This window comes from Bufo gargarizans, chromosome 2 (assembly GCF_014858855.1).
Source record: "Bufo gargarizans isolate SCDJY-AF-19 chromosome 2, ASM1485885v1, whole genome shotgun sequence".
In the NCBI taxonomy this organism is placed as follows: domain Eukaryota; kingdom Metazoa; phylum Chordata; class Amphibia; order Anura; family Bufonidae; genus Bufo; species Bufo gargarizans.
Genome location: NC_058081.1, coordinates 571,085,397 through 571,229,575, shown reverse-complemented (window position 1 = coordinate 571,229,575; position 144,179 = coordinate 571,085,397). Strand labels below are relative to the sequence as shown.

At 44.9% G+C, this 144,179-nt stretch overlaps 1 protein-coding gene across 1 annotated transcript; it reads left to right on the top strand.

Annotated features, from left to right (window-relative positions):
• The first annotated feature begins 82,032 nt into the window (after window positions 1–82,032).
• Window positions 82,033–128,850, top strand: JAM3 (junctional adhesion molecule 3). The gene is made up of 9 exons (XM_044281725.1): window positions 82,033–82,223; window positions 109,909–109,974; window positions 110,525–110,638; window positions 111,278–111,430; window positions 115,554–115,756; window positions 115,847–115,946; window positions 116,347–116,479; window positions 125,661–125,715; window positions 127,853–128,850. The coding sequence occupies exons 1-9, from the start codon at window positions 82,133–82,135 to the stop codon at window positions 127,886–127,888; spliced, it is 951 nt and encodes a 316-aa protein (XP_044137660.1). The 5' UTR covers window positions 82,033–82,132; the 3' UTR covers window positions 127,889–128,850.
• The last annotated feature ends 15,329 nt before the right edge of the window (window positions 128,851–144,179 follow it).

The window sequence follows — 144,179 nt, the reverse complement described above, 5'->3', positions numbered from 1 at the left end:
CACATGGTCAGCCAGTTTCATAGGTACAAATCTGCTGACAGATGCCCTTTAAAAGCTATAAGTTATTCCGGCGGTCCATGCCCACCACAGCCTTGCTCTTTCTGAGTAAAGCATGGTGGAGGTTCCTTGCAAGTATAGGTTTGCATTTGAGCAAATGAAGTTAGGGAGTTGGTTTGGATTAATGGTGTCCTGCAATGCTGAGAAATACAGTTATGCAGATACTTATCCATCATGTATTACCGTCAGGCAGGTGTCTGATTGGCTTCAAATTAATTCTGCAGAAGGACAACGTTCCCAAATATACATCCAATTTAATTAAGAACTATTTTCAGAGTAAATAAGAACAAGGAGTCGTCAAAGTAATGATAGGGCCCCCACGGAGCCATGGTATTAACATCATCAAGTCTGTCTGGGATTTCATGAAGAGACAGAAGGATTTCAGCAACCCTACATCCACAGAAGATCTGTGGTTTGCTCTACAAGATGTTTGGAACAACCTCCCTGCGAGTTCCTTCAAAACCCGTAAAAGTTTATCTAGAAGAACTGATGCTGTTTTGAAGGCAAAGGGAGGTCAGACTATATATTCATTTGATTTAGATTTCTCTTATGTTCAGTCTCTTTGCATTTTATTGATTGATAAAAATAAACTATTAATACTTCCACTACTATTTTTCAAAGCATTCTTTGTAGCATTTTTCTACACCTGCCTAAAACTTTTGTACAGCAATGTATATGTCTAGAAATCCTCCTAAAGTAAACTTCTGATGTGAAAGTACCCTTACTTGCTACCTGTATCCAGTGAGCAGTTTGAGTATATAGTCCACGTTTGCTTACATCACCTGTGAGACAAGTGAACTTGGAACAATATACCATATAACCCCCCCCCCCCCCCCCCCAACTCCGAATACATTATGATGAGCACAGGATCCCTTCTGAACAGATTCCTGGTGCTACACCCTATCTCTGATTCTCAGCTAGAACTGGTGTCAGTACTGCCAGGATGTGTCATCCAGGGTTGCGCTCAGAGCTTTTTCTCAATGTTGTCTCTGTTTCTGTCCCCGCAGCAGCTGTTCGCTATTTCTTCTGTGTCTCGTTTATTTTTGATGTCACCCGCCGTGTACTCTGAGTCGTGCAGTTATTCTGAGACTTTGTGGGTGCCAGTATGATAAGAAGTATTAGCACACACTGTGCCATATATGAAATTATGTCCAGACTCCCCTGTGTCATCCTGCAAATTAAGATCCAACTATACCAGCTCATTTGTCTGGAGGAGAACAATAACAGCTGTGAGGGTTCCAGGACTCAGATCTCATACTGTAGAAAGGTAGCACCACAGAAGGTTTGGCCTGACTCTACACATAGGGGGTTGTTACCTGTTTGCTGGAAGATGCGCTTAATTCATGGCAAGGTACACACCTAATCATAAATTAAGTGCACCCTTGGCAGTCTGTGCATCTAGAATGATAGTTAAACAGCTTGTAGCTGGCTTAGATTTCACTCATCAAGATAAATCTTCCATGGAAGATAGCCCTGCGCGCACCCCACACCCTTTTCAGAAGGTGGTGGGGTGGAATAAAAACGGCATGTGTGCAAAGTTTTTGAACAAATGGTGTTTAAAAAGTTTGTGACTTTTTAATGCCAGCACTTACAAAAAATAACTTCATGAGTAACAGATTTGTTTCTACCCCATTGTCTTAGGGTATGGTCATGAGTGACGTGTTTTGCATGTGTAAAAGATCCATGTGTGGACAAATTGCAGCGGAAAATTTACAGTGACTACAAATCTTATCCAAAAACTGTAGAAAATGTCTTCAATGAAAACTGCACATAATGTGATGCAGAGAGTGAAATACATGGCAAATCTGCAACAAAATCCACAAGATACCCTGTGTGGCTGCACACATACTTCTTAAAGGGCATCTGTAAGCAGCTTTATACCTATGAAACTGGCTGGCTTGTTGCATGTGCACTTGGCAGCTGAAGGCATCTGTGGCATCTGTCATCAGTAGTAAAAAATAAAAATAAAATAAAAAAGACAACCCCTTTTACAGTAGGACTGGAGGTAAGGGGGTTAGGTTGAGAATTTGGTATGGGGGGTTCCTTTCAATTTTTATCTCAGCCAGCAGAAAGGTTTGGTGCGCCCCTGCCCCTTTACAAATCACTGAGGGAAAGGGGGGTGGCCCAAGCTGAACTTATGCACCAGGGCCCATTAGCCTTTAGCTACGCCCCTGCCTATAATAACCCTGTAACCATAACTAAGGGGCACACTTATTAAGACCAGCATTTTAGACACCATTCTTAATAAGTCCCTGCGCTGGCGGTGAATCCCCCGACGTTATGAAAAAGTGGCGGCCTTCCTAGCTGTCTTACATTTAGACAATTTTCTACACTTAAACCAGGTGTAGAAAATGATGACTGAGACGAGCCTGCAGGCCCATCCCTTTCCCCAACTACTTTTTTACACCTGGCGTGAACAGGGATAAGTCGCAAATTGCGTCGCAAAAGACCTTTGCGCCTCAGTCACACCAGAAATACTCCTAATGTAGCTATATTTCTGTTTAATAAATGACCCCCTAAATATTCACTTAATCGTAAAGGATAACTGTCATATTTTTTTTTTATTTGCTAGTTTATTAGCGATAGGCATGTATACCTGATTTAGTCTGTCAATGATTGTCAAAATATCTGTAATTACCTTATAATAACAGCTTTTATTAATGTCCCCTGTCCCTTTCCACTGCTCCCTTAAAAGACTGTTGCTATGGCTCATCTGTCTCCAGCTAGGAAGACAGAGGGGCGGTCCTTCACACTGCATGCCTGCGTTAGGCTTCAGAGTGCGAAGGCGTGTCTCTCAGTAATCCAATCTGATTGGCTGGCAGGAAGCTGCTGGCTACAGCAAGTTTGTATGTGACCTGAGGGAATGCAGTTTTGGCCTCAGAGAACTGGCAGAGGAGCCATCTTGAGAAGATCCTCCATAATGTAGGATTCAAAACAGCCGTAACTAAGGGGGAAACTCAAGAAAAACAGTGGTAAGTGAATAAACTAAAGATTGCTTTATGCATAATGCTGCTGAAGCAGTAACATATGCTAAAATAGATTTTCTGATGAAAATATGACAGTTATTATTTAACCCCTTATGGACCGGGCTCATTTTCACCTTAAGGACCAGGCCATTTTTTGCCATTCTGACTATATTTGTGAATAACTTCAAAACGCTTTTACTTATCCAGGCCATTCTGAGACAGTTTTTTTGTCACATGTTGTACTTCATGACACTGGTAAAATGGAGTAAAAAAAAAAATCATTTTTAATTATAAAAAAATACCCACATTTCTCTACTTCTATAATACATAGTAATACCTCCAAAAATAGTTTTTAATTTACATTCCCCATATGTCTACTTCATGTTTGGATCATTTTGGAAAATGCCATTTAAATTTATGGGGACGTTACAAGGCTAAGAAGTTTAGAAGCAAATTGCCAAAACCCACTTTTTTAAGGACCAGATAAGGTCTAAAGTCACTTTGTGAAGCTTACATAATAGAAACTGTAACGGATCTCCTGGCACCCCGACTGGGTACCTCCGTTGATGGATGCTCCTAGTGCTTCCCGAGGGCTCCAAGCACTCAACTTGACACCATAACCACCACAGACCCCACGAACCGCCGCAGCTTGGTTGGGGTCTAACCATCCTCCGTCCACGCTGGACCCAAGACCGGGCTTCAGCTTCCAGTGGGTGAACCTCTCCTAAATCCAGAGAGCAGGAACCATGAGCAAGCTCTTACAAGATCTTATACTCAGGGGAGTATTGTGATATAGCAATCCCCAAGAGTGTAGTTATCCCATCCCCCAAACATGAGCCAAAACTTCATGAAGGGGTAAAGCAGGTCTCTTTATTGAACACACAAGCACTGACTTATATACACATTTTCCAACATGGGTACCACCCCCATGGACCTGGTTGGGAACCGAGGACATAACATAGCATCCAATCATTTTTTGGCAAATTTTTCATTTTAATCCACTTTTTCCAGTAACAAAGCAAGGGTTAACAGCCAAACTAAACTCAATATTTATTTCCCTGATTCTGTAGTTTATAGAAACACCCCATATGTGGTTGTAAACTACTGTATGGGGACACGGCAGGGCGCAGAAGGAAAGGAATACCATATGGTTTCTGGAAGATAGATTTTGCTGGACTGATTTATTTACACCATGTCCCATTTGAAGCCCCCCTGATGCACCCCTAGAGAAGAAACTCCACAAAAGTGACCCTATTTTGTAAACTACACCCCTCAAGGTATTTAAAACTGATTTTTACAAACTTTGTTAACCCTTTAGGTGTTCCACAAGAGTTATTGGCAAATGGAGATGAAATTTCAGAATTGAAATTTTTGGGCAAATTTTCAATTTTTATCCATTTTTTCCAGTAACAAAGCAATGGTTAACAGCCAAACAAAACTCAATATTTATTGCCCTGATTCTGTAGTTTATAGAAACACCCCATATGTGGTTGTAAACTACTGTACGGGCACACGGCAGTGCGCAGAAGGAAAGGAACATGATATGGTTTCTGAAAGGTAGATTTTGCTGGACTGATTTATTTACACATGTCCTATTTGAAGCCCCCCTGATGCACCCCTAGAGAATAAACTCCACAAAGTGACCCCATTTTGGAAACTACATCCCTCAAGGTATTTAAAACAGATTTTTCAAACGTTGTTAACCCTTTAGGTGCTCCACAAGAGTTATTGGCAAATGGAGGTGAAATTTCAGAATTTTAATTTTGACTACAGAATCAGGGCAATAAATATTGAGTTTTGTTTGACTGTTAACCCTTGCTTTGTTAATGGAAAAGCAAGTTCATTTGAGGGATTAGGTCATGTGCTTATTTTTATAGAGCAGATTCTTACGGACATAGCAATACCTAATATGTCTACTTTTTTAAATTTATTTAGGTTTTACACTATAATATCCTTTTTTAAAAAAAACAAAAAACATTTTAGTATCTCCATAGTATGAGAGTCAGTTTATTTTAAATTTTTTAGCCTATTGTAAGTAAGGGCTCATTTTTTGTGAGATGAGAGGACGGTTTTATTGGCACTATTTTGGGGGGGCATATTACTTTTTGATTGCTTGCTATTACAATTTTTTGTCACCTTACATCACAAAAAGTGTAATAGCAAGCAGATCGCCCCAGAAAATGTGTGTGGAGGTGGTGGGGGGGGGGGGGGCAGAGGGAAAGCTGCAGCACCCCTGGGGGGTCTAGGATCACACAGCTGAGTGTGCTGTGGACACCAGACACCCGATCAGGGTGATGCAAAAATAAAACTTTTTTTTTTTGTCCTAAACTTTCCCTGACTATCCCTACTTATCTAAGCTCCCCCTAATCTGTCCCTATTGTACATTTTTAGTGCCAGATGGCACTATGGTGGCTCAGTGGGGGTGCTGGGCTGGACGCTGCTCCTCTCTCCACAGCTCCGGACACAGAAAGGAGGAGGAGAGCAGAGCTCTAGTAAGTTAGACCCCCCGCCCGCTTTGGGGCCAATCGGAAGAGATCCTGAGCGTTGATGTCACCATCACCTCTCAGGATCGCAGGATGGTGATTGGTGGTGTATTATCACACCACCGATCACCATCCTATTCCGGGTTATCGGGTCACCAGAGACCCGAATAACCCAGAAATGCAGCAAATCGCAGGTTTGAATTGACCTGCGGTTTGCTGCGAGCGACGATACGGGGGGTGGGGGGGGTCATAGGACCCCCCACGGCATTGTGCCAGGGTGCCTGCTGATTGATTTTAGCAGGCACCCAGTTCCGACCACCGCCTGCCGCGCGGCGGTGATCGGAAATACATAGGTTAAAATGTATCTTTTAATATGCATTAAAAATAGAAATATTAACTGAACAAATTTAAAGCAATGGTCACCAGATCTGTTATTGTATATAATATGTATATGAACATACAAAACTCTGGTTAGCTCGCCTATACAGCCAATGCATAATTTCAGGATGAGGAACACTAACCCTGGGTTCACACCTGAGCGTTTCTGAGACGCGCGTTTTACGCGTGTATTTGTCGCGCGTTTTACACACGTTTTTATGCACGTTTTTTGCAATAGTAAATGCGCGTTTGACGCGCGTTTGTGTGATTGACTGCAGTGTTGTCCAATGAGCAAATATCCCTGTCTATATGAAGTTTGGCCAATCATAGGCCTTTTCCAGCATGTTGCTAAATCCAAAACGTGCGTTCGAAAGTTTCAGTGTCAAAAACGCGCAAAATACAAGCGTTGCACGTTCCCATTGAAGTCTATGGGCCAAAACGCGCGACAAACGCCCAAAAAAAGCTCAAGAACTTGTTTATGTGTCGGGCGTTTTTCAGCTTGTTCGAATGCACTGTAAAACGAGAAAATGTGAACCAGTCCCATAGGGAAGCATTGGTCTGCATCGGTTATGCGTTTTACAGCGCGTTCGAACGCACTGTAAAACGCGCAAGTGTGAACTTAGGGTAAGGCCCCTTTCACACGAGCATGACGGATTAGGTCCGGATGCGTTCAGGGTGCGTTCAGTGAAACTTGCACTATTTTGCAAGCAAGTTCAGTCAGTTTTGTCTGCGATTGCGTTTAGTTGTTCAGTTTTTTCCGCGCGAGTGCAATGCGTTTTGATGCGTTTTTCACGCGCGTGATAAAAAACTGAAGGTTTACAAACAACATCTCTTAGCAACCATCAGTGAAAAACGCATCGCACCCGCACTTTCTTGCGGATGCAATGCGTTTTTCACGCAGCCCCATTCACTTCTATTGGGCCAGGGCTGCGTGAAAAACGCAGAATATAGAACATGCTGCGATTTTCACACAACGCAGAATTGATGCGTGAAAAACAACGCTCATGTACACAGACCCATTGAAATGAATGGGTCGGGATTCAGTGCGGGTGCTATGCGTTTAAGTCACGCATTGCACCCGTGCGGAAATCACGCTCGTGTGAAAGGGACCTAATAGCAGGGCTGCTGAATCAGCAAGATTTCCCTAAATACCAATGTGTGTGTCCTCAGCTGCCATTAAAAACGCTGGTTGATCTCACTGATAAAGACAAAATGTGTGTCCTCAGTGCTCATCCAAGTGGGGATGCAATGGGTCTGCATAAAAAAACTAAAAACAGATGCAACATGGACGTCCTCCATATTTTGGAGATCCACATTTTGTAGACCTCAAAATACATAGTCATGTGCATGAGGCCTATGGTTGACTGCACCATTGGCATACACACTCAAGGAATTGAACGGATTCACACTGGTTAGGGCACTTTCACACTAGCGTTTTTCTTTTCCGGCATAGAGTTCCATCACAGGGGCTCTATACCGGAAAAGAACTGATCAGGCATATCCCCATGCATTCTGAATGGAGAGTAATCCGTTCAGTTTGCATCAGGATGTCTTCAGTTCAGTCGTTTTGACTGATCAGGCAAAAGAGAAAACCGTAGCATGCTACGGTTTTTTCTCCGGTGAAAAAAACTAAAGACATGCCTGAACGCCGGATCCGGCATTTTTTCCCATAGGAATGTATTAGCGCCGGATCCGGCATTCAGAATACCGGAATGCCGGATCCGTCGTTCCGACATGCGCATGCGCAGATCGGTAAAAATGCGAAAAATGTACAAGACGGATCCGTCGGTCCGCATGACAAGCGGAGAGACGGATCCGTCCTTGCAATGCATTTGTGAGACGGATCCGCATCCGGATCCGTCTCACAAATGCTTTCAGGCAGCAGCAGATCGGCGGATCCGGCGGCCAGTTCCGACGACGGAACTGCCCGCCGGATCACACTGCCGCAAGTGTGAAAGTAGCCTTAACCTCACCATTATCAGTCACAATGGGTGCACACTTAATTTGATATACTGGCGCAGCACCCCAGTAATATATTAAAATACGCACACAGACCATACCGAATCACCTTGGCAACATGTGAGTAATATGAAATAATTCACTGGCGAATCTCTCCAGGAACTTGTTTTGATATGTTGTATGTCCACATAATGTAATAGATATACACTGACGAATCACCCCAGCGACATACATAGACACATATCAAACATTCTGGTAGACATCTGCCGTAAGTACTGCTAGCAACTATCTGTATAGTTTACAGGAATGGCTTAAACACAAATACACAACACAACCCACTGACCCCTCCCACAAGTCAGCATCTTCGGGGCAAGCGGGGGTATAGTAGGCAAAATATAACATATTGACATGTTTTTCAAATCTCTGTGACACTTTAAGGCCAAAATTGGTAACCTTCTTAAAGGGAATCTCTCGGTTCCAAAACAACCCACAAACTATAGGAAGTGGTGTATAGTGTGACACAGAGCCCCATTATGTCATTTTTATCTTCTTACTCACTTGCATTCCGATGCGGTGCTCTAACATAGCAGCAGTAAAATATGTTGAGAGGACTCCTAAGCTCATGCACATAAAGGAGAGGACTCAAAGAGGAGTCCTCTCAATGCATTTTCCTTAAGTCAGGATGCGTATGAGTATGAAGATAAAAATTACATAACCGGATTCTGTGTCACTTACACTATACACCGCTTCCTCTAGTTTGAGTAGTGTTTCAGAGCTGACAGATTCCCTTTAACCCCTTCCCACATCATAAGGTATTATTACGTCATGGTAAGCAAAGAAATAAATGCAATTAGCTCACTGCCTTTGTTAGTCCTTGGTGCAAGGACCCTTAGGAGAAACAAATCCACTATACAGGTGAAACTCCAAAAATTTGAATATCGTGCAAAAGTTCATTTATTTCAGTAATGCAACTTAAAAGGAGTTGCATTAATGCAACTTAAAATTTGAATATTGTGATATTCAATATTCTAGGCTCAAAGGGTCACACTCTAGTCAGCTAATTAATCCATACCCCCTGAGCAAAGGGTACCTCAAAATTGTGACTTTGGGGTTTCATAAGCTGTAAGCCATAATAATCTAAATTATAACAAATAAAGGCTTGCAATATCTCGCTTGGCATGTAATGAGTCTATCTCATATATTAGTTTCACCTTTTAAGTTGCATTACTGAAATAACGGAACTTTGCACGATATTTACATTTTTCACCTGTAGAAACAAAGTAGCGGGTCCAGCATTCAGGTCTGGATAAAACCATTATGTTCTTATTCATGACATAATGTCACGAGTAAGGACTGAGCATTGTCTGAAACAAGTTGACTGATGTGAGGAGCTGTCCTGCTGTGTGCCATTTTTGGACTTTTTAAAAAATATTTGAGATATAAGATTTATGGTTTTATCCAGACCCGAGTGCTGGACCAGCTACTTTCTTTTTGTTATGTCATGGTGCAGTGTCCCACTACGGTACGTGGGTACTGCAAAAGCTTGTTATGTTATATGTCATATCAGGCTGTATTTTATTCTTATGTGAAATCCCCGTTACCAGGCTGTTAGGTGCATTACACATATTCCACCACAGTATATATATAACAGTTCAGGCCTAGTTAGAAGGTTGGAGTTAGAGTTTGGAGAAAGAAGTAGAGGGCCCCTCTACTTTCAGCTCTCTCTTGGGCTCCACGGTCCAGAGGAGCCAATTTGTATCTCAGTATCAGGCCAGGATAATAGGCAGAGGTGAAGTCTGTAATCTACCGTCTACTCTTCCGGAGTATCAAGTGGATTCTGCTTATTGTGTAAAGACAAAGGAAGGACAAAGCCATTATTCTTGGTACCTTTGTACCAAGGTGAAGAATTTATTAGCTTCCGGCAGCCTCACCGTTATTTTGGGGACAGATAAGATATCCGTTGCATCACTTGTGTGTAGAAGATAAAGACTAGAACTACCTCTACTGAGACTGAAGCAAGGCAAAGAGTTGATTATCAGTGAGTACTCAACTACCTACGATAGCCTGAGACATAACTACATGTACAGCCTTTTACTGGAATTCACCACATTCAACCTGAATGTTTATTAGAGACTGTTTTATAACTGGATGTAAACCGTTGACAAGACCCTGGTTACAGTAAAGTTCTTAGTTGGATTCACACCTGCCTCATTCTTCTATCTCTATACTACCACCACTCTCATTATTTTACACCATCAAGGTGCTGGCGTCACAACATCACTTAAGTCAGGGGCCCAGCCTCACAAGCACTCAGAAACCCAATCACCATCATGGGCACCTTGATCACTACCTGGCCGGTGTCCCCTGTAACAGACTGAAAAGTGGCAGGTGCGCAATGCAGACCAAAGGGTAAGACCAGTGAGCTCATCCACCCGGGGCATGGGTATGCATCGAATTTGGAAACCACGTTAGGTTTTCGAAAGTTGTTAAAAAACCACAACATCTCGTCCGTCTTGTGTATCAATACTATAGGACTGGCCCACTCACTTTTTTAAAACTCAGTGACGTCTAGCTGCAGCATTAGCTGCACCTCCATTTGATATGGCTTGTCGCCGAGCCTTGGTATGGTTTTAATCTGACTTTTGCCTGAGGCTCAGTGACAATGTCGTGCTGGAGTGCATCCAGGGAGGTCCAAGAACACATCCAACTAACAAACTCCCTGGCCAAGGTTTCCCAATCTTTCCACGGTTTGAGTAAATTCACATGGTAAACCTGCTCCGGCTTTCGCCGTCCTGGCTGGTGTACCTTGTAATTTACATCTCCAATTTTCTCGAGTACCTCGTAGGGCCCCTGCCACCTAGCCAGGAACTTACTTCCACGATCGGCACCAGAACCAAAACCAGATCACCCGGGTTAAAGATCTGGACCAGAGCATCCCGATTATAGACCCGACTCTGGGCTCGCTGAGCTGCCTCCATATACTCCTTAACAAGAGGCAACACTATCTCTATACGATCTTGCATCTGGTTAACGTACTCGATGACACTTTTATGTGGAGTGGGTTGTTGTTCCCACGCCTCTTTGGCCACGTCCAAGAGACCGCAAGGGTGTCTGCCATATAGCATTTCGAAGGGCGAGAACCCAGTAGAGGCCTGGGGTACCTCTCACACTGCAAACATGAGATAGGGCAGAAGAAGGTCCCAGTCCTTCCCATCTTTAGACACTACCTTTTTCAACATATTTTTTAATGTTTGGTTAAACCATTCTACCAGAACATCCGTTTGCGGTCCCTTGGTCGGTCAGAACCTCTTTAGGTAGTCCTACTCAGGAAAACATCTCTATTAATTCCTTAGCTATGAGTTTGGCGGAGGTATGTCGCAGTGGCACCGCCTCCGGGTACTAAGTGGCGTAGTCTAGAATGACTAAAATGTGTTGATGCCCTCTGGCAGACTTCGGTACTGGGCCTATGAGGTCCATAGCTATTTGGTAAAATGGTACTTTGATAATTGGGAGAGGTACTAGGGGACTATGGGAATGTGGCTGCGGGCTAGTTTTACAAAACTCTTCCACTTCTTTGAGTATGCTGGGCCAGTAAAACCGCTGTAGAATACAATCCTGAGTTTTCTGCAGCCCCAGGTGACCCCCGAGAACATGTTGGTGGGCTAGATCTAACACAAGCTTGCGATAAGCCTTGGGGACCACCAACTGTTCAGTAGGCTCACCCCGTAGTTGGTTTACCCGATACAACATATCTTGATGAACCACAAAACGGGGAAACACTGACTCTGCCCCAAGTTTTTGTGGTTTACCATCTACTATTAACACATTTTCCCAGGCGTGGGATAGGGTTGGGTCCTGATTTTGGGCGGTACCAAAATTATCCCCTGAAGACATTGAGGTCAGCAATTCAGGACCCGGCGGCAAGTCTTCCATGTCTCTCACCAGTAAGTGGCGGTTACCCCTACCGCTGGCCCTTCAGTCTCAGGTTCCCAGGGTTCTGGTCTCCCCCCTAAGCTGAGTCACTCTGCTAGGGATACCCCTGTCTCATGAGTATCAGTCGCTCTCATAGCAGGCCACAGTGCCGGGAGGTCCGAGAAGTCTCCCCCTATTATGAGTTCATAATGTAGATTTGTGGCGACAGCCACCTCGTGGGTCCATCTACCGGCCACCGTTTTTAGAGACACCAGCGCAGTGGGGTAGTCTTTTAAGTCTCCGTGGATGCACATCACCCTGACTTTCCGGCCAATATACTCAGTGGACCGCACCAGAGTAGCCCTAACTAGGGTCACCAGACTCCCTGAGTCCAACAGTGCCTCCGCCGGAGTGTCTTCCACTTCCACCTGGCACAAGTGATCTAGAGACTCTGGAGTACCTGTTCCACAGCCTCCTGACTGACGGTAGCCATAGTTAGTGCCCATGGGCTCAACCTGATGGGGACAGTCAGCCCTCTCATGGCCAGGTTCCTGACACTGCCAGCAGACTATCGGAGCCAGGTCCGCCATGGGTACATCCCGGGTGGGTTTTATCAGCTCAAATCTCCGGTCCTGGGGTGGAGATTTACAGGGTTTGCTGATCCCTCTCCCGACAGAACCCTCCTTTAGATTCCTGGTAGCTTCATAGCATTCCACCAGGTCCACCATCTCAAGGACATTGCCAGGAGACACCTGACCGATCCAGTGCTGGAGAGGGTATAGCAAAGCCCTCCAGAACATATCGGCTTATAGTCTATCCAGCATAGCCAGGGGACTCAGCACATCAGGCTGTAGCCACTTTTGCAAGAGGTGAAGTAAGTCATAATACTGGGTCATCACAGGCTAAGCTGGCTTAAACCCACACTAATGTACCCGCTGGCCCTGGTACAACCCATTTACCCCCAGTCTTGCCAAAATCTCACCCTTTACTTTTTGGTAGTCAGCCACTTGATCGTCCAGCAAGTCGAAATACACCATCTGGGAATCGGATGCCAGGAATGGAGAGATGCTCTCAGCCCACTTGTTACGGGGTAGCTTTTTCCTGATGGCCACTTTCTCGTACATCGCCAGGTAGGTTTCGATGTTGTCGGCGGGGGTCATCCTAGGAATCACGACACAGACTGCTTTTTGGGCATTGTGGACGCTCGGGGTTGCTCCTGCTGTCTGCAAAGCCATCACATGTTGTAGCAGCAACTGGTTAGTCTCTTGCTGCTGCTTATTAGCCTCGCGATGCTGCAGGTTTGTCTCTGGCTGCTGCAGATTATCACAACAGCCTCCATTTTGTCGTGGGGCACTGGTTATAATACAGCTGGCTTAAAGTAGGACATATAACCGTGCCTGAAAAATGCAGAAACCAAAAATATCGGCGTTCACGCCAGCCTCACAGCTCTTGCCCGCCTCCTCCACCAATTGTGGGGACTCGCTCTGGTAGACGGGATTAGCAGACGCAGTACAAAGGCAAATACTAGTTCTTTGGATCAAACAGTTCAGTGTTTTATTAACACTTTAGGCAAGTGACAAAACAAGCAGTCATATTCAAACAAAAAGTCACCTTGCGGTGTTGGTGGTAATTCACACCATGCAGCAATTGTGCCTCAAGGAGTCCTTGCTGATAGCAGCACCAACCTGTTTTCACGCCAAACAGGTAGCAAGCCTTCATCCAGCCGCAAGGCTCCCAAATCCCAACACAGAGACCTGGTTTCCGAGCCCAGCTGCCTATTTAAGGACAGCCAGGTGTTGCCAAAACCTGGACCAGCATTTAAAATCCAGTCTGGTATTTGACCTCACCTGGCTCTAAATCAGCCCAGCAGCACATGCTGGTAGCAAAATACCAGTTTTTCCAGACAAAATTTCTCACTGTGTCCCACCACGCAGTTGCTGTGGGGCCCATAAGGCAAGGGGGCCCATCAGTAGAGGAAAGGCTCTGCTCCCCAGTGAGTGAAGACCTTACTGTGACCGCTGACACTACAAGGAGTAACAGCCATGGTCTGCTGGCCAGCAAAATTTCTGCTTAAAGGGAACCTGTCATGTGGATATTTGATTATAATCTTAACTAATTATATACAGTCATTAACTACTAAAAAGTACCTTAGATGTATTCACTTACTGGTGTGACAGGTTACCTCATAATATACACACAAAGATGCCACATGCCGCATGCTAATGAGCTGATTTGAGTCCAGCATGATGTCATCGAGTCCAGCGTATATTTAATTCAGAGCTATAGCCACTCGCCTGCCCACCTGCTGCTGATTGATATGGAAAAAAACTGTCATTCAGCAGCAGGTGGGTGGGGAGAGTCAGGAGCACATAAATATTCATGACTCATCATTATCAGCTGGAGCTTTTCAATACAAGATGTTGGCAGATTGACTGGGTCAATTAAAGAAAGGGACCCAGCATTTTGCTAAGAGAATCAGTCACTTATTTATGTTGCCCTTAGTTAGGACACCATAAAACTGGTGACAGGTTCCCTTTAAAGTATAATTGTCATTTTTTTTTTTTTTTTTGGAGTATTGGATTGTGGTGATTAATATCTCCTTGGTGGCCCTATTTCAACTTTTCACTGTGTATTCAATTACCCCTTAATTCCACCGTTTTGTTCCCTGTACTGCATACTTTTACCTGTGCTTAAAATAGGGTTGCTAGACATGGTCCATCTATCTGTTGAAGGACAGAGGACACAGAAGCACGCAGCATGTAAGGTCAGATTACAGACAGCCTGGGACTGTAAGTAAATTATTAAAGCCAGTTCCTTCCCAGCAGCTGATAACAGTGCCTGGGCTGTGTGCACTTCTCCCTGTCCCTGCGCTTGGCAGATGCTCCCTCACTCAGCAGACTGGGACAATGCAGACTCGAAGCAGCGCAGACCAGGGAAGGGAGATCTGGCGTCTGCTCAGTGTATAAATGAAAGCAACATGTGGTAAGAGGACCCCTTTGTGCTGCAGGAGATTAACCCTTTAGGGGGAGGGCTCTGGTTACTGACACTTTTGGGGGGCTATTGTTACTGGCTAGTGAGGGCAGGCGGGATTAGCCTCAGGGTGAGGGCAGTGATGGCCATCTTAACTGAATAGTGAGATTGCAGTTTTATGCAGACTGGTTGCTAAGGGCTGAATTTTATTAAATATGGGGTAAGTCAGTCTAATAGTAACTGATTCTGGAATATCATATTATTAGTAACTACATATATGAAAATTGAAATTAGGGTCTAAGTGTGACGGTTATCCTTTAAGTCTCTCTTGCCATCTCATAGTTTCTTTAGCAGAGCAGATTAACCACTGCTACTCTGGCCTCATGGTTATTCAGCCCGCCTGCAGGTACTTTGTTGACTATATGTACAGTATATATACAGTGGCATGCAAAAGTCTGCTCACCCCTGGTCAAAATGACTGTTACTGTGAACAGTTAAGCAAATTGAGGATTAAATGATCTCAAAAGGGCATAACGTTAAAGATTAAATACACTTTCCAACATTTTAAGCATAATCAGTGTATTATTTTGGTTTTGTACAAATTTAGAGTGAAAAAAGGAAATGAGTACCTTGCAAAAGTATTTCAACCCAAGGAGTTTTGAGCGCTCAGATAACTTTGACCGGGGTCTTAGACCTTAAATAGTCTGTTACGGTTGTTCTTAATCATTATTAGGAAATACCAGGTGATGCAAAATTCAAAGCTTTATAAATACCCAGACTCCTCTAACCTCCTTCTAAGCAGCTGCCTAAAACTCTAAAAAATGAAAATGGTTGAGGCACCCAAAGCAGGAGAAGGCTATAAGAAGATAGCAAAGAGTTTTCAGGTTTCTATTTTCTCAGTTAAAAATGTAATAAAGAAATGGTAGTTAACAGGAATAGTGGAGGTCACAGGGGCGTTGCTAGGTTCTCAAAAGATCCGGGGCCCAAGCTCCAATGCATATGGCCGAATTCTCTAAGTTGAACAACCGCATCCCCCCACCCTCCTTCCTCCCCAGCAAACACTAGCACTAAAGACATTTTACTGTAATTGCTATACAGCAGCACATACCTCTCACATCCAGGGCCTCCCAGGTGACGTCTCCTCTGTCATCATCTTCTCCATTCGGTCCGGACACTTCTATCAGCCACCTAGTCTCTGCAGAGTGTGACACACGGACATCTTAGCTTCCTTACTTTTCTGTACCCCCAAATACTATCCTGAAGAAAAATTAGTGCCCCCCCCATAGTAACAGTACTCCTCATAGTCCCACCAATAGTAATTCCCTACTAGAATGCTCATTAGTAATACTGCCCCCTACTGGACCCAACAGTGATAATGCTCCACAAGAGTGCCCTCATTAGTAATACTGCCCCCTACAGTGACCCCAACCGTGATAATGCTCCCCAAGAGTGCCTCCATTAGTAGAAGAGCCCTACAGTTTTAATAATACTCTCACAGAGCCCTCAGTAGAAATAAGGCCCCCCCCCCCCCTATTGTCCCCCAGTGGTAATAAAGCTCTCTACAGACCTTCAATAGTAATAACCCTCATAGTGCTCTTAGTAGAAATAACGCGGATCTATAAGCCCCTCCTATAGAACCTCCAGTAGTAATAAGAACTCCTAATGTCCCCTGGATTTAAAATGCCCCCACAGTGCCCCCAGTATTTATATCGGCCCCCTACTGTTATAATGCTCGCCCTGAAGCGCCCCAAGTATTTATAATGTCACCTGCAGTGCCCCCTGTAGTTATATTTCTCCATTTAGTGTGCTCAGAAATTATAATTCCTCAGCACCTCCGCCATACAGTCCCATGTAAATAACACTATTTCCCTCCCTCCGCCATAGAGTCCTATATAAATACCATCACACCATCTCTCCAGTCCCCTCCAATATACAGTCCCATGTAAATAACATCCCTCTATCTACAGCCCCCTCTAAAATACAGTCCCATGTAAATAACATCACACCATCTCTCCTGCCCCTTCCAATATACAGGTCCATTTAAATAGCATCACCTCCTCAATATTCAGTTCCATATAAATAATATCACTCCCTCCCCCAGACACCTTCAATATACAGTCCCATGTAAATAGAATCACACCCTCCCCAGCCACCTCCAACATGCAGTGCCATGTAAATAACATTATCCCTTAACATTCAATCCCATGTAAATAATATCACTCTCTCCCACAGTGCCTTCAACATGCAGTCCCATATAAATAGGGTTAACAGCTAAACAAAACTCAATATTTTTTGCCCTGATTCTGTCGTTTATAGAAACACCCCATATGTGGTCGTAAACTACTGTACGGGCACACGGCAGGGCACAGAAGGAAAGGCACACCATATGGTTTCTGGAAGGCAGATTTTGCTGGACTGGTTTATTTACACCATGTCACATTTGAAGCTCCCCTGATGCACTCCTAGAGTAGAAACTCCACAAAAGTGACACCATTTTGGGAACTACGGGATAAGGTGGCAGTTTAGTTGGGACTATTTTTAGGGTACATATTATTTTTGGTTGCTCTATATTACATTTTTGTGAGGCAAGGTTACAAAAAATTGAAATTCTGAAATCTCATCTCCATTTGCCAATAACTCTTGTGGAACACCTAAAGGGTTAAAATCTTTGTAAAATCAGTTTTGAATACCTTGAGGGGTGTAGTTTCTTAGATGGGGTACTTTTATGGAGTTTCTACTCTAGGGGTGCATCAGGGGGGCTTCAAATGGGACACAGTGTCAAAAAAAACAGTCCAGCAAAATCTGCATTCCAAAAACCATATGGCGCTCCTTTCCTTCTGCGCCCTGCAGTTTGGCCATACAGCATTTTACGACCACATATGGGGTGTTTCAGAAAACTACAGAATCAGGGCAATAAATATTGAGTTTTGTTTGACTGTAAACCCTTGCTTTGTTAACGAAAAAATTGGAAAATTTAGCTAAAAATAGCTGTTTTGGCACCGTTTATTTTTATGACTGTATTTATTTGAGGGGTTAGGTCATGTGTTATTTTTATAGAGCAGATTCTTACAGACGCAACAATAACTAATATGTCTACTTTTTGCAATTTATTTAGGTTTTACACTATAATATCCTTTTGTTGAACAAAAAAAAAAACATTTTTGTATCTCCATAGTCTGAGAGTCAGATGTTTTTACTTTTTAGGGGCTCATTTTTTGCGGGATGAGAGGCCGGTTTTATTGGCACTATTTTGGGTTGCATATGACTTTTTGATCACTTGCTGCTACACTTTTTGTGATGTAAGGTGAAAAAAAAAGCCAATAAAACCGTCCTCTCATCCCGCAAAAAATGAGCCCCTACTTAAGACAATCGGCTAAAAATAAAAAATAAACTGACTCTCAGACTATGGAGATACAAAAATGTGTGTTTTAAAAAAAAAAGAATATATATAAATAAATTTTAAAAAGTAGACATATTAGGTATTGCCGTGTCTGTAAGAATCTTCTCTATAAAAATAACACATGACCTAACCCCTCAGATGGACACAGTCAAAAAAATAAAATAAAAATAGTGTAAAAAAAGCCATTTTTATTTTATTTTTTTGACTGTGTTCATCTGAGGGGCTAGGTCATGGGAGGAGCCATATTTTATTTTATTTTTTTTCTTGGCGATTTGTCTGTGGCCAAATAAAATTAAAATTGGGGAAGGGGATTATAAATTTAGTACTCCATGGAAGTGTGGTACTCCCTGAAGCAACCGTCAATGCAGAGGCCCAGATGATCGGGGCACGTGTCACACTGAGTAGTGGTGTCCTTCCGTATCCCCCTCCTGTGACACACTCTGCACTTTTTTGGGGACCGTCCCTTCTTTCCAGTATGAGGGACCACACCTGGAAAGTGTTGGCCAGGGACAATCCGGGCGCCTCCAGTTCACGAGGTACTCCGGCCTGCTCTTTCCTGGTCAGAAAAGATCAGGGCCTTGAGGACTGCCTCATAGAACTACGGGAATTTACCTGTTTTGCCAGCACTACGGGACAGCAAAAAAGAGTTATACAAGGCAACCTGTACCAAGCAGACCGCAACTTTTTTGTACTATGCCCAGGTTTTGCGCATGGCGTTATATAGCTTGAGGACTTGATCAGAGAGATTAACTCCCCCCATATACCGATTGTAGTCCACGATACAATCAGGCTTGAGGATAGGGGTGATGCCGTTACCATGAATTGTGGACAGTACAATGACATCCCTCTTGTCCTTATATCTGACCCGCAACAGGTTTCCACTGGTAAGGGCACGGGTCTCAGCCCTGGGGATAGGTACCTGGAGGGGGTGAGTAGGGAGGCCGCATTAATTTTTCCGCACGGTCCCACAAGCCCCAAAATGTCCTCCTCTCGGCTGCAGTGACCGGAGTCCAGTCACTGGACCTAGCCAAAAAGGAGCCCCGGTGATTAGCAATGAACCGTTGGGCGAACAAGTTTGTTTGCTCCACCATCAGATTCACAAAGTGGTCACTGAAAAAAAAAACAACTAAAAAAGTCATATTCAGTGAAGCCCACTGTGGGAATCTGGATTCCTGATTGGCCAACAAAGTCAGAAATCACGGGCTAAAAATCCTCTGGGGTACACCAGACAAGTTCACCGATAGGGGGCTCAGGGGGACTTATCTGGTGGGCCGGAAAACTAGTACGAGCCCCAGGGCGGCTCATACTAGTGTGGGCCACAGGTTCCCTGGCATGGGGGTCCCCTTGCTCCACCTGGCGGCATCTCCGCCGTCTTGGGGGCTCATCATCATCACTAGATGATGAGGAGGACGCGGATGACAAGAGGAAAGTGGGGTCATCCTCGTCCTTACTGGGGCTCTCAGAGTCGGAGGCAAGCAGGGCGTATCCCTCCTCGGCCGAGAACGTATGGCGGGCAATAGGGGAGTGTGTGTGTGTGTGTGTGCGTGTGTGTAAAACTTTATTTAGTGTCCGTGTGTGTGGGGGGACGGGTGTTCATGTTCACGACCCTAAACCTAACAGAAAAAAAATATAAAACATTTTCAAAAATGAGAGCCTCAAAATTATTATTTTTTTAATTATTCAAAATAGCTGATCAGCGGTGGGGTGGGCGATGTGCTAACAGTGGCCGTACGCTAAGAGTGCCGGACACAGTCAGCACACGCACACAAGAAAAAAAAAGCGCTTGCGCCCAAAAAGAATATGTGTGTGGGGTGGGGGGCAGTGGGGCAACCCGATCAGGGTAAAGCCCAAAAATAAAACTTTTTTTTTCTCCCTAAAACTATCCCTGCCTAATCTAACCTTTCCCTGCAAACTTTGAGTGGCTTATGTGGGGGGGGGGGGGGGGCGGGAGGTGCTGGGGGTGCTAGAGGTGCTGGACTGAGGTGGACGGACGCTCCTCTCTCCACGAAAGCAATGTTTAGGAGGAGAGCAGAGCTGGGGGAACTTAACCCCCACCCACCCGTCCAGCCAATAGGAAGCGATCCTGAGAGGTGATGTCACCGCCACCTCTCAGGATCTAAGGATGGTGATTGGTGGTGTATTATTACACCACTGATCACCATCCTATTCTGGGTTTGCTGCGATTGCCGATAAGGGGGGGGGGGGGGGTCATTTCCCCCTCTAAATGATTTTGGTTTGTTTTTCAAAGGAATTGTACAGTTTATGGGTCGCATTGAAGGTGGAAATAAATCTGAAATAGTTTGTCTTGGTCTGATTTTTTTTACATGACAAAAACCTGGCATTTTAACAGTGTTTTGCAGACTATTTTTTATCCATTGTACTTATGACATCCAGTGACGTCTCCTCTGACGTAGACGTTCTCTATCCTCCCTCCTCTTCTTCCTTCGGAGCAAACAGCCAAACATCTTTCAGTAATATCTCCTCTTATGTAGATATTCTCTTTCCTCATCATCTCTATTAGGACCAGTCCATCATGATGGTGCCCCAGTATTAATAATGCCCCTATAGTGCCCCCAGCAATAATGGTGCCCCGATACTGCCAGCAGTATTAATAATGCCCCCACAAATAATAATTCCCTTATACTATCCCCTATAATTCCCCCAGTAATAATAATGCACCTATGGTGCCACCTTTCATTTCCAAAGCAATAATTATTGTAACGGGGTTCCGAAGGTGCACTCGGTCTCCCATTAGCTGCAGACCTGCTGCTTAGCTTCAGGAGCGAGGATCTGTGCTTGACCTCGTTCCCAGGGTGGCTTTGCTAGCTGGGAGGTTCCCTGCTCCTAAGTCTGCCTTGAGCGCCGAGCTGATCTCTCGGTGCTCGACTGGTTGGTCTGTCAGTCATGTGACGCTGGCCACGTCACATGACCCTCACTCCCCACTATAAATACAGGCAGCCTGCTGGCCACAGGTTGCCTGTTAATTTCGGTTCCACCTGTAATGTTGTATTTCCTGGTGTACTTACCTCCTGCTGTTTCCTGACGATCCTCTGCCTGCTCCTTGTGTACTTTGCTGCTCTCCTGGTATTCTGACCCCGGCCTCCTCCTGACGATCCTCTTCTTACTCCTTTGGTACTTCACGACTCTCCTGGTATTTATGGCCCTGGCTTCTCCTGACTATTCTCTGCTTGCTCCATTTGTACTTTGTAGCTTTCCTGGTAGTGACTCGGTCCGTTCACGTTCTGTTGTTTGTCTGTCTGTCATCCCTGCACTTAGTTCAAGCTAGGGATTGCCGTCCAGTTGTCCCCTGTCATTAGGACTCGCGAGGCAAGTAGGCAGGGCCAGGGGTAAGGGTGGAGCGCAGTGGTCACTTCCCTCCCCCCTGTGTGTGTGTGTGTGTGTACGCGACCGTTACAATTATGCCCCCTATTGTTCTTCCAGTATTATGCCCTCTGTAGCGCCTCCAGAAATATTAATACCAAAAATGCCCCAGTATTAAAAATGCCCCCTTAGTGCCCCCAGTAATAAAAATTCCCCTATTGTGCCCTAGGAATAATAATGCACCCTATTGTGCATCGAGCAATAATAGTGCCCCCAGCATTAGTAATGCCCTCCAACAATTAAATGCCCTCCATTAATAATGTCCCGTATTCGACTCCAGTAATAATGATGCCCTCACAGTGCCCCAGTAATAGTGCATCCTATAGCACCAACAATATTAATACCCCCTAGTGTGCCTCCAGCAGAAAGGAACTTAAAGTAGCCCTGGAAAAAAACTAAAAGTGGCCCCATGTTGTAAGCGAGTCCAAATTGACAGAAGATGAGACAAAACAAGTAGGCAGGGACAACAGAAGTAGGCAAGGCCTGCAATACTGTAATTCAGCACAGAATTCCTCCTCAGCAGAACCAAATACCCCTGGGCAGCTCAAAATACTGCCGCCCCCAATGGCCGCAGTATTCAACTGTATCACGGTTGAGTTCAGGAGGGCACCTGTGGCCGTTGAGCATTAGATCATTATGTACCTGGCCTGCGGCCATCAAGAGGGTTTGAATGGCCCACTGGGCTTTGGCTCACCAATCCACCCCTGGCCTCCAGTAATAATAATGCCTCTGCAGTGCCCCAAGAAATGTCCCTATAGTTCCCCAGTAATGTCCCCCACAGTGCCCTCAATAATATCATCTATGGTCTCCAAGTAGCCAGGGGGAAAAAAAACTAATACTCACCTCAGTCCCATTCCCTGTTATCATCTGTGGTGCAAGCTGCATGCTTCTTCTGGCCTAAGGCCTGAGACGCCTGTGTTCCGGCGCAGGCAGGCGGTTGGAATGACATCAACACACCGCGGGACCCATGCCACCCACTGGGGTTAATTTGTCATATTTTTGAAATTTATCACAGAGGCACATTATGTGTGATGAAAAAAAGATGGTGGCTCTCACTGTTCCACTTTTGGAAAGGTGCACTCCCCACAGCACTCCCAAATGCTGGTACGTGAAGATTGGAGTAAAAACTTGGATAGGGGGGGTCACTCAATTTTAGGCAAACACATGGTTGATTGGTGTCCACAATAAATTTTATTGCAAATAAGCATAAAGCATAAATTGGGGGTCACTCAATATCAGGCAAACAAAGTTTTTACTCCACATTATGTGTGATAGATCTGAAGCACCTTGCAGAAAGTTAGACAGTTTTTATATTAATCTACTCATTTATACCAGCTCAGGGCCGGCTTACTTTACACCATTACTTAAAAAAAAAAAAGGGGCACACGGCCATTAATAAATATGGCACATAGAACAAGTCCACTCACCCTATTTCTAAACACTTTACAAAATTCTTGAGTGGCAGAGACTGAGTTGCCTACACAGCCCTCTCCAGGCCGTGTGTGACCTGCTGGGGATGAAAGGGTCTTCTCTTGACCTTCATTACATCTTTATCTCTCAGAGTGAAGTCACCACCATTCCCTTGTATGACAACTCAGTGCACATGAGAACTGTTCGCGGCCTTAGGCTCCCCCTTGTGGAGGAAGTGAGTATTCCACTCCCTAGCAGGAGCAGTTTCTCTGGTAACAGAGTGACATCTGACTGTGGCCCCTTATGGAAGCCATGATAAGCCCCAGTAACAATACGGTAGCATCTTACATTGTCTCTATGGTTACTGAGTTACTGTCTGACAGGTTAGATGATCCAAGTCCCACGCTCCCTGTGAAGGAGAGTCTGCCACACACCAGTAGATTTGTCTTCAGAAATGAGGATTCAGGGCATCAAATGAAGATGCAGCAATCTCAGGAAGCATCCTGAAGTCTTCTGTAGAGAACCAGGCTGTTCTTCTACCTTGATCACACGCAGCAGCTCGGAAAAACAAGAGTCTGGTTGCTGTGAGTCATGTGCATACATTATGACTGTAATCTTCCCACATTCACAGTAACAGAAGAGCGACATATGACGTGTTCATGACAAGTGAGATCGTACACTGTAGCCCCCTCCGTCCTACATGGTAATGTCACGAATAGAAGATGTCCAGCTGTGGTGAGCACGTCACCTCTCCTCCCCTGCTCATGAGTGTACTGGGCACAGTGTTCTCTCTTCTCCCTGCTCTGGAAAACGATAAGTTAAAACAGCACGGTAATGAACCCAGTGCCCACATGTACCAGCAGTGGCGTCATTTATGCCTGACATAGGTTGTAACAAATGTATTACCGCACGTGCTTTCTGAGAAATCTGTTACCAGGTACATCACCGCCATCAGCTACCACACCGGCTGTAATGATTACGCTTTTCTATGCCAGGGCCTGTGTGGTGGAGAGATGCAGGGTAAATATAAAAAAAAGTCAAATTTTATAAATGCGTCTAAATTCTGGAAAACAGTATGCCATGCCATGTCCCACAGCGGATTAGAGATCATTACAGTGATGCAATGCGCCAAAGACTGGGGGTACCGTGGGCACAATATTAACAGCACTACTACTTAATGGGACACTCTTATGGAGCATTATCACTATTGGGGGCACTATTACTAATGAGGTCGCTCTTAAAGACAATTACTATTGGTGGTATCTGTATGGCATTGTTATTTTTACAGTTTAGTATATGGGGGCATTAGGGAGCACAGCGGACACAGTATTGGGGTAGAAGCATAGTAACATAGTTTTATAAGGCTGAAAAAAAACATCTGTCCATCCAGTTCGGGGTACTTTCACACTAGCGTTAGAAGAATCCGGCAGGCAGTTTCATTCCCGGAACTGCCTGCCGGATCCGGAAATCCCTATGCAAATAGTAGCTATAGCCTGTAATATTATTACACTCCAGAAATCATACATCCAGGCCCCACTTATATTCCTTTATTGTACTCACCATAACCACCTCCTCAGGCAGAGAGTTCCATAGTCTCACTGCTCTTACCATAAAGAATCCTCTTCTATGTTTGTGTACAAACCTTCTTTCCTCCAGATGCAGAGGATGTCCTCTCATCACAGTCACAGTCCTGGGGATAAATAGATGATGAAAGAGATCTCTGTACTGACCAGGGGCGTAGCATGGGGGGGCCAGTGGGGCCGTTGCCCCGGGCGCCAAATTGTAGGGGGCGTCAGGCAAAAGGCAGTATAATGAGGGTAATGGATGCCTATGGCTCCCATCCCCTCTGTTCTGCCTCATAAGCTTCAGGCCTGGCCTGAATCTTTAAGAAGCAGTAGAATGACGCAGGAGATTGCAATTATATCACCGTGACCTCCTGCGCCGGGTCTCACAAGATGACGTGATGACGCGGCGCAGGAGGGCACGGTGATGTGTTCCTGACTGCCTTCGCCGGAACGCTCAAGCAAAGACTACAAGAGGTGATGAAGAGAGGTGAGTATTTTTTATTTACTTTTTATGTAAGTACTGGGGGCCATACTGGGGCCACTATGGAGCTGGGCAGAAGAGATACAAATGAGGCCGATATATTTAGATAGGGGGCCATGATATATTATACAGGGGGCCATTATATATTATAGTTATACAGTGGGGCCATAATATATAATAATTATAGAAGGGGGCCATTGTACTGTATATTATACATAGCACTTAATGCAATGTCAGTCTAAATCTGTCTTTAGCACTGTGCAGTATACTTTTGTTTTACTTATAGGGTCAAGAGGTAGTATCATCATAGATGCCTGTACAGGCGATTTTACTCTCTAAAAAAGTCTCACGCGTATTAACCCCTTAGTGCTATATGACGTATATACTCGTCATGGAGCACTGCTACTTAGTGCTCCATGATGAGCATACTCGTCCTGGCATTAAAGGGGTTCTACGGGAAGTAAGAAAATGAAAATGCTTAAATATTACTTTAGTATAAATATATTCCCAAATACCTTTCATTACCTATAATGGTTCATTTTGACTAGGGAGAAATCATTAGTAGAAATAAAATGGCCGCCGTCCTATTAGCACATACAAAACCTGTCCTAATCACACAGGAGGACAAGTTACTTTACAACACTGAGGCAAAGAGCTGCCTCAGCCTCCTCTCTGCTTATCAGGGATTATGATCCTAAATACAGATGATAAGATCTTCAGCGGAATTTCTGTAGGAAAGGAGCTCATGAGGAGACATGAAATACAGAGAGGACAGACTGTGGTAATGGAGAATGCATACAAGTGCCACAACCCCACCTCCTCTCTGTACTTCATGTCCTCCTGTGTAATTAGGACAAGTTTTGCAAAAAAAAAAAACATCCACCAATCATAAAATCAATACTTACATTTTATTGGAGCTACAAAGACATACATACAAACACAATTAACAATTGTATACAATATGCTATGTGCTGATGCCTAATAAGACCAGATACATATACAGTCCCCACCAATAACCACCAATGTGGACACAATATACATAGTCAAAAAATGACAAAACCCAAAGTTAAAGCATAAGATGTAACCCAGGATATAATCTGTGATAATATAGCATCAAGGCACCTAATACCTGAGTAAGATACAAGGGTATAAGATTATCCAGGTGGGGTCTGAATGAAGAAATATCGCCCCGCGCGTATCGCCGGTAAAAACCGGCTTCCTCAGGGATAAGTGCCTGTATGCCCCAAAGCCCTTTATATATACTAATAATAGGAAATAATTGATAATGATGTAGCTCACCTTTAATAGAAATAAAACACCTGCGGTGTCTCTGGCGTCCCTCATAGTATTGTCACGACCATTGTACTGCATGCAGTTGCCTGCGGTCTGGTCTTGTTGTCAATCACAGGTGAGGGCTGGAGTATGTTGCCTCACCTGTGGTTGCCACTGGCAACATATTGTATTTGGCAGTATGGCAGCCTGAGCTGTAGCTAGGCAGCTTGCTGTCAGGATGCATGCGGTTGCACCTGGCAACCTGTCTTTGTAGGTGTGCCTTTTATCTGTTTGGTGTACACGGGGTTTATGTGTGTGTGTGCACTTTCCCTTTAAGTGGCTTCACTACCCTGTCTGGTGTTGGAAGGGTTAATTCCCTTTCCAGTGTGTCTGTGTAGGTGTGGCTACTTTGGCTATTTAGCCTCAGTTGAGACCTGAGGCTGAGGGGTATTCCAGCCTTGTGGTAAGCTGGAGTCATCCTCATGGTCTTATACCATCTGCCAGTGAGGGCCACCCTTGTGTTCATAAAAGTTATGGATGTTGTTTATTTTATGTTCTTGTGATTTCTTATCTTACTGCAGCTATGGATCTGGGTTCCTGTGTGTTATGTGTGTGTGCTGTGTCCTTTTATGTTTGGTATGGACATTCAGCATGTGAGCACGGGATCCAGTCAGTGTGTCTGTGGCAGGTAGGTGTGAAAGTGGTTTCACTCACCTGCCATATCCATAGGCTGTTTATGTTTCCCCTTCCTTACAGTTTGGCCAGTTTAGACTCCTATTCCTCTGTGTCTAGGAGGAACAGGTTGTCTTACCCAGCTCTTGCTCAGGGATCTGCCGAGAGTTAGTAGGGACCCGAGGTTCCTGAGTATGAGCCCTCCTACCATCTGGGTCGGCTCATACAATTAGGAGTCAGAGTTAGCGTTAGGGACGCTGTAGGAGGTGACCTGCTCCCTAATTCTGTTGTCCTGGCCAAGCAGCTTCCACATACGTTTAACATCGCACGGCTAAGGGTTTCCCCCATCCTCAGCTGTGACAAGTATACAGCGCTTGCACCAATGTAGGAAAGTGAAAAATCATGTGATGCGTTCCAACTTGAAGAAAGTACGTGTTGTCTATCTGAAAATATATTTTTTTTAATTTACCAAACTTAATTATAATTAGAAAGGAAGAGGTGGATAAGTGCAAGAGAATTATATGATGATGTGAGCATGATAGAAAATGTGAAAATAAATAATGCATATCAAAATATCCCATATATGATTAAACAATTAGTTATGCATATAAAGAGATGATTAAAATGAAAAATCAATACAAAATAAAAGATAAAAATAATAATATACATATAAACTTAATTATAAGTAAAAATAGAAATAAGTTATACTCCAAAAGATATATACGGTACATTTCATACATCATTCAATACATTCCATAACATGATTTATTGGCCAATAAATTCATGGAAAAAGATACACATCTAATAAATAAGTTAACAATATAAATTCATATATATTAATAAAAAAATTATAAAAAGTCAACAACAGTATTAATTCATCAACAACTGAACACACATGATAAGATCTTCAGCAGAATCTCTGTAGGAAAGGAGTTCATGAGGAGACATGAAATATAGAGAGGATGGACAGGACAGACTGTGGTAATGGTGACTGCATACAAGTTATACAACCCCACCTCCTCTCTGTACTTCATGTATCCTAATGAACTCCATTGCTACAAAAATTCATCTGAAGATCATATTAAACTGCATTCAGGATCATAATTCCTGACAAATAAGAGAGGAAGATGGCGCAGCTCTTTAACTTGTCCTTCCGTGTAATTAGAACAAGTTTTGTGTGCACTAGTAGGATGGCGGCCATTTTTTTCTTCTTCTATTGATTGCTCCCCAGACAAAATGAGCCATTATAACTAACGAAAGGTGTAAGGAATATGGAGTATGATTTCATTCCTGCCATTTGCTCCAGGAGTGGCAGAGAAAATCAAACTCCACAGGGGGGCCCTGCTTCAGACAGCACGGATACTGCAGGAAAACTTCCCTGCAGGGGGTCTAAGTCATTCCTCAGAACAAAAGCAACTATCAGACATCATGGAACCGGTGAATCATAAGGAATTATGAATCACCCATCCATCACAGGCATAAACCAGATATATATTTGCGACCTTGTGGCCAAGATGGACAGGCTCCTGCTCGTAGTTGGGTGGTAGGATGCCATGGAGGGGAGATATGGAGATCGCCCCACAGAAACCTAGTAATAGTACCATGTGTGGACTCTACCTGTAGCCGGAACCCAGGCGGACCCGTTGGTCTCCCTGTGACTTTCTGGTCTGGAGGTATGGGCCGTAATGAGTTTTGTGGGTCGTTTGGCTGCCAGGACCAGGAGGGATGGGGGACCTCTCCCAGAGGCAGGGAGGGGCGTGGCCGACTACAGGTGAAAAGACCCATGCAAGCAGAGTCCAGCGTCTATTCTCTGAAGAGGAGTCATGCTGAGCACCTTTAAAACTGCTGACATCACTGCCTCCCATGTGACGACAGCCAAGGATTACAGGAACCATTATTCATCAACCCAAAGGACTCATCCATCTAGTAAACTGACTTTTTGCTCTGTTTAATCCTGTTTGTACCATACCACCTGTATTCTGCACATCGGACCACTGTATATATTCTCTGTTATATTGTGTACTGTTTAGTGAGCCCTTAAGGCAATTAAATATATAATTTAATCTTGTGCTGTCCTGTATCTCGATCACGAATCCCCACGTCCGTGTTTCGGCATAGTTATACGCTACCGCGGGTTGGTTTCTCACCCTATAAAATCCAGTTAGCGGACTGTGCTTATATCAAACTAGAAACTGGTGGCAGTATACCCGGGCTGAAGAAGCTCTGTTTCACTGGGGCAGTGAAAAGGCTCGCTCAGCTTGTCAGGGTTGTGGGCGAGTGTCTCTAACCCTCTGCCTCTCTGTGCTCATGTGGACTGGAGGCAATTGTGTAAACTGTACTAAGCTTACTTCACCTGCTCCTCCGGGAGGGCGTAACATCACGTATTGGTAACCAGTAACTATACCGTATCTCGTGAGGTGCGGTATTCGTCACAAAATCTATTTGGAAATATATTTATAATGAAGTAGTATTTAAGTATTTTCATTTTCCTAATTCCCTGAGAACACCTTTAAACTGTCACCATGTCTTCAGACACTGTGACAGCACTGAGACCCTGGCTGTTACATACAGCCAGGGATCACAGCTTACCGCTCCAAGACCAATGAGGGCATTTTTGGTAACCTTGCCTAACAAAAAGTGTAATATAAAGTGATCAAAAAATAATATGTACCCAAAAATAGTATAAATGAAACTGTTACCTTATCCCGTAGCTTCCAAAATGAGGTAACTTTTTGGTTGTTTCTACTGGTGCATCAGAAGGGGTTCAAATGGGACAAGTTGTCTAAAAACTAGTCCAGTAAAATCTGATCTCCAAAAATGTTATGGTGCTCCTTTTCTTTTGAGCCCTGCTGTGTGCCCATACAGAAGTTTACAACCACATATGGGGTGTTTCAATAAATCACAGAATCAGGGTAATAGATTTTGAGTTTTGTTTGGCTGTTAACCCTTGATGTAAGGGTTAACAGAGTTTGAAAAATCAGTTTTGAATACCTTGAGGGTGTTGTTTCTACATTTGGGTATTTATGGGTGGTTTTCATTATGTAATCCCCACAAAGTGACTTCATACCTGAACTGGTCCTTAAAAAAATGGCTTCTTAAAAATTGTAAGAATTGCTTCTAAAATTCTAAGCCTTCTAACGTTCCCCCCCAAAAAAAAATTACATCTACAAAATGATCCCAACATAAAGTAGACATATGGGAAATGTAAAGTAATAACTATTTTGTGAGGTATCACCATCTGCCTTAAAAGCAGAGAATTCAAATTTCAAAAATTACAACTTTTTCCAAATTTTCTGTAAATGTAGGATTTTTTAAAAATAAATAAAGGTGATTTATAGTGACTCAAATTTACAACTATCATTAAGTACAATGTGTCATGAGTAGAGTTGAGCGGACACCTGGATGTTCGGGTTCGAGAAGTTCGGCCGAACTTCGTCCCGAACCCGAACCCCATTGAAGTCAATGGGGACCCGAACTTTTCGGCACTAAAAAGGATGTAAAACAGCCCAGGAAAGGGCTAGAGGGCTGCAAAAGGCAGCAACATGTAGGTAAATCCCCTGCAAACAAATTTGGATAGGGAAATGAATTAAAATAAAAATTAAATAAATAAAAATTAACCAAAATCAATTGGACAGAGGTCCCATAGCAGAGAATCTGGCTTCACGTCACCCACCACTGGAACAGTCCATTCTCAGATATTTAGGCCCCGGCACCCAGGCAGAGGAGAGAGGTCCCGTAACAGACAATCTGGCTTCATGTCAGCAGAGAATTAGTCTGCATGTCATAGCAGAGAATCAGGCTTCACGTCAGCCACCACTGCAACAGTCCATTGTCATAAATTTAGGCCCAGCACCCAGGCAGAGGAGAGAGGTCCCGTAACAGACAATCTGGCTTCATGTCAGCAGAGAATCAGTCTTCATGTCATAGCAGAGAATCAGTCTTCATGTCATAGCAGAGAATCAGGCTTCACGTCACCCACCACTGTAAGAGTCCATTTTCATAAATTTAGGCCCAGCACCCAGGCAGAGGAGAGAGGTCCCGTAACAGACAATCTGGCTTCATGTCAGCAGAGAATTAGTCTGCATGTCATAGCAGAGAATGAGGCTTCACGTCACCCACCACTGCAACAGTCCATTGGCATATATTTAGGCCCAGCACACAGGCAGAGGAGAGAGGTCCCGTAACAGAGGATCTGGCTTCATGTCAGCAGAGAATCAGTCTGCATGTCATAGCAGAAAATCAGGCTTCACGTCAGCCACCACTGCAACAGTCCATTGTCATAAATTTAGGCCCAGCACCCAGGCAGAGGAGAGAGGTCCCGTAACAGACAATCTGGCTTCATGTCAGCAGAGAATTAGTCTGCATGTCATAGCAGAGAATGAGGCTTCACGTCAGCCACCACTGCAACAGTCCATTGGCATATATTTAGGCCCAGCACATAGGCAGAGGAGAGAGGTCCCGTAACAGAGGATCTGGCTTCATGTCAGCAGAGAATCAGTCTGCATGTCATAGCAGAAAATCAGGCTTCACGTCACCCAGCACTGTAAGAGTCCATTTTCATAAATTTAGGCCCAGCACCCAGGCAGAGGAGAGAGGTCCCGTAACAGACAATCTGGCTTCATGTCAGCAGAGAATCAGTCTTCATGTCATAGCAGAGAATCAGTCTTCATGTCATAGCAGAGAATCAGGCTTCACGTCACCCACCACTGCAACAGTCCATTGGCATATATTTAGGCCCAGCACACAGGCAGAGGAGAGAGGTCCCGTAACAGAGGATCTGGCTTCATGTCAGCAGAGAATTATTCTGCATGTCATAGCAGAGAATCAGGCTTCACGTCACCCAACATTGGAACAGTCCATTGGCATATATTTAGGCCCCGGCACCCAGACAGAGGAGAGGTTCATTCAACTTTGGGTAGCCTCGCAATATAATGGTAAAATGAAAATAAAAATAGGATTGAATGAGGAAGTGCCCTGGAGTACAATAATATATGGTTAAGGGGAGGTAGTTAATGTCTAATCTGGACAAGGGATGGACAGGCCCTGTGGGATCCATGCCTGGTTCATTTTTATGAAAGTCAGCTTGTCCACATTGGCTGTAGACAGGTGGCTGCGTTTGTCTGTAATGACGCCCCCTGCCGTGCTGAATACACGTTCAGACAAAACGCTGGCCGCCGGGCAGGCCAGCACTTCCAAGGCATAAAAGGCTAGCTCTGGCCACGTGGACAATTTAGAGACCCAGAAGTTGAATGGGGCCGAACCATCAGTCAGTACGTGGAGGGGTGTGCACACGTACTGTTCCACCATGTTAGTGAAATGTTGCCTCCTGCTAACCCTGCCCTCAGAGGAGCTGGCCGTGACACAGCTGCCTTGACGACCTCTTGCTCCTCCTCTGCCTTGGCCTTGGGCTTCCACTTGTTCCCCTGTGACATTTGGGAATGCTCTCAGTAGCGCGTCTACCAACGTGCGCTTGTGCTCGCGCATCTTCCTATCACGCTCCAGTGCAGGAAGTAAGGTGGGCACATTGTCTTTGTAGCGTGGATCCAGCAGGGTGGCAACCCAGTAGTCCGCACAGGTTAAAATGTGGGCAACTCTGCTGTCGTTGCGCAGGCACTGCAGCATGTAGTCGCTCATGTGTGCCAGGCTGCCCAGGGGTAAGGACAAGCTGTCCTCTGTGGGAGGCGTATCGTCATCGTCCTGCCTTTCCCCCCAGCCACGCACCAGTGATGGACCCGAGCTGCGTTGGGTGCCACCCCGCTGTGACCATGCTTCATCCTCATCCTCCTCCACCTCCTCCTCATCCTCGTCCTCCTCGTCCTCCAGTAGTGGGCCCTGGCTGGCCACATTTGTACCTGGCCTCTGCTGTTGCCAAAAACCTCCCTCTGAGTCACTTCGAAGAGACTGGCCTGAAAGTGCTAAAAATGACCCCTCTTCCTCCTCCTCCTCCTCCTCCTCCTCCTCCTGGGCCACCTCCTCTTCCATCATCGCCCTAAGTGTTTTCTCAAGGAGACATAGAAGTGGTATTGTAACGCTGATAACGGCGTCATCGCCACTGGCCATGTTGGTGGAGTACTCGAAACAGCGCAACAGGGCACACAGGTCTCGCATGGAGGCCCAGTCATTGGTGGTGAAGTGGTGCTGTTCTGTAGTGCGACTGACCCGTGCGTGCTGCAGCTGAAACTCCACTATGGCCTGCTGCTGCTCGCACAGTCTGTCCAGCATGTGCAAGGTGGAATTCCACCTGGTGGGCACGTCGCATATGAGGCGGTGAGCGGGAAGGCCGAAGTTACGCTGTAGCGCAGACAGGCGAGCAGCAGCAGGATGTGAACGCCGGAAGCGCGAACAGACGGCCCGCACTTTATGCAGCAGCTCTGACATGTCGGGGTAGTTGTGAATGAACTTCTGCACCACCAAATTCAGCACATGCGCCAAGCAAGGGATGTGCGTCAAATTGGCTAGTCCCAGAGCTGCAACGAGATTTCGCCCATTATCACACACCACCAGGCCGGGCTTGAGGCTCACCGGCAGCAACCACTCGTCGGTCTGTTGTTCTATACCCCGCCACAACTCCTGTGCGGTGTGGGGCCTGTCCCCCAAACATATGAGTTTCAGAATGGCCTGCTGACGTTTACCCCGGGCTGTGCTGAAGTTGGTGGTGAAGGTGTGTGGCTGACTGGATGAGCAGGTGGAAGAAGAGGAGGAGGAAGCCGAGAAGGAGGAGGTGGCAACAGGAGGCAAAGAATGTTGCCCTGCGATCCTTGGCGGCGGAAGGACGTGCGCTAAACAGCTCTCCGCCTGGGGCCCAGCTGCCACTACATTTACCCAGTGTGCAGTTAGGGAGATATAGCGTCCCTGGCCGTGCTTACTGGTCCACGTATCTGTGGTTAGGTGGACCTTGCTACAGATGGCGTTGCGCAGTGCACACTTGATTTTATCGGATACTTGGTTGTGCAGGGAAGGCACGGCTCTCTTGGAGAAGTAGTGGCGGCTGGGAACAACATACTGTGGGACAGCAAGCGACATGAGCTGTTTGAAGCTGTCTGTGTCCACCAGCCTAAATGACAGCATTTCATAGGCCAGTAGTTTAGAAATGCTGGCATTCAGGGCCAGGGATCGAGGGTGGCTAGGTGGGAATTTACGCTTTCTCTCAAATGTTTGTGAGATGGAGAGCTGAACGCTGCCGTGTGACATGGTTGAGACGCTTGGTGACGGAGGTGGTGTTGGTGGTACATCCCCTGTTTGCTGGGCGGCAGGTGCCAACGTTCCTCCAGAGGCGGAGGAAGAGGCCGAGGCGGCAGCAGCAGAAGAGGCCGAGGCGGCAGCAGCAGAAGAGGTAGCAGGGGGAGCCTGAGTGACTTCCTTGGTTTTAAGGTGTTTACTCCACTGCAGTTCATGCTTTGCATGCAGGTGCCTGGTCATGCAGGTTGTGCTCAGGTTCAGAACGTTAATGCCTCGCTTCAGGCTCTGATGGCACAGCGTGCAAACCACTCGGGTCTTGTCGTCAGCACATTGTTTGAAGAAGTGCCATGCCAGGGAACTCCTTGAAGCTGCCTTTGGGGTGCTCGGTCCCAGATGGCGGCGGTCAGTAGCAGGCGGAGTCTCTTGGCGGCGGGTGTTCTGCTTTTGCCCACTGCTCCCTCTTTTGCTACGCTGTTGGCTCGGTCTCACCACTGCCTCTTCCTCTGAACTGTGAAAGTCAGTGGCACGACCTTCATTCCATGTGGGGTCTAGGACCTCATCGTCCCCTGCATCGTCTTCCACCCAGTCTTGATCCCTGACCTCCTGTTCAGTCTGCACACTGCAGAAAGACGCAGCAGTTGGCACCTGTGTTTCGTCATCATCAGAGACATGCTGAGGTGGTATTCCCATGTCCTCATCATCAGGAAACATAAGTGGTTGTGCGTCAGTGCAGTCTATGTCTTCCACCGCTGGGGAAGGGCTAGGTGGATGCCCTTGGGGAAACCCTGCCAGCAGAGTCTTCAAACAGCATAAGAGACTGCTGCATAACTTGAGGCTCAGACAGTTTCCCTGATATGCATGGGGGTGATGTGACAGACTGATGGGGTTGGTTTTCAGGCGCCATCTGTGCGCTTTCTGCAGAAGACTGGGTGGGAGATAATGTGAACGTGCTGGATCCACTGTCGGCCACCCAATTGACTAATGCCTGTACCTGCTCAGGCCTTACCATCCTTAGAACGGCATTGGGCCCCACCATATATCGCTGTAAATTCTGGCGGCTACTGGGACCTGAGGTAGTTGGTACACTAGGACGTGTGGATGTGGCAGAACGGCCACGTCCTCTCCCAGCACCAGAGGGTCCACTAACACCACCACGACCATGTCCACGTCCGCGTCCCTTACTAGATGTTTTCCTCATTGTTATGGTTCACCACAACAACAAAAATATTATTTGGCCCAATGTATTGTATTCAAATTCAGCTGAATATAAATTTGAGGCCTAGTATTTAGGCGCTGGGTGACCGGTATGGATTTATTGACAGAATTAGACTTGGAAATGCACAGTAGCGTGTGTGTGAAGTTATTCTGAATGACCCTATGTGCACCTTGAATATTATATACCCTTTTAGGGATAGATTTCAAATAGCTCTGATACAGCAGAAACCACTAAATTATGAAATTGCTAAATTGGGAATTGTATTTCAACCCTGAACAAAAAATGTGCTTTGACGGACACTAAATAACTTGCCCAGCCACAACAGTACAGCGGTAACGACAGATTTAGCGGGATATAAATTTGAGGCCTAGTATTTAGGCGCTGGGTGACCGGTATGGATTTAGTGACAGAATTAGACTTGGAAATGCACAGTAGCGTGTGTGTGAAGTTATTCTGAATGACCCTATGTGCACCTTGAATATTATATACCCTTTTAGGGATAGATTTCAAATAGCTCTGATATAGCAGAAACCACTAAATTATGAAATTGCTAAATTTGGAATTGTATTTCAACCCAGAACAAAAAATGTGCTTTGACGGACACTAAATAACTTGCCCAGCCACAACAGTACAGCGGTAACGACAGATTTTGCGGGATATAAATTTGAGGCCTAGTATTTAGGCGCTGGGTGACCGGTATGGATTTAGTGACAGAATTAGACTTGGAAATGCACAGTAGCGTGTGTGTGAAGTTATTCTGAATGACCCTATGTGCACCTTGAATATTATATACCCTTTTAGGGATAGATTTCAAATAGCTCTGACATAGCAGAAACCACTAAATTATGAAATTGCTAAATTTGGAATTGTATTTCAACCCAGAACAAAAAATGTGCTTTGACGGACACTAAATAACTTGCCCAGCCAGAACAGTACAGCGGTAACGACAGATTTAGCGGGATATAAATTTGAGGCCTAGTATTTAGGCGCTGGGTGACCGGTATGGATTTACTAACAGAATTAGACTTGGAAATGCACAGTAGCGTGTGTGTGAAGTTATTCTGAATGACCCTATGTGCACCTTGAATATTATATACCCTTTTAGGGATAGATTTCAAATAGCTCTGATATAGCAGAAACCACTAAATTATGAAATTGCTAAATTGGGAATTGTATTTCAACCCTGAACAAAAAATTTGCTTTGACGGACACTAAATAACTTGCCCAGCCACAACAGTACAGCGGTAACGACAGATTTAGCGGGATATAAATTTGAGGCCTAGTATTTAGGTGCTGGGTGACCGGTATGGATTTAGTGACAGAATTAGACTGGGATATGGCCAAAAAATAACCACACTATTGCTGGTTAAATGCACTTGGTGTGACAGCTTGACCAACCACACTACTGAGGGTTAAATGCACTTGGTGACGGGCGCAGCTTGCCCCTGATGTAGTATATGGCCAAAAAATGAACAGACTATTGCTGGTTAAATGCACTTGGTGTGACAGCTTGACCAACCACACTACTGAGGGTTAAATGCACTTGGTGACGGGCGCAGCTTGCCCCTGATGTAGTATATGGCCAAAAAATGAACAGACTATTGCTGGTTAAATGCACTTGGTGTGACAGCTTGACCAACCACACTACTGAGGGTTAAATGCACTTGGTGACGGGCGCAGCTTGCCCCTGATGTAGTATATGGCCAAAAAATTAACAGACTATTGCTGGTTAAATGCACTTGGTGTGACAGCTTCACCCTGATGTAGGCTTTAGCCAAAAAACAACCACACCATTGTGGGTTAAATGCACTTGGTCGCAGCTTGTGCTGGCGCACCACAAGACACAAAATGGCCGCCGATCACCCCAGAAAAAAGTGACTGACAAACGTCTGGGCAGCCTAAAAACAGTGAGCAATTGAATTTCAGCAGCTCAATGATGCACAGCTGCAGATTGATCGATTAATCAAGTCCTTTGGAGGAGTTAATCTGCCTAATCTCGCCCTACTGTCGCAGCCGCAACCTCTCCCTACGCTAATCAGAGCAGAGTGACGGGCGGCGCTATGTGACTCCAGCTTAAATAGAGGCTGGGTCACATGGTGCTCTGGCCAATCACAGCCATGCCAATAGTAGGCATGGCTGTGACGGCCTCTTGGGGCAAGTAGTATGACGCTTGTTGTGAAAGCGTCACAAAAGCGCCAAGAAAGCAACGAACACCGAACCCGAACCCGGACTTTTACGAAAATGTCCGGGTTCGGGTCCGTGTCACGGACACCCCAAAATTCGGTACGAACCCGAACTATACAGTTCGAGTTCGCTCATCCCTAGTCATGAGAAAACAGTCTCAGAATGGCTTGGATAAGTAAGTGTCCCAAAGTTATTACCACATAAAGTGACACATGTCAGATTAAAAAAAATTGGCCTTCTCCTTAAAGGGGTTTTTCCACTTCAGCAAATAGCATTTATTAAGCAAAGAAAGTTTCCATTTTTTAAAAATTCAATTTGGCCATTTCGCCAAATTTTGGGAAAAAATTCTGTGCGATCTGAATTTATTCACGGCGAATCACTTTAAAAAACGGCTATTTCCTGGCTGCAGAGAGCCTTTATAGTGGTGTAGAACACTGTACATTGCAGTAACACGCATAGGGAGTCTGCTCTGGTAGTGAAATAATACTGTGAGTCAGTATGACATTCAGATGACAGGCATCGCTCTTAGAATCACTGCACATTTCACTTATTTGGGCAGTCATGGTGCCAAAACTGACCAAATAACTCAAGTATGAACTCAGCCTTACAGGTCGATGTTAGCGCCAAGAAGAAGCGCACTCCTTTTACACTGTCGTCAGCTGATTCCACATAGTTGTCTACAGAACCTGTTCTATTAAACGCTTATACAAGTAGAGCCCCACGACAGAGTGGAGAGGGTGTCAGCAGTAATTACAGCGCCGGAGGTAGGCGTCCGCTTCACAGACGGGAGGATCAAAGGATCCCCCCCCCCCCCTGGAAACGCGCTCCGAGATCCTCGGGCTGGCGCGGTGACGTCATATCACCACGCCGGCCCACGTGTTCAGGCCGCCGGTGCGCATGCGCACGACGGCAATGGAGGGACTGCGAGCGGGCGCCGCCAAGCTTAAATACCACCGGCAGGAAGAAGCATCCCCTGGACTAACGAGCCCCCCAGGACAACGAGCAGGACCGCTGAGTATCATTAACCCTTATCCCCCTACTCTATACCACCAACGATCCCCTGCCCTGCATTTAACCCTTACCCCCCCTACCCTATACCACCAACGATATTCCCTTATTCCCCTACCCTATACAACCAATGATATTCCCTTATTCCCCTACCCTATACCACCAACGATCCCCTGCTCCCTGTTTTCCCTGCATTATTAACCCTTACACCTCCAGCGGACCCCAATCCCCCTGTGTTCCCCTATAGCCCCTGCTTCCCTTGGTTTCTACCCCCTATACAACCCTTACCTTACCCTGCAGCTCATTTACCCTTACCCCTGTACACTTGATAACCCTTACCTTCCCCTGCCCTGAGCCTAATCCCCCTGTGTTCCCCCAGGATCCCCGCTACCCTGGAATTACCCCTGTTACCCCCTTCCCGGCTGCCCTGTTTACCCCAGCTGCCGCAGTGTCTGTATTTACCCCTTGTAATACCCCGTAGGGATAGTATAGTGCCAGGATTGGGTGGGCTCCGGATAAAGTGTATGTATGAGATTGTAGTTAAATTCTGGGGAGGAATTGGGACTGTGAGTGTAGTTAGGACCGTATTAGTGTATTGTTATAGTATGTGTACTTATTGCTGTGTGCTGTTATAACTATATATGTCTATTCCCTTGATATATAGAACAAATTTGTTCACACCGGGTTTTCTCCGCTGTGTATAGGGTTCCCACCCCGAGTCGTAATACGATAAAAATCACAGCAGTGAGGGATTTTCTTTGATTGAGATTTATTTAGTGCAGATTATATGCGACATTAACGCGTTTTAGGCTAAGTTAGCCTTCATCAGACACTATGGAACAGAAAGCAATAGTATCATCTATATATACATATACAAGGTATATACATAAATCTATGTAGTAAACCATGGACGATGAAAAACATAAGACATAAAACAAGAAAAAAAGAAAAGAAAAAACAAGAGAAAATGGCAGGCAGCCAATCAATGAGATATCAATCGGTAAATAACAATGCAGTTTTACAATTCTGTGGCTACACAGGGTTACACTGGCATATACAATCCGATCCAATAGACAATATGATGGTCCCTGAAATGTAGAATTAAGGAAAGGCCATACATAGATAGATTACTCTAATTCTGATATGATAACCATTATATCCTAATAAATCACAGTCTAGTAATTCAAGGTATGGTGATAATAGTACTCTGCTGTACATTCCATATATAGGAAACTCAATGCAATTGAAGGAGCCTAATCCCCACTCAGGAGGACCTACCATTGCCGCTGGGAGATATAGCAGTAAGATTCACTGCTTTAAAAGGTGCCAGGAAGCGCACCATGTCGGGGGGGGGACCTGGAGGATGGTGCAAGTGTGACCAACACTGGGGACCTACAGAAAGAAGCAAAAGGATGGGGAATTGTACAGAATAGTATATTGAAAGGGAAGCAATGATATAGACATATCCATATGTAATTATAGTTATGTGTGATAAAGTATATAGCGAAATTTGCTAATATGTAAAGTATACAATCTGTATTATGGAATAAAGTGATTTCTGAGTAATACTATCTATTAGGGCAAGAATGAGCAGGTCCTATGTGACTGGGAACTATAATGGAATGGTATAGGTGATTACATGGACTATGTGTATGTGAATGGGACTGATGTGTGGTATATATCCATATGATGCTGTGTGAGTGTCAACTATAAAAGTAGAAAATATAGATAAAGGATACAGAAAACGGCACGTGGTCCAAGAGGTGGGGATCAGGAGGCCTGTCAGAAAAAAAGAAAAATATGAATTAATATGATGATTGTATACTCACATATAACTTCATTACAGTAAACATTGAATCTCATATTCTTTATTCATTCCTTTCGGATGGAGCGTCTGCAGTGTGTGAATCCAATAAGCCTCTCTGAATTTGAGGTTTCTGATTCTATTGCCCCCTCTACGAGGTGGAGGCACCTGTTCAATCATCTGATACTTTAATTGGGATATAGAATGTTTGTGCTTTTCAAAGTGCGCCGGGACTGGTAGCAATAGATTTTTTCTCCGTATTGTGGATTTGTGCTGACAAATCCTGTTTCTCGCTTTTTGTGTAGTTTCCCCTACATACGCTATCCCACAGGGGCATTTTATAAGGTAAATGACAAAATCAGTGTCGCAAGTAAAGAAGCTGTTAATGTTAAACGCTTTGCCTGTTTGGGGATGCGTAAATTGGGAACCTTTTTGTATGTTGGAGCACTGCGAGCATGTAAGACATGGAAACGTACCTCTCTTCTGGATCTGTAAGAAAACCTGCCTGGGTAAGCGTGTCTCGGAGCCCAGGTCTGCCCTCACCAGATTATCTCGTAGATAGCGTGGACGACGGTTGCATGAAAGTACTGGATTGTGAAATTCCTCTATTTTAGGATACGCCTTTTTGAGAATTGGTCAATGATTGCGGATAATGTGTAAGACTTTGTTGGAACTAGGATGAAAGGTATGAACGAATGGAATTCTTTTATTGTTGTCTCTAGGACTCCTATTTCTGGTGTCAGTCTTAAGGGTATATTCTGGATAACCCCTGGCCTTAAATCTCTGTTTCATCTCGTTCTCCCTCTCTTTGAGTATGAGGGAATCACCCACTATAGTCTGTATTCTTTTAATTTGTGAATATGGAAGAGATTTTTTAGTCATGGGTGGATGGAAACTTGTAAAGTGTAATAAACTATTACGGTCGGTCGGTTTACGGTAGAGGTCAGTTTTGAGTTTGCCCTGCGGATTTATAGTGACAATTGTGTCCAGGTAGGCTTTTGATGAGTTTCTATGGTGGATAGTAAACTGGAGCTCAGGCCAAATGGAGTTTAGATGGTTGTGGAATGTGAGGAGTGATTCCTCTGTTCCGGTCCAGACGCAGAAAATATCGTCTATATATCTTCTCCACAACCTGCAGTGGGATGCAAAAAGGTCTACCGGGTATATATGGGTGGTCTCGAAATATGCCATAAAACAGTTGGCGTATGGAGGGGCCACGTTTGACCCCATAGCGGTACCCTGTACCTGTAGGTAGAATGTATCCTGAAACATGAAGAAGTTATGATGTAAAATTAACTTAAGAAGGTCTAGGCATAATGAAATGATGTCCTGGTGTAAATCGCTATTGGCCAGCATAGTAGTTACTGCATCAATGCCTTTCTCGTGTTTGATAGAGGTGTATAGGCTCGTAACATCCTAGGTAACAAGAAGTGTGTCAGATGGTAATGGGTCCAGTTGTCTAATGAGTTTAAGGAATGATGTGGTATCTAGGAGGAAGGATCTGGTACGTTTTACATGAGGGGTAAGGACTTTCTCAAGAAAAATGGATAGAGGAGATAAAATGGATTCAGTAGATGCAACTATCAGTCGGCCGGGAGGATTATGGAGCTTTTTATGAATCTTGGGTAGTACATAGAAAACTGGTATGATAGGGTGAGCTTTGGTTAAGAAATTGAAAGTTGGAGTATCAATGGTGCCCTTAGCATGATGATGTCTAAGGATATTGTTGATTAGGGTGGCTACAGATGCCATGGGGTTATGGTCTAATTTTTTATAAACTGTTGTGTCATTTAGTTGGCGGTGAATTTCTGCGACATACTGGGTTTTGTCCATTATTACCAGTGCTCCCCCCTTATCTGCTAGTTTCAGGATTAACTTTTTTTCCCGTTTTAGTGCTTCTAGGGATACTCTTTCTGTGTTAGTTAGATTGTTTTCGTATTTGTATTGGCCCTCTCTGACCCCTTTAATGAAAATGTCAGTGTCTCTTTGCACTAGTTTGATGAAAGTTTCTGCAGCTGTCTGGTTCCGTGGGGGCATATTTGTACTTTTAGTACGTAGGCCTAAATCCCTGGCTGATATAAGTGATCCTTCCTTTTCAGGAGTGGGTTGTATCTCTCTATTGTCATCACCGAAATATGCCCGAAGGCGAATATTTCTGAAAAAACGCAATAAGTCAAGTTCCAACTCAAAACTGTTATGACAGTATGATGGACAAAAGGATAGTCCTTTTTGTAATAAAGTCAGTTCCGATGGACTAAGGGGAGTCGAGGAGATGTTAATCACCAGCGACTCAGATGACGGTGGCATGTGTGTGGTATGTGTAGTAACTGAACTATACGGTACCTGGGATCTGGTGGTGACGGATGATGTTTGCTGTTGCGATGGCCCAGATCTAGGTGCTCTTCGGGTATTCTTTGTTCTGCGTATTTCATCAGGCTGGCGAGAATCCAAGCTTGAAGCTGATCTCTGGGAGTCCATAGAGGAAGCCCTTCCACTTTTCCTTCGGACGAAATCCGGTAGAGTCTGGCCAATGATAGATTCTGTTGTTCCTATAGTCCTCTGTATATCTCAGGAATTTATTTTTCTTGGAGAACTCGATTTCCTTCCGTCTTTCCAGGAGGATAGTGGAGATCTTTTCTTGAAGAGTACTGTATTCATCCTTAGATAGGAGATCAAGTAGCTGGGATTCTATGGCCCGGATCTTGGTTTTTAGTTCCGTCATAGCTGAATGGATGTACATCAGGGTCAGCGTCATGATGTCTATTGAACACTTGTTAAGGATTTGTTCGAATTTGGTGCAATATTCCGGATTGTCCTTAAAGAACGTCGGACGTGTCCGTATGCGTAATCCCCTTGGGATCATCTGAGTTTTGAGATACTCGGCCAGTGTGACACTGTGTAGCTCAAAATTTTGCAGTTTCTTTGTTTCACGTTCCAATTCTCTTTCCTGCAGTTCTACTGCCGGGGTCTGGAGAAAATCACTGGATGAGGTGACTTGTGCCAGAACGGTTGAAATCTCATTGTCTGCAAAAGATAAGGTGTTGTCGGCCATTTTGGTGGTCCTGGTGCGTTCCAAATCAGGGAAACGTAATATATAGAACAAATTTGTTCACACCGGGTTTTCTCCGCTGTGTATAGGGTTCCCACCCTGAGTCGTAATACGATAAAAATCACAGCAGTGAGGGATTTTCTTTGATTGAGATTTATTTAGTGCAGATTATATGTGACATTCTTTTTTCTTGTTTTATGTCTTATGTTTTTCGTCGTCCATGGTTTACTACATAGATTTATGTATATACCTTGTATATGTATATATAGATGATACTATTGCTTTCTGTTCCATAGTGTCTGATGAAGGCTAACTTAGCCGAAAACGCGTTAACACATGAATGAAACGTGGCCCCTCCATACGCCAACTGTTTTATGGCACATTTCGAGACCACCCATATATACCCGGTAGACCTTTTTGCATCCCACTGCAGGTTGTGGAGAAGATATATAGACGATATTTTCTGCGTCTGGACCGGAACACAGGAATCACTCCTCACATTCCACAACCATCTAAACTCCACTTGGCCTGAGCTCCAGTTCACTATCCACCATAGAAACTCATCAATAGCCTACCTGGACACAATTGTCACTATAAATCCGCAGGGCAAACTCAAAACTGACCTCTACCGTAAACCGACCGACCGTAATAGTTTATTACACTTTACAAGTTTCCATCCACCCAAAAATCTCTTCCATATTCACGAATTAAAAGAATACAGACTATAGTGGATGATCCCCTCGTACTCAAAGAGAGGGAGAACGAGATGAAACAGAGAGGGTTATCCAGAATATACCCTTAAGACTGACACCAGAAATAGGAGTCCTAGAGACAACAATAAAATAATTCCATTCATTCATACCTTTCATCCTAGTTCCAACAAAGTCTTACACATTATCCGCAATCATTGGCCAATTCTCAAAAAGGCGTATCCTAAAATAGAGGAATTTCACAATCCAGTACTTTCATGCAACGGTCGTCCACGCTATCTACGAGATAATCTGGTGAGGGCAGACCTGGGCTCCGAGACACGCTTACCCAGGCAGGTTTTCTTATAGACCCAGAAGAGAGGTACGTTTCCATGTCTTACATGCTCGCAGTGCTCCAACATACAAAAAGGTTCCCAATTCACGCATCCCCAAACAGGCAAAGCGTTTAACATTAACGGCTTCTTTACTTGTGACACTGATTTTGTCATTTACCTTATAAAATGCCCCTGTGGGATAGCGTATGTAGGGGAAACTACACAAAAAGCGAGAGACAGGATTTGTCAGCACAAATCCACAATACGGAGAAAAAATCTATTGCTACCAGTCCCGGCACACTTTGAAAAGCACAAACATTCTATATCCCAATTAGAGTATCAGATAATTGAACAGGTGCCTCCACCTCGTAGAGGGGGCAATAGAATCAGAAACCTCAAATTCAGAGAGGCTTATTGGATTCACACACTGCAGACGCTCCATCCGAAAGGAATCACCTATACCATTCCATTATAGTTCCCAGTCACATAGGACCTGCTCATTCTTGCCCTAATAGATAGTATTACTCAGAAATCACTTTATTCCATAATACAGATTGTATACTTTACATATTAGCAAATTTCGCTATATACTTTATCACACATAAACAACTATAATTACATATGGAGATGTCTATATCATTGCTTCCCTTTCAATATACTATTCTGCACAATTCCCCATCCTTTTACTTCTTTCTGTAGGTCCCCAGTGTTGATTAAGACGATTGCATCCAAAAGACTGATCCACTTCCGGTCGTTGGAACGCAGTCACATGACCCGATGCGTTCCATTTGCCGATTCACTTCTGGCTAATGGAACGCACGGCGTCACACGTGCACCATCCTCCAGGTCCGCCCCCCGACATGGCGCGCTTTCTGGCACCTTTTAAAGCAGTGAATCTTACTGCTATATCTCCCAGCGGCAATGGTAGGTCCTCCTGAGTGGGGATTAGGCTCCTTCATTTGCATTGAGTTTCCTATATATGGAATGTACAGCAGAGTACTATTATCACCATACCTTGAATTACTAGACTGTGATTTATTAGGATATAATGGTTATCATATCAGAATTAGAGGAATCTATGTATGGCCTTTCCTTAATTCTACATTTCAGGGACCATCATATTGTCTATTGGATCGGATTGTATATGCCAGTGTAACCCTGTGTAGCCACAGAATTGTAAAACTGCATTGTTATTTACCGATTGATATCTCATTGATTGGCTGCCTGCCATTTTCTCTTGTTTTTTCTTTTCTTTTCTTCTTGTTTTATGTCTTATGTTTTTCGTCGTCCATGGTTTACTACATAGATTTATGTGTATACCTTGTATATGTATATATAGATGATACTATTGCTTTCTGTTCCATAGTGTCTGATGAAGGCTAACTTAGCCGAAAACGTGTTAACACATGAATGTCGCATATAATCTGCACTAAATAAATCTCAATCAAAGAAAATCCCTCACTGCTGTGATTTTTATGGTATTCCCTTGATATAGATATACAGTGGGATGCGAAAGTTTGGGCAACCTTGTTATTCGTCATGATTTTCCTGTATAAATCATTTGTTGTTACGATAAAAAATGTCCTATAATTGTTTAAACAAAATTAGGCAGGTGCATAAATTTGGGCACTGTTGTAATTTTATTGATTCCAAAACCTTTCCCTCCTCTTTTAATTTTCTCTGAAGAGTAGCAACATGGGGGTCTCAAAACAACTCCCAAATGACCTGAAGACAAAGATTGTTCAGCATCATGGTTTAGGGGAAGGATACAGAAAGCTGTCTCAGAGATTTCAGCCGTCTGCTTCCACAGTTAGGAACATGTTGAGGAAATGGAAGACCACAGGCTCAGTTCAAGTTAAGGCTCAAAGCGGCAGACCAAGAAAAATCTTGGATAGACAGAAGCGACGAATGGTGAGAACAGTCAGTCAACCTACAAACCAGCACCAAAGACCTACAACATCATCTTGCTGCAGATGGAGTCACTGTGCATCGGTCAACCATTCGGCGCACTTTACACAAGGAGATGCTGTATGCGAGAGTGATGCAGAGGAAGCCTTTTTCCGCCCACAGCACAAAAAGTGCCGCTTGAGGTGGGCTAAAGCACATTTGTACAAGCCAGCTTCATTTTAATATAAGGTGCTGTGGACTGATAAAACTAAAATTGAGTTATTTGGACATAACAAGGGGCGTTATGCATGGAGGAAAAAGAACACAGCATTCCAAGAAAAACACCTGCTACCTACAGTAAAATATGGTGGTGGTTCCATCATGCTGTGGGGCTGTGTGGCCAGTGCAGGGACTGGGAATCTTGTCAAAGTTGAGGGACACATGGATTCCACTCAGTATCAGCAGATTCTGGAGACTAATGTCCAGGAATCAGTGACAAAGCTGAAGCTGCGCCGGGGCTGGATGTTTCCACAACGACCCTAAACACTGCTCAAAGTCCACTAAGGCATTTATGCAGAGGAACAAGTACAACGTTCTGGAATGGCCATCTCAGTCCCCAGACCTGAATATAATTGAAAATCTGTGGTGCAACTTAAAGAGAGCTGTCCATGCTCGGAAGCCATCAAACCTGAATGAACTAAAGATGTTTTGTAAAGAGTAATGGTCCAAAATACCTTCAACCAGAATCCAGACTCTCATTGGAACCTACAGGAAGCGTTTACAGGCTGTAATTTCTGCAAAAGGAGGATCTACTAAATATTGATTTCCTTTCTTTTTTGTGGTGCCCAAATTTATGCACCTGCCTAATTTTGTTAAAACAATTATAGCACACTTTCTGTAAATCCAATAAACTTAATTTCACTTCTCAAATATCACTGTGTGTGTATATATGATATATTTAACTGACATTTTTTATCGTAACAACCAACGATTTATACAGGAAAATCATGACGATTAACAAGGTTGCCCAAACTTTCGCATCCCACTGTATATGGTTATAAACATATGTTCCTTTGTAGTAGTAAGGCACCGCAGCAATAGTGGTAGTGTATTGTTGGTACTGTATGATTAGTGTATTACGTATGTTATATTCTGTAAGGATTAATAAATACTGTGTTATTTATACCTATTGTGTAACGTGTGGTTACTAGCGGTAGTTAGTAAGGCGCATGCAGCTAGTTTAGTGATTAACGTAAGGCAATCAGTAGACGATTCACGCCTATTTATGAATATTAATTATTGAGATTTGCATAAATATCAATAATTAATATCCCCTTTAACATTGGCGAGCCAGGCCCACTGCTGGGAGTTTGTATCTGTGTTTGGTTTTGGGAAGAGAAATCGCTTACGCTGTGAAATATCAGGTGGGAAGGATGCGGTCAGTGGATTCTGAGCGTCCATAGCCTGAAGGTTCGGACAGAGCGTTTTTTCTCAAATCAGAACTAGACACAGAGCAAACTCTACAGCAGAGAATCTAAAATCTTTTCTGATTTTTGTATATTAATATTTTCTGATTCCCTTACACGCTGAACTGAAGAGAGAACCATCATAATTGAAGCAAAAGTCGTCTGGCTGTCACCATCAGACATCTGAGAAGCTCTGACAGATGCCTTTCAGAACCTCCTCCTTGAGCTTCCTTTGTTTTGCTTTCAGTTCCTCATCTCGTTAGCCTCTCTCAGCTGTCATGTAGTTGGACTGATTGCATCCCTTTAAATTCCTCCCCATAGTGCATCAGTGTGCGGTTTATATTATTTCCTGGAGTGTGTGTGCATGCTGATCCTACTTCCCAGTCTTCTACAAGATAAGTGTTGTGCATTCTTTTGTGTTTTTCTGTTTGCTGGATCCCAGGTGACCCTGACTCCCTCCGTATCTAGTGTAGGGAGTCGGTGGACGTGTCCCCTCACTATTATAGGGTGTTCAGGTGTTATACAGTTGAGGTACGAGGATATGCGATCATCTACCATTGAGATTTTCGCATAGGCTGAGCAGTCAGGGAGAGTGCCAGGTCTGATGCAGGGGTCTCCCTTTTTGTTCCTTAGTTTTGGATCCAGTGAGTCGTATATTCATTTTGTGTTGTCTTGTTTCCTGTACACCTTCCGTGACACTGGCTGGTCGGGAGAAGACGTTCCGAATATTGAAGGACCTCCTCCACGCAGCAACACAGTACAACGAACAACAACTCCAATGAAGATGGCCTCTCGACAAAAAGTAAGTATGAACTTCGCCACACTGCAACACCTCAGCAAACATAGCACATACAACCCCATCATCCCCACCACGTACAAATCCACTGAGCTGCTATGGTCCACTTTATTGGACCAGGCATACGCTCATGATAAACTCTGCATTAATCGCAGTATGTTTAAAAAAAAAAAAAAAACGGCTCCAAATGTTAGCCAAATTGGTTCACACCTTTGAGGATATCATTTGGAAGCCCGGGACATCTTGAAACACTTAACAGCACAACAAAGGCAGAGGAAGTTTCCAACACTGCAAGCTTTCACTGCAATTGTTGTGTTGAGAACATTAAACAGTTACACACATTACAAACACAACTACAAGAGAAGTCCCAGTGTACGGTCGAGAGGGGCAGGGAGATTTGCGTGTTAGAGTCTAGACTCTCGGACAAGGAGAGTTTCTACTCTGACATGGATAAGGAACTGCTCAGACTGTACACTGAGATAAATCAGTTCAGGAACAATACGGTATCTATGGATAACATGATTGTTCAACTTCGAGAGGACCTGGCTGCAAAAACGCAAATCATTGCGGATTTGCAGCAGGTCATCTCGAATCTGTCACGGCCTGGTGCTAACAGCATGTTGCCCATGAAACAGGTTTGTGTTTCGGGAACGGCACATGGGGAGACAGCGGCGACTGCGCCAAGGTCTGATCAAACACCCAACGCAGTAGACACCAGGGGACAGGTGGAACGGACACTACCTTTCACCCAAACACCCAGGGAGAATAGGGGTAGCAACCGAGTCCAGGAACAGGACAACGATTGGAGAGAGGAAAGTAGTTGGCCATTTACCACTTCCAATCCGCCAACGCATCTGGAAAGACAGGAAGATTTTTATCCTAACCATTCCAGTATGGAAAGGATAAACTTCCTGTTACGGATTTGCAAGGAGATCCCAAAATATGATCCCAGTGTAGATCCGTTTACTTCATGTGATATCTTTGAGGGTCACTGTAACAAGTATTCAGTGGCTCACGAATATCGCATGGAGTTATTTAAGTTATGGTTACCGACACACCTAAACCAAAGGTATGAGGTAACGGGGAGAACGCAACCCATGAATGGACAGTTTTATGACAAGGAGGAACGTCTCTCCATACTCATGAGACTGGCAACGGGCCATTGGGACGTCACTCCAGATATCCTGTCCAAGTTCAAACCCACTATACATGACGAAGCTTTGTCTATGTGTAGTCGGTTTGAAGCCATGTATAGAAGGGTTACAAAGGATCACTGTATGGGAATTCCACAGGGTATGATAAGTATGTTTGTGGAGAAATTCCCATACCTTGACACTGCAATCCGGTTGAGCGCAGCCAGGGAGCCATCCCTCACGGATGCTGCTATGATTATTGAGCAGTGCAGACAGGATACACTGCTCAATAAGAAATCCGTCAAAGTGATGGAGCGTGCGCCTGGACACGATACATCTCAAGATGAACGGGTACAGCACACAAAAGGTAATTCAGCTATTCGCCCCACGGCCCCGCCATTGGAAAGGATAGGAGGCATTTGATGCTTCCTATGTTTACAATACGGGCACATAAAGAGGAATTGTCCACAATGGTCACGTAATAACCGGACAAATCCTGAGAGAACGGGCAATAATAACGTTTTCAAGATGAAACCTAATTATGCCAAACCAGTGGGGGAATATCTGGGACATTCACAGGTCCAGACACCAAAACGTGTGGCTGTTGTGAATGACCCAGCGCGTTCGGTAAGGAGTGTGGAATCCCTGGAGACCATACTAAGGGTCCATAGCAAGAACCCACAAGTGGCAGTATGTACCTCACAGGTACCTACTGGGAGTCTGGTAGAAATTTATTGAAGATCAGGGATCCCTAAAGATCTGGCGCCAGTATGTCCCATCATACTGGATTCTTCAGGGAGACCCCACATAAAGGCCAAAATCAAAAATCAGGACGCCGAAATCATGCTTGACACTGGTGCGGAAATTTCCATGACCAATGTCAAACATGATTTACATCCCAACAGCCCTCAGTGTGTGGTGATCGGATTTGATCACCAACAAGGGGGGGTGAAGACCCACAGAATAGAAGAAGTAATTGTCCAGATTACCAGTCACACGACCCTTAGGATCCCCATGTGGTATTACCCCGGTTCTGACAACATTATTGGAACCGACGTAATGACACAAAATGGGTGGATCCTAGATCTGGCAAATAGTATTGTATGGAAGGGTCCCAGACAATCCAAGGTGTTTGTCATCCAACGCCAGTTTCTGGGACCACCATTGCCAACAATAGATGACTCTACGGAAGTACTTGAACACAAATGGCCTGAGATCTCGCATAATCCAGATCTTGAGCCTATTGTGTAGGAGTACCCCGATCTGTGGGCCCAGGGAAAAAACAATTGTGGCAGACTGATTGGAGTTCAGGTGGACATACAAGGTCCCGACCCTCCACCTCAACGCCAATACCGCTTTCCGCCAGAAGCCACCCATTCAATTTTGGACACCGTCCAAGAATTGAAAACTAGGGGGGGTCATAGAGGGCAATTCTAAATGCAACAATGCCCTCTGGCCAGTAAAGAAAAAGGACACCAATGCATGGAGGCTCACCATAGACCTCCGGGTCCTCAACAAATACACCCCAATGTCCGCTCCAGTGGTGGCACAGACTCCCGACATCATGGCCAGAATAAGCGGTAAAAGTTGCATATTCTCAACCATAGATGTTGCCAATGGGTTCTTCTCAATTGAACTCACTGAAAACTGTAGGTACAAATTTGCCTTTACAGTAGGGGACAAACAGTACATGTTCGGTGTACTCCCCCAGGGATTCCACAGTAGTCCCATGTATTTTCATCAGGCATTGGCGGCCGTTTTGAGTGTATTTTCACGGCTGGGATGCCTTAATGCAATACGTGGATGACCTGCTCTTACACACAGAAACCATAGAAGAACACTTGGTTCTGTTAAAAGAGGTATTGGGACTCCTGGCCAAGTCAGGACTCAAGCTGAGTCCCCACAAGGCAAATTTGGCCAGAACAGAGGTGACTTTCCTTGGAGTCCAAATTTCTTTTGGAGCCAAAGGAATCGTGGCAGCCAGAGTGGAAGCCATGGTAAAGTTACCTAGGCCGGGCACTCTACAGGATTTGAGAAAATTCCTGGGAGTTGCTAATTTCATGAGGGAGTTCATAGAGGATTTTGCTACCAAAGCAAAACCCCTCTATGAACTCCTCAGAGGAGAAGACCCTTCAATCAAAGAAGAGGCTTTTTCTACTTTGAAAAGGGACCTCTCCTCTGCCCCTGTATTGGCCACCCCCCATCCTGAAGGGGAAATAGCCATACAGACGCATGCAGGGACGGAGTCCATCCCAGCGGTCCTCCTACAGCAGACAGGGTATGACACTAGACCGCTGGGATACTTCTCCAGGTTACTTTTGCCTGTTGAACGAGGGTTCGATGAGTGTGCCAAACAACTGGCAGCCATACACTATGCCGTCAAAACCACCGAGCATATTGTAGGCTTCAGGCCCCTCACTTTGCAGACTCCACACTCTCCATTGGCCCTCCTGCTCCGTGATACACTCCCTGGAGTCTCCCAACAGAGATTCGGGAGGTGGATTATGGATCTCAGTGGCCGGAGTCTGCAGGTGAACCACAAAGCCAAGTATGTTCTGTCCCAGTTACTGAACCTAACTAGCAGCGAACATGACTGTGGCCAACCAGCGCATATCAACGCACCACAAATTTTCAGGACCGATAAACATCCAGAAGACAGAATCATCTTTGTTGATGGCTCTCGATTTTTCATGGATGGGATCTATGTCACAGGTTTTGCTGTGCTGGATGAGACCACAGGTACCCAGAATCTTGTCAAGTTACCAGGTCACATGTCGGCACAGCGGGCGGAACTGGAGTCGGTCAAGGAAGCCTTGCTTCTTCAACCCCCAGGGAAACGAACTATATATAGCGACAGTTCATATGTAGTTCGTTCTCTCACCCTGCACCGGGACACATGGAAAAGACGAGGATTTGTGGATAGCCAAAACAAACCTCTGGCTTATTTGTCGGTCCTGAAAGAACTTTGGGAATGGGGCATGGCACACACGGCAGAAGCAGCCATCATAAAAATCCCTGCGCATCAGAAAGGGGATGAGCCTTTGACGCTAGGTAACAACAAGGCGGATGAATTGGCCAAACTAGCGGCAGTGTCTGGGATCCTTCAGGAAGCAGACACTGAGCCGCTACCGGCCTACCAGATTGCAGTTCGTACCAACCTGAGTAAAGGCCCGGTGTCATTTGAGGAGGAACAAGCAAAAGATCCTCTTCTAATGACACACCTCACATCTCCACAGCATCCCTGGTCAATACAGCAAGGGATCCTGTGTTACGATACCGGTACACAGCAACTTCCTCTTCCCGTGGTTCCACAGCATCTGCAAGCTGAGCTAACCAGATTGAACCACCAACTCTTTGGACACCTGGGCCGGGATAAACTCTTGTCTCTCCTGAGAGACAAATTATACTGGCCGGGAATGTCCAACACAGTAGAGGAAGTAACACAACAGTGCCTGGTATGTGCTCAGGTTAACCCAAGGGCGTCAGCCCTGAAGCCGTTGTTGCAGCGAGTTCCTCCTGCAGATGGTCCGTGGTCCGCACTACAAATAGATTTTATAGGACCTTTACCAACAGGAAGTCGTAACTATCGTTATGCACTGGTGGTAGTGGATGTCTTCTCTAAGTGGGTAGAAGCCATCCCCACGGTTAACGATTCGGCTACAACCACTGCCCGTGTTCTCTGGGAACAGGTTCTGTCACGATGGGGTATCCCCAGATTGATAGAGTCAGACAAAGGGACCCATTTCACGGGTAAGGTAATGAAAGTGCTTTGTGGTCTTTTAGACATAAAGCAAGTAGAGTTGAGCGGACACCTGGATGTTCGGGTTCGAGAAGTTCGGCCGAACTTCCCGAAAATGTTCGGGTTCGGGATCCGAACCCAATCCGAACTTCGTCCCGAACCCGAACCCCATTGAAGTCAATGGGGACCCGAACTTTTCGGCACTAAAAAGGCTGTAAAACAGCCCAGGAAAGGGCTAGAGGGCTGCAAAAGGCAGCAACATGTAGGTAAATCCCCTGCAAACAAATGTGGATAGGGAAATTAATTAAAATAAAAATTAAATAAATAAAAATTAACCAAAATCAATTGGAGAGAGTTCCCATAGCAGAGAATCTGGCTTCACGTCACCCACCACTGGAACAGTCCATTCTCAGATATTTAGGCCCCGACACCCAGGCAGAGGAGAGAGGTCCCGTAACAGAGAATCTGGCTTCATGTCAGCAGAGAATCAGTCTTCATATCATAGCAGAGAATCAGGCTTCACGTCAGCCACCAATGCAACAGTCCATTGTCAGATATTTAGGCCCAGCACCCAGGCAGAGGAGAGAGGTCCCGTAACAGACAATCTGGCTTCATGTCAGCAGAGAATCAGTCTTCATATCATAGCAGAGAATCAGGCTTCACGTCAGCCACCAATGCAACAGTCCATTGTCAGATATTTAGGCCCAGCACCCAGGCAGAGGAGAGAGGTCCCGTAACAGACAATCTGGCTTCATGTCAGCAGAGAATCAGTCTTCATATCATAGCAGAGAATCAGGCTTCACGTCAGCCACCAATGCAACAGTCCATTGTCAGATATTTAGGCCCAGCACCCAGGCAGAGGAGAGAGGTCCCGTAACAGACCATCTGGCTTCATGTCAGCAGAGAATCAGTCTTCATATCATAGCAGAGAATCAGGCTTCACGTCAGCCACCAATGCAACAGTCCATTGTCAGATATTTAGGCCCAGCACCCAGGCAGAGGAGAGAGGTCCCGTAACAGACAATCTGGCTTCATGTCAGCAGAGAATCAGTCTTCATATCATAGCAGAGAATCAGGCTTCACGTCAGCCACCAATGCAACAGTCCATTGTCAGATATTTAGGCCCAGCACCCAGGCAGAGGAGAGAGGTCCCGTAACAGACAATCTGGCTTCATGTCAGCAGAGAATCAGTCTTCATATCATAGCAGAGAATCAGGCTTCACGTCACCCACCAATGCAACAGTCCATTGTCAGATATTTAGGCCCAGCACCCAGGCAGAGGAGAGAGGTCCCGTAACACACAATCTGGCTTCATGTCAGCAGAGAATCAGTCTTCATATCATAGCAGAGAATCAGGCTTCACGTCACCCAACATTGGAACAGTCCATTGGCATATATTTAGGCCCCGACACCCAGACAGAGGAGAGGTTCATTCAACTTTGGGTAGCCTCGCAATATAATGGTAAAATTAAAATAAAAATAGGATTGAATGAGGAAGTGCCTTGGAGTACAATAATATATGGTTAAGGGGAGGTAGTTAATGTCTAATCTGGACAAGGGACGGACAGGTCCTGTGGGATCCATGCCTGGTTCATTTTTATGAACGTCAGCTTGTCCACATTGGCTGTAGACAGGCGGCTGCGTTTGTCTGTAATGACGCCCCCTGCCGTGCTGAATACACGTTCAGACAAAACGCTGGCCGCCGGGCAGGCCAGCACCTCCAAGGCATAAAAGGCTAGCTCTGGCCACGTGGACAATTTAGAGACCCAGAAGTTGAATGGGGCCGAACCATCAGTCAGTACGTGGAGGGGTGTGCACAAGTACTGTTCCACCATGTTAGTGAAATGTTACCTCCTGCTAACACGTTGCGTATCAGGTGGTGGTGCAGTTAGCTGTGGCGTGTTGACAAAAGTTTTCCACATCTCTGCCATGCTAACCCTGCCCTCAGAGGAGCTGGCCGTGACACAGCTGCCTTGGCGACCTCTTGCTCCTCCTCTGCCTTGGCCTTGGGCTTCCACTTGTTCCCCTGTGACATTTGGGAATGCTCTCAGTAGCGCGTCTACCAACGTGCGCTTGTACTCGCGCATCTTCCTATCACGCTCCAGTGCAGGAAGTAAGGTGGGCACATTGTCTTTGTAGCGTGGATCCAGCAGGGTGGCAACCCAGTAGTCCGCACACGTTAAAATGTGGGCAACTCTGCTGTCGTTGCGCAGGCACTGCAGCATGTAGTCGCTCATGTGTGCCAGGCTGCCCAGGGGTAAGGACAAGCTGTCCTCTGTGGGAGGCGTATCGTCATCGTCCTGCCTTTCCCCCCAGCCACGCACCAGTGATGGGCCCGAGCTGCGTTGGGTGCCACCCCGCTGTGACCATGCTTCATCCTCATCCTCCTCCACCTCCTCCTCATCCTCGTCCTCCTCGTCCTCCAGTAGTGGGCCCTGGCTGGCCAAATTTGTACCTGGCCTCTGCTGTTGCAAAAAACCTCCCTCTGAGTCACTCTGAAGAGACTGGCCTGAAAGTGCTAAAAATGACCCCTCTTCCTCCTCCTCCTCCCCCTCCTGGGCCACCTCCTCTTCCATCATCGCCCTAAGTGTTTTCTCAAGGAGACATAGAAGTGTAACGCTGATAACGGCGTCATCGCCACTGGCCATGTTGGTGGAGTACACGAAACAGCCCAGTCATTGGTGGTGAAGTGGTGCTGTTCCGCAGTGCGACTGACCCGTGCGTGCTGCAGCTGAAACTCCACTATGGCCTGCTGCTGCTCGCACAGTCTGTCCAGCATGTGCAAGGTGGAGTTCCACCTGGTGGGCACGTCGCATATGAGGCGGTGAGCGGGAAGGCCGAAGTTACGCTGTAGCGCAGACAGGCGAGCAGCAGCAGGATGTGAACGCCGGAAGCGCGAACAGACGGCCCGCACTTTATGCAGCAGCTCTGACATGTCGGGGTAGTTGTGAATGAACTTCTGCACCACCAAATTCAGCACATGCGCCAGGCAAGGGATGTGCGTCAAACTGGCTAGTCCCGGAGCTGCAACGAGATTTCGCCCATTATCGCACACCACCAGGCAGGGCTTGAGGCTCACCGGCAGCAACCACTCGTCGGTCTGTTGTTCTATACCCCGCCACAACTCCTGTGCGGTGTGGGGCCTGTCCCCCAAAAATATGAGTTTCAGAATGGCCTGCTGACGTTTACCCCGGGCTGTGCTGAAGTTGGTGGTGAAGGTGTGTGGCTGACTGGATGAGCAGGTGGAAGAAGAGGAGGAGGAAGCCGAGAAGGAGGAGGTGGCAACAGGAGGCAAAGAATGTTGCCCTGCGATCCTTGGCGGCGGAAGGACGTGCGCCAAACAGCTCTCCGCCTGGGGCCCAGCTGCCACTACATTTACCCAGTGTGCAGTTAGGGAGATATAGCGTCCCTGGCCGTGCTTACTGGTCCACGTATCTGTGGTTAGGTGGACCTTGCTACAGATGGCGTTGCGCAGTGCACACTTGATTTTATCGGATACTTGGTTGTGCAGGGAAGGCACGGCTCTCTTGGAGAAGTAGTGGCGGCTGGGAACAACATACTGTGGGACAGCAAGCGACATGAGCTGTTTGAAGCTGTCTGTGTCCACCAGCCTAAATGACAGCATTTCATAGGCCAGTAGTTTAGAAATGCTGGCATTCAGGGCCAGGGATCGAGGGTGGCTAGGTGGGAATTTACGCTTTCTCTCAAATGTTTGTGAGATGGAGAGCTGAACGCTGCCGTGTGACATGGTTGAGACGCTTGGTGACGGAGGTGTTGGTGTTGGTGGTACATCCCCTGTTTGCTGGGCGGCAGGTGCCAACGTTCCTCCAGAGGCGGAGGAAGAGGCCGAGGCGGCAGCAGAAGAAGAGGCCGAGGCGGCAGCAGCAGAAGAGGTAGCAGGGGGAGCCTGAGTGACTTCCTTGGTTTTAAGGTGTTTACTCCACTGCAGTTCATGCTTTGCATGCAGGTGCCTGGTCATGCAGGTTGTGCTCAGGTTCAGAACGTTAATGCCTCGCTTCAGGCTCTGATGGCACAGCGTGCAAACCACTCGGGTCTTGTCGTCAGCACATTGTTTGAAGAAGTGCCATGCCAGGGAACTCCTTGAAGCTGCCTTTGGGGTGCTCGGTCCCAGATGGCGGCGGTCAGTAGCAGGCGGAGTCTCTTGGCGGCGGGTGTTCTGCTTTTGCCCACTGCTCCCTCTTTTGCTACGCTGTTGGCTCGGTCTCACCACTGCCTCTTCCTCCGAACTGTGAAAGTCAGTGGCACGACCTTCATTCCATGTGGGGTCTAGGACCTCATCGTCCCCTGCATCGTCTTCCACCCAGTCTTGATCCCTGACCTCCTGTTCAGTCTGCACACTGCAGAAAGACGCAGCAGTTGGCACCTGTGTTTCGTCATCATCAGAGACATGCTGAGGTGGTATTCCCATGTCCTCATCATCAGGAAACATAAGTGGTTGTGCGTCAGTGCAGTCTATGTCTTCCACCGCTGGGGAAGGGCTAGGTGGATGCCCTTGGGAAACCCTGCCAGCAGAGTCTTCAAACAGCATAAGAGACTGCTGCATAACTTGAGGCTCAGACAGTTTCCCTGATATGCATGGGGGTGATGTGACAGACTGATGGGGTTGGTTTTCAGGCGCCATCTGTGCGCTTTCTGCAGAAGACTGGGTGGGAGATAATGTGAACGTGCTGGATCCACTGTCGGCCACCCAATTGACTAATGCCTGTACCTGCTCAGGCCTTACCATCCTTAGAACGGCATTGGGCCCCACCATATAGCGCTGTAAATTCTGGCGGCTACTGGGACCTGAGGTAGTTGGTACACTAGGACGTGTGGATGTGGCAGAACGGCCACATCCACCACGACCATGTCCACGTCCGCGTCCCTTAATAGATGTTTTCCTCATTGTTATCGTTCACCACAACAACAAAAATATTATTTGGCCCAATGTATTGTATTCAAATTCAGCTGAATATAAATTTGAGGCCTAGTATTTAGGCGCTGGGTGACCGGTATAGATTTACTGACAGAATTAGACTTGGAAATGCACAGTAGCGTGTGTGTGAAGTTATTCTGAATGACCCTATGTGCACCTTGAATATTATATACCCTTTTAGGGATAGATTTCAAATAGCTCTGCTACAGCAGAAACCACTAAATTAGGAAATTGCTAAATTGGGACTTGACGTAGTTACAGAATTAGACTTGGAAATGCACAGTAGCGTGTGTGTGAAGTTATTCTGAATGACCCTATGTGCACCTTGAATATTATATACCCTTTTAGGGATAGATTTCAAATAGCTCTGATATAGCAGAAGCCACTAAATTATGAAATTGCTAAATTGGGAATTGTATTTCAACCCAGAACAAAAAATGTGCTTTGACGGACACTAAATAACTTGCCCAGCCAGAACAGTACAGCGGTAACGACAGATTTAGCGGGATATAAATTTGAGGCCTAGTATTTAGGCGCTGGGTGACCGGTATGGATTTACTGACAGAATTAGACTGGGATATGGCCAAAAAATAACCACACTATTGCTGGTTAAATGCACTTGGTGTGACAGCTTGACCAACCACACTACTGAGGGTTAAATGCACTTGGTGACAGGCGCAGCTTGCCCCTGGTGTAGTATATGGCCAAAAAATGAACAGACTATTGCTGGTTAAATGCACTTGGTGTGACAGCTTGACCAACCACACTACTGAGGGTTAAATGCACTTGGTGACGGGCGCAGCTTGCCCCTGATGTAGTATATGGCCAAAAAATGAACAGACTATTGCTGGTTAAATGCACTTGGTGTGACAGCTTGACCAACCACACTACTGAGGGTTAAATGCACTTGGTGACGGGCGCAGCTTGCCCCTGATGTAGTATATGGCCAAAAAATGAACAGACTATTGCTGGTTAAATGCACTTGGTGTGACAGCTTGACCAACCACACTACTGAGGGTTAAATGCACTTGGTGACGGGCGCAGCTTGCCCCTGGTGTAGTATATGGCCAATAAATGAACAGACTATTGCTGGTTAAATGCACTTGGTGTGACAGCTTGACCAACCACACTACTGAGGGTTAAATGCACTTGGTGACGGGCGCAGCTTGCCCCTGATGTAGTATATGGCCAAAAAATGAACAGACTATTGCTGGTTAAATGCACTTGGTGTGACAGCTTGACCAACCACACTACTGAGGGTTAAATGCACTTGGTGACGGGCGCAGCTTGCCCCTGATGTAGTATATGGCCAAAAAATAAACAGACTATTGCTGGTTAAATGCACTTGGTGTGACAGCTTCACCCTGATGTAGGCTTTAGCCAAAAAACAACCACACCATTGAGGGTTAAATGCACTTGGTGACAGGCGCAGCTTGCCCCTGATGTAGTATATGGCCAAAAAATAAACAGACTATTGCTGGTTAAATGCACTTGGTGTGACAGCTTCACCCTGATGTAGGCTTTAGCCAAAAAACAACCACACCATTGAGGGTTAAATGCACTTGGTCGCAGCTTGTGCTGGCGCACCACAAGACACAAAATGGCCGCCGATCACCCCAGAAAAAAGTGACTGACAAACGGTCTGGGCAGCCTAAAAACAGTGAGCAATTGAATTTCAGCAGCTCAATGCTGCACAGCTGCAGATCGATCGATTAATCAAGTCCTTTGGAGGAGTTAATCTGCCTAATCTCGCCCTACTGTCGCAGCCGCAACCTCTCCCTACGCTAATCAGAGCAGAGTGACGGGCGGCGCTATGTGACTCCAGCTTAAATAGAGGCTGGGTCACATGGTGCTCTGGCCAATCACAGCCATGCCAATAGTAGGCATGGCTGTGACGGCCTCTTGGGGCAAGTAGTATGACGCTTGTTGATTGGCTGCTTTGCAGCCTTTCAAAAAGCGCCAAGAAAGCGTCACAAAAGCGCCAAGAAAGCGACGAACACCGAACACGAACCCGGACTTTTCCGAAAATGTCCGGGTTCGGGTCCGTGTCACGGACACCCCAAAATTCGGTACGAACCCGAACTATACAGTTCGAGTTCGCTCATCCCTAAAAGCAAAGGTTTCATGTGCCTTACCACACTCAGTCTGTGGGTATCGTGGAGCGGATGAACCAGACCATAAAAACACGACTTTCTAAAGCACTACTGGAGAAGGGTTCCTCATCGGTAACCTCTCTGCCAGCCGTGCTAATGGGAATCCGAGCTACCGAGGCTACCAGTACCGGTATCACCCCATTCGAACTAATGACCGGACGCAAAATGCCCCTATGCCTGCCCAATGAACCCCTAGTGTCAGAACCAGTGAAGAACGCCATCGCCAGAGACCTGTTTCTCCAACAGGTACAACTAAACCTGAAGGAGTTATTGCCTCATGCAGCGATACGGCTACACAGACCGTATCTACAGGGGGAAACGCCAATGCCCTCTGTAGGAGAGCTATTGATGGTGAAAATCTTCCGTCGGGCCGGCCCCTGGGATGCAAACTGGGAAGGACCCTATCAGGTCCTTGAAGTAATGGGTGACACCATGCTAAAGGTGCAAAGGCCGATGACGACCAAGAAAAAGTCACGTAGGCGACAGGGAGTTTTATGGCTCCATATCGACCAGGCCAAGGCCACCCGAGCCTCCCCAACTCAATAACATGAACCCTCGCAGAGTTGGGTGACCGGGGGGGGGGGGGGGCATTTTGGTGGGTCGAGGGTGGATCCATGAAACTAATTACATTCACATTGAATTAACAGATCACGGGAGGGAGACTCACCAAGGTTACGACTTGCCTGAAAAGATATAGAAATCCTCTGAACTTGGCATATCCCCAACTTGTGGCACTGGTGGTAAGCATGATGATGGCAGGCTCAACCTCTTAGGGGGAGGGCCTGGGAGTTAATAATGATATGGCTGACATATCTATGAATAAACCCGGCCTTTTAATGGTGGAATGTTTGGAGGGCAAAATCCTGAAACCATACAGAACTTTTCCTTTACACCAGGACAGTGGTATATGTTTGGTTTCCAGAGGGAGAGTTTTGCCCAAGGTGTAATTCAACATTATACCCCTGTGGAGAATGTGTCTGCCATACAACATGATTTACATGCCCTCTGCCTCAAAGAATTCAGACATTTTCGGGACTCTGACCCTACTCCTATGAGATCCTTAAGATGGGTGTCTAGGGACCCTCACTTACAGCCTTACAAACAAGTGGAAGCCAACACTACCACAGTGTTGTGTACCAAGGAGGGGGTTCTGAGTCCCGAAGATGTCACGGGTGCAGAGTATAGTGGCTGGTATATCCTTAAAGCTACCTTCATAAGGAGGGATAGCCAAGATGGGCTGAGGGTAAGGACATATTTTGACAGACCCATTCCGGTAAAGGGCACCCTAGAAGCTTATTGTATGTTAAGAGATTCCCAGATGATTATCACTAGGGAATCCAGTTATGTTCAGGGAGATGTGTCCACAGATTACATACGAACCAGTATAATGATGCTAAAGTTAAACTGCAGTAACTCTGGCCAGGCCCTATGGAATGACCAGAGTGGTCCGGTAAAACTGGAAGGCTTTTACCGAGCCACCATTTTAAAAGTCTCCATCCATACGGTCTTTTATGATCACCATCATGAGAGACAATTGTGTTCAGGAGGTGACTGGATATTATTTCGTCACCTATGCCCACTGGGAACAAGATACCCAGATGGTAACCTTGGACAGTAATCCCTGGAGTTGGGATTTAGTGTGCAATGGGGTGGATACCCCTACAGTGGATGTATGGATGGACGGTACCCCTATGAATGAGGAATACCAGGGTAGGTATGTGTCTTCCGATTGGATATCCCAGTGGCAGGGATATAAACTTTGACATCAGTATAGATGGTTCGTTTAGATGGCCTTTTTGCGAGGCAGTAGATGAAGGGTGCTGGACATTTACACAATGGGTTTATCTGTCTAAATCCAAACCCGTAGGAAAACTAGTGCTACAGGTTGGAGAAAGTGACCAATGGTATCCGTTCAGAGGTAGAGGGCAAGTTTGTGTAACAGTGGTGAGGATTCCCTATGAAGCGACAGGTCTCCAACCTGTAAAAATGCATTTAGACTCTTGCAACGCCCCTATCCATCAATTGGCAGATCCTATAGCTCCTCAACTGTCATCCCCATGGAAGATCATCACAAGGACAAAATTCGTCCTATTTAGGCCCCATGCACACGGCCGTGTTTCACAGCCGTGTGCGGGCCGTGGAACCGCGGCCTGGATCCCTCCTGAGAGCAGGAGCGCACGGCGTCACTGGTTGCTATGACGCCGTGTGCTCCCTGCTGCCGGCACAGTACAGTAATACACTGGTATAGATCATACCAGTGTATTACTGTATTGCGGCGACAGCAGGGAGCGCACGGCGTCATAGCAACCAGTGACGCCGTGCGCTCCTGCTCTCAGGAGGGATCCAGGCCGCGGTTCCACGGCCCGCACACGGCTGTGAAACATGGCCGTGTGCATGGGGCCTTACTTGGAGAATTTCCGTAGATGACTTCCGAGTCGACCAGTGGGATCACAGATGTGGGGAGTTTGTGAGGAACCAAATTGACATGATAAGAGTTTGGATAGAGGCGGGGCAAGAGGTAAGAAAGGACGATCTCATACACGGGAATCACAGGGGAAGAAGAGCATTGGGAGTGGGCGCCCTGAACACTATGGATATGGAAGTCCTGAGAGGTAAACTTGGGGATGTTGCGCGACACGCCGGAGAAGGATTCGAGACCCAGCTTGATGTAAACCACGTCTTAGAGGGTTTGCAGCATTCGCACATAGATGCCACTACCTCTCTATCTTCTGCTTTACGAGAAAAGTTTAGAAGGTTAGTTGTGTGTCTCTTGGAAGAACAGGATAGAGCTCAGCACGCTCTGGCGTGTACGCAAGTCCAGAGTGAACTCTCAGGCAACCTTAAACATATTGTATCATCATTGTACGGCGGCCATTTCCCATTTAACCTCCGCCAACGGGTAAGTCCTCTTATATCTCCTTTTGCAGCCAATCACACCAACTGGTGGGTAGTCCAGTGGCACGGCTGTAGGACTCTCACTTGCACTGCTTCGTCATTGGCTCCTGTATCTGGCCATCTTAGACAGGGTTACAGTGCAGTTAACTTAGGGATTGTCATAAATAACCAGACGGTGCTTCATCCACAGCTCCCCGTGGGCGTTCTAACCTATGAGAGAGGCCATCCTTATCTGTTAGACACAGAGGGATGTTGGAAGAAAGAGGATGCTATCCTCTGTCAAGGTAGTCAGGATCGGGTGTTAAGACACCATTGTTGGAGCACCGAGGAGTCCTGTGAGATGAAGGCCAGCCCAATACCCTCCTCCCCTAAATACCTGGGACAAGGGTATTGGTGCTGGTACCAAAGGCAAAACATGTCTTTATACCATTTATGGGACTAATTGCAGCGAGAGATTAGTACTCCTCCCTGTAGCGTATTGCACCCTTAGTCCCGTCCTAGGTTTAGATGTCGCAGAGCTACAAGGAAGGACACAATCGACCCGGAGAAGAGACTCGACATCCGCCCTGACGTACCCGTGAGACTCCAGAAGATCCCTCTTGGCTTTGGGATAGAACTCAAACATCTCCTGCTAGACTTCAGCCAAGAAGACGAAATACTTAAGAATCTTCGAGAAACAGAGAAACAGGCCACCATCCAACTGACGCACGACAAGAATAAAATAACGGCAATCACAACCGCTTTGGACAAAGACTCCAAGATCTCCTGGTGGGAAAGTCTGTTCGGCTACAGTCGAAAGGCAACATCCTTCTTCAACCTATTGATACATCCGGTGATAGTTCTTCTGGTTCTGGTAATCGTCATGTACACGGGACTGTGTCTAATCTACAGGAGGGTCAAGAGACTTGCGGACCAGCTAAACCAGAACCAGACAGAACTTCACGAAGTTAATCGTAGGAGGCTCAGGACTTGGCTCCAACAAAGTCCTGAAGCCAGAGATCACATGGACATACGGTTTCCTATGAGGGTCGGGATGAAAATCCAAAAGCCATCCTGTGACCTCATAGTATTGTGTGTGTGTGTGTATAAATATTGTGTTGTAGTAGTTTTTCCTATGAGGGTTCAGGATGAACAGCCAAAGCCATCCTGGCACCTCATAGCATTGTGTGTATGTATATCACGTATTAGATTTTCGTAGGAGGGTTCGGGGTATAATCATAGGCCACCCGGTGACCTCATCATACTGTGTATAGATTTATATTGATTATAAGCATGTGAGTTCCTTGTGTGCCCATGGACGCTCTAGGTGCAAGGGTGCGACAGCCATACTACAATATGGTTGGGCGCACACTTGCATCCTATAGTCATTTCCCAATGACACGGAAGTCTGTTAACTACCGGCATCTTTGGAGGTGTAGAGCGATAGGCCAGGTTGCTGGAGCCTCTATAGGTACACAATAAATTGAATTGGGCTGTATTGGGAGGGATCTGACATGTTTGTGTGAGTGGGGAAGAGTAGATTCCCTAGGGTCAGGCCCCTCATTTACTAAGGTATTTGCCGCTTCAACATCGACAATGGTGACTTTTTGTAAGGGTTGGACTGAATGATGGTAGTGCGAGGTTCTTTCCCGCAGTTAGAATTTAGGTACTATGACATCACCCCTCACCAGAAATTCTGACCTGCCTTGTAAAAACCTATGTATCTGTCAATGGGAGAACCTCTCCGACAACTGAGTCTTCGATCAAGATGAAAGTCATACTGGTGTTAAAAGGCCAGCCTACGGTCGTCCGTACCCCATAAGGAGATGCTACATGTATTACCGGCACTGACATTGGGGGTGACGGACGCCAGAAGCACAACACTTGCAAGAAAAGAGAACACGGTCGCTGAGTGGAGCGATCTAAAGACAGCGAGGGTGAAGCCATTCCAGAGTCAGAAATAGACTACATAGGGAGTGGCTGACACCTGAGGATCATAATGTAAGATGCCAAGAAAGTTATCCAAAGAGAAGACGGTGTATTCGGTGGATGGAAGCGTTTTGGTGAAGGGCAGGTCGGAGATGTTGGTCATGATAGGTGATGTCTAGGTACCTAAGGGTCATATTACATCAGTCCTTCCTGAATCGTCACCTAGAGGGCGATTGAGAGGAGACAAATACATCCCAACCCTTCCCCCAAAATGTTTATTGTAGTGTTCACGACAACAGGGGGATTGTTGAGGGAAGTGTCAAATATATATATATATATATATGTATATGTGCCCAGGCATATATGCATATATATAGGCCCTTTCTCTGGGCCCGTCCAGGTGGGTTGATGCCAAAAGGGGGCATACATACATCTCTATGTATATAGAATATGCATCCTGGGGGTGGGTTTCATGGGTATGGGCACATATGTCTATGGATGTGTCCCAGACATCTATAGATATGTGTGCCCCTATATATGGATAATATAATATATATATATATATATATATATATATAGTATATTGTAATATAGGTGGGCTTACTTGCCCCCTATATGTATATGTGTCCATTCATATATGTTTATGGATGTGCCTCAAGCATCCATAAACATATATGGCAGTTGCTCTGGTGCCCCAAATCCCCCGCTCAGATGCGTCTGCTGGGGGTGGTGGAGGAGACCGACAGTTGGACAATTATGTCCAGCGTCGGCCTCTACAAAGGACAGAGGATCAATAAGATCTGCTGCCCTTTGTCACCATCTCTGGCCGCGCCGGAGATGGTGCGCCTAACAGAGACGTGGGAACAAAGAGTTCCCATGCCCCTGTGAGTGGCTGACCTCCGGCGCTGTAATTACAGCGCCGGAGGTAGGCGTCCGCTTCACAGGCGGGAGGATCAAATGATCACCCCCCCCCTGGAAGCGCGCTCCAAGATCCTCGGGCCGGCGCGGTGACGTCATATCACCACGCCGGCCCACGTGTTCAGGCCGGCGGTGCGCATGCGCACGACGGCAATGGGGGGACTGCGAGCGGGCGCCGCCAAGCTTAAATAGGCTGGCGGCGCTCCGCTCAGCAGTCAACCGGCAGCGAAGTAAATATTGATGAGCTGGGTGGCGCTTCAAAACGGCGGTTGGGGCGAGGCTGGCTGGGCAGAAGTGAACTGAAATGCCGCCCCTTGGGCAGAAAGAAGACGATTCTATCAGGTTATAAAACATCAGTTTACTGTATTTATAAGCTGGAGAGGGGGTATACTTATATGTTTTTATTACACATTAGAAGACCCGTGCAGTCATATATATAGCTAAATATGCTTATTGGGCCTGTCAGTGTCCCTTTAAGCATAAAGCTAAGGTTCCAGAAAAGTACTTTCTCTGGCACCCCCCCCCCCTTCCCCCCCCCCCCCCCGCCGAAACAATAATCTCCCCTTATATATAATTTACTTACAGTTCTGAAGACTCAGGGGGGCTGGCTGGCTTGGCCTCAGGGGTGCTGGCTGGCTTGGCCTCAGGGGTGCTGGCTGGCTTGGCCGGGCAGAAGGAGTGTGGGAGACTGTGAGGCCTTTTTCACCAAGCTGCTCCTGATCAGTGCTCTGGGCAGCTGGGCTCCGGGCTGGAAGTGGGCACAATATTTTTCATTACACCTCAGGTCAGACCACCAATCAGACCCCCAATGTTAATCAGACCTCAGCTAACAGCCCCAATAAGATCCCCAATGTTAAAAAGACCTCAGATCACACCTCAGCTCAGACCCCAATATGAATGACCCCCAATCAGACCTCAGATAAGAGCCCCATGCCTCATAGCAGCCCCCAGTGCCTCTCCAGCAGCCCCCAGTGCCTCTCATCAGCCCCCCAGTGCCTCTCATCAGCCAGTAATAACAGCCCCTGCAATCATGTGCCAGTAACAACAGCCCCCCCAATCATGTGCCAGTAACAACAGCCCCCCCAATCATGTGCCAGTAACAACAGCCCCCCCAATCATGTGCCAGTAATAACAGCCCCCCATTATGTGCCAGTAATAACAGGCACCCCCAATCATGTGCCAATAATAACAGGCCCCCCCAATCATGTGTCAGTAATAATAGCCCCCCCCAATCATGTGCCAGTAATAACAGGGCCCCCCCCATTATGTGCCAGTAATAACAGGGCCCCCCATTATGTGCCAGCAATAACAGGCCCCCCCCCAATCATGTTCCAGTAATAACAGGGCGCCCCAATCATGTGTCAGTAATAACAGGGCGCCCCAATCATGTGTCAGTAATAACAGCCCCCCCAATCATGTGCCAGTAATACCCCAATCATGTGCCAGTAATAACAGGGCCCCCCCATTATGTGCCAGTAATAACAGGGCCCGGCCCCCCCAATCATGTTCCAGTAAAAGTATTGTATATATTTTAAAAAAAAATAACACTTATACTTACCTCTTTCGGCCTGTGTCCCGAGCTGTACAGCTCAGGCGGCGCAATGATGTCATCGCGCCGCCTACGCCGGCCTCTGATAGGCTGCTGGCACTAGGCCGGCAGCCTATCAGAGGAACAGGAAAGGGACACACCTCTCCCCTGCTCCTCCGCACAGCCTTCTGTTTGTATCGCTGTCCTGAGGACGGTGATACAAACAGATCACTATGGAGATGAGCGCTTCCACAATGGAACAATGGAAGCGCTCATCTCAGTGCCCTGCCGCACACATTGCACCGCTGGGGGGAATTCCACCATACCTGTCCCCCCCCCCCCCTGCATTATTTCCTGGGGGGATCCGTCCGTCCCGTCCCCTCCGCTTCCTACGCCCATGGTGAGTAGATGTAATTACAGATCTTCCGTCCCATTCACTTGAATGAGAAGTAGCAGTTGTAGTTACACTCCGTGAATGGGATGGAGGAGCGGTAATTAAACTGCTCTCCACTGCAATGTCAACGGCGAGCAGGTAAACAGTTAAGAGAAAGTAGTGCTCATACTAGTGCTGTGGTTTCTTCAAACAGCTGATCGGTGGAAGTGATGGGAGTCAATATAATATACTATTGATAACCTATCCTGAGTATAGGTTGTGAATATAGAAAAGGGGACAACCCCTTTAATAAATCTGATGACCAGTTGTTACTTGAGTTTGATGATCAGTCATGTGGAAAATTGACTATTGAAGTTCTGGTGTACACTCAATTTTATAAGCAATCTTTGGTAAAAAGGAATATGCGTTGTGTTTTCAATGGATGTGCAGAGAGATCTTTGTATAAATCAATAGTACAGGTGATTATAAGAAACGTTGTAATGTATATTTTAAGACAAAAATGTCTCTTTCTCCACTTATCAGACTCCTTTCATCCTCCCCCTTACTAAATTGTTCACTGACTCAGAATTTTCTGCTAAATCCGTCTTGTCCTCCCAAGATGGACAATTAACTCACTCATGGATCAGAATACATGATGCCTTTATAAGTCTATGAAGAGGGGAGGCTGATGGACTGGAGAGAGGAGGTGCAGAGAGACTAAGGCTACTTTCACATATGCGGCAGAGTGATCCGGCAAGCAGTTCCGTCGCCGGACTGCCTGCCGGATCCGGCAAAACGTATGCCAATTGATGGCATTTGTAACACTGATCAGGATCCTGATCAGTCTTAAAAATGCCTGATCAGTCAGAAAAATGCATTGAAATGCTGGATCCGTTTTGCCGGATGACACCGGAAAGACAGATCTAGCATTTAAATGTATTTGTATTACCTTTTTTTCAGTCTGCGCATGCAAGTCTTCAGTTTTTTTCGCCGGAGATAAAACCGTAGTTTAATCTTTTGCCTGATCAGTCAAAATGACTGAACTGAAGACATCCTTATGCTTACTGAACGGATTACTCTCCATTCAGAATGCATAGGGATATACCTGTTCAGTTCTTTTCCGGCATTGAGCCCTTTTGACGGAACTCAGTGCCGGAAAAGAAAAACACTAGTGTGAAAGCACCCTAAGACACACACTTGCTGGCTACAGAAGTCTATGGAGAGGGGGAAGAGGAACCAAGAGAGCGTGAAGCTAACAGATAGAGAGAGAGAGAGGCTCCTGCAGCTAAAAGTACAATTTTCTCCCCAGTTGCTTTATTCATGTCAATACTGCTCAGTACTTCTCTATAATGTCCTACATGGTGCTATTGCTACTTCTTAGATATAGACAGGAAGTAGGATCTTCTGTTGCTCCATATGCACTCATGGGAGCTATCATAACAGCTAGTCTCCACTAACTAGCTTAGAGAGAAGTATGAATTTCAGATGGAGACTGCAGAGGGCAGGGGCGTAGCTATAGGGGGTGCAGAGGTAGCAGTCGCTACCGGGCCCAGGAGCCTGAGGGGGCCCAAAAACCCTTGTGCCACATAAGACACTGGCATTATAGAAAGTGCATGCTGGTCAATTTACACCTCTGGCTGGAGGGAAGGGGTTAGGTCAAGAATTTGGCATGAGGGGGGGCCCTTTCAATGTTTGCCTCTGGCAGCAGGAAAGCTATGTGCTCCCCTGTCCCTTGCCAACAAACAGTACGGGAATGGGGGCCCAATGTCACCGCCAGTCCTGTGAGAAGGTCTTGCAGATGTTCTTCTCTATCTCTTGTATGATGTTCTTTGTTTTGGTTTCACTTTCTCATCTCCTTTCCTTCTGCCAGGTGCCACTTATTCAGACTAATCCTTTTCCTTTATATTCCCTTCCATACTGCCTCACTTTGCGGTTTATATTACTTCCTGGAGGAAGTGGTCATTGCTTGAGGCTGTGTCTGCTGTTTGTTCAGATAAGTCCTTTACTTTATTGTGTTTCCTTGCTGGCTTGATTCTAGGTAACCCTGACTCCATCCGTATTAAGTGCAGGGAGCCGGTGGTCGTGTCCCCTCACGATTATAGGGTTTTCAGGTGTCGCACAAGTTAGGTACGTGGGCATGCAATCGTCTACCATAAAGACCTTTGCATGGGCATAGCAGTCAGGGAGAGCTCTTAGGATTTTATAGGGCTCACCTATATGCTTCTTAGTTTGGGATCAAGCCAGTCGCTCGTTTATTTATAAGTTCCAGCTTTCTGCTAACTTCATCCGTGACACCCAAGCTGAACTCTTGCACCAGGGCCCGTGAGCCTTTAACTACGCCCCTGGCAGAGGGAAATAACTGCTAAAATTGAAAACTACAGGTCATACAATGGTCAGCTATAGCATTATTCTACATGTACACCCACATGACAGCTAATCTTGAAAAATCACCTGAATGTTGGGTACACTTTAATACCATAAGCGCATGACGGATATATCCACCATGCGCACATGATGTAGGTATAGTGTGGGCTCACAAGCTGAGTCCACTCCATACGTGATGGGCCCCAGCTGTGTAATACAGCTGACACCCAGCTGCAGCAGCTGGGATCACACATAACTTCAATCCCAGTCATTTAACCCTGCAGATGACATGGAAAATAGCCACTAGAGCATCTGAGAGGGTGGTAAATGTAGGAGGCTCACTCTGGCCTGTAGCAGGGCTTAATAGAGTGCCTGTAACAAACCCATAAACTGCCATAGTATACTATTGCAGTCAATGATATAAGCTATCAGAGGATCACATAATCAATCCAGGCTATTAAAATATACAAATATTTATCCAGAAAAATTTGAATATCGTACAAAAGTCCATTTGTTTCAGTAATGCTAATTAAAAGGAATTGCATTAATGCAGCTTAAAATTAGAATTTTGTGAAAAGGTTCAATATTCTAGGCTCAAACTGTCACACTCTAGTCAGCTAATGAATCCATACCCCCTGAGCAAAGGGGACCTTAAAACTGAGACTTTGGGGTTTCATTAACTGTAAACCATAATCATCCAAATTATAACAAATAAAGGCTTGAAATATCTCGCTTTGCGTTTAATGAGTCTATCTCATACTGTATATTAGTTTCACCTTTTAAGTTGCATTACTGAAATAAATTAACTTTGCACAATATTCGAATTTTTTTTTAGTTTCACCTGTATAGCTCTTACTATTAATGTACAATAGATGGTTGTGAGTTTCAATCCTGGCAGAAAGATTTCAAAAATAGAGGCAAAATTACATTTAAAGACACAGGGTATTCCCAACAGTGGAAAGTTTTATTTAAAGGGAACCTGTCACAGGGATTTTGGGTATAGAGCTAAGGACATGGGTTGCTAGATGGCCGCTAGCACATCCGCAATACCCAGTCCCCATAGCTCTGTGTGCTTTTATTGTGTCAAAAAACTGATTTGATACATATGCAAATGAACCTTAGATGAGTCCTGTCCCTGACTCATCTCACATACAGGACTCATCTCAGGTTAATTTGCATATTTATCAAATCAGTTTTTTGACACAATAAAAGCACACACAGCTATGGGGACTGGGTATTGCGGATGTGCTAGCGACCATCTAGCAACCCATGTCCTCAGCTCTATACCCAAAATCCTGGTGACAGGTTCCCTTTAAAGGGCTTCTGTCAGCCCACTAAACCGTTTTGGTTTTTTTTGGCTAATAAAAATCCCTACACTGCGAGCTCCCTATACATAAGCTAAATATTCATTTTGGTTCTGTAGGTTTTGTTAAAAAGCTATTTTTATAATTTGTAAATTACCTTGCTACCAGCAAGTAGGGCGGCTACTTGCTGGTAGCAGCCACATCCTCCTCTCATAATGACGCCCCCTCCGCTGTGTGATTGACAGGGCAAGGGAACGGGATCGTTCTCTGCTGGCCCTGTTTGAATTCAAAATATTGCGCCTGCGCCGTACCTGTCTCTAATCGGCGCAGGGATCGTTCTCTGCTGGCCCTGTTTGAATTCAAAATATCGCGCCTGCGCCATACCTGTCTTTAATTGGCGCAGGCGCACTGAGAGGCGGCCGCTCTCTTGGCCGCTCCATCCTCAATGCGCCGGGTGTAGATGTGACGTCATCGGCGCAGGCGCAGGCGCAGGCGCATTGAGGATGGAGCGGCCGAGAGAGCGGCTGCCTCTCAGTGCGCCTGCGCCAATTAAAGACAGGTATGGCGCAGGCGCGATATTTTGAATTCAAACAGGGCCAGCAGAGAACGATCCCGTTCCCTGGCCCTGTCAATCACACAGCGGAGGGGGCGTCATTATGAGAGGAGGATGTGGCTGCTACCAGCAAGTAGCCGCCCTACTTGCTGGTAGCAAGGTAATTTACATATTATAAAAATAGCTTTTTAACAAAATCTACAGAACCAAAATTAATATTTAGCTTATGTATAGGGAGCTCGCAGTGTAGGGATTATTATTAACCCCCCTCCCCCCCCCCCTTCCCCCCAAAAAAAAGGAGCAAAATGTAAAATATGATCAAATAACACCCATGTTAAGCCATGTCAACCTTTTTACCTTGTGTAAATTTGGCTGGTATTTTTTGTTGAGAAAGGTGGCAACCTTAACAACACTCCCATTTAGGACCTCTATAGGTCCACTTACTGCAGCAAGCCCAGACTCAGTCAGTGCTCAAAATGTCAGACACTAGCATCATGACGTTCTGTGAGGAGCACAAACCTGATGCGAACTTCTCCTTCTTCTTACCGCACTGCTGCGCTAGGGTAGAAGCTAGAATGGATTTGTTAGAAAGAGGTTTAATGTGACATCCTTTCCTGATGTGACGATTTCCGTTTTTCACTCCTGCCTTCCAAGAGCCATAACTTTTTTATTTTTCTGTTCACATAGCTGTATGATGGCTTGTTTTTTGCGGGACAAGTTGTACTTTCTAATACCACAATTTAATATTACATAGGATCTAGTAGGAAACGGTGAAAAAGATCCAAATAGGGTGGAATTGGGAAGAAAAACACAATTCTGCCGCAGTTTGACTTTTTTTTTATTTTTTTTACGGTGTTCCCTATGCGGTAAAACTGACTTGTGCTCTTCATTCTCCAGGTCAGTACAAATCCGGCGATACCACATATGCATAGTTTTTCTTGCGTTTACATACCTTTTATTACATTTTCTTGGAAGATCAGCCATTTTAATTTGTTTCTGTTACGCTATTTACCATACGGGCTAATTTTTTTAATATTTTAATAGTATGGGCGTTTTTGCATGCAGCGATGTCCATGATGGTGTTTTTTTTAATAGTTTATTTTTATTTTGGGGAAAGGGGTGAATTGAATTTTTATATGTTTTCAAAACTTTTTATATTAGAAAAAAAACCTTTTTGCTAGATTCCCAAGTGGACTGACCACAACTTGCAATAATTAGATTGCAATTTATACAGAATAATAGAAATTGCTCCATTATTCTGTGTAGAAATCACCATATCACAGATCAGTGCTGCCACCTAGTGGCCTAAACTGGGATATACTAATCATGAGCTTGGAAGCCTAGTACAGGCTGAGGCTCATGATTAGAACAGGGTGCTTTTCCTCATCTCCGCCAGGGGAAAGTGCACCTGAACATGAACCGCGCTTCCAGTTTTTAACACTCTCAGATGCTGTGGTTAAATGTCAGCATAACCACAGATCGCGGACATTGGCTGTGGGTGCCTGCTAAGGTTGCTACGGCACCGACTCGGCTTCAGAGTTAGCAACTTCTTTAAAGACCCGACATGTATAGGACAGGGCTTTTTTTTTTTTACGCATGGACACTGGAGCTCATGGAGGTACCTTGGGAGAGAGGGGTTGTGCATGCCTGTGAGTGGCCAGTGGAGGAAGGTCTAGTGTTGTGCAGCCAGGGCCAGCGTCAGCACCCGGCATACCCGGGCAAATGCCAGGGCCCACTGTTCCTTAAGAGGTCCACTCCAGCAGTCGCAGTCCCTTTAAATATCACCCTGCCCCTGCCTAGTATCGAGGAACACGGAGCGTGCTGCTCTCAGCGCGCTCCATGTTCCCTCAGCAGCACAGGGGAGAAGGAAGCAGTCCCTCCCTTCCCCTATGCTGCCGCCACTAATGAGGAGAGAGTGGGCGGAGGAGGGGAGGGGCTTTGGCCACTGTGTGACCAAAGATAATTAACCTTTAAAACAGATACAGGAGGCGGGTGCGGCAGAATCACATGGCTGGCATCCGACATCTGACAGAGAGCTGCACCTGAGGGGTTAACTGCCGCTGATCGCAGCTCCCTGTCAAAGGTCGGGTGCTGGCTATGTGATTCTGCCGCACCCGCCTCCTGTATCTGTGGTTAATTATGATTGGTGGCGTAGTGCGCCCCCCCCAACCCCACCCCAGTATTAAAATCATTGGTGGCGCAGTCCGCCCCCCCATATTAAAATCATTGGTGGCAGTGGCCACAGGGTCTCCCCCCCCCCTCTTCATTGGTGGTTCAGTGGCAGCTTCTGATCGGAGCCCCAGCAGTGTAATCCCGGGGCTCCGATCGGTTACCATGGCAGCCAGGACAACTACTGAAGCCCTGGCTGCCATGGTAATCTCCCTGCTGCTGTGTGTACTATGCACAGAGAAGCAGAGAGAGTGTGAGTCCTATTCACCGTAATAGAGCTCTATTAGGGTGAACAGGACAAGGGATGAAAAGATCCCAGGTTCTAGCCCCTAAGGGGGGGGGGGGAAGTTATTAAATAAAAAGTAAAAAAAAAAAAAGTAAAAAAAAACAAACACCAAAATATTAAGTATAAATCTCCTCCTTTGCCAATTTTATATATAAAATATATAAACAATAAATAAATAAACATATTACATATCGCCATGTCCGAAAAGTCCAAACTATTAAAATATCTAAAATATCTCCCATGCGGTGAGAGCCGTAACAGAAAAAAAAACTGTGATTCTAAATTTTATTTTTTTGTCAACTTGTCCCCCCCAAAAAAAGGATCGGTGTAACGGGGCGCCGAAGGCACACTCGGTCTCCCATCAGCCGCAGACCTGCTGCTTAGCTTCGAAAGTGAGGATCTGTGTTTGGCCTCGTTCCCAGGGCGGCTTTGTTAGCTGGGAGGCTCCCTGCTCCTAGGTCTGCCTTTAGCGTCGAGCTGATCACTCGGTGTCTGTGAAGGTTCTCATTTATCCCGGTCATGGTATATCTGTAAAGAATAAATCAAGGTAACTGGACTTACTGTAGATTTCTTGAAACGTTTCACTCGTTTTTAGCTTTCAGAAGAGCTGCAGATTTTATTTCTGACTACGACCTCACTCCTCGGGCCCTGACCCACAAAGGGTTGGGATAATCATCTCTTTGCTTCAAGGGAACCCCCAGGAGTGGGCCTTTTCTTTGCCGCCTGACTCCCCTTGTCTCAATTCTGTCGACCTCTTTTTCCAGGCACTTTTTCCAGGACCAGAGAGATTGTAAATGCGTCCCTTAGGAAACTTGGACTTGGGAACTAACTCAATAACACAGTCATAAGGCCTATGGGAGGGAGAGTGTCGGTCTCAGCAGTGGAAAAAACATCATGAAAATCAGTAATAAAGTAGGGAATGGCATCAAAAGAAACTCCAGCTTGAACTACAGTTAAGCAAGAACTACAGTTGGAACCCCATCTCTCTAACTAGCCCGAACTCCAGTTTATGACCGGATTATGTTGCTGAAACCAGGGCATGCCAAGAACTACTTGTACCGGAAGATTCTCTAAAATTAAAAAAATTAACATTTCTCAGAGTGGCAGACCCCTACAGACAGGGTAATCTCGGGAGTACAGAGTTTTATTGTGCCCCCCAGGAGGGGAGTAGAACCGATAGCAACCACCTGGACCGGGGTGGACAATTTTAGTATTGGGATCCCTACCCGTTCAACAAATTTGAGATCAACAAAACTAAATGCTGACCCAGAATCCACAAAAGCACTTCCTGACCCCTTTAGACCCCCAAGTAAATTGAGACAGGCAACAATAGTTTGCTTCTTACCACCTCTGGGAATACCTTGTCCTTGGATCCCTCTGACTTGGACGATCTTCCGGAAGGAGGAGCTTTGGGACTTGACGAACCCAGTGGTCGGAATCGCCACAATAAAAACAAGAGCCGCAACGACGGCGTAGTTCTCTTTGCGTCATCCCAAGCTGCATGGGCTCGTCCAACTGAGCCTCCATCTTGGGTTCGGTAGGAGAAGTCTCAGGTTTGAGAAGGGGATGAGGAGAAAACAAATGCTCCCACTCTCTCTCTAATCCATCTGTCTAATCTGATGGCTAAGGTCATGGTCTCCTCTAAAGAGTCAGGACTGGGGTAGCAGACCAGCATATCCTTCAACCTCTCTGTCAACCCTGCTCTAAATTGGCATTTGAGAGCAGGTTCATTCTAGCCTGAGGGAACACACCACTTGCGGAACTGGGTGCAATAATCTTCCACGGGCCGCTCTCCCTGGGTAAGAGCCTTTAGATTAGATTCAGCCACAGATTCCCGGTCAGGCTCATCGTAAAGGACCCCAAGTGCCTGGAAAAAGAGGTCGACAGAATTGAGACAAGGGGAGTCAGACGGCAAAGAAAAGGCCCACTCCTGGGGGTTCCCTTGAAGCAAAGAGATGATTATCCCAACCCTTTGTGGGTCAGGGCCCGAGGAGTGAGGTCGTAGTCAGAAATAAAATCTGCAGCTCTTCTGAAAGCTAAAAACGAGTGAAACGTTTCAAGAAATCTACAAATGCCAATTTAGAGCAGGGTTGACAGAGAGGTTGAAGGATATGCTGGTCTGCTACCCCAGTCCTGACTCTTTAGAGGAGACCATGACCTTAGCCATCAGATTAGACAGATGGATTAGAGAGAGAGTGGGAGCATTTGTTTTCTCCTCATCCCCTTCTCAAACCTGAGACTTCTCCTACCGAACCCAAGATGGAGGCTCAGTTGGACGAGCCCATGCAGCTTGGGATGACGCAAAGAGAACTACGCCGTCGTTGCGGCTCTTGTTTTTATTGTGGCGATTCCGACCACTGGGTTCGTCAAGTCCCAAAGCTCCTCCTTCCGGAAGATCGTCCAAGTCAGAGGGATCCAAGGACAAGGTATTCCCAGAGGTGGTAAGAAGCAAACTATTGTTGCCTGTCTCAATTTACTTGGGGGTCTAAAGGGGTCAGGAAGTGCTTTTGTGGATTCTGGGTCAGCATTTAGTTTTGTTGATCTCAAATTTGTTGAACGGGTAGGGATCCCAATACTAAAATTGTCCACCCCGGTCCAGGTGGTTGCTATCGGTTCTACTCCCCTCCTGGGGGGCACAATAAAACTCTGTACTCCCGAGATTACCCTGTCTGTAGGGGTCTGCCACTCTGAGAAATGTTAATTTTTTTAATTTTAGAGAATCTTCCGGTACAAGTAGTTCTTGGCATGCCCTGGTTTCAGCAACATAATCCGGTCATAAACTGGAGTTCGGGCGAGTTAGAGAGATGGGGTTCCAACTGTAGTTCTTGCTTAACTGTAGTTCAAGCTGGAGTTTCTTTTGATGCCATTCCCTACTTTATTACTGATTTTCATGATGTTTTTTCCACTGCTGAGACCGACACTCTCCCTCCCCATAGGCCTTATGACTGTGTTATTGAGTTAGTTCCCGAGTCCAAGTTTCCTAAGGGACGCATTTACAATCTCTCTGGTCCTGAATGCACTGCCATGAGAGACTACATCCAGGAGAGTCTTAAGAAGGGACATATTAGGCCCTCCACCTCGCCCTTGGGAGCTGGGTTCTTTTTTGTTAAGAAGAAGGACGGTGGTCTCAGATCATTGATTATAGAAACTTGAATAAAATTACTATTAGGAATCAATATTCCATCCCGGATTTATTTAACCAGATCTTGGGTGCTTCTTTGTTTTCTAAACTCCGATTTGAGGGGGGCTTATAACTTGATTCGTATTAAGGAAGGTGATGAATGGAAAATGGCCTTCAATACCCCAGAGGGACACTTTGAGTATCTTGTTATGCCATTCGGTCTATGTAATTCCCCAGCTGTGTTTTAGAACTTTATGAACGACATTTTTAGAGAACTTATTGGCAAAGTTATGATTGTTTATCTTGATGATATTCTTGTCTTTTCACCTGACTGGAATACCCATGTATCTCACATCAGATCTGTTCTTAGAATTTTCAGGGAGAATCATCTGTCTGTTAAATTGGAGAAATGTGTGTTTGGTGTTCAAGAGATTCCCTATCTTGGGTACATTCTTACTCAACATTTATTTAAAATGGATCCCAATAAGGTTCAGGCTATCCAAGACTGGGTAAGACCATCCTCCTTAAAGGCATGTCAGTGCTTTTTAGGATTCGCCAACTTTTATCGTAAATTCATAAATAATTTTTCTGTTATCGCTAAGCCCCTTACTGATTTAACTAAGAAAGGGTCTGATCTTGTCAACTGGTCATTGGAGGCCTGTCAGGCCTTTGAGAATTAAAAAAATTGTTTTCAAGTGGCCTCAGTCTTGGTTCAGCCTAATCCTGAGGAACCTTTTGTGGTGGAGGTGGATGCCTTGGAGGATGGTGTGGGGGCCATTCTTTCCCAGGGGTTTTCCAACTTCACAAATTTAAGACCGTGTGCCTTCTTCTCTCGCAAGTTCTCCCCTTCGGAGAGAAATTACGACATTGGAAACGGGCATTTGAAGAATGGAGGCATTTTTTAGAAGGGGCTAAACACTGTATTACAGTCCTCACTGATCATAAGAATTTAGTGTTTCTTGAGGCGACTAAACGCCTTAATCCTAGGCAGGCTAGGGGGGCTCTATTTTTTACTCGTTTTAACTTCTCTGTTACTGTTACTTTAATATTAAAGCAGATGCCTTGTCCCGGAGTTTTAATGCCATCCTACCTCCTGACACTCCTCCTCTACCCATCTTACCGGCAAGCATCTTTGTGGCAGCGATATCCTCGGATCTTTCCTCTGAAATTCAACAAGCTCAGCAACTTGCTCCTCCACAAACTCCTTCAGGTAAGTTGTTCGTTCCCGAGCATTTTCGTTTTCGTCTTATGGGTGAGTGTCATGACTCTGTTCTGTGTGGTCATCCAGGCATCGCTGCCACTAAAGAATTGCTGCTGAGGTCCTTCTGGTGGCCTACTTTGTCTAAGGATGTATGATCTTATGTTTTGGCTTGTGAGGTATGTTCCAGATCTAAGACACAGAGAACACATCCTGCTGGTGAACTACAACCACTACCCATTCCCTGCAAACCATGGTCACACATTTCCATGGATTTTATTTCTAACTTGCCCCCCTCCGAGGGGAAGTCAGTGGTTTGGGTAGTGGTTGACCGTTTTAGCAAGATGGTGTATTTTGTTCCTTTAAGTAAGCTCCCGGATGCGAAAACCTTAGAATCCTTGTTTATTGAACATGTGGTACGCCTGCATGGTGTCCCTGAAAATATTGTCTCTGATAGGGGCGTTCAGTTTGTTTCCGGATTCTGGAGAGCTTTTTGTCAAAGATGCAACATCTCTTTATCCTTTTCGTCTGCTTTCCATCCAGAGACTAATGGGCAGACGGAACGGTTAAATCAGGCAGTGGAACTTTTCCTGAGGTGTTATGTATCGCACAATCAGCTTTTATCGGTGAGAAATCTCCCATTGGCAGAGTTTGCCATCAACAATCGGGTTAATTCATCCACGGGAGTATCTCCTTTTTTTTTTTGTAATAGTGGTTTTCATCCTCGTTTTAGCTCTAATTCCTCCGCGTTCTCACTCAAACCACAGGCAGATGCTTTCACCTCTAGACTGTGCACAGTCTGGGTGCAGGTTCAAGCGAACCTGAAAAAGGCCCAGGAGTTTCAGCGTAGACATGCCAATAAGAAACGTTCCAAGGGAGTAAATTTCGTACTCAGCGATAAAGTATGGTTGTCGACTAAGAATCTTTCTTTGAAACATTGTTCTCGAAAATTCTCTCCGCATTTCATAGGACCATATAATATTATCGAGGTTATTAACCTGGTGTCTTTTAGAGTAAAACTACCTGACTCCCTTCGTATACATGATGTGTTTCATAAGTCTTTACTCAAGAAATATGTGTCGCCAGTGGTTCCTTCTAAAAAACCTCCCCCACCTGTGGAGGTTGAAGGTCAGGAAGAATTTGTCATCTCTAGAATCATGGATATTAGAAAGGTTAGAAACTCCTTTCAATACCTGGTCCACTGGAAAGGTTTTGGACCCGAGGAGAGGTCCTGAGTATCTGTGTCCAGGAGGCATGCTTCCAGGTTAATTGCTAAGTTTCACCGGGAACACCCTGAGAAACCTTGTCCACAATGCTTGGGTCCAGTGGCCCCTCGTAAAAGGGGGGGTACTGCTACTGTAACGGGGCGCCGAAGGCGCACTCTGTTTCCAATCGGCTGCAGACCTGCTGCTTAGCTTAGGGAGCGAGGATCTGTGTTTGGCCTCGTTCCCAGGGTGGCTTTGCTAGCTGGGAGGCTCCCTGCTCCTAGGTCTGCCTTGAGCGCCGAGCTGATCACTCGGTTCCTTGACTTGTCTGTCTGTCGGTCATTTGACACTGGCCACGTCACATGACCCTCACTCACCACTATAAATACAGGCGGCCTGCTGGCTACAGGTTGCCTGTGATTTTTGTCTCTAGGGCTGTGTGTACTATTATTATTGCTTTATTATTATTGCTTCCTACTTTACCTCTGGTATTGACCTTGTTTGTTTCCTGACCTCGCTTTGCCCGCTCTCTTGGTACCTACGCTATCTCTCGGATTTGACCTTGGATTTTGTCTCCTGCCTCATCCCTTGTATTGACGAGACCTCCCGGACCGACCTTGGCTAGTTGACCCGCCATTGCCTTTCCCATCACTGGGTACTGTTGTTTTATCTACCTCCCGGTCTATCCGTTTGCCTTAGTCTTGTGTACCGCCTTCTGCCTTGGCTGTCTGTTCCTCTCTTTCTCTGTTCGCTCTGCTCTACACTTACATAGGTCAGGGACCGTCGCCCAGTTGCGCCCCGTCACCTAGGGTGGGTGGTGCAAGTAGGCAGGGACAGGGTGGAGGGTGGCAGTTTAGGGGGTGCACTTCCTCTCTACCTTCCTTACCCATGACAATTGGACTGTTTTGATTATGGGCTGAATGTTCCATAAAATGTGGCATAAACGCAGCTTTTTTGGTGTTTTATTTTTTTTGGGTGGTATCGAATGGTATCGAGTATCGGAATACTTTTTTATGGTATAGATATCGAATCAAAATTTTGTTATCGTGACAACCCTAGTCTGCTGCAGCCTGTCCTGCTGTGCTCCAAATTAAAATATAATTATATTGATATTTATTGGGCATTAGGGGCACAGGGGCAGGCAGTAGCACAGTGCTATCAGCGTTCATATTGTTCTATTGTATTTGGCAACATCTATAACACATGCAGCTTCATTGCCGTGTCTGTTGTACAAAATGCCACAAGGGGGCCCACTGAGGCTTTATCGCCCAAGGGCCACGTGAACCTGGAGCCGGCCCTGTGTGCAGCGGAGTCCTGGGGTACGTGTATTAACTCATTCCTGTGAGGGGAGGGGGCATGTGGTGTATTCTGGGGCCATGAGGGTGCAGATCTGCGTGAGGGAGGGCTGGAATCGACAGACCGTAACTGTGTTGTTAGTGAATTATTAAAAAAATTTGGGGCCCCATTTTTTATTTTGCCAGGGCCACATCTATCTAAAACCAGCCCTGCTCACCTCCACCACCATAGTGCTCCATAGAAACATGTTTATGTAACCTCTAAGCCCCATCTAGCAGAAGGCAGGGCACACCACCTAATATCATGCCCAGAGATGCCCCCACCAACTCCTTGCTCTGTTTAGCCTTGCCATTTATGGAAGGACCCAGGAACCGCCTCTCAGCGGCGGCAGCAGACGGGTGCAGTACACACAAATGACCGGCAGGCGGAGAGCTCGGCTACGTGGGAAGATTCGCTTGGGGCGTGGCTACACGAGGACCGTTACAGTAGCGGATCAATCAGGGGCAGGGCGAAGAACGGGCTGTGTGCCTGGGGATGTCTCCGATCATTATATTTTCCAGAGGTAGCAAGATGGCGGCGCCGAAAGGGACGGTCCCGGGAGTCGTGGTCCTCCTCCTCCTTCAGGGTGAGTGACAAAGCCGTGCTTCTTGGTACGGCGCTGAAAATGTAGAGTATGTTTGTGTATATACATAGACCACGTACCCTGTGTAACATCCCTCTACAGAGGACACATCATATAGAATAGCCCCTATAGAGAGCACCCATGTATAGAACAGTCCCTATAGAGAGCACCCATGTATAGAACAGTCCCTATAGAGAGCACCCATGTATAGAACAGCCCCTATAGAGAGCACACATGTATAGAACAGTCCCTATAGAGAACACCCATGTATAGAATAGTCCCTATAGAGAGCACCCATGTATAGAACAGTCCCTATAGAGAGCACCCATGTATAGAACAGTCCCTATAGAGAGCACCCATGTATAGAATAGCCCCTATAGAGAGCACCCATGTATAGAATAGCCCCTATAGAGAGCACCCATGTATAGAATAGCCCCTATAGAGAGCACCCATGTATAGAATAGCCCCTATAGAGAGCACCCATGTATAGAACAGTCCCTATAGAGAGCACCCATGTATAGAACAGTCCCTATAGAGAGCACCCATGTATAGAATAGTCCCTATAGAGAGCACCCATGTATAGAACAGTCCCTATAGAGAGCACCCATGTATAGAACAGTCCCTATAGAGAGCACCCATGTATAGAATAGTCCCTATAGAGAGCACCCATGTATAGAACAGTCCCTATAGAGAGCACCCATGTATAGAACAGTCCCTATAGAGAGCACCCATGTATAGAACAGTCCCTATAGAGAGCACATATGTATAAAAAATATAAGTGCGTAAAGTAATTAAAACATCCCATATGGAGAGCATATATGTATAGATTATCTGCTATAGAGAGCACATATGTATAGACCAGCTCCTGTAGAGAGCACATCATATAGAACATCTGCTACAGAGAGCACATATGTATGCAACAGCCCCTATAGAGAGTATGTGTGTGTGTGTATATATCAGCCCTTGTAGAGAGCAGATCACCTATAGAGCACCCCCTATAGAGAGCACATTGTGTATATAAAACCCTTTTATAGAGAGCATATCATGTATAGGACAGCCTCTATAGAGTGCACATCATGTAAATAACAGTACCTATAGGGTACACATTATATGTAGAGCAGCCCCTATAGACTGCATATCATGTATAGAACAGCCCCTATAGAGATCTCATGTGTAGAACAACCCCTAATGTGCATCATAGAACAGTTCCTGTAGAGCCCACATGTATAGAACAGTCCACATAAAGCTCATATCATGTACAGAACGGCCCCTGTAGGGTGCATATCATGTATAGACCAGCCCCTATATAGCACACATGTATGGAACAGTCCATATAGAGCTCAGGATTGGTCCGAGTTCTGGCACCTCCACCAATCAGCTGTTTCAGGGAGCCGTGGCTCTTACCGGCGCTCTAGTGAGCTTTCCAAGCACAGCGCCGTACATAGTATAGTGGCTGTGCTTGGTATTGCTGCACAGCCCCATTGACTTGAATGGGACAGAGCTGCAACTTGGCCATGTGACCAATGTACAGTGACGTCACAGGCCGCGGCACTCACAGAGCGTCAGCCTCTTCTAACAGCTGATTGGCGGGGATGTCGCACTCCCGCCGATCTGATATTGATAACCTATCCAGAAGATGGGTCATCAATATTTATTCCTGGATTACCCCTTTAACTTTAAGGGCACCTTTACACGGTTCATATTTGTATGCAGAAAAACTTCCTGAAATCTGCACCATAAAACGCACATAAATCCGCACTTATTGTGGTTTTGATGTGGGTTTTTTTCTGAAGTTTTTATGTGTGTGTTTTTGTGGGGCTAGGGAATGGATGCATCTTTTGCAGCGAGGGCTGCAGTAAACGATTATTTTAGTAATCGCGTATTGTTTTTTTTTACGATTAATCGAGTAATTAATAAGAAAAAATGAATTAATAGACTGTTTTCCTTTATAAAACCTCATCAGACCTCCTGCCATCAGTCCCCAACACCCTTCGTTCCCCCCTGTGCGATCAGCCCAAGTGCATAAGTTTCCCCCCAGTGCCTTCAGTATACTGGTACATTCACAAGACCAAAACAGTTCTGCAAACAGGGATACCAGCCGTGTCAGTTCTGCATTTTGCGGAACGCACACAGTCAGCCCCATGATAGAAATGCCTATTCTTGTCCGCAATTGAGATCAAGAATAGGACATTCTCTATATTTTTGTTGGGGTCGTGTAAAGGATCTAAAGATGTGGACAGCACAGCAGGTGCTGTCCGTATCTTTTGCAGCCCCATTAAAATGAATGGGTCCGCACGTGTTCCGCAATAAGTGGACCCATAAACCGGTGGTGTAAATGTACCCTAATACTGTGCGATCCTGTGAGAGGAGTTGAGGTCAGCACGGGACCTGTCACGGACACACGTTCACTGGCGCCTGTCTGGCCTTATGTGCTGCCAACAGAGATTTGGGTTGAGGTGCAGGGTCACTAGATTCTGCTGCCCTCAGGTAGGGCACATCTAGCTGGTACACATAATACTGGGCACCTCTACAACTACTGACCATAAACAATAGGGCACTAAGGACAGCGCTATCTATCCCAGTGGGGAATTTTAGTTACAATTGAAAATGCTGCGTGAAGAGTACCACATGCAAGGCTGTACTTGTCATACACATAGGTCGCCATATTGCTTGCCATCTCCAGAAGACCAGCTTGCAGCCTGTGACTTGCAAGCAGAGCGCATAGGTCCAGACACCATGACCCTCAGCCTGAGCACCAGTCTCCTCCACAGGATGGTGCCACCTTCCTTCCCTACACATGCATGCCAGCCTAGTGGCCCCAGCTGGTACATTACAACCAGACCTAACCAGCCATGAACAGCAACATCCCGTTCACATTGTCGTATATAAACCCGCTAGTCACCTGGTGGCATTTCTTCTTAGGGTCCATTCACAGTCCGCAAAATGGGTCCGCATCTGTTATGCAATTTTGCGGAACGGGTGTGGACCCATTCAATTTCAGTGGGGCCGGAATGGATGCGGACAGCACACTATGTGCTGTCCGCATCCGAAATTCCGGATCCGCAATTCCGTTTCCGCAAAAAAATAGAACATGTCCTATTCTTGTCCGCAATAGCGGACACGAATAGGCATTTTCTATTATAGTGCAGGGCATGTGCACATATCTGGTGTACGTGTTTTGCGGATCCGCAAAACACTTATAGACGTGTGAACAGAGCCTTAAGAGACCCCGCACTCTTCTGGCTGCGGCAGGGCACGTTTTCTGCTCTTCAGCTCGGGTACGGGCAGCAATGGAGGAGGAACACTGGCCGCCTGATAGACTGGCTCTGAGATGCAGTTTCCAATTTCCCGCGCCGGGTCCTTGCTGTGAGCCTGAGGTGTCCTGCGCACTGCCTGCACTGTGCGGACTACAGCCTAGTGGTCCGTGTAACTGCCTGCTCTCCGGTACTGAACATTGTACTTGAAGGAGAGAGGGAGACCCTGCTATGATTGGAGTACACAAGCAGTCAAAGGACATTGCAGGTCACCACGGGTGACCACGGAGCGGTGAGTAATAGCAAGCGCTTCACTCCCACTCCGTGGTCACATGACACAAACAAGTCCTCGATGCAAAAAATTGGCATCAAGGATTTTTTTGTGTCGAATTATTCGATTCAATAGAGTAATCATTTCAGCCCTATTTGCAGCCCCATTGAAATAAAAGGGTCCGCATCCGCAAAAAATGCAGATTGGATGCAGACCAAAACCACCATCGTGTGCATCAGCCCTAAATGGGTTGTCTGGTTTCAGGATGAACCAGATCAACCTGCATCAAAAACCGGGTAAGTACTTACCTGCCCTAATGCCGCGCTGCTGTTCAAATTCTCCCGGACGGACTATGTTTACCCTGTTCCAGTGGTTCCAATCACTGGCCTCTTCAGGGGCACGGCTGAGGCCAGTGATTGGCTGCAGGGGTGATGTGTTGTCAACTTGATGTCACCGCTGCGTCCGGCATGGGATCCGGCAGGTAGGTAGGTATGCGTTCTTTATTGCAGGGTATCCAGTTTGATCCTGGAGAACCCCTTTAAGACTGGTGTATGAAATGCCAGTCTTCAGTAAATGTTCCCCCTGTGTTCTAGGCTCAGCACCTGGATAGTGTCAGTGTAGTTGGGTCATGCATTGTGCTGCCGAGGGCTAAGCTGCCAGTTCACATTATGCCCGGGCAGGCGAGTGCCAGGAATTTGCTGGCAGAGTGAGAAGCTGTCATGATCTACACCTAACAAACAAAGGCCCTTCGTCCTCCTCAATCGTTGTGGTCTTTAATTGCTGTGTCTTTCACTGGCTGAGAGGATGTTGTTGTGCTTTTGGGCCCCGAGGGCCGCTCTCTGGGAAATAATTGTGGATTGAAATAGAAACTGTCTTTCCTGGGACAACAGAGGGATCTGACAATGCTGGGCCCCAAGCCCATCCTCTGGACTGGGCACCATCGGCTTTTAGAAACTTGTGGAAAAGTGAAGTTCTAACCCAAACCATCACCCTGTCCCTGTGAGGCAGGGCCAACGTCCCCGTGTAACAGGCAGGCGTCTCATCCTCTCAGTGAGGACTTTATCACCCGTCACTCACATGTCCCCTGACACATCCGGTCGGCCTGGGTAGATTAAGGGGAAATCTCCACTGAAAACAGAAGAATGTCCGTCTGAAGCCAGAGCAATAAGCATCGTTTTTATGTTACATTGGGTGTTTTTCCTTGAAGGTGACTTCAGGCTAGCGTCTCGACACCATGCTGTTAGCAGAAATGGAAAAAAAGTGTATTACAGTACCAGCAAAGTATGGGAGAGTCCAGAAAATCTCATTCATACGCTGGGGAAAAAAATCTGCAGCGTAAGTCCTCATTCACACGTCCATGATGACAAGAACGTCAGAGTCATCCGTGAAGATGTCCATGAAGGATCTGTGCTTGGTCCGTGTGTTATCCACATTCCACGGACACTGCTAGTTTCCAAAGCATGTCCTAGCAATGATCCGTAAAAACCATGGAACAGACACGGGTGGCATCTGTGTTGTGTATGTGGTTTTCACTGATGTGTGTGAGGGATCCGTAATCGTGGACAAAAATAGGGCATGTTTCTGTGGTGTCACCACTGACCGTGGAAAACCACTGATGTGTGAATACTCACATTAAAGTCACTGGATCACATTTATTACTCATCACCTGACTGCATCATAGTGATTTCCAATACAGTCAGTTCCTGTCTGATCACAGGTCTGTTGTATTGTACTGACGTGATGATCTAAGTACAGTACAATAGCCCCGATCAGATAGGAACTGATCATAAATGACGCAGTCAGGGGAGCCGCGATCACAGTGGTGTGAATCAGCTTTTAGGGTAAGGACACACTGTGGTGTCTGCTTACAGCCAAAATCCCTCTCACATGTGGAGTCATTTTTTTTTTGCGGATCCATTGAAGGGAATGATTCCGCATACGGTCTGCAAAAAAAGCGGAACGGACTTCGGACTTTGAAAGAAAAAAACCCTTAGGGCTCATGCTCACGACGGTTGTTTTAGTCCGCAGGGATCGGATGCGGACCCATTCACTTCAATGGGGATGCAAAAGATGCGGACCGTGTGCATGAAGTTGGAGATAAACCGGCTGCGCAACAAAATATTGTCGCCTAGGCTTTTGTACACCTAAAACTGGTGTAGGTGGGGGGGTTAAGAACTAAACACGCTACTTTACCTCATCTATAGGATTACTACATTTTCTCCAATGTGTTTCAACTGTAAAAACTGCATAGACATTAATTTAACATGTTTCTCCTGTAAAAAAAACTAAAAATAAAATGCAATTGTGGTAAAAATGCATGCATATAAAAAAAATTGCAATGCATTTTTTAGAATGCGACATAGAAGCAATGTGTAAACCTGGCCATAGTCTATCAATTTGAGCTTAGAATTGCAAATAAGGGCTCATTCACACAACCGTATTCATTTTTGCGGATCCGCAAAACACGGATACCGCCCGTGTGCCTTCTGCATTTTGCGGAACAGAGCATCCTTCTCCATGATGGAAATGCCTATTCTTGTCTGCAAATAGGAGCAAGAATAGGACATGCTCTATCTTTTATTTATTTTTTTGCAGGGACACGGAACGGACATATGGATGCGGACAGCACACGGTGTGCTGTCCGCATCCGATCTGTAACATTGCAAAACAGATGCAGACAGAAATATACTGTCGTGTGAATGTGCCCTAAACCAGACTTTGCATTATACCGTACGTCCCTGCTGCCCCATAGACTTCCACAGGCTCTGCCTTTGTCGCTCCAGCTGACTGGCACCTGTTGGGCAGGCTCAGACTTCAGAGAGGTGCAGCTGTCACTTCACCGGCTCGTGGAGACAGCTGCGCGCAGCCTTGTGTGTCCTCAGCACGCTGCCCATTGTCCATTTAACTAATTTAACACATCCCCAGGAATAAAAGTGCAGCAGCTGACTGAAATCTGCTGCTGGCCATGCGGCAAGTACAGAGGTCCTGCCACATAAATTGGGGGTCATTTACAAAGACCGGCATTTTCTCCCCTGCCCTCCCAGAGGATACGTCCCAGCGTCATAAGTGGAGTAGCTTCTTGCCCACACAATAGTTTCCAGGCATAAATGTTAGTAAATTTGCCCAGGCCAATGTTCTGGCCCAAGCCAGGCCCCTGCCCTGTCCCCGCCACTCCCTTGTGACGAGGACAGCATAAAAACGCCTGTGCGACAAAATATTGTCTCACGGGCCTTTAAAAAGGTCGCAAAAACGGGATGGCGGTATTTCATACTGCACTGTGGTATTTGGTTCTGCTGCGGCGGTATTTTGTGCTGCATTACAGTATTGCTGACCCAGCCTACTTGTGTTGCCCCGCCGTATGTTAATTTGGACCAGCCTACAGCATGGGGTCTCTTAGATTTTTGTCCAGGACCACTTCAAGTTCCCGGTCCGTCCCTGGTGTTCATCTGATTAAAATGCGCTTTTTATTTTGTTGATGTGAGGCTCCGTTCCCGAGTTATGATACTTTTTCTTAATAGGCCTTTGGTGCAATGAGGGTGTTACCATTGTTCTTGTTGCACCCAAGCTCCGCTCCTTTCTGTGGCCAGCCCCTCCCTGGCAGCTTTGATTAACCGGGCCAGGCAGTGAGGGAGGGACTGGGCACAGAATGGAGAGGAGCTTGGGTGCATCAAGGGCTCCTGCCACGCTGTCGGCACCAAAAATGATCACATCTTAGCTGCAGATGGTACTCTCTAAACATAGAAAAGGATTCTTTACGGTAAGAGCAGTGAGACTATGGAACTCTCTGCCTGAGGAGGTGGTGATGGTGAGTACAATAAAGGAATTCAAGAGGGGCCTGGATGTATTTCTGGAGTGTAATAATATTACAGGATATAGCTACTAGAGAGGGGTCGCTTGATCCAGGGAGTTATTCTGATTGCCTGATTGGAGTCGGGAAGGAATTTTTTATTCCCCTAAAGTGAGGAAAATTGGCTTCTACCTCACAGGGTTTTTTTGCCTTCCTCTGGATCAACTTGCAGGATGACAGGCCGAACTGGATGGACAAATGTCTTTTTTCGGCCTTATGTACTATGTTACTATGTTACTCTCTTAGCTGCAGATGGTACTCTCACAACCCTTGATACCATTCTGTGTGGCCCCCAACCATCTGGTAACACACATGTATGCCTATGTCTTGTGGCTGCTCACATGTATTCTTCATGTATTTCTCCCATTAGATGGGAGTCCTGGAAGTGTAACTAGATATTAATGTTATATAATGTGTGTTCAATATGCCATAAGTGCAATATTTCAGTTGTTAATGCACCTTTAAATTTTAATTTCGGCCCTCGTCATTGGTTCAGTCTGGCAATGTGGCCCCCAACCAGGAAACGTTGTGTACCCCTGCTCTAAACAGACGTGTGCTGCCTAGGAAAAATGGGGGTCACTTAGAAAGATCTGCGTTTTATGCTGGTCTTTGATCCCCCCCGCGCTGCTGAGTTATGCGCATTTCATTAAATTAGGCGCATCTTCGGCAGTTCATGCACTGGGTGTAAAAACTTCTGCAGCCCCTGCTTGTTCACCTGATGGCTCTCTCTCCCAACCCTTCCTACCCCATTAACATGGCCAGCCGAGCATGCATGAGTCCTGAACAGGGACAGAGGCAAAAGCCACTGCCGGGCTCCTCTCTCCCAGAACAAAAGGATTGAGCAGTTGAAATACAGCTGCCTGATCCTTATCTTCCTCATATCTGCAGTGGGGGGTAGCTGGGAGGTCCTCATACACATTAGATGGTGGGCTGATCCTACTGCCTGAATTCATCTAATGTGTATTCACAGGTTGCGCCCCCCCCCCCCCCCCCCATATAGTCTTAAATGGTGCCTGACCTCCACCAGTGGTTTCGGGCTAGGTGGCTATTTGGGCCACTTGGCAATATTTAATTCATTCACACACAATATTTTTTGACTGAATTAGGATCCTTTTGGTGCGCTGCGGGTCTGGTAGATAGCGGTATGTAGATTTCGGGACGCAGTGGAAGGTTTTGTTCACTGATTTCCAGCACTTGTTGCTCGGCTGCTGCCTGCAGTGGCGACTGTAACAGCATCGCTTTTATTTGAGTAAACTGATGTCATCCGGACAGGAAGGAAGGACAAATCTCTGCTCGGAGGACATTTCCTTGTGTAAAGTATACAGAGACAGGGGGGCCATTTATTACAGTGTTTTGCGCCTGTTTTAGTCCATTTTTTATTTTTTTCTATTTTAAACAAATTTTTATTTTTTTGGTGCATTTATTAATAAAAGTACACCTGTTTTGGATCAATTTGCACTTTGTTCAACAATATTCAGTTTTAGGCTAGTTTCACGCTAGCGCTATAGATCTGGCAGGCTGTTCCACAGCAGTTTTCTTCCGACTAGCAGCATATTTGCAGTGTTGCGGCCGGATTTCCACTGGTCCCCATTATAGTAGATGGGTCGAGTGCCGGAATGCAAAGAGATCCAGCAGGCTGAAAATAGCCTTAGACTAAGGCCTCATGCACACGACCGCGCCGTTATTTGCGGTACGCAAACCGCGGATCTGCAAAAAACGGAAGGCGTCCGTGTTGCCTTCTGCAATTTGCGGAACGTAACGGGCGCCGGCAATATAAATGCCTATTTTTGTCCGCAAAGCGCGGACAAGAATAGGACATGTTATATTTTTTTAGCGGGGCCGCAGAACGGAGCCACGGATGTGGACAGCACACGGAGTGCTGTCCGCATCTTTTGCGGCCCCATTTTGGCGGCTCGGATGCGGACCCAAACAACGGTCGTGTGGATGATGTCCGTGTGCATTCTGTATTTTGCGAAGGGAACCGCTGGCCCCTAATAAAACAGTACTATCCTTGTCAGTAATGCAGACAATAATAGGACGTTCTATTTTTTTGCGGAACGGAAATACAGACATATGGAAACGGAATGCACATGGAGTAACTTTTTTTGCAGTCTGCAAAAAAGAAAAAAACTGAATGGACACGGAAAGAAAATACGTTTGTTTGCATGAGCCCTAATTTTGGTGGTTTTTATTTATTTCTATGCACATTTTTTTTGCCCTATTTATGTAGGTGCTCCTTTTTTTTGCATGAACTAACAGAAGGATATCGACAGTATCCCCATAACAGTGACATCTATAGCACCATCCCATTTAAAGCTGACCTACAGCAGTGAAGAAAATGGCTGGGTTGTTATGGAAACCTGTGTAAAACTGTGTATGTGGAGACTAAGGGCTGTTTCACACAAGCGGATGCCGTGCGTGGCATCCGCTCCGTGGAAGAGTGCCAAGACCCGATGCAGACTGCAGAGGCACGGAGCATTAACATGACTGATAATGATCCGTGCCTCTCTGTGACCTCTACTACGAAATCACAGCTTCTATTGGCTGATAAGGGTCATGTAACCAGGCTTCTATTGGCTAATGCATTCTTTGGGAACATCTTACGCAGGGATGTCCTTTTGGACAGCTCACTCTCAGACAGCAGCACTGTGCTGTCTGAGCGTGAGCTGCAGGGAGAAAGTCACCGTCCCTCCCATCCTTGCAGTTGACAGAAGTTGATTTTTTACCTTTATTTTTTTCAATCCTTGTCGGCTGCGGAGTTGAATGGGGCGTAGCCTAACCGGGTTGGGGCGTGGTTTAGCGGGTCCTAGGGGCGGGGATTTTAAGTCTGTCTTTTGAGGGTGGCCTGAATGGCCACCCTACCTGCCCCCTAAACTGTCGCCTCCATAGCATTCCGCTCCCTTGACCGTGTCATCCACAGCGCCCGGCCCCTTTTAAAGCTGACCTGCAGCAGTGAAGAAAAATGGCTGGGTTGTTATGAGAACCTGGTGTAAAACTGTGTGTATGTGGAGACTAAGGTGCCTGCCAGCTTCTATCGGCTGATAAGGGACATGTGACCATGTGTATGGCAGTTGGGATATGAAGAGAAAGACCTGCAGGCTTCTATTGACTAATGTAGGTCATTTGATGTGCCATATTTGCATTTTTGGGGAATATCTCAGGAACGGTACGTCCTAGAGAGCGGAGACCCCCCCATAAGATTTCTTTCCAGGTAGCAAGGGATGTGTATACCAAGTTTCATTAAAATCGATGGTTGCATTTTTGAGTGATCGTGGAACATACATACACACATACATCCTTCTTTTTATTTATATATATATATATATTTATATATATTAGGCACAAAAACATAAAAAAAATTTCATTTTTCCTCCACTCTAGGGGTGGCGAAGTTCTCTTCATCTGCTTTGTGTTGAGCCGTGTAACCGTTTTATTTCATAAACATATGTATTTGGCTGCAACTTTTTTAAAATCTAATATGGACCTTTTTTACGGCACTTTTGCACATAATTTGTGAGCTGACCGACGAGTAGTCTAATTGTATTCTCCAGGGCGCAGGTGGATCGTCTGCAAAGACGCATCGCCTAATTCATCAGCTGCTGTGCGACTCTTTATACATACTATGTAAAATGGTCTAATCGCGCATGATAAATGACCGCCCTGTGCTTTTCACGACAGGCACACACAGCAAGAGGATGCGCCTAATTTAAGGAGAGGTGCATGTCTCATCATCAATTAGGCTACTTTCACACTCGCGTTTTGGCTTTCCGTTTCTGACATCCGTCATGGGCTCTCACAAGCGGTCCAAAATGGATCAGTTTTGACCTAATGCATTCTGAATGGAAAAGGATCCGCTCAGAATGCATCAGGTTGCCTCCGATCCGTCTCCATTTTGCTCTGGAGGCGGACACCAAAATGCTGCCTGCAGCGTTTTTCTGTCAACCATGTGGTGCTGAGCAAGACGGATCCGCCCTGACACACAATGTAAGTCAATGGGGACGGATCGGCTTTCTCTGACACAATAGAAAACGGATCCGTCCCCCATTGACTTTCAGTAATGTTCATGAAGGATCCGTCATGGCTATATAAGACATAATACAACCGGATCCATTCATGATGCATGCAGTTGTATTATTGTAACGGAAGCGTTTTTGCAGATCCATGACGGATCCGCAAAAAACACTAGTGTGAAAGTTGCCTTAGACGTATCCTACTCCAATGTAATTCTCCGCCATTCTTTGTAAATGACCCCCACTGTCTAATTGTACACCATTTCTAGAATTGGTAAATCTGGGCCACAGTTTTTGTCCTGGCATTTTTGGGGGGACTCAAAAAAAAAAAAAAGCGCCTCAATAATTCTTGACCTGTTTTGTGTCACAATGTATTTATTGGTTTTTATTGCCAAAGTATGTGCCCATGTGATCCCCCTGTAGAGCTGTGTGGGAAAAAATCATTATATATATACAGGTCCTTCTCAAAAAATTAGCATTTTGTGATAAAGTTCATTATTTTCTGTAATGTACTGATAAACATTAGACTTTCATATATTTTAGATTCATTACACACCAACTGAAGTAGTTCAAGCCTTTTATTGTTTTAATATTGATGATTTTGGCATACAGCTCATGAAAACCCAAATTTCCTATCTCAAAAAATTAGCATATTTCATCCGACCAATAAAAGAAAAGTGTTTTTAATACAAAAAAAGTCAACCTTCAAATAATTATGTTCAGTTATGCCCTCAATACTTGGTCGGGAATCCTTTTGCAGAAATGACTGCTTCAATGCGGCGTGGCATGGAGGCAATCAGCCTGTGGCACTGCTGAGGTGTTATGGAGGCCCAGGATGCTTCGATAGCGGCCTTAAGCTCATCCAGAGTGTTGGGTCTTGCGTCTCTCAACTTTCTCTTCCCAATATCCCACAGATTCTCTATGGGGTTCAGGTCAGGAGAGTTGGCAGGCCAATTGAGCACAGTAATACCATGGTCAGTAAACCATTTACCAGTGGTTTTGGCACTGTGAGCAGGTGCCAGGTCGTGCTGAAAAATGAAATCTTCATCTCCATAAAGCTTTTCAGAAGATGGAAGCATGAAGTGCTCCAAAATCTCCTGATAGCTAGCTGCATTGACCCTGCCCTTGATAAAACACAGTGGACCAACACCAGCAGCTGACATGGCACCCCAGACCATCACTGACTGTGGGTACTTGACACTGGACTTCAGGCATTTTGGCATTTCCCCAGTCTTCCTCCAGACTCTGGCACCTTGATTTCCGAATGACATGCAACAGTCCAGTGCTGCTTCTCTGTAGCCCAGGTCAGGCGCTTCTGCCGCTGTTTCTGGTTCAAAAGTGGCTTGACCTGGGGAATGCGGCACCTGTAGCCCATTTCCTGCACACGCCTGTACACGGTGGCTCTGGATGTTTCTACTCCAGACTCAGTCCACTGCTTCCGCAGGTCCCCCAAGGTCTGGAATCGGTCCTTCTCCACAATCTTCCTCAGGGTCCGGTCACCTCTTCTCGTTGTGCAGCGTTTTCTGCCACACTTTTTCCTTCCCACAGACTTCCCACTGAGGTGCCTTGATACAGCACTCTGGGAACAGCCTATTCTTTCAGAAATTTCTTTCTGTGTCTTACCCTCTTGCTTGAGGGTGTCAATGATGGCCTTCTGGACAGCAGTCAGGTCGGCAGTCTTACCCATGATTGCGGTTTTGAGTAATGAACCAGGCTGGGAATTTTTAAAAGCCTCAGGAATCTTTTGCAGGTGTTTAGAGTTAATTAGTTGATTCAGATGATTAGGTTAATAGCTCGTTTAGAGAACCTTTTCATGATATGCTAATTTTGTGAGATAGGAATTTGGGGTTTTCATGAGCTGTATGCCAAAATCATCAATATTAAAACAATAAAAGGCTTGAACTACTTCAGTTGGTGTGTAATGAATCTAAAATATATGAAAGTCTAATGTTTATCAGTACATTACAGAAAATAATGAACTTTATCACAATATGCTAATTTTATGAGAAGGACCTGTATGTGTATATATATATATATATATATATAATTTTTTTTTTTGCACATGCATTTTTTATTATTATTATTAGGCACGGCAGGCATTTACACAAAAAACACAGCAACAGTAAAAAAAAAAAGTCACCACTAAAAAATGCCTGTTGGTCCTGCCTTTAATATTTTTATGAACTTCCAAGCAACATCTGGAACTGGCAAAACCAGCAAAAGAAACGCCAAAAACCATAGAAATTCCCAAAAACTCTTTGGCTACCTGCACACGGGTGTGGGTATACAAACAGAATTTCTGCTCACATTTTCTGCTCCAAAATCTGTATGTATTTACTTGCGAATTCTGATTTCAACCTTTGCAATGAACGCTGCGAATTTCAAAATCCGCATGGCTGGTCAATTTCCTTGCGGAAAACATATGCATTGCATTTGCTAGTACTGTATTAGGTCTCATTCACATGAGCGAGTTTTCCGTCCGGATGTGATAACTGTAGGGAACGCGTAGCATCTGGACTGAATCCTGACCCATTCCTTTCAATGGGTCTGTGTACACAAGCGTCACTTTTCACGCACAATTGTTGGTTGCATGATGGGTGTTACAATCAAGATCGCTGTGTTAGAAGACATGGCCGAGCCCCACCACCTGGAGCTTCTCCTGAAGTTATGGCTACATGCACGCGACCGTATGTGTTTTGCGGTCCGCGGTGATGGACCATGTGATTGGAGCATGTGATCTGACGTCACCAAAGGTCATTTAGCCCACAGCTCATCATTCAAGAAGTAAAGAGACCGGGAACTACGCGATCAAGAGGAGAAGGTGAGTTAACTTTTTATTTTATTTTTTAACCCCTCCAGCACTATTACAGGTCCTTCTAAAAAAAATTGCATATTGTGATAAAGTTCATTATTTTCTGTAATGTACTGATAAACATTAGACTTTCATATATTTTAGATTCATTACACACCAACTGAAGTAGTTCAAGCCTTTTATTGTTTTAATATTGATGATTTTGGCATACAGCTCATGAAAACCCCAAATTCCTATCTAAAAAAATTAGCATATCATGAAAAGGTTCTCTAAACGAGCTATTAACCTAATCATCTGAATCAACTAATTAACTCTAAACACCTGCAAAAGATTCCTGAGGCTTTTAAAAACTCCTAGCCTGGTTCATTACTCAAAACCGCAATCATGGGTAAGACTGCCGACCTGACTGCTGTCCAGAAGGCCATCATTGACACCCTCAAGCAAGAGGGTAAGACACAGAAAGAAATTTCTGAACGAATAGGCTGTTCCCAGAGTGCTGTATCAAGGCCCCTCAGTGGGAAGTCTGTGGGAAGGAAAAAGTGTGGCAGAAAACGCTGCACAACGAGAAGAGGTGACCGGACCCTGAGGAAGATTGTGGAGAAGGACCGATTCCAGACCTTGGGGAACCTGCGGAAGCAGTGGACTGAGTCTGGAGTAGAAACATCCAGAGCCACCGTGTACAGGCGTGTGCAGGAAATGGGCTACAGGTGCCGCATTCCCCAGGTCAAGCCACTTTTGAACCAGAAACAGCGGCAGAAGCGCCTGACCTGGGCTACAGAGAAGCAGCACTGGACTGTTGCTCAGTGGCCAAAGTACTTTTTTCGGATGAAAGCAAATTTTGCATGTCATTCGGAAATCAAGATGCCAGAGCCTGGAGGAAGACTGGGGAGAGGGAAATGCCAAAATGCCTGAAGTCCAGTGTCAAGTACCCACAGTCAGTGATGGTCTGGGGTGCCATGTCAGCTGCTGGTGTTGGTCCACTGTGTTTTATCAAGGGCAGGGTCAATGCAGCTAGCTATCAGGAGATTTTGGAGCACTTCATGCTTCCATCTGCTGAAAAGCTTTATGGAGATGAAGATTTCATTTTTCAGCACGACCTGGCACCTGCTCACAGTGCCAAAACCACTGGTAAATGGTTTACTGACCATGGTATTACTGTGCTCAATTGGCCTGCCAACTCTCCTGACCTGAACCCCATAGAGAATCTGTGGGATATTGGGAAGAGAAAGTTGAGAGACGCAAGACCCAACACTCTGGATGAGCTTAAGGCCGCTATCGAAGCATCCTGGGCCTCCATAACACCTCAGCAGTGCCACAGGCTGATTGCCTCCATGCCACGCCGCATTGAAGCAGTCATTTCTGCAAAAGGATTCCCAACCAAGTATTGAGTGCATAACTGAACATAATTATTTGAAGGTTGACTTTTTTTGTATTAAAAACACTTTTCTTTTATTGGTCGGATGAAATATGCTAATTTTTTTTAGATAGGAATTTGGGGTTTTCATGAGCTGTATGCCAAAATCATCAATATTAAAACAATAAAAGGCTTGAACTACTTCAGTTGTGTGTAATGAATCTAAAATATATGAAAGTCTAATGTTTCTCAGTACATTACAGAAAATAATGAACTTTATCAAAATATGCTAATTTTTTTAGAAGGACCTGTATACTTGGTGCAAATCCAAACACCATTCTTTTTGGTGCATTTTACGCCATAATTCTGGTGCAACATGCCTCGTAAATGTCATCCATGGTGTCACAGTCTAATCAGCTAATTAACACAAAACACCTGCAGAGGTTTCCTAAGCCTTTAAATGGTCCCACAGTCTGGTTCAGTAGGCTACACAATCATGGGGAAGACTGCCGACCTGACAGTTGTCCAGAAGCCAGTCATTAACATCCTTGTGGAGGGTGTTAATGACTGGCTTCTGGACAACTGTCAGGTCGGCAGTCTTCCCCATGATTGTGTAGCCTACTGAACCAGACTGTGGAGGTAAGGCTACTTTCACACTAGCGTTCGGGGCTCCGCTTGTGAGTTCCAGTTGAAGGCTCTCACAAGCGGCCCCGTGCGCATCCGTACGGCCCCAATGCATTCTGAGTGGATGCGGATCCGCTCAGAATGCCTCAGTCTGGCACCGTTTGGCCTCCGCTCAGCAGCGTTCTGGTGTCCGCCTGGCCTTGCGGAGCCAAACAGATCCGTCCAGACTTACAATGTAAGTCAACGGGGACGGATCCGTTTGAAGTTGACACAATATGGCTCAATTTCAAACGGATCCGTCCCCCATTGACTTTCAATGTAAAGTCTGGACGGATCTGTCTGACTAACTTTCACACTTAGAATTTTTTCTGAAATATAATGCAGACTGATCTGTTCTGAACGGATCCCATCGTCTGCATTATAGGAGCGGATCCGTCTGTGCAGACACCAGACGGATCCGCTCCGAACACAAGTGTGAAAGTAGCCTTAGCCACAAAAAAATAAAGAAGCTGACTGTTCACAGACTGTTGTATCCAAGCATATTAATGGAAAGTTGAGTAGAAGGAAAAAGTGTGTTAGAAAAAGGTGCACAAGAAACTGGAATAAACGCAGCCTTGAAAGGATTGTCAAGAAAAAAACATTCAAGATTTTGGGGGAGATTCACAAGGCGCCTGACCAAGTATTGAGTGCATATACTGTAAATACTTTTTAGGCTACTTTCACACTAGCGTTCGGGGCTCCGCTTGTGAGTTCCGTTTGAAGGGGCTCACAAGCTGCCCCGAACGCATCCGTACTGCCCTAATGCATTCTGAGTGGACGCGGATCCGCTCAGAATGCATCAGTCTGCCAGCGCTCAGCCTCCGCTCCGCTCAGCAGGCGGACACCTGAACGCTGCTTGCAGCGTTCGGGTGTCCGACTGGCCGTGCTGAGGCGTGCGGATCCGTCCAGACTTACAATGTAAGTCAATGGGGACGGATCCGTTTGAAGATGACACAATATGGCTCAATCTTCAAACGGATCCGTCCCCCATTGACTTTCAATGTGAAGTCTGGACGGATCCGTTCAGGCTACTTTCACACAAAAATTTTTTAACAATATAATGCAGACGGATCCGTTCTGAACGGAGCCACCGTCTGCATTATATGAGCGAATCCGTCTCAGACGGATCCGCTCTGAACGCATGTGTGAAAGTAGCCTAAGTAGGCTAACATTTCTGTATTTAAAAATAATTTTTTTAATTAATCTTATATAATCATATAATCTAATTTTCTGAGATACTGACTTTTGGCTTTTCATTAGCTGTAAGCCATAATCATCAACATTAAAAGAAATAAATGCTTGAAATACTGTATTTTCTGCCCTATAATACACACAGGCCATAAGATGCACCTAGGTCTTAGAGGAAAAAAATATTTTTCATTAGAACTCAGATCAGACCAGCAATCAGACCCCCAATGTTAGGGCTCATGCACACGATTGTTGTTTTGCAGTCCGTTTTTCACGTTCCGTATCTGAGGGTTTTTTTTCTCTCTGATTTAAGTCCCCTTCCGTTCCTCCACAAAACATATCTATATGGTTTCCGTATGTGATCCGTTTTTTGCGAAACGGAAACAGTAACTTATTAATCACCAAACACATGAGCAATATGGGCTGGGCATAGCATTTCTACAGTATGGATCCGCAAACTACGGATGACATACGGATGTGTTCTGTATTTTTTGCTGACCTATTTATTTGAATGGAGCCTCGAACTGTGATTTGCGAACAATAATAGGACATGCACTACTGTTTTGCGGAACAGAAATCCGGCAACGGAATGCACACAGAGTGAATGGTTCCGCATACGGACACAAAAAACGGAACGGAAGCGGAAAGAAAATACATTCGTGTGCATGAGCCCTTAATAAGACTCGCAGTCAGACCCCCAATGTTAATAAGACCCACAATCAGATCTCAGCTCACACCCCAATGTGAATGACCCCCAATCAGAGCTCGGCTAACAGCCCCCATTCAGGCCTCAGTTGAGACCCCCATGCCTCAGATCAGCCATATATCAGCCCTCAGCCATATGTCATCCCAGAGCGATCAACCTCATGTCAGCCCCCAACCATAGAGCAAATAAAATAAAATAAAAATCCACTTGCACCCCCGCTCCTCACCTCCAGCGCTCTCTCTCTTCTTCTTGCCACGGCTGTGCTGTGACCCGGCGCGCACAGCGTGAGGTCACAGAGTGCCCTCACGCTGTGCGCAGCCACAGCACAGCCGACATCAGAGGACCAGGAAGCGGTGAGTACAGAACCTTCACCGCTTCCCTGGTACTAATGAGCACTTCCATAATGAAAGCGCCGCTCATTAAGTATTCATCCCATAAGACGCAGTGACATTTTCCCCCCACTTTGCGGGGGGAAAAAGTACGTCTTATGGGGCGAAAAATACGGTAGATCACTAAGTGTAATGAATCTATAGATATGAGTTTCACTTTTTGAATTGAATTACTGAAATAAATTAACTTTTTGATGATATTCTAATTTATTGAGATGCACCTGTATGTGGAGTGCACCATTGTCTTACTTTGCAGCAAGGAAGTGCGGCAATGGCCTAGTCCATCCAGTCGCACGTTTCTACATTTCCAGGGTTTGTTACCTCGTGATTGATGTTTCCTCCCGATGCAGGATAACGTTTTTCATTCTTTGTTATGACTTGTGCTCTTCCTGTCAGCGCAGATTCCTCATCAACTTCCTCCATTTACAAATGGTAAAGACATTAGGGGTCATTTACAGAGGCTGGCTTTTTACACCGCTCTTTGATTCCCCCCTGCGCTGCCGAAGGATACACCTAATTTTTGATGAGTCTCACGCCTTGTCATAAATTAGACGCATCTACGACAGGCTGTGAACCTGGAGTGAAAAATGACTTGACTCCCTAGGTGGAGTAGTTTGTCTCCAATGTTTCCGCCTGTTTCCAGGTATAAATGTTCGTGAATTTGACTGTGACGGTGGCGGTGGCCCCAGCCCTGACACATCACTGCATCCACTCTCTAGTGTCAACGGCCGTGTAAAAATGCCACTTGCTACAAAATATTGTCGCACGGGCATCAGAAAGTCGCAAAAAGGAGGCTTGCATTTATTTTATTTTTTTCACCAAACCAGCATTTGAAAATGCTTGTAAATTCTCAGACGGGTCACTGACTCGGAAATGAGTGCTTCCGTGGTGATTCTGTCCGTGCCTCCGCACCGCAGAAAGATAGAACTTGTTCTGTTTTTTTTGCGATGCTGACGGATCACAGACCCATTCAAGTTGATGATCGCAGATTGCGGGCCCCAATGCACGGAACGGATGCACAAAGTTTGTGTGCAAGAGGCCTTAGGCCCCTGTCACACGGGCGAGTTTTCCGCGTGGGTGCGATGCGTGAGGTGAACGCATTGCACTCGCACTTTAATGACAAACATTAAATGAAATAGATTAAATATACCTGAGCGAAGCCGGGTCCTTCAGCTAGACTAATATATAATGACGAATACCCTGCTCTGGTTTCTTTGTGCATTAGCCATGAACATGGGGGCAGTGAGTTATAGGTGCACCACCTCCAGTGATTCGCGCCCATAGCATACATGAGGCATATTAGTGTTCCTCCAGCCTCAGGGTCTCGTCTTTGTGGAAAAGTAAGCGTTGTCTGCAGCCCTCAGCGTCCTGCTGTGACCAAGGCCCACCACTTGGCACCTCTGCAGGATGAGCGTCTGCGCTGGGGGTTGGGAATTACAAGGGATTTAGAGCCGTGTTAGTCTGTCTCAAATTTCGGCTGATTACAGCCCCTGCTCAGAGTGACCTCATTGTGTTGTCTCTGCCTGGTACATCCACCATGAGGTCACTGCCAGCCGCCTTCATGTGTGCTGCTTATCTTCTCCAGTGGCTGGGATGACCATTCATTACTCTCAGATTTGAGCAGTTTCTCACCGTGTGTTCCTACCTAATTAAATGTAATGGATTTTGTAGGGGGAGGGGGTCAGACTGGCCTCTCCAGAATAAGGGTCCATTCACACGTCCGTAAGTTGGGTCCGCATTCGTTCCGCAATTTGCGGACCCATTCACTTTCAATGGGGCTGGAATGGATGCAAATCCACATTTCCTGGATCCGCATCTGCATTTTCGGGATCCGCATCCGTTTTTTCAGGATCCGTTTTTTTGGGATCCGCAATTTCGTTCCTGAAAAAAATAGAACATGTCCTATTGTCCACAATTGCGGACCATAAAAGGCATTTTCTATTATAGTGTCTGTGATGTGCGGTCCGCAAATTGCGGATCGCACATTGCAGGTGTCCGTGTTTTGCGGATCCGCAAAACACTTACGGACGTGTGAATGGACCCTAAGGGCTCATGCACACGGCTGTTGCCCCGCCGTGGCCGCATTGCGGCCCGCATGCGGCTGGTCCGCAATACACGGGGCACTGGCCGTGTACACCCTGCATCACTACTTTTTTTCACGTGAATGGGTCCTCGTTCCGCATGCGGCTGCCCCACGGGCCCGGCCAGCACACGGTTTCAGTGACTCCTAGTGTTTCAGTTGCATATTAGCCAGTTAGTTTTGTTTTGTACATGAACCCTATGAATTTGTAAAGCGCTGCAGAATATCGTGCGCTATATAAATACTTTTTATTATTATAATAACTGAGCCCTTAGGACCCCATAGACTATAATGGGGTCCGTTATGTTTCCGCTCAGAAGATGATTTTGAAACGGAGACAAAAGTCCTGCGCGCACAGCTTTTGTCTCCACTCCAAAATCATCATCTGAGCGGAAACATAATGGACCCCATTATAGTCTATGGGGTCCTAAGGGCTCAGTTTGGCTCAGTTATGTGTCATCTCCGTCCTTCCTGTTCTCCTGCTCCCAAACAGAGCAGAAGAACGAAAAGGCTGAAGGGTGCTGTGAATGAAGCCTGAATGAAATACACCAGTCTAATTTTATGGCCAAAAACTGGCAAGCTCGATAAATGTGCCACCTTGTTGCCACAGGATAGGGCATACGCCTGATCCCTGGGATCCACAGCGATCACGAGAATGGAGATCCTGTCTTCCTTGTGAACAGAACAGTAGTGCGCATGTGTGGCCATTTACAAGAGAGACTCTGGGACCTCCGTTCTAGTGATCTCTGCAGCAGTTGAATTCTGTCTTTTACGCATTAAAAGGGAACTTCCATGTTATTCTAAACAAAGTCATCAGCCTGTCATATGGCTGACTGGCCTCTGTTTGCTGCTTTATTGGACTCTGTGTCTATAGTCTTTCCAAGGATCATGTGGAGGTCAGAACCTTTTCACTGGCCTTGTTGTGGCTCCATACAATATAGGGGTACAGTAGAGAGCCCATTCACCAGCCTAATTATTGCTCCATACAATATAGGGGTACAGTAGAGAGCCCATTCACCAGCCTAATTATTGCTCCATACAATATAGGGGTACAGTAGAGAGCCCATTCACCAGCCTAATTATTGCTCCATACAATATAGGGGTACAGTAGAGAGCCCATTTACCAGCCTAATTATTGCTCCATACAATATAGGGGTACAGTAGAGAGCCCATTCACCAGCCTAATTATTGCTCCATACAATATAGGGGTACAGTAGAGAGCCCATTCACCAGCCTAATTATTGCTCCATACAATATAGGGGTACAGTAGAGAGCCCATTTACCAGCCTAATTATTGCTCCATACAATATAGGGGTACACGTAGAGAGCCCATTCACCAGCCTAATTATTGCTCCATACAATATAGGGGTACAGTAGAGAGCCCATTAACCAGCCTAATTATTGCTCCATACAATATAGGGGTACAGTAGAGAGCCCATTCACCAGCCTAATTATTGCTCCATACAATATAGGGGTACAGTAGAGAGCCCATTCACCAGCCTAATTATTGCTCCATACAATATAGGGGTACAGTAGAGAGCCCATTTACCAGCCTAATTATTGCTCCATACAATATAGGGGTACACGTAGAGAGCCCATTCACCAGCCTAATTATTGCTCCATACAATATAGGGGTACAGTAGAGAGCCCATTCACCAGCCTAATTATTGCTCCATACAATATAGGGGTACAGTAGAGAGCCCATTCACCAGCCTAATTATTGCTCCATACAATATAGGGGTACAGTAGAGAGCCCATTTACCAGCCTTAAGGGCTTATGCACATAACCGTATGTATTTTGGTTAGGGTGGCCAGACGTCCGGTTTTCTGTCTCCCTGTGCTCCGTCCGGTGCAGTGCCTAGACAGACACAGGGATGTCCACCCTTTCAGTAGCTCACGCTCAGACAGCAGCGCTGCGCTGTCTGAGCGTGAGCTGCAGCAACTGACTGAGACTTCTCTCACCCCCAGTCAGTCACTAGAGCCGCAGACATGGCGGACTGTGGCTGACTGGGGGGAAGAGAAGCACCCCGGCTGCCCCCAGCTCACCTTCCGGTCTGAAAGTTCTACCCTCTACTCCCCCATGTTTTTCCGGACGGCGGTGGGGGCATGGCTTCACAAAGGTATGGGCGTGGTCTGGGGCATTGTGGGTGTGGTTTGGGGCGTGGCCGGTGAGCTTTCTAGGTTGAAGCCAGTGGCCACCCGCAAAAAATCTCTGTGTATTCTGTATTTTGCGGAATGGAACAGCTGGCCCCTAATAGAACAATACTATCCTTGTCCATTATGTGGACAATAATAGGACATGTTCTATTATTATTTTTTTTGCAGAGCAGACATATGGAAACGGAATGCACATGTGAGCTCGTAGTGTGTCCGTGCAGTCTGAGGGGGGGATGGATAAGCCTGTAAGAGGATGAGGTGAGGAGCAAAGCGATAAGACGCTGATTACTAGGGGATAAGGCCCAGCATCATCACTGTGTATAGGGTGCAGCTCAGGAGTCCCCAGGTCATAAGGTTTTCTGAAGTCTTGGATGTTGGTGGACATGTCTAATATTCTTAAAATCCAAGTGACCTCACCAAAATGTGAAACCTGTTCACCTGTGTAGCATTCATCACAAATGATTCATGCAGATGAGAAATGCCAAAAGCTGTATGGCCAGGTTTCCTGACGCAGTTCTCTTGGTGCAATAGGAGAAGTCATATCTGTCCTCTATACGTTCTCTCCTTTTATGATCCAGTTCCGATTTTGGCTTCCAAAACTGCATCGGGAAACCTGACCGTGTGGCCGGACCCTAACCGTGCTGTGTGGAAGATGAAGTATAGCACCATACAGGATCGGACTGGCCCACCAGAGGTGCGGCCCAGATTCTGTTATCATAGTGGGCCCTAAGAGAAAACGCCCATTTGGCTGCCTTCAGAGGCATTTCTGTGGTTCAAAACCCATTAAACTCTATTGACGATGTAGGGGTTGGGCCTCGAAAAAAAATTCCTCTGGTGGGCCCCCAGGAACCCCAGTCCAACAGTGGCTGAAGGTTGCCGATTTAACTTGTGGGTCAATGCAACTACTGTATTTCATATACTGTAAACAGTTTTCTATGTGTGAGATGGAAAAATATCTTTTTATCCATATATAGAAGCCAAGAACTCTGCAGCTTTACAGGGAATCTGCATTTAGCATGTTCTCTTATCTCTGAACTCCAGGCTTCCTCTGTGGTGAATACAGGGACTTATTCAGGGTGTGTTTTGGGTTAATTCTATGCACACAGTGGTTAATGACCCCCTTAGTTATGCTGGGCTTTTAGGGTATGGGATTTATAATTGAATGGAGGGATCTCCAGTGAATAGGATGCACGGCTGACTGCCCCCAGACTTCCCCAATTCATCACAATGGCCTTTGGTCATCATGGGTGTCACCAGTCCAGGCCTGTATCATTCCATTGTTAGCATCTAGATACTTTCTAGTAACAGTCCATGGTCCACATTTAGGGCTCATGCACACTAGGATTGTCATGATACCCAAATTTTGATTCGATTTCAATACCATAAAAAAGTATTGTGATACTCTATACCATGCGAAAAAAATAAAACGCCAAAAAAGCAGCGTGCATTCCATATATCATGGAACGTCTGGCCCATAATAGACGACAAGGTGACAAAAAAATGGCGAATCGCGTGGTTTTGATATATATTTTTTTCTGTTACAGCGTTCACCGCATAGGAAATATTTTTTTCATATTTTAATCCCACTTTTTCGGGCATGGCGATATGTAATATGTTTATTTTTTATTGTTTGTAAATTTTATATGTAAAATTGGGAATACTTTTAGTATTTTGGTGTTTTTTTTTTTTTTTTTTACTTTTTATTTACTATTAGCCCCCTTAGGGGCTAGAACCCTTGTCCTATTCCCCCTAATAGAGCTCTATCAGGGTGAGTAGAACCTCACACTGTCCCCGCTCACATGTGGATAGTACACACAGCAGCAGGGAGCTCACCATGGCAGCCAGGGCTTCAGAGGTATATAGCATTATAATGGCCATGCGCTTCTGCTAAACTTGAGCAGTGCCCAGAAGTGAGGATCGCACGCGGAGCGTGATTCCTGCAGCGGGCTCGCTCGTGTGAAATAGCGTTTGGCTTCTTTGTGTATCGGAGGAATCCTGTGACTAGTAGGACATTTGCAGGTCTGGACTTTTCTATCTTCGTTCTTGTACAGTCATTTGACACAGCTTTCATGTAGAGAATGTGAGATGTTGGAGCTGGATCACAGCTCTCCAGGGAACGCGCCTGACATTTCCACACACAAATGTATTCATTATGGCCCCTGATAGCAGCCTTCTGCACTATAATGCCTGCGTCAGTGCCTCGGACAGATGAGGGATTCCAGCTCTACATCAGAGAAGACAGCTGACGGGATCCCTTCCCCCAGGCTCCTGCCTCATAACTGTCTCGTTGGCCAAGAGCAGGAATGCTTAAGAAACTGCCAGGTACTACAGGGTCCAGAGGAGCTGGTGTCTAGTGCTCCAGTCAGATTGATGGAGCGAAGTGAGGGGAATGACAACCCTGTCATCTGCTTCCCTTGGTTTATCTATGGCTTGACACAACCTCGAAATACAGTTAGAAATGTGCTAATTTGGTTTGTTTTCAAGTCACAGCTGTGAAAGTTCATATTTCTGGATCACAAAATAACTGAAGTTGGCTCCTTTTGCCTATAGCATTAGGGTACTTTTACACTAGTGTTTTTCTTTTCCGGGACAGAGTTCCGTCCTAGGGGCTCAATTCTGGGAAAGAACTGATCAGTTTTCTCCCCATGCATTCTGAATGGAGAGCAGGATGTCTTCAGTTCAGTCATTTTGACTGATCAGGCAAAAGATAAAACCGCAGCACGCTACGGTTTTATTTCCGGCCAAAAAAACTGAAGACTTGCCTGAATGCCAGATCCGGCATTTTTTTTCCATAGGAATGTATTAGTGCCGGATCCGCCATTCAAAATACCGGAATGCCGGATCTGTCCTTCCTACATTTTGCTGGCGACGGAATTGCTTGCCAGATCACTGTGCCGCAAGTGTGAAAGTATCCTTAAAGAGGTTGTCCAGCTTTAATTCAACTGGATTCATTTTTCCATCACATTATAGACTGCTCGTTTCCATGGTTACAGACCACCCTGCAATCCATCAGTGGTGGTCGTGCTTGCACAATATAGGAAAAAGCGTTGGCCTATGTGCACTCCTATGGTCCCAGCCACCAGAGATGCGCACCACAATTTGCGGTTCACAGCATGGGCACGGGGGACACCAATGGTCGTGTGAACGAGCCCTTAAACTATGTGATTTGAGTGTTGACCGTACAGTGGACACTTTGATGGTTCTTGTGTCTCTGAACTGGACTTACCCACAGCCCCTATGCAGTTACTGGAGTGATGTCCTCTTTAGAAAAAAGTCTGGCTCTTCTGGAATGTGCCATTCTGTTCCCCACTGTTACGTGATCTGAATTTCTTTTTTTTTTCTACAAAAAAGATAAACTCATGTAAACAAGGAAAATGGCCCTGGGCTAAAAAAAATTAATAAACTCTAGATAGTGCACACACTCACCAGTGAACCGGAGCAGCCAGATGTTAGGCTTAGCTAACAGTACCATTTCTGTATTCTGAATATGCCCCTTTTTTCCGATCATGACCTGTATGTTTGGTACTCTGCACAGTACCACTTCTCTTGTCCTGTATACTGGGTGTAGTCCTCAGTATCTGCTCTTATTCTGTATATATATACACTGCACAGTACCACTTCTCCTAACCTGTATACTGGGTATAATTCTCAGTATCTGCTCTTATTCTGTATATATGGACACTGCACAGTACCACTTCTCCTGTCCTGTATCCTGTGTGTAATCCTCAGTATCTGCTCTTATTCAGAGCAAGTATCCATTTTGTCTTAATGATCCATAACAGACACTGCACAGTACCACTTCTCTTAGGCCTCATGCACACGACCGTTTTTTTTTTACGGTCCGCAAAAACGGGGTCTGTAGGTCCGTGATCCGTGACCGTTTTTTCCTCCTTGGGTCTTCCTTGATTTTTGAAGGATCCACGGACATGAAAAAAAAGTTGTTTTGGTGTCCGCCAGGCCGTGCGGAGCCAAACGGATCCGTCCTGAATTACAATGCAAGTCAATGGGGACGGATCCTGTCCGTTTATACTGTCGGATATGAGTTAGATCGTGAAACTCAAATCCGACAGTATATTCTAACACAGGCGTTCCCATGGTGATGGGGACGCTTCAGGTTAGAATATGCTAAAACAACTGTTTTTAACTAAAAGAACACCCCGTTTTTAACTCATTGGTGGCCAGTGCGGCCGGCCCCCCCTCCCTCCCCTGTAGTTAACTCTTTGTTGTCCAGTGCGGTCGCCCCCCCCCCCCCCCCCCCCCCTCCCCTTCTGCCTGGCAGTCATGTACACAGTTCTTTTAGTATAGTCTAACTAGAAGCGTCCCCATCACTGTGGGAACGCCTCTGTGTTAGAATATACTGTCGGATCTGAGTTTTCACGAAGTGAAAACTTGAAAACTCAGCTCTGAAAAAGCTTTTATGCAGACGGATCTTCGGATCCGTCTGTATGAAAGTAACCTACGGCCACGGATCACGGATGCCAATCTTGTGTGCATCCGTGTTCTTTCACGGACCCATTGACTTGAATGGGTCCGTGAACCGTTGTCCGTTCACGGACAGGTCATATTTTTTTGACGGACAGGATACACGGATCACGGTCTCGGCTGCAAAACGGTGCATTTTCCGATTTTTCCACGGATCCATTGAAAGTCAATGGGTCCGTGAAAAAAAAAATGAAAACGGCACAACGGCCACGGATGCACACAACGGTCGTGTGCATGAGGCCTTATCCTGTATGCTGGGTGTGATTCTTGGTATCTAGTACCAAGTAGTATTTACATACTGCTCAGTACTATTTCTCATTTTCTGTATGTTCCCCTAATGTATGCAACAGTACCGCCTCTGTACTGTGTGCTGGGTATGGCACTTGGTTTGGATAGCTTCTCCTGTGTGATTTTTGCAGATACTTTTTTGGTTTGATATGATCCGATCCCTAACATCTTTTGTATTTACTTGCAGGTTGCACAGTGATGACGGTGGACTTGTATTCCTCCAATACAAATCCAGAAGTGCAGGAATTTCAGAGTAAGAACATCACTTCTGATCCTTGGCAAAGCTACAAGATCCCAGAACTGCCCTCATGTAGATGCCTTAGCACTCACTCTAGATTGGTCTGCGTACTGGTTGCCACTTGCCATAGATGATTCTGAGCACAGGGCACTCGGTCTGCCTACAGGTCATCGCATGCTGTAGCTCAGTCCGCGTACAGATGTGCGCCCCCTCTAGATCAGTCTGCATAAAGCTCTGCGTTGGCTCTAGACTGGTTTGCATGCAGGTATATACTCTAGTTCGGTCTGGATATTGGTTTGGCCTCAGCCTAGATTCTGTGCACAGATCTGCTCCATCACTAGCCTGATCTGTGTACGGGTCTGCGCCTGCCCAAGCTCAATCTGCGTACAGGTCAGTCCCCATTTTAGCTTGGTCTGTAGTGATTTTTTTATTTTTTTTTCCTCTTGGGATTTTTAAGTCAGTTTCTATAGCACACACAAAAGAAATAGAATCCTCTCATCATGACTGTTGGGGGGTTACTGCACCTGATCCGTCCACTGAGACCTCTTTCTCTATGTCTCACCAGGGGTGGAGCTGTCGTGTGTGATCAAACAAACTAACACAGGCAACCCGCGCATTGAGTGGAAGAAGATCAATAACACTGGCACCTCTTATGTCTATTTTGATGGTGTGATTCAAGGTTTGTTTGTACAGCTTATCTATTTTCCACATTCATTTTTACAGGTTATTCCATTCATTGGTGACTTAAAGGGAATCTGTCACCACATACCTTTTAAATAAATCCTGCTGGCTTTGGAGATGTGCACTTTCCCCACCCGCTCTGAGATACATGTGCCCCTTTGATCTGCATACGCACTGTACAGTACTGAGTTCCACCAGGCAGATGGAACCTGTACTTCGCATGCATCCATCCACCTGGTAAGCCTCAGTACTGTACAGCGAGTGCGCCAATCATCCAAAGAGATGATGCATGCGCAGCCATGAGATTTCAGGGACAGGTGCAATTACCTCTTCACTGCCTGACCCTGTCACTCAGCGTGAGAGGGCACGGCCGGCACAGAAACTGACTGGACCTCCGGGTACAACAGCAACGCAATCATTGCACTTACTTTGCATAACTTATAATTGTTTATATGTCTGAATTGGGACAACCAATCAACATGGGACAAATGGGGTTGGATTCAGCCAAGCGCACATCTCCCATGTCAGCTGGATTTATTTCAGGGTATGTGGTGACAGATTCTCTTTAACCCCCCAGCTAGAACCCAAGACTCCTCCACTTCTCATAGCTGAAATAAAAATTTTCTCTTTTTGTTAGGAGACCTGAAAGATCGGGCTGAAATCAAGGGTAGCAGTTCACTGGTCATTTCCAATACCAAGCGGACAGACAACGGGAAGTATCGCTGTGAAGTTGCAGCAGCTGATGATCTGAAGAGGTTTGCAGAAATCACTATCACCCTGACCGTGACAGGTGAAGACCCCTATACATAGCTGGCTAACCCTAATTCTGGGTTATTGTATTAGGGAATTGCTGTACATGCATTTCTTTGCTCCCTCCGCTGCTCTTTACTTATTGTTTGCATTGTCTGTAGTCCTGGTTCACTGCAGTAATTCTCACTTTACTTCTCTTTTGCTTATTTACAATCTGAACCCTTGCAGGCACATCACAAGGCTTAGGGCTGTTTCACACGAGTGGATGCCGTGCGTGACATCCGCTCCGTGAATGACAGCCAAGACCCGATGCGGACAGCAGAAGCACGGAGCAGTAACATGACTGATAATGCTCCGTGCCTCTCTGTGACCTCTTTACTACGAAATCACAATGAGATAAAGTTGTCACTGTGATTTCGTAGTAAAGAAATCATAGAGAGGCACGGAGCATTATCAGTCATGTTAGTGCTCCGTGCTTCTGCAGTTCGCATCGGGTCTTGGCTGTCATTCACGGAGAGGATGTCACGCACGGCATCCGTTCGTGTGAAACAGCCCTTAGATTTTAGTATCCTATCCAAGCCTTGAATCTTGGCTTTCAAACGGTGCAATATTCTAGGCGGAGCACTTGTCTGAAGTCGGGAAGCAGCTGAAAGTTTTCTTAGGCCCGGTTCATGTCGCTGTTTAGCGTTCCGTTCTTCTGATCCGTCAGACAAACATAAAATTTAAAATAAAACAAAACACGGATCCTTTATTTTGAGCATGAGTTATGATCAGTTTGTGTCAATTCTGTCAGAGATCGGAGTACTTTCTGCTGTCAAACATAGCTGATCTCTGACAGAAGTGACACAAACAGATCACAACTGATGCTCAAAATAAAGGATCCGTTTTTTCCCCCTGTTTTTCTGACAGATGAGGAAATCTAAGTGGTGATGTGAACCCGGCCTTACTTGTGCTGTGTGTATGTAAGGCTACTTTCACACTTGCGTTCACAGCAGATCTGTCTGGTGTCTGCACAAACGGATCCGCTCCTATAATGCAGACGATGGGATCCGTCCAGACTTTACATTGAAAGTCAATGGGGGACAGATCCGTTTGAAATTGAGCCATATTGTGTCAACTTCAAACGGATCCGTCCCCATTGACTTACATTGTAAGTTTGGACGGATCTGTTTGCCTCCGCACGCGCGTTCGGGTGTCCGCCTGCTGAGTGGAGGACAAACGGTGCCAGACTGATGCATTCTGAGCGGATCCGCATCCACTCAGAATGCATTAGGGCCGTACGGATGCGTTCGGGGCCGCTTGTGAGAGCCTTTAAACGGAACTCGCAAGTGGAGCCCCGAACGCTAGTGTGAAAGTAGCCTTAGGAGGTGGAGAATACGGCTAGTGACAGGAAGACAGGTCGAGGCCTACCTATCATCTGCCCACTGCTTAAACTTCCACTGACCCTGGGGGTTGCGAGGGACATCCAAGTTTTTTTTCTTCATGTTATTATTCCTCTTACCAGTCACAACCTGGTGCTGTCACTTGCCCCAGTTGTGTAGTCTCCAGTGTCCACGGCGGGATTCAGGAACTTTTCTTCATGTTATCACCTCTCTAACCTGTCACAGCCTGTTGCTGTTATCTTTCCCAATGTACAGCCTACTTTTTTTTAAGAGGCTTTGTGCATCTCAGATTCTGAGTCAGACTTTTTTTTTTTGCAATACATTATGCTTTAATGCAAACTTACATGAAAACACCTATGATTTATTTACGCCACAATAGTGGTGTCAATAGGTTGATATATGTCCCTTAATGTGTTTCTGGGCCTCTGACAAACCGGTAAGTCACTCCCTTAGTTCAGTGTTGCCTTTCAAGGTCGTTCTGTGGCAGATAATCGTCTGCCCCCCTCCATCTTTGTTATCTATATCTTTGGCATGTGTTAAATAAAGCAAGTTTCCAGATGTCCAATTATTTATCCATCTTTATCTTATGCTGGAATTTCCCATATACTTTGTGAACCCTGCGTGTCAGACAGTGATGTATGTTTGCTTATCTGTAATGTATTCATTCATTTGTATTTCTACGAAATTGACTTGTGTAACATATTACACTGTATTGTAAAAACCCAGTCATTGAGTCGATGGGAATTGACCCTAGAGGTCTTTTGCAATCCAACCTGGTATTTCAGTTTTTCTCCAGCCATTATCATTTTTAACCCAGGAGTGACCCTTGGAGGCGCATTAAACAATTGCGCTGACGGTTTAGCGCTATCTGGTTTGCTGTAGAATCCCCATAGACTGTGATAGCAAACTATTGCAGTCTATGGTATAAGCAATCAAATGATTGCATGTTCAGATCCCTAGGGTGACTAAAAATAATATTTTTAAAAGTTTTTAAAAATATATAAAAAAAAATTATTAAAAATTCTAATCACACCCTTCTTCCATTTTACATATGAAAATAAGCAATCAAAAATATGCATACTTTTTAGTCTGAAAGTGGCATCTTCCATTCAAGTAAATGGGAGCTGTGCTGCAGCAACCCAGCAAGGCCACTATGCTTTGAACGGAGCTGTGCTTCTGCCTCCTTTCAAAGTTCTGGCACCGGCACCTAAGGCTACTTTCACACTGCCGTTTTGGTTTCCGTTTGTGAGATCCGTTCAGGGCTCTCACAAGCGGTCCAAAACGGATCAGTTTTGCCCTTAATGCATTCTGAATGGATAAGGATCCGCTCAGAATGCATCAGTTTGCCTCTATTCTGTCTCCATTCCGCTTTGGAGACGGACACAAAAACGCTGCTTGCATCGTTTTGGTGTCCGTCTGACGAAACTGAGCCAAACGGATCCGTTCTGACACACAATGTAAGTCAATGGGGACGGATCCATTTTCACTGACACAATATGGCACAATAGAAAATGGATCCGTCCCCCATTGACTTTCAATGGTGTTCAAGACTGATCCGTCATGGCTATGTTACAGATAATACAAACTGATCCGTTCAGAACTGATGCAGACGTTTGTATTATCTGAACGGATCCGTCTGGCAGATCCATGACGGATCCGTACAAAACGCGAATGTGGCCTAAAGCTGCAGGGAACTACTGATTGATGGGGGTGCCAAGTGTTGGACTCCCATCGCTCTGATATTTAAAGACCTGTCCTGAACGAATGCAATCTCCAGGCAGTATGTTAAAGAACAAGAGGAGCTGATCAGATTGATATATAATTTTGTGGAAAAAGATTCAGTAATTTATACATTTAAACCTCTGCTCTTTCTATAATTAAAGGGGTATACTGGTAGGTAAAAATTATGCCCTGTCCACAGATTGGTGAGGGTCCCAGCGGTAGGACCCCCAACGATCTGATAGTTCTCCCCTATCCTGTGGACTATGACAGTCAGAGAAATGTCCTAGATTATTACAGTCTTCGGGAAGTGATGGAGCACAGCCCCTGTGGCAGGGACCAGTGATGTTACATACACAAACTTACCTGTGAGTATTGGGCTATGTTCACACAACAGATTTCTGGCATGGGTTTCAGTGCGGATTCAGAGCCAAAAACCTGATCTGAAACTGCTTCCCATTATTTTCAGTGGTAGCATGCACCACAGTTTACACGGCCGAGGATTTTTCTCGTGCAGTTTTCCAGACCACAGCAAGATTGTACGTGTCCACGTGTGTTTTCTGCACAGACATCTTAGAAAGCCTCGGCCAAAGCTTTTTCACAATTTAGCTCCGTTCAATGGACCTGAACATGCCACAGTAGAACCCACAGTGGTTTCAGCTGTGGGATACGCTGTGGATTTCGACATGGTCGTGTGAACATCCCCTTACCAGACTGACTTATCTAGGTCTCCAGCAGAGATCTGTGATTGAATCTCCTGCCATCTGCAGCTCACGTCAGCTTTGCTGGGCAGACTGGAAGTGTGAGATTACACTGTGTGCTTTAGTAACCAGGGGGAAGACTGAAATTTCAAGGTTTTTTATCTTCTTCATAAAAAAAAAAAATGTAGTAAGTGTACTAAAAATCTGATTTAAACAATATGTCATTTTCTGAAGAAAAGGACGGGGAGAGTCCTGACTGTAGACATCTGTTTCTAGTTGATGCATAACTGTCTCTTCCTCTAGCTTTTCCATCTGCTAAATTATAATCTCTTTCTCGTTAATTCTTTTTTTTTTTTTATAGTGAAGCCTGTGATTCCCCAGTGCAGAGTGCCCAAATCTGTGCCTGTGGGAAAATCTGCTGCTCTGTATTGCCAAGAAAAAGAGGGATACCCCAGTTCTGTTTATAGTTGGTACCGTAACGGTGACGCACTGCCTGTGGACTCCAAGACCAATCCAAAGTTCCTGAATTCCTCATTCACTGTCAATACTAATACCGGTACCTTGGTGAGTGACTGCCTGCTTTTGACATTGAGACGGGGCCCCTGTGACACTGATCACTTACTTTATTTTATTTTTTCCCTTTCTTTATCTCAGATGTTTGCTGCAGTGAACAAAGGAGACATGGGACAGTATTACTGTAGTGCCACCAATGCAGCAGGTTCTGCCTGGTGTGAATCACAGCTTCTAGAAGTTTGTAGGTTCACAGTCCTAAACCCTGTTAGCACTTTTCATGAATCCTCTCTTTTCACAAATTGCCCATAACTAGCACCAGTCGACTGTATGGCATATAGTTTACATGACAAGTGTCCGGCAGATGCTGATTTCTACTTGGTGATGTGCTGACGACAAACAAGATGCGATCAATTAAAAATGAGCAAATTGATGTTCAGTTGTTGGACTTGTTAACACTATGCAGTGATTCAGAATGATCGGTCATACAGGCATCACCCCGTGTAAAAATGCCATTTAATTTATAAACCGCTCTCATGTGATTTGGAGTCTCTGATAACTTTGTTTCCACCCTTACTATTATTGTTTTTTTAGGTCTTTTCACTAGAGTAAGTTATTTTTGGTTGTTTTTTATCTTTCTTTAGATGACTTGAATATTGGTGGCATTGTTGGAGGAATCCTGGTTGTGATACTGGTGCTTGTCCTCATCACAGTTGGCATCTGCTGCGCCTATCGGAAAGGTTACTTTACAAACAACAGCAGGCCCAATGGTCAAAGGTTTGAAACAACTTATTAAATGTTTCTTAACTGATATTTGTTTTAAAGGCTTTCCCTAAATGCACAGATTAGTTACCAGGGGTCTGAATTTAGGATCACAGGGCTAGTGTTGGCTCTTCTGACACTGACATAATGCTGTCACTGTTCTCCAATACATTCCAGAACTGTAAGGGTTACATAGCATCATAACTTAATATAATGCTATGTGACCACGGCAGTGCTGGAAGTTCAGGCTGGGTGCCTCGCTGCGAGTACTACGCTCTTGTCTGAAAGGGCCCTAAACATGCAAAGCTTTACTATAGAAAAGGATGGCAGCTTTCTTGGTAAATGAACATTCCACATTTAACCCCTTCCCGACATATGACGTAATAGTACGTCATGGCGGCAAGTGCATTCCCGCATTTTGACGTACTATTACGTCATGGTGATCGGGCGGGCAGCGGAGTGGTGCACGCCCAATCACTGCAGGGGCCCGGCAGTCCTTGGTAGCCGGACCCCTGCTGTATCCGCCGGCATTGCTGTACAAGCCCATGTCGGCGGATTAACCCCTTCTATGCCGCAATTAGAGAGGGGATTTGCGGCGGGTGAGGGAGCCCATCGAGTCCCTGCGCTGCTGTGGCGGGGACCTGATGGGTGAGAAGGCAGCCCGATGCCTTGCACGGCATCGGGACCTGCCTTCTACAGGTGCCCAGGAGATCCAGCCTCAGGCTTGGTCTCCTAGGCAACCTGTTAGTGTATTACTCAGTGTAATCCACTAACAGGCAATGCATTACAATACAGATGTATTGTAATGCATTGCAGAGGGGATCAGACCCCCAAAAGTAAAGTCCCAGAGTGGGACAGAAATCAAGTTAAAAAAAAAAAAAAAGTTTAAATAAAAATAACATTTCAAGTAAAAAAAAAAAGCCCCTTTCCACTGATTTTATATGAAGAAAAAAGAAAACACACATAATAGGTATCGTTGCGTCCATAACGACCGACTCTATAAATATATCACATGATCCACCTTGTCCGATAAACATCGTAACATAAATAAAATCTGTTTAAAAAAAATTCTATTTTTGTCACCTTGCATCACAAAGTGAAACACCAAGCGATCAAAAAGGCGTATGCTCCCCCAAATGGTCACCTCACCCCTCAAAAAAGAGCCCCTACATAAGACAATCAACCAAAAAATAAATAAACTATTGTTTGTTTCAAAAATGCTATTATTGTGTAAAACTTAAATAAATAAGAAAAAGTATATATATATATATTAGGTATTTCCACGTCAATAATGATCTGCTCTATAAAAATACCACCTGACCTAACCCCCTCAGGTGAACACTGTAAAACTAAATAAATAAAAACTGTGCCAAAACAACCAATTTTTTGTTCACCTTGCCTCATAAATTGTAATAATGAATAATAAAAAAAATCATATGTACCCAAAAATGGTACCAATAAAAACAACTCTTCCTGCAAAAAATGAGCCCAAGACGATTGGCAGAAAAATAAAAAATAAATGGCGTTCAGAAAATAAAGACACAAACATATTTATTTTTTCAAAAAATGCTTTATTATGTAAAACTGAAACAAAGAAAGTAGACGTATTTTATATCACTGCGTCCGTAACAACCTGCTCTATAAAAATAGCACATGATCTAACCTGTCAGATAAACGTTATAAAAAATAAAAACAGTGCCAAAACAGCCATTTTTGGGTTACCTTGCCTCACAAAAAACGTAAAATAGAGCGATTAAAAATCATATGTACCCCAAAAATAGTACCAATAAAACTTTCACCTTATCCCCTAGTTTCCAAAATGGGGTCACTTTTGGGAGTTTCTACTGTAGGGGTGCATTAAGGGCATTCCCGCAAAATCTGCCTTCCAAAAACCATACGGCACTCCTTTTCTTCTGCGCCCTGCCATGTTCCCTTACATCAGTTTACAACCACATGTGGGGTGTTTCTGTAAACCTCAGAATCAGGGTAAGGCTAGTTTCACACTAGCGTTCGTCGGTCCGCTCGTGAGCTCAGTTTGAAGGCGCTCACGAGCGGACCCGAACGCCTCCGCCCAGCCCTGATGCAGTCTGAATGGAGCGGATCCGCTCAGACTGCATCAGTCTGGCGGCGTTCAGCCTCCGCTCCGCTCGCCTCCCAGCTGTCCGCCTGGCCGTGCGGAGGCGAGCGGATCCGTTCAGACTTACAATGTAAGTCAATGGGAACGGATCCGCTTGAAGAGGTCACCATATGGCTCAATCTTCAAGCGGATCCGTCCCCCATTGACTTTACATTGAAAGTCTGAACGGATCCGCTCAGGCATCTTGCGCACTTAGAAAATTTTCTAAGTTATTAATGCAGACGGATCCGTACTGAACGGAGCCTCCGTCTGCATTAATATGATCGGATCCGATCAAGCGCTAGTGTGAAAGTAGCCTAATAAATGTTGAGTTTTAATTGGCTGTTAACCCTCGATATGTTAAAGAAAAAAATTGAATAAAATGGAAAATCTGCCAAAAAAGTGAAATTTTGAAATGTAATTTCCATATTCCTTTAATTCTTGTGTAACACCTAAAGGGTTAACAAAGTTTGTAAACCCAGTTTTGAGTAACTTGAGGGGTGTTGTTTCTACAATGGGGTCATTTATGGGTGGTTTCTATTGTGTAATCCCCACAAAGTGACTTCAGACCTGAACTGGTCCTTACAAAGTGGGTTTTGGAAATTTTCTTAAAAACTTTTAGAATTGCTTCTAAAATTCATAGTCTTCTAACGTCCCCCAAAAATTAAATGACATTTCCAAAATTATGCCAACATAACGTAGACATATGGGGAATGTTAAGTAATAAATATTTTATGAGGTATCACTTTCTGTTTTAAAAGCAGAGAAATTTAAATTTAGAAAATTGCGAATTTTTCAACATTAGGTGAAATATATTGACTCAAATTTACCACTGTCATGAAGTACAATGTGTCAAGATAAAACAGTCTCAGAATGGCTTGGATAAATAAAAGCATTCAAAAGTTATTACCACATAAAGTGACACATAGTCAGATTTGCAAAAAATGGCCTGGGCAGGAAGGTGAAAACTGGCATGGGGTAGAAGGGGTTAAAGGGGGCTTCTGAGCTCCTATTATTAAAAACCTAGCCTCAGAATAGGTCATCAGTATCTGATCGGTAGGGGTCTGACACCTGGGACCCGCTGATCAGCTGTAGCCAAGGGCAATGAGGCCAGAAGCACAGCTCCATTCAAACTAATAGTTATGTCGAGTTGCTGCAGTGCATCGCCTATAGGAGCCCAGAAAACCCCTTTAACTTTTTAAATTTAGGTGATGATTTTTTTAATTCAACTTCAGACAGCTCCCTCAAGAGTTTATAAAGCCACAGACTTGGACGATTTTGGTAAAATCTTCTATATACGATGCCCTTGTTCCTTCAGACGTTTTATGACCACACAAATCTTGAGATGGCGTGCCATTCTTGAAGTATCGATTCACCTTTACATCTTATGTAACCTTGTGAATTCTTTGCTATTAAAGTAACCTGGAGTTACATCATGTCTTATATTCATCTCCAGAGCTGTAGTCACAATGTTGTTTCCCTCATATCTCTGCTGTAGGGTAGAAAGAAACTAGAGGTGTCCACCACCTTACCTTTTTGCAGATTGTGTTTAAGGACTCAATTTTGGACTGTAAAAAAATCCATACTTGACACTCCAGCAAAATCCTCCCTCGGCTGCACCACATATAGACATGTAGAAGAAGTTAACACAAGGCACGAACTAATGTATTGTTATTATCCATATTGCTTCCTTTGCTGCCTGGATTCATTTTTCCATCAGTGGTGGCCACACTTGCACACTATAGAGAAAAGCACTTGTCTATGTGCGTTTCCACGGTCCTGCCCACCAGAGAGGCCGGAACTTTTTTCTATGGTGTGCAAGCACCACCACCACTGATGGATTGTGGGGTGGTCGTAACCATGGAAACAAGCAGTGTAAAATGCAATGTAAAAATGCATCCATCCATGTAGCAAAGGAAGCAATATGGACAATCACAAGTCATTAGTAAGTGCCTTGTAGTCACTTCCTCTACATAATAAATGCTATTTGCTGAAGTGAGACAAACCCTTTAATAACTCCCGGCAGTGTTATGTTGTCACCTGGTGAGTTGGATCATCTGCTTATTCGGTAGAGCTGATCTTGCAGCAGCAAAGATAGGTGATGGTGGAGTAGCAGAACAGGGAGGTTAACCGTTGCTGGCATAGAAAAACTGTTAGCAGTGCTGGAGAAACCGAACTGTATGCTCTGATATAGCAGAGTTGTCTCACAGATTGTAGCCTCAGTAGCAGAACTGGAGGGTGGGAATAGCAAAGCTGGGCAGGGATACAGGAAACAAACAAAAAAAAAAATCAGCCAGCTCTGCACAGCTTGAGCTGGGCTGGATGATGTCATCAGAGTTCACTGGGTTGTTACAGTGAAGGGGAGCCAGAGGGGGCAGGGGCAGGGGCGTGGCAGTGTGTAGCCCTGGATCCAGGATAGGTGAGTAACAGAACATCACAAAATCATGGGTTATTAGTTTGTCTTTCAAAGCTGGCCCCATAGTGCACGGCTCCAGATGGCATCCAAAATGGTTGCCAATGCAACTAAGAATTTACAAATCCATTTGCGACTATACACGCCGCCGCAGCTCTGCCGTTGAATAGAGCGACGGGCACAGGAGCTGATAGTTCTCTGCTCCGCCGCTGATGTTCTTCTCAGCAGTGCAGTGGAGGAGTCTCCCTCCCCCTGTGCTGCTGCCACCGCCTCTGCCAATAAGAAGAGAGATGGCAGGGGCTGTGGCCACTGCGCCACCAATGAAGATAACTGACCTGTTAATACAAATAGGCGGGTGCCGGAATCAAATAGCCGGCACCCGACCTCTGGCAGGAAGCTGCGATCAGCGGCAGTTGAGTTAACCCTTCAGGTGCAATATCTGAGGGGTTAACTGCCGCTGATTGGAGCTCCCTGTCAGAGGTCGGGTGCTATTTGATTCCGGCACCCGCCTCCTGTATTTGTATTAACAGGTCAGTTATCTACATTGGTGGTGCAGTGCGCCCCCCCCAACACCCCAGTATAATAAACATTGGTGGCGCAGTGCGCCCCCCCCAGTATAAGAAACATTGGTGGGAAGTGCCAATGAGGGTTAAATATATAACTCGCCACCTCCAATTGATCGCGTAGCTGCCGGTGTCCTGTTCTTTCTTCAGGACCAGTGGTGATGTCGCTGAGCTCATCACATGGTCCATTACCATAGTGATGGATCATGTGATGAGCACAGTGATGTCACCACAGGTACTTTGACAGGTCCTGAAGAACGAACAAGAGACGATCAATTGGAGGAGCGCCACCAATGTTTATTATATTGAGGGGGCGCACTGCGCCACCTAATGTTTATTATATTGAGGGGGCGCACTGCGCCACCGTTTATTATACTGAGGTGTTGGGGGGGGGGCGCACTGCGCCACCAATGTTTATTATACTGGGGTGTATATAATGTTTATTATATTGACCTTCTACTAAGCATTCTGTATTAAGAATGCTATTATTTTCCCTTTATAACCATGTTATAAGGAAAAATAATACAGTGAATAGACTTTCATCCTAGCAACCATGCGTGAAAATCGCACCGCATCCGCACTTGCTCGCGGATGCTTGCAATCTTCACGCAGCCTCATTAACTTCTATGGGGCCTGCGTTGGTGAAAAACGCCCATCATAGAGCATGCTGCGATTTTCACGTAACGCACAAGTGATGTGTGAAAATCACCGTTTATGTGCACAGTCCCATAGAAGTGAATGGGTCCGGATTTAGTGCGGGTGCATTTCGGCATTCAGGCAAATCTTCAGTTTTTTTCGCCGGAGATAAAACTGTAGCATCATGCCGTTTTATCTTTTGCCTGAACGGATTGCTCTCCACTCAGAATGCATGGGGATATACCCGATCAGTTCTTTTCTGGTAAAGAGCCCCTAGGACGGAACTCTATGCCGGAAACGAAAAACGCTAGTCTGAAAGTACCCTAAAATATTAAGTTTAAATCCCCCCTTTCCCAATTTTACATATTAAATATATAAACAATAAATAAATAAACATATTAAATAGCGCTGTCCAAACTATTAAATTATAAAAAAATATCTCGTATGCGGTGAGCATTTGCTATTTTTTTCGTCACCTTGTCACCCCAAAAATAGGATAGGACTGTTCTATTATGGGCCGAACGTTTCATAAAATGCGAAATGCACGCAGCTTTTTTTGGTGTTGGAAGCAAATAAAAATGTTGGTATCAAAACAACCCTACGCCGATCTGATCACGATACCAAAATTTTGATTCGGTTTCGATTTGGCGACTAAAAATTTGATTTGGCTCCTAAATTTTTCAGTTCAGGAGCCAATGGCTACTAGGTATTTTTTATTTTTTTTGCCTGGAGCACTGTAGTTTGCACTACATTTTTCTCAGAAAAGTGAAAATACTCCTCTTAGCATTTTTGAGGAGTATTTTTAGCCAAGGAGTAGTATTAATTTTGCGGTAATTCATATATATGTTATACATAGGCCTACATAATTTTATAAGGTTGCTATTTATGCAGGGAAACAATTACTAGTCCTCTATAATGTCTTCCATGCAGAAATGGCAAATTTAGACTTCCACTTTATCATACACTAAACGTAAGACCACTGCCACCATAACAGAGCTAGATACTCAGTGCCCACATAACACTGCCATACACAGTGCTTCCATATGACGTTGCCCCATTATAGACTAAGATGTGGTGATTTTGTATGTAGTGCAGATTATTTTGTAATTATTTGGCTATAACTGTCCAGTTCCTGCTGTGTATTCACCTCAGACCCAGTCACCCCACCAGGGGCTTATACAGTAGATCTACTAGTGCCCACATTGGCTACAAGAGGCTGCTTACCACACCAGGTCGCCACAGTACCGGTTGAAGATGGCGGGGTCACTGCATAGACGTCGGTCAGAGTGGTGCAGCAAATGGCCCGGTAGTCTACCCAGATTGACAAATCTGCAACCTCCTTACCAACAACAAAGCTTGATCGGTAGATTTGCCACATGTCCATTTCATACACAGCTCTGCTATATAGCCATTACACACAGTTCTAATACATGCCTATTACACACACAGCCCTGCTACATGGTCACAACACACACAGCTCTGCCACGTGATCATTACATACATGGCCATTACATACATAGCTCTGCTAGATTACATTACGCACACAGCACTACTATATGCACATTACACACAGAAAACAATATGATCATTACACTTACATAGCCCTGCTTTATATCATACACGTGCTCTACTAAGGAACCTTCATCTTCCGTACAGTCCTACACGGAGCCTCATGTATTCCCTTAACTCCTCCCACACATGTGACCAATCACATGACTGTGACATCGCCACAGGTCCTGTACCCACAATGTGCTGTTTAGTATGGAGCTGCACCTGGTTAGGGAGATGTCAGTGAGGGGCGGAGCTTCTCTGGGAGAAGGGGCGGGGGGGTTTCCTTTGTGCCAGACCTGGGAGGCTCCAGCCTCTGGGAGTAAAGTGGCCTGAACAGGCGTTATTGTGACCTCTGGCTGGCCATTTTGTGCCACTCATCTCATCATATGTTATGCCGAGCCAAGAGGAGAGGGAAAGAAGGACAAATCTGTTCCTGCCAAAAATTCAACTTTGCTGTAAAGTAGTTGTCCCATCTGAACATTGTGCTGTCCATTCATGCCCTGTTCTTGAGATAGCCGTTGCTCCCAGAGGTAGGAACCGCACCATCGGATATTTATGGCATATCATAAGGGAATATCCAGACTAGAGCAGAAAAAGCAAAGCATTTGTAATTATTACCGTTATCTGCAGGTGTTCAATTGATCTACTGTAACAGAGCAGTTCAGAATATTCTCCGCTTGAAGTCACATTACTTTTTTACTTTCTTTTGAGTATTTTTAGCCAAGGAGGAGTACAAAATGTGCAGTTCACATAATACGTAGGCAGTCATAATGTAAAAAGTTTGCTATTTATTCAGTGAAATTAGAAAAATTACATTTATTAGAATTTTTTTTTTTTTTTTGCTTTGCCATATTCTGACACCAGTAACTATTTCTATTCCATATGTGTGGGGGCTTGTTTTTTTATGGTTATGCTGTAATTTGTTCACTGTGCATGATAAATGTTTTTATATTTTAGTAGTTCAGACATTTTTTAATGTGGAGATACCAATTTTATTTTGTTTACTTTTATGTGTAAAATTGTTAATAGGATGATTTAATTATTTTTTTTTTACTTTTTATATTTAGCCTCCTCAGGGGACTTGAACATGCAATCTTTTGATCTTGTATACGATAGACTGCAGTAGTGTACAGGGCTTAACAGGCAGTTCTCTATGGCAGGAATGGGAGCCTTCACAAGGCCCCAGACTGCCATAGTAACTAATCAGAACGCAGAATATTCTCCGAATGGGAGAGGGAACCCCATTCCCCTGTTCGACCCCTCAGATGCTGCGGTAGTTACAGACTGGTATCTAGTTATCCCTGTTTCTGCTCATTGTAGCTGGGTGTCAGCAACATTACACATCTGCCACATATGCGACCTGAGCCGGCTGCATACTCCCTTACATGCTAACTGCATAAAGTTGCATCATTTTGTGTTAAGGGGTTAGTAACAGTCTCCATACGCTGCGCTGGCGCCACCCATCGCTGGCTGGATTTAAGGAGCTTTATTGTCGGGCACCAACGGTATCTCTGTGTCAGTTGGAACATTATGCAGGGAAAGTCGCATGCGTAGAAATACGTGTTATAGTGACCTCTGTTCTCCCCTTTTACACCTCCACCTGAAATGTTGGGTCCCCTGGATCTCGTTTATCAGAGGTGAGCGTCAACCACCACTGCTGCATTTAGATGCTCCATTGTGTCTTGAGGGGTGGCCATCTTGGAAGTCAAGGTTAGCAGAGCCTGCACATGTAGAACCTACCATTGTCACATTCCTGTGTTTGCTATGGTTAGAAGCAGCATTAAACAAAAACTGATGCGTAAAATTATATTTTTTAAAAGGTTGGCATTTACTGAATCTGTGTGCAGATTTTCCACGTTTGTGTTTTTTTACTAACGTGGGATTTTTTGTTACTGACTTTGTCTTCTGATCTTTCAGTCACAAGAACCCTTCAAAAACAGACGGTGTAAACTACCTACGGACAAGTGATGAGGTGACTACATGCAAAATACCGCAAATGAATAGTGTTCCTATAGCCATTCTGTGCATATTTTTAGTAAATCTCCCCATGTGTTTTCTAGGACTAACATGTTGTGCTAATTTATCTCATAGAACTCTGGCCAAAAGAGTATTACATGCCGGCATAACTTGCTGCACACGATCTTATTATTGATTGCAATGTATAAGTAGTATGCAGTAAGCACCTGAGCTCCCCCTACTGGTGGCCAGCATGTTTTCTCTTTTACCTCTGTCTTTCAGGGGATGTCGAGCTCTGTATCAGAAAAACCGTGCTCCAACCACTATAAACTTATTATAGGGAACCTGTCAGTTCCTTTCTGGCCATTGACGCAATTACAGCACCAGGTAGTGGACTGAAACACATATGCAGACATACCTGTGGCCATGGAGAGAGGTTTAATAGCTGGAAAAACAAAAACTAATTTTTAACACTAATGTAGAGGTTGAGAGTGCTATCCTTAGTGCACCTGGCCCCAAGCCCTTGCCATGGTCTTGATTGATAGCTCCAACATCCTAAGTCACTGTTCTTCATTGTTGGCGCAGGAGCCATCCATCACCAGAGGGGAGGTGTGGGGAGGGTTGACTGAGGAGAACATGAGCAGTTGCTGGGATTGGGACCACCCACTGGGCATTTACAACCTCATTTGCATATGTGGTAGAAGCTCGTTTAGTTTCTCTAATCTGATCTCTCTCCACAGCCACAAAGGCATCTATTTTAGTCCACTCCCCAGCACTATAATTAGTTTAAAGGGGTTGTCCGAGTTCACAGCTGAACCTGGCCATAACCCCTTCTTCCCTCTTTCAGCATGATTGAGTGGAACACTGGACCATTTCACACTTCGATGCTCCCCCATGCCCTCCGCTTATTTGCCCAGGGCAAGAGCTGTTTTGTTTACATTGTCATATTGCTAGGCAGAGGCTTTCCCCTAGCAGTGATTCTGGTGAGGTCACTGGCATTAATGGGCGGTCTATAGCACTGCCCTAGCCTGTTTTACACTAAAGACCACCCATTAGTGCTGGTGACATCACCTGGCTCACTGTTAGGCCTCTTTCACACTACCGTATGGCTATTTCAGTGTTTTGCGGTCCGTTTTTCACGGATCCGTTGTTCCGTCTTTTTGTTTCCGTTGTGTTTCCGTTTTTCTGTATGAAATATACAGTATACAGTAATTACATAGAAAAAATTTGGCTGGGCAGAACATTTTTAATAGATGGTTCATAAAAAACAGAACGGATACAGAAGACATACGGATGCATTTCCTTAGGCGGAAGCCTCTGCCTAGCATACCCATGAAAAGCTTGGTACGTCACTGGAAGAAAACTAAAAAGCCCTTGTCCAGAAAGCAAGTGACAGACTTGCTTTAAGATTAAGCACAATGCGGCGAGTTTAATAATTCTGTAGACAGTCAAAGCTTAGACAGACTGTCTAGACATGCACTTGATTTATCACAGGGGCTCAGGCTGGATGATGAATCTGGTGAAGGGGTAGAAACTCATGTCTGACTTTATGCCAGGAATTGGTTGGCCTAGTCTGTGACAGAATGTTATGCCAGAATTGTGGCACAAAATGTCACAGTGGGTCACACCCACTTTCCTGTCAAACCATGACCCTTTTCCTTTGACACATGCCCCTTGTCAAGGATTTCTCTGAAACTAGATGTGCCAATTTGTACCAAATTGCATTTTCACATCAATGTCTAGGTGCGCTCCGATTAGTAAATGTGGGCCAATGTATTTAGAAGGTGGGCATTCACTTTAAGCCCTTACTTGAATGTGTGGCCATTCAAGTAAGGGCTTTGACTGCCCACAGTTACATCCCTGAAATATTGACTGCACATGGTCTGTAAATGCAATGCCCCTGTCACTTTAGAGCCCTCATGCGATAACGCTGGTTATTGTTACCTGTGCGCCCAGGGATGGTTAAAGGGATTGTTCAGGATAAGAAAAACATGGCTGCTTTCTTCCAATTGACAGGTGTGGTGCTGTTTTTAGGAAGAAAGCAGACATGTTTTTTTTCATCCTGGACAACCCCTTTAAGACTTGTGTTTATGGGAGCAGTAAGAAGAATTCATGATCTGACCCTTATTTTATCTTTTTTGTTTTCTCTCCAGGGAGATTTCAGGCACAAGTCTTCATTTGTGATTTGAAAATATATATATATATATATATATATATATATATATATATATATATACTTAATATCTAAGAGTCTTTGGGGAAATGCACTGAAAAATTGCACTGCAAAGGGTGAAGACCACACATCACAACGGATCCTTTCAATTTTGCCAAAGTATAACCTGTCTACCCTCCGCCGAAAAAAAGGACATCCTCGGCTTCTTAAGTGTGGGAACCTTTGTGGCTGTGCGATGGGGGTCAGATTGTTGAACTGTTAAAGGGTCTGCATCCGAGTCACAGTATTAATGCCAACACTGCCAAATACGTAACATGCTATTTTTTAGAAGCTGACAGAAAATCTGACGACAGCGCTGGAGATGTTTTCTATAACCTTTTTTTATCTGGGACGAGGAGAGATTTCTCAGTTTTTTAACTGTTTCTTTTGGAATCCAAAGCACAGGAGCTTCAGCACTGAACAAACCATTTTAAAGTGTTACTGTCACCCGCTTTGTGCAAGAAATGAGGTGGAGTTCTAGCTGCTCCTCTCAAGCACAGAAAGGTGGTGGAGATATTTGGGTTTGGGGCACTAGATGTTTGTATCTGAATGTAAATACGTTTCTGATTCTCCTACAGTTAGACGGCTGCAGGTCAAGGATTAAGCTTGTCTCCTACAATACATTGGGTTTTTAGCCTTCAAACTGAACTGAAATGAAATTTTGCCAGGGATCTTGCCCTGCTGATGTACTCGCCATTGTGTCCAGCTGATCCTCCTCTGTTCACATTTGGTTGCAGGAGGTTGGTTGCAGGGTGGGATCACTATTGGCTAGGAGAACTATTTTATATACGTGTTAGTCCTGCAGTATTTGAACATACAAGTGTCAGTGTGTGGTGGACGCTTTGTAACCAGATTGAACATAATACTGAAAAGAAGTGCATCACATCTGTATCATTGTCATTGTTCTTTGCTCATATAAAGCCAAGAAACTTTCTTCTCTGTTTGTGTAAAGAAGCTTCATTATTCATAGGGCCCTCAAGAACTGGATTACACTAACTGGTCATTTCTTTTTCACGAATCCTCCAAGACAGAACTTATGCTGACTAAAAGGGTTATTCACTTTTAGTGACACCCTTTACAGACCCCACAGTGTGGCCAGACCAGTGTTGGTAATCATACTTATCTGTTCCCCGCCAGTGGGTTCAGGCACCGCTGCAGGCCTCCAGCTCTGCAGATCCCATGTCAACATCTGGTTTCATGTGTCACCCATGCAGCACACCACAGGATCATTTGCCGTATGGGTCACACATCACTGCTGCAGCCAGTCATTGGCTGAAGCGGTCACATGACTCTGTCAAACTGGATGGGGAGACCCAGGACCTGCGGAGCTGGGACCCAGTGGTGAATCAGAATCCCAGCACATCTGCTGATCAGCTTTCATGGGGAGCCGCCTCACTAACCGGAACTCTGTTAAGCACAGTCGGCTCCTGGCATCTCTCCCAAGCATAGCACTGTACATAGTACAGCAGCTGTGCTTGGTATTGCAGCCCAGCCCCATTCACTTCAATTGGACTGAGCTGCAACTAGGCCATGTGACCAATGTACAGTGATGTCACATGGCCTAGGAAAAGGCTGCAGTGCTTACAGAGAGCCGGCCTCTTCTAACAGCTCATTAGTGGGGATCTCGGATGTCTGACCCCCTGCAAATCTGATATTGATGAACTATCCTGAGGATTATTTACCAGATAATCCCTTTAAGGTAGTGCTGTCGTGGAGGACGAAGCTGGATTACACTTGCCAGTAATTCCTTTTTCACAAATTCTCCACAATGGCAATGCCTTAATTAGCATAAGCTCCATTATAGGGAATAAGGCGGATAAAATATTTTTTCTTTAACACCAACCTCTTGTTAGATATTTTTGAAATCTATGTACAGGATTAGAAAAATATGGCGGCTTTCTTCCAGAAATAGCTGCAGACCTGGCCACAGGTTGTATGTCTTATTGGAGCTTATTGGCACTATCATTGTAAGAAAGTAGCCACGTTTCCTCTACAAAGTCAAGCAACACTTCAAGTGAAGATCCTTTTATTTTGTGTTTCCTGTACAATCCTTTAACCCGTAGAGGACCTCTGCCATACATGTATGGTGCTGGTAGACGTAACTTAAAGGGGTTGGCCACTTTCTGGTGTCGAGGTATAAAAAGCAAAAGGCTTTATATAAAAGAAAGGATCAAAGAAAAAATTTCTGATGATTATTGATCCTCGAGGTGGACATATAAAACACCTCAAAAAGAGTTTGATTGCATCTTATGGGGCGAATGCTGCCATTTTGCATCGCAGACTGCGATGTATCGGCTGGAGGGAGGAGGGGCCGGTGTCATGCAAATGCGGTGGGGCCGGTGCGGTCAATGGACTCTGGCCCCGCCGCTCACTCACTGCTTTATTGCCTAAACCTTTTATGATAATAACTTTAATTGAAGTTCCGATCCCCAGCCCCATCTGTACTACTTACTAAATGTCCTGTAGCAGGCAGAGCAGGGCAGGCGGCTGGCTGAAACTCACTGATGTCACGTGCCTGTGCCGCCTACTTCATTCATAAAGTAGGCGACACAGGCACATGACATCAGTGAGTTACGGCCGGCCACCCGCCCTGCTCTGCCTGCTATAGGACATTTAGTAAGTAGTACAGATGGGGCTGGGGCACGGAACTTCAATTAAAGTTATTATAAAAGGTTTAGGCAAAAAAGCAGTGAGTGAGAGGTGGGGCCGGAGTACAGTGACCGCACCGGCCCAACCGCATTTGCATTACACCGGCCCCTCCCACAGGTTTAGCTCCGGTATATTAGGGCATCTGTGGATGCCACTATTATGGGGTGGGGGATATGTGGATGGCACTGTAAAAACAGTGCCATCCACAGATCTCCCCCCCCCCCCCATAACAGTGCCATCCACAGATTCCCCTATAGCAGTGACATCCACAGATCCCCCCTTCCCATAACAGTGCCATCAACAGATCTCCCCCCCCCCCAACAGTGCCATCAACAGATCTCCCCCCCCTCCAACAGTGCCATCAACAGACCCCCCCCCCCCATAACAGTGCCATCCACAGATCCCCCCTTAACAGTGCCATCCACAGATCACCCCCCCATAACAGTGCCACCCACAGATCCCCCATAGTAGTGTCATGCACAGACCACCATTAGTTCAAAACCCACCAAAAGCACACCTTTTGGTTAAAAAATTAGTTTTTCTTATTTTCCTCCTCAAAAACCTAGGTGCGTCTTATAGTGCGAAAAATATGGTAAATATATTATATTGTGCAATCAGAAAAACGAAAATAAAAATATAATAAAAATAAAAAATAATTTATTATACAATAATTTAAAATACAATATAAATTATCAAGCCTGGTATTGACTATGGAATTAAATTATTCCAATCAGAAAGTTACCTCTGAAATCAATATTTAGGTATTTTATTCAGCAATATGCATCGTTACTGAATAGTGACAATATTGATGTAGCACTTTTATCAACTATACATCCGCCAACAGCGGGGAGTTTGCTGAATATCAGGCTGATTAATTTATATCAATACTACACAAAATAAAGATATACATTACCGAGAATGCAGTCAGAAAGTGGCCAACCCCTTTAAGGACCAGCGCCGTACGGCAGGATCTGCGCCCGCCCGATCAGCAGCACGGACCCCACAGTCCCTTCCATAGGCATTCACTTGCCTTCTACGGAAGCCTGTGAGATCCAGCCCCTTAGGTTGGGTCTCACAGGCATGCTGTCAGCATAAAAGCCAATGGCGATTCAGTACAATACAGGATGTATTTTAATGCATTGCAGAGGTGATCATAAAGTTTCAAGTAAAAAAAAAAACTAAAAACTAAAAAAAACAGACATATTGGGTATTGCCGCTTCTGTAAAGATCATCTCTATAAAAATGTCCCATGATCCACCCCTCACCTAAACGCCCTAGAAAACTATGCTAAAACAACCATTTTTTTGTCATCTTACATCACAAAAAGTACAACACCAAGCGTACAAAAAGGCTTATGCCCCCCAAAATAGTACCAATCAAACCGTCGCCTCATCCCCCCCAAAATTAGCCACTACATAAAACAATTGGGCAAAAAAATAAAAAATAAATTATGAGACTCAGAATATGGAGACAATAAAACTTTTTTGTTTAAAAAATGCTTTTATTGTGTAAAACTTAAATAAATAAAACAAAGGTATATACAGTGAGGAACAGAAGTATTTAAACACCCTGCGATCTTGCAAGTTCTCCCCCTTAGAAATCATGGATGGGTCTGAAATTCACATTGTAGGTGCATCCCCACTCTGAGAGACGGACAGGGGCGTAACTATAGGGGAAGTGGCTGCTTTGGGGCCCTGACCCAGAAGGGGCCCCCTTAACAGTATTACACAATGGAATTATAGACAGTGTATAAAATGGATGGAACAGCTGCCGGGCCTGGTATGAGAGAGCAATCTTTACTAGCCAAAGGAATGGGGGCGGCATAAAAGGAAGGGGTTGCAAAAATATTTCTGGGGGAGGGGGGCCCCATTCAAAAATTTGCTGTGGGGCCCAGTCATTTCTAGCTACGCCACTGGAGACAGAATTAAAAAAATAATAATTCAGGAAATCACATTGTATGATTTTTTAAGAATTTATTTGTCTTGCACTGCTGAACATAAGTATTTGAACACCTGAGAAAATCGGTGTTAATATTTGGTACAGAAGCCTTTGTTTGCAATTACAGAGGTCAAACGTTTCCTGTAGTTCTTGACCAGGGTTGCACACACTAAACAGGGATTTTGGCCCACTCCTCCACACAGATCTCCTCTAGATCTGTCAGGTTTCGGGGCTGTCACTGAGAAACAGAGTTTCAGCTCCCTCCAAAGATATTCTATTGGATTTAGGTCTGGGGACTGGCTAGGCCACTCCAGAACCTTGATATGCTTCTTATGGAGCCACTCCTTGGTTATCCTGGCTGTCGTTGTCATGTTGGAAGACCCAGCCACGACCCATCTTCAATGCTCTGACTGAAGGAAGGAGGTTGTTGCTCAAAATTTCACAATAAAGGACCCCATTCATCCTCTCCATACAGTGCAGTTGCTCCTCCCTTGTAGTTCTGGGATGATTCCTCACCTTTCTTATCATAAGTGATACCCCACGAGGTGAGATCTTGCATGGAGCCCCAGTCCGAGGGAGACGGACAGTCGTCTTTAGCCTCTTTCATTTTTTAACAATTGCTCCAATTGTGGGGTAAAGAGCTCAGACAGGTGCTACTAAGTTAGATTAATGAGTGGAGTAGAGGTTTCTCAGGTGTTCAAATACTTATGTTCAGCAGTGCAAGGCAAATCAATTCTTTAAAAATCGTACAATGTGATTTCCAGATTATTATTTTTTTTATTCTGTCTCTGAGTGGGAATGCACCCACAATGTGACCCCTCCATGATTTCTAAGTAAGAGAACTTGCAAAATCGCAGGGTGTTCAAATACTACTGTTACAAAAATAAAAACTGTGTCAAAAAAGCAATTTTTTTTGTCACCTTACATCACAAAAAGTCATACGCACCCCAAAATAGTACCAATCAGTCATCTCATCTCCCAAAAAATTAGACCCTATATAAGACAGTCACCCAAAAAAGAAAAAAAAAATATGACTTTCAGAATATGGAGACATTAAAAAAATCTTTTTTTTTTTTTTTTTTTTTTAAATGCTTTATTATGTAAAACTGTAACAAACAACCAAAAAAAGTAGTCCTATTTGGTATTGTCGCATCCGTAACAACCTGCTCTATAAAAATAGCACATGATCTAACCTGATGAACATTGTGAAAAATAAAACCGGTGCCAAAAGCAGCTATTTTTTGGTTACCTTGCCTCACAAAAAGTGTAATATAGAGCAAAAATCATATATACCCTAAAATAGTACCAACAAAACTGCCACCTTATCCTGTAGTTTCCAAAATGGGGTAACTTTTTTGGAGCTTCTACTCTAGGGGTGTGATATAGCAACTTAAAATTATCCCACTGAAATCTGCCCTCCAAAAATCATATAGCATTCCTTTCCTTCTGCGCCCTGCCGTGTGCCCGTACAGCAGTTTATTATCACAAAGGGGGTGTTTCTATAAACTACAGAATCAGGGTAATAAATATTGAGTTTTGTTTGGCTGTTAAACCTTGCTATGTTAACGGAAAAAAATTGACTAAAATGAAAAATCTGCCAAATCCTGAAATTTCATCTACATTTTCCTTTAATTCTTGTGGAACACCTATAGGGTTAACAAAGTTTGTAAAATCTGTTTTGAATACCTTGAGTGGTGTAGTTTCTGAAATGGGGCCATTTATGGGTGATTTCTATTATGTAAGCCACAGTGTCTTCATAAATGAACTGGTCCTCAAAAAAGGAGGTTTTGGAAATGTTTGTTTTTCTTTTTTTTTTTTAAGAATTTTATTGCTTTAAGTACAAACACAGTACATACTGTCCAAAAACAACACAGTACAAAGTACACAAATATACATAGGAGCAGAGAAACTAGATATCTAGAAAATAGATATCCTGCCAATAAAACAGTAATGCAGCCTACCATGAGTCAGTATATAAAAGTGTCTGGAACACCTATATACCCACCATAACTGCTAATACGGGGAGCAACCATGCTTGCATATGATGGAGGCTCCAGGTGTAAGTCAGGTCACCCTCTATCTAATCTACCAAGCGTACCCTTTAAGCCCTTAAGGACTCAGCCCTATTTCACCTAAGGACTTGGCCATTTTTTGCAATTCTGACCAGTGTCACTTTAAGTGGTGATAACTTTAAAACGCTTTGACTTATCCAGGCCATTCTGAGATTGTTTTTTCGTCACATATTCGTCATATTGTACTTCATGACAGTAGTAAAATGAAGTCTAAATTTATTTATTTTTTTGCATAAAAAAAATACCTAATTTATCAAAAATGTGGAAAAATTTGCAAATTTCAAAGTTTCAGTTTCTCTACTTCTGTAATACATAGTAATACCCCCAAAAATGGTGATGACTTTACATTCCCCATATGTCTACTTCATGTTTGAATTATTTTGGGAATGATATTTTATTTTTTGGGGATGTTACAAGGTTTAGAACTTTAGAAGCAAATATAGAAATTTTTCTGAAATTTACAAAAACCCAATTTTTAGGGACCACTACAGCTCTGAAGTCACTTTGCGAGGCTTACATAATAGAAACCACCCAAAAATGACTCCATTCTATAAACTACACCCCTCAAGGTATTCAAAACAGATTTTACAAACTTCGTTAACCCTTTAGGTGTTGCACAAGAGTTATTGGCAAATGGGGATGAAATTTGAGAATTTCATTTTTTTGCCTAATTTTCCATTTTAACCCATTTTTTCCACTAATAAAGCAAGGGTTAACAGCCAAACAAGACTGTATCTTTATTGCCCTGACTCTGCCGTTTACAGAAACACCCCATATGTGGCCGTAAACTACTGTACGGCCACACAGCGGGGCGTAGAGTGAAAGGTGCGCCGTTTGGTTTTTGGAAGGCAGATTTTGCTGGACTGGTTTATTTACACCATGTCCCATTTGAAGCCCCCCGTTTCCCCCCCCCCCCCCACCCTAGAGTAGAAACTCCCTAAAAGTGACCCCATCTAAGAAACTACACCCCTCAAGATATTCAAAACTGATTTTACAAACTTTGTTAACCCTTTAGGTGTTGCACAAGACTTAATGGAAAATAGAGATACAATTTCAAAATTTAACTTTTTTGGCAGATTTTCCATTTTAATATTTTTTTTCAAGTAACAAAGTAAGGGTTAACAGCCTAACAAAACTCAATATTTATGGCCCTGATTCTGTAGTTTACAGAAACACCTCATATGTGGTTGTAAACCGCTGTACGGGCACACGGCAGGGCGCAGAAGGAAAGGAATGCCATACGGTTTTTGGAAGGCAGATTTTGCTGGACTGGTTTTTTTGACACCATGTCCCATTTGAAGCCCCCTGATGCACCCCTAGAGTAGAAACTCCACAAAAGTGACCCCATTTTAGAAACTATGGGATAGGGTGGCAGTTTTGTTGGTACTAGTTTAGGGTAAATATGATTTTTGGTTGCGCTATATTACACTTTTTGTGCGGCATAGTAACAAGAAATAGCTTTTTTTGGCACAGTTTTTTTTTGGTTATTTACAACATTCATCTGAAAGGTTAGATCATGTGGTAATTTTATAGAGCAGGTTGTCACGGACGCGGCGATACCTAATATGTATACAATTTTTTTTTATTTATGTAAGTTTTACACAATGATTTCATTTTTAAATCAAAAAAAGTTTTAGTGTCTCCATAGCCTAAGAGCCATAGTTTTTTTTCAGTTTTTGGGCGATTATCTTAAGTAGGGTCTCATTTTTTGCGGGATGAGATGGCTGTTTTATTGGCACTATGTTGGGGTGCATATGACTTTTTGATCGCTTGCTATTGCACTTTTTGTGATGTAAGATGACAAAAAATGGCTTTTTTTAAACCATTTTCTTTTTTATAGTGGTCACCTGAGGGGTTAACTCATGTGATATTTTTATAGAGCCGGTCGATACGGACACGGCGATACCTAATATGTATACTTTTTTTATTTATGTAAGTTTTACACAATGATTTCATTTTTGAAACAAAAAAAAAATCATGTTTTAGTGTTTCCATAGTCTAAGAGCCATAGTTTTTTCAGTTTTTGGGCGATTATCTTTGATAGGGTCTAATTTTTTGCGGGATGAGACGGTTTGATTGGCACTATTTTGGCGTACATGCGACTTTTGATCACTTTTATTACCTTTTTTGGGAAGTAAAGTGGGCAAAATTTATATTTTCTCATAGTTTTTACTTTTTTATTTTTATGGCGTTCACCGTGCAGGGAAAGTAACATGACCGTTTTATAGATCAGGTCATTATGGACGCGGCGATACCAAACATGTGTAGGGAATTTTGTTTGTTTCATTTTTAATCAGTGATAAATGTGTTTTTTGATTTTTACTTTTTATTCACTTTTTTTTACCAAGACCCACTTGGTTCTTGAAGAGCCAGTGGGTCTGATGTCTGTTTAATACAGTACAGTACAATATATTGTACTGTATTTTACTTACACTTTGTCTGAAAAGATCTATGCCTTTAGCACAGATCTGTTCAGCACCATGGACAGCAGGACGCCTGAGAAGGCGCCCTCTTGCCATGGGAACCTTCCTCATCTGCGAAGTTGTGGCCACAACTTCGCAGACTGGGAAGGGTAAGGATTTGGGGCCGCATCTTACTGTTAACTCTTTCCATACAGCGGTCCGTACGGACCGCTGTATGGAAAGGGTTAAACGGCTGACATCCATTCACAGATGTCAGCCATTTATACCAGAGTGTCAGCAATGTGCTGACACTCTGGTATACCACTGTACACCAACGATTATTCGGCGGGAGGCGGATCGCACCGCCCGCAACAGCCCCCCTGCACCACCCGCCGCCATAAAACCATCCATGCAGCATTTTAAAGATTCAGCCAAAAGCGCAGCAAACCGCAGGTCTGAATTGTGACAGGATGCCAGCTGAATGATTTCAGCCGGCATCCTGTGCGGATTAACCTCAGCAGCGCCGCAATCTCACTTTAAACTCATGACGTACCGGTACGTCATGGGTCCTTAAGGACTCGGGATCCATGCCGTACCGGTACGTCATGGGTCCCTAAGGGGTTAATCTTCTTGTTAGATACCATTTGGTGAGCTTGAAAGGGGACATCAGGTTATCAATTTCTGAATCCGAAAAGTTTCGTAACACAAAGCCCCTCCACTTTAAAAAAAAATCTACCCACTAAAGTTTATTTATGTCTTTCTGTTTCCTTTTTTTCTAGTCAGTAGGGCCTTCATAGCATGCAGAATCATTTCTCTATAAGGGACCATGGTATCCAGCCAATATCCAGCCTCTTTGTAACCATGCTTAAAATGTGAAAAATAACTGGTAGTCTCTTCTCTGTTGAACATGCTGTTCCCATCTCCTCCCAATAATGAAATAAATATGTCAGGGGTTTCAGGGGAATATCAAGCTTACATATATCCCCAGCTATGCTTGCTACATGACCCCATAGAGAAACGACCTGCGGGCAAGACCACAAACCATGAAACAAATCTGTTTGCGGTGTCTGACATTTTGGACAGCTGGTCATTCTATTGGGCCTACTGGGGGTAAATTAAAAGCATATATGGCATTGTGCATTATACGAAAATGTGTGTCTCGCCACCACTCATTCAACACTGATTTTCTCATCGCCCACCATCCGTGCAATATCTTTATCATCGCCCACCTCCTGGTCCTCCAATATGTGCGCCCATGGTCTAAAAGCCAGAGAGGGCAAACCATCTCCCAGAAACTCTAACCTGAGAATACAGGGATGAGATGGATTGGGGGCCTGTTCCTCTGTTTAAGATCTTGTCTAAATCATTCTGTTTGGTTTCGCTTGAAGGGTCAGACAACCGGTCATTAAAATATTTGTGTATCTGAGCAAACTGTATATTTTGGAACTGACAATTTTGGAAATTTTCAGAAAAATTTCAGATTTTGCTTCTAAGCCTTCTAACGTCCCCCAAAAAATAAAATGGCATTCACAAAATGATTCAAACATAAAGTAGACATATAGGAAATGTAAAATAATAACTATTTTATAAAAGGTATCACTATCTGTTTTAGAATCAGAGAATTTTTTGTAAACTTGGGATTTTATTTAAAAAATTTTAAATATTGACTGAAATTTACCACTATCATGAAGTACAATGTGTCATGAGAAAACAATCTCAGAATGGCTTGGATAAGTTAAAGCGTTCCAAAGTAATTACCACATAAAGTGACACAAATTTCCAAAAAATGGCCTGGTCCTTAATGTGAAGTATGGCAAGGTCCTGAAAGGGTTAAAGAACCATTTAAACACGGTCTGTACAACTGCTTTCAATGCTATGGAAACCTTTTGATGTTTTTCAAACTTTATGTGGATGTGTCCCTCACAAATATACATGCCATACTGAATGTGAGGTCTGTGTGTCCAGGATGCTGCTGTCTTCTTCAGCTCTCGTGTATCACAGCTATATTCCTGTACTGCTTCCTCCTTCTATAGCCTTTGCAGGATCTCTTCTCCCTTGTCCTAACAGACACAGATACTGTGAAGTATGTGATTCACAAACTCCCACCCCCACAATCTGCTGTGGATAATTTTCTCTGTACACTTATTTTGAGCCTATGTGATTCACTTCTCCCTCTTCATATTGCCTTATGTGTGCTTTCCTCCCTATTTCCTATGTGATACACTACAGCTCTGTGTGATCCCTGAAGACTTGGATGCTTTCCCCCTTTTTCTGTACAACCTTCTGTCCATTGCTACTGCTTTCTAACTCTGTAAGAAGGTAAAAGAATAGCAGATAGAGGCGGCACAGCCTGCAGCAGTATGGATCTGTGACATAGAAGCTATGAGCAGATGTAGATTTGCAATATAATTTGTTCCACTAACTGCCTTTAGGAATGGTAAATTTATCAGAAAGATTCCCTTTGCATATAACACCTTGTTTTTTTTTGTTTTGTTTTTAAGTGTTGAGAAAAATCACAGAATTTGGTGCAAATTTGCTTTTCTATGCCAAAATAGTGGCACAAATCTTTTAATTAATTTCCCCCTCTACTTACCGGTAGTTTTCAGGCTCTATTGCTATCTATCATTAAGGTGAATTTGATGCAAGTGATGCTACATATTGCAAATTGGAATATATGGAGCATGTGTAGAAAAATGAAAGTATAGCAATATGTGTGATTAGTCTAGAAAATATTATTGGCTTCATCTATAATTCTATATGGATCATAGAAATTAGACCGACAAGAGCTGTGGTGGGAGTTTATTTCTGTATTAATCAGCAGCTTTGTTTCTGGCCCATAAGAAAAGTTTCTGTGAATATGGCTTATTGCAATTTTAAAGGGTTATTGCAGCATTTGGAGAAGAAACTTAAAAAAAGGCTGCAGGGTTGTTATGAACAAATCAGCTGTACAACACTTTGGCCAACCTTTTGCTTTCTGCTGCGTTTTTTTCGTTAATTTGAATGTGACAGACTCCTGCTGTGGTTTACAGTGGTGTCTGCGTGGAAACTGTACCAAGAATGGACATGTCCATTTTTTCCACTGTCTGGAAAACCACACAAAAATAATCCACTGTTACATATATGGCAGTGCAGACTCCAATTGCATACAATAGGAGACGTTTTCACCACTGAATCTATGCTGCAATCCGTGGACAAAATCTGCCATGTTAACATAGCCTATACTATATCCTGTAACAACCTGGGTTGTTTACAAGACTGCAGAACTTGACTTCACCTACAGCAGTTGCCTTTCCCAATTCCTAACTATGGCTCTTGGTACTGAGATAGCCACAGTACTTAAAGGGGTTGTTCACTTTATCAGACCTGTTAAGGAAAGATTACTTACCTGTTTCCCGGTGATGGCTGTCTGCTCCTTCTCCTCCAGGCCTGCAGTGCATCCTTTTAAACATCCAGTTTCACATTGCCTCAGACAATGGAGTGGGAAGCAGGTAAGTAATCTTCCCTTTACAGGGGGTTTATTGACCCTCTCCCCTCCCATTTTTGCACAACCCCTTTAAAAAGAGCAGAATTACTGTACATAAAAACCACCAGCCCGTTAGCAGAAAATATATTGTATATGAAACATGTATCAGATTGACAGGCAACAAATACAGAATAATAAACTCACCGATGGATGACAGAAAACTGGATGAGGAGGTTTGAGTCCTGTCTGGGATATAAAGCAAATGCTTTATATAAAAGAAACGATCAAAGGAAAAATTTCAAAGGGAATTGATCCTAAAGGTAAAGATATAAAAAACCTCAAAAAGAGATCGTTAATTGAATTATATTGTGCAATCAGTAAGATAAGGTGCAAGCGTCTGCAAAAATATAAATAATTATACAATAACTTAAAATGCTATCAAACCTAATCCATATAAAACTCAATGGTATGCAATAATATACAGTTATATGCAGTACCCTAAATTCGCCATGACTACAAGCATTCCATATCACCTCTCAAACATAAAAATGTACAAGCGTTTCGAAGACAATTATGAGATATACAGTCAATAGTTTAATATTGATTAAGTTAGATACGAACCCTTGCTCTGCTCAAACTATCACAAATCTCGGATATTGGGTAGTATTGCTATACAACTTTATTAAATTATCAGGCCAGATCTTGGCTAAGGAATTTAATATTACAATCAGAGATATTTTCTCAGAAATCAATATTAGATCTTTTATTCAGTAATATGCATTTTTACTGAATAGTGATAATATTGATGTAGCACTTAACATTATACATCTGCACTAAAGCTGGAAGTTTCTAAATATCAGGCCAATTAATTCAATCAATACAACACATAATAAAGTTATATGTTACCTGAGAGTGCAGTTGATATGCAGAGTCTAAGGCAGGCATGTCCAAACTGCGGCCCTCCAGCTGGTGCAAAACTACAACTCCCAGCATGCCCTAATAGCTGAAAGCTATCCAGGCATGCTGGGATTTGTAGTTTTGCAACAGGTGGAGGGCCGCAGTTTGGACATGCCTGGTCTAAGGGAAGTTAGCTCTAAAGTCTGTTCTGATCATTGGTATTTTTCTCCTGGGGTCTCTTCTTTCTTTCTTTGTTTCCTGTGTTCTATCTTTTACTCTGTTGCTCCCTGTTGTTTTTTCTTCATGTGTGTGTGTTTTATGACCACCAACTTATAAGTTAGACACACCTTCCTAACTTGGAGTTTTCTAATCATTGTCGGTTAGGCGTGTACATATGATAATGACTGTGATGTCACTGTATCACCCAGAATGCATTTAAGCTGTTGGTGTAATGTTACTCAAGGTTTAACAGCCAAAATGGCAAGATTGCATAAGCAAGGCAAGATTGCATAAGCTATTAGCATCATACTAGTAAGGATTAAATATCCAGGTCTGATTTCGTCTTACATTTCATACACATAACATAAGGAATCCTAAATCAGAACCAAGGGATTATTTTTGACACTTAAACCAATTAAAACACAGACATTTGGGTACCACTGAGACGTTTCCCAAGCTACTAAGTTTATGGTACCGATAAGAATATAATGGACCTTGTACTATCACAGACTTGTGTCTCCTCTGGAACTACAACGGTTGATTGTTAGTTAAAATAACACTATCTTGCTAACAAAGTTTACACTTAAAATTCTTCTTATCATGCTTTAGGAGTGTATGCGTTCCTAGTGAGAAATGAATAAGATAATAGATGCATTGACGTCCTTCATAATATTTAGCAACATAGTACAATACATGTGTCCTATTGATTATCTTATACTAAAACTTAATGTTCATTATACATATACATACTATCACAGATTTTCTGCTTCATCAATAGACATTAAACTGTAGGGATAATTAGCACCAGATGCGTCTAGAAAATATCCTTATCTCAGTCATAACTCTATAAGGAGACAAGAATGACTTTTCTCAGACTTATAGTTCATATATTTTCTTATATGTAGATATATGTCCTCTCCATGAACCTCTTTCGGCCTACTTTAAAATACATACACAATGGTGGATATAACACAACGTGGCCTATTGTATATCAAATCCACTATAATTAGGATATTTTGATATAAATGTTATACACCTATGAAAAGGCACAGCAGATGATAGATGGCAGTGGTGAATGTAGATAAGAGGAATCAAACTTAGCAGAAACTGACCTTGAACTGCTAAATCCAATAAGAACAAACAGAAAGCTGAACCCACAACAAACACAACTACAATACAGACAACAATAAACCTGTGGAACTACAAATCCCAGGATCTAAGGTTGTGGAAATAAACTACAGAGTTTTCGCTATACCCATGAAGAGGCACTGAAGCTAAAAGATTTTAAAAGGCAAGAATTGAAAAAATCCCTCCCAGTCTACACCAGACTAAGGCCTCTTTTACAAGTCATTGAATCGAGGTTGTGTTCTGTCCATGGGCGCCATGGATAGCACATGTATCCAATGACTTTAATGTGTGTGTTCACACATCAGTGAGTCTGGTGACACCATGGAAGCATGCCCTATTTTTGTCCATGATGACAGCTCCCTCTCGCACATTATGGATCAGCAACCTCTGGCACTCTAGCTGTGAAACTACAACTCCCGACATGCACACTTGCTCATCTGTTCTCTCAACTCCCATAGAAATAAATGGAGTACGCTGGGAACTGTAGTTTCACAACGCCTGGAGTGCTGAAGGTTGCTGATCCATGTGATAGTCTATGGGTCTGTGAAAACTAGTATGTCTTGTACTCTACTTTATCCAAATGCACATTAGTATTCTGTATGAGTTGAGTATTAGTTCATTGTATTTTGTGTTACTGGGAGCATTCTGTGTTATCTGAAGTAACTGCAGGAGCAATTACAGCTATGCGTTCCACCCTGAAACGCATATTTATTCTGGGGGATAGTCTGGCACGCTTCCTGTGCCATGGTCTAAGCCTTGCAGCGCACGCCTGTAATACTTTATTGGCATGTGCTCCGATGACTAGGAGAGGGGGCGTAACCGCCCATCGAGCACACGCCCTCTGTCTTTGCGTTAGCATGTGCTTCACGTTGTCTCTGCTATGTATGTGCTGGTGGAGTGGGTGTGGCTTGTTGTTCGGGTCTAATGACACCTCCTCCCTTACTTGTCCATGTGCCTCACTGGAACAGAGGCTTCGCACGCAATAAGTTTGTTGGGAGTAAAGATGTGCTGAGGGGTGGGTCTGCTGTATTTGGCAGCCCTGGTAATGGCCCTGTTAGGTGTGCAATAGGCAGTGCTTGTGATAGACATATACCTTGTGGAGTCCACCTATTGTGCCTGGATGGAGGTTTTACAAGCATTGCTCTTGATTGACATTTCAGTGCACCTATGAGGGCCCCCCCCCCCCCATTTTTTATTTTTATTTTTTTTGATGGATGGCTTTTTCCACCTATCAGGCCCTGATGAATGCTAAACCTTTTCCCACCTATCCTCTTTAACTGTGCCTCAGTTTGGAGTTTCATCTGCCCCAGGAACCACATCTGTTGATCCACATATCGGGTCTGTGAGTATATGACTCATCTGGCAACCCCCAGCCTAATGGTAGGATAACCTTATTATCTGCTATCCTCTACATATATGGTGGCCTTATAATGACAAATGGTATGAGTAACTATTTGTAGATCTGGTTCCATTGTATCTTATTGTTTTTTGCCGTTTAAC

Coding starts and splice junctions, on each gene's coding strand:
- JAM3 (XM_044281725.1), top strand. CDS start 82,133: ATGTCTCCGATCATTATATTTTCCAGAGGTAGCAAGATGGCGGCGCCG. Junction 116,480..125,660: donor AGCAGGCCCAATGGTCAAAG/GTTTGAAACAAC, acceptor CTGATCTTTCAG/TCACAAGAACCCTTCAAAAA. Junction 125,716..127,852: donor ACCTACGGACAAGTGATGAG/GTGACTACATGC, acceptor TTTTCTCTCCAG/GGAGATTTCAGGCACAAGTC.